Source organism: Pan paniscus, chromosome 17, assembly GCF_029289425.2.
Source record: "Pan paniscus chromosome 17, NHGRI_mPanPan1-v2.0_pri, whole genome shotgun sequence".
NCBI classification, from domain to species: domain Eukaryota; kingdom Metazoa; phylum Chordata; class Mammalia; order Primates; family Hominidae; genus Pan; species Pan paniscus.
Genome location: NC_073266.2, coordinates 48,694,437 through 48,838,588, shown reverse-complemented (window position 1 = coordinate 48,838,588; position 144,152 = coordinate 48,694,437). Strand labels below are relative to the sequence as shown.

General features: G+C 35.9%; 2 protein-coding genes and 1 non-coding gene across 4 annotated transcripts; 1 reads left to right on the top strand and 2 right to left on the bottom strand.

Annotated features, from left to right (window-relative positions):
- Positions 1-30,781: 30,781 nt before the first annotated feature.
- On the bottom strand, positions 30,782-68,921 carry DSG4 (desmoglein 4). 2 transcript variants are annotated; one of them, XM_003830257.5, is made up of 16 exons: positions 68,739-68,921; positions 60,529-60,564; positions 58,885-59,016; positions 57,182-57,337; positions 56,686-56,830; positions 54,882-55,048; positions 54,492-54,626; positions 53,385-53,570; positions 46,203-46,474; positions 44,730-44,869; positions 42,117-42,335; positions 39,364-39,660; positions 36,116-36,255; positions 35,899-35,962; positions 34,245-34,462; positions 30,782-32,862 (listed from the first exon to the last, which is right to left on the bottom strand). In XM_003830257.5, the coding sequence occupies exons 1-16, from the start codon at positions 68,784-68,786 to the stop codon at positions 32,095-32,097; spliced, it is 3,123 nt and encodes a 1,040-aa protein (XP_003830305.1). In that variant the 5' UTR covers positions 68,787-68,921; the 3' UTR covers positions 30,782-32,094. The 2 variants fall into 2 exon arrangements, with proteins under 2 accessions (XP_003830305.1, XP_003830306.1); XM_003830258.4 differs by lacking the exon at positions 35,899-35,962 and having other exon boundaries at positions 34,245-34,583.
- A 15,928-nt stretch (positions 68,922-84,849) lies between these two features.
- Positions 84,850-120,876, bottom strand: DSG1 (desmoglein 1). Its single transcript, XM_003830259.5, has 15 exons — positions 120,688-120,876; positions 112,425-112,460; positions 112,036-112,167; positions 110,699-110,854; positions 109,105-109,249; positions 107,272-107,438; positions 105,416-105,550; positions 104,939-105,124; positions 102,529-102,788; positions 100,685-100,824; positions 99,121-99,399; positions 95,412-95,545; positions 95,000-95,069; positions 92,801-93,009; positions 84,850-90,745 (listed from the first exon to the last, which is right to left on the bottom strand). Exons 1-15 carry the CDS (start codon positions 120,733-120,735, stop codon positions 89,696-89,698), a joined length of 3,147 nt encoding a protein of 1,048 aa, XP_003830307.2. The 5' UTR covers positions 120,736-120,876; the 3' UTR covers positions 84,850-89,695.
- LOC112437864 (U6 spliceosomal RNA) lies at positions 93,528-93,633 on the top strand. Its single transcript, XR_003026366.1, has one exon. It is a non-coding gene; the product is annotated as a U6 spliceosomal RNA (small nuclear RNA).
- Positions 120,877-144,152: the final 23,276 nt, after the last annotated feature.

Sequence of the window (144,152 nt, the reverse complement as noted above, 5' to 3'; positions counted from 1 at the left end):
ACTACTACTGAATCCTTTCCAACATGGGAAAACTGAGACACAGGACAAGGTCTTTTCTGAGTTAGGAAGTAATTTCTCTGTGACTAGACTAGTTAACAAATAAATGTGATGAAATCTGAGCTGAGTACTATTGAATTTGTTAGTGATTTATATAATGTGGAATTCAGTGACCAAAATGTTGGTTACCTTTCTGAATTTAGTGTTTGAATTTGTTTAACAGTGGTGAGAGTTTGGGTTCATGTGGATGTATATGGATGCTTTTTTCTTATAATATAATGTGAGGAAATACATAAGCATGGACAAACCCCATAATATACCAGAACTTATTTTTTCAATGAGGGGATTATAGATGTATTTTTATTTTTTCTTCATTACATCTTTATATATTACATTTTCTGATTTTGTTTTTTAATGAGGATACATTGTTTTTATAATTAAAAAAGAAAGTTATTTGAAAAATAATGTGAAGAAAGCTAGACTTTATGAATAATAGCATTCTAAACTTGGAGGCAGGGAAGAAGAGACAAACAATACACTTTTAGTTTTTTTCTTTCCCATCATTTAATATATTGCAACTCTTCAGGGTGTTATTGTGATGAAGGCAAAGGAGATTTTTAAAAATGATAGCCAATGAATTATATTTGTAAGCATACCTATTAAATTGCATTGTGGACTAAATTCTAGATATGATTCACTTTGTTATGATCTGCATTTTCTAAAACTCCAGTTTGTTAACAATTTTAATTAATTAGTGCTTAAAAAGGTAATGATCATTCCACTGTTAGCTTACCTGAACACAGGTTAAGGATTTCACTGGTAATTCAGTTTTGTATTTTGAAATACCATCTAGGGATTCCTGGTTAGGTAGTATATTAAGAGCAAATGCAGCCTTGATAGGAGCGTCATATGGCACATTGGTCTGATGCAGGCTGGTTCCATTTCTTGTCCCTGTACAGGATGATCGTAGAAAGCAACGACAAATCTCATCGTGCTGTCCGTAGGCATTTGGGGATCTCTCATCTTTCCAAGTGCCCTTGACAGCACTCTGTTAAGCCAACACTTCCTTTCCTTTGGAAGACTGGGGACCTCAGTACGGTAATAAAGCACCCTTGCATTGGGGCCACGTTTACACGGTGTTAGGAAGGTAATCTGCAGGTTAGTCCTGCTGGGACGTGCATTTGTGTAGAGCCTCTGGACTTAGAAGTTCTTTCTCTTTTCTTCTCATTTATGTTTGGAAAAGGAAAGAATAAAGAATTTTCCCGTGTTTTCTAGTGAGTGGTTATGTTATTATTCTCTAGAAAATGTCTTTGGAAACCGAAGCCCAACCTGAAACTGGATCTTACTCAAGAGGTTGAAATAAAGATAAGAATTATAACACTATCATAATCACTGAAAGGGATCTTCATTGTGTGTGTAGATTGTGCTTCAATTAATGTGCCATGTTGAAAATACATGAGTTGGAAAGTGGGTACAACACATCACAGGTTGAAAAAGCTAAAGAAACCATTTCTGTCTTTGGTGGAAATTGTACCATATTATATTGTCATATAAGGAGTGAAGCAGTAAGAATGAATATTTATTCCAATGGGCAGTATCTTCAGAGGTTTCCATGATGTTTCTAGCACTCATTATCTACAGAACTTTTATTGCCTATTAAGTAGAGAATGTTAATTAACTTTGCTTTCACTGGCAAGCCTTCACTGGCTTTAGTTTGTTTTGACGGGAAGCATGTAATATATCTTATATCTCAGACGTTACTACTTTTTGGTATTTAATTATTCTTGAATATCCAGAAATTCATGAATTGAGATCATAGTTCCACATATCATGCGTTAACAAAATTATATATACATCTTGGGCCGGGCATGGTGGCTCACGCCTATAATCCCAGCACTTTGGGAGTCTGAGGCAGGTGGATCACCTGAGGTCAGGAGTTTGAGACCAGCCTGGCCAACATGGTGAAACCCCGTCTCTACTAAAAATACAAAAAAATTAGCCGGGCGTGGTGGCTCGAGCCTGTAATCCCAGGAGGGTAATCTTGGAAGGCTGAGGCAGGAGAATCTCTTGAACCCTGGAAGCGGAGGTTTCGGTGAGCCAAGAAAGCGCCACTGCACTCCAGCCTGGGTGACAGAGCGAGACTCCGCTTCAAGAAACAAAACAAAACAAAAAAACCGAAAGTTATACATATATCTTGAGATGGCTTGCAAAAATAATGATCTATCACTTTTTGTTACTCAAAGTAATGGAAATCGTACACCTCTTCCCTTAGGATCATCATATGAAAATATCCAGAAATGTAACAAAATGCAATAATTGTGCATCTGTAGAGAACAGTCTGCACTTGAATAATTGGTAAAAGGAGCTGTTAACCCAATTTCCTTTTAGATGGTATGTAATGTGGTTCACCATGCTTCTGTGATCCCTGGAATGATTTCTTTAAAAAGATTTGCAAAATTTTTATCATATGCTGATTTAAACCCAGACTTCAGAAGGGTAAATGTAGATGAACATAACTTTCTAAAAGTTTTACTTATGCTGTGGACCACAGTCAACCTCTTTTTGCTCTGAATTAGTCTGGTCAGGTAATTGCTTATTTGTGGTAGTATATTTGTAAGGTCATAAAAAGTGTGACGAAGGAGTTTTCCAAATGAACCTAATGCTCACTTTAACAAAATGTTTCTTTTAGGAAAATCTCTTCCTCAGTTTTTATTTGTCAGAGGTACAACTGACAAGGTTTGATTTACTTGCAAAATGTATTTTGAATCCACTTTAGTTCTCTTCTCTGAGCTTCCTCATTAGCTAAATTTTTAACATCTCTCATGTAGCCTGGGCAGTGGGCTTATAACTGAGCTTTTGCTTTTTTCTCACCTCTTGTCCAGTTTGTCCCTCACTTAGCACACTGAGTGCTATTTCTAAAAAGATCACGGCTTCCACTGTGCTTGGAACAGAATAGAAACTGCCTGTCATGTCGTATAGGGAACTGCCTGACCTATTCTCCATTATCCTCTCCCGGCATATTGCACACTCCTTTTCTCTCACAGGCACATTTTTAATTCTTCCAAAGCCCTAAGCTCTTTCTGCCTCAAGTCTTCACTCAGAACCTCCCCACCATTAAGTGGTAGCTAATGAGACCTTCTCAGAGATGTCTTTATTCCCAACACTTGGGCACCCTCATCCTCATTTTAAAAAATCATTTATCCCAATTTGTTTCCTGTATACTGCTTAGTATACATGGCATAATTTATTTCTTAGTTGGATTGCTTGTATTGCCTTTCTCCACTACATACAGTCCAAATTTTTCATAGATTGTCATCCATAAGACTATACCAATTTATGTTCCCACCGATAATGTAAGAGAATGCCTGTCCCTCCTCCTTGTCTGTCTCCCTCCCATAAAGTTTGTTATTGGTAAATCTTTTCTGCTACTTCTATGAGAAAAATAGCACTCATAAGAACACATACTTTAGCTCTATTTAGAAATTTAAATGTTATTTAAATATTCTAATAATTTATTAGAACATAAGAAATTAAAATAAGGTAAAGTATGACAATAGTATATCAATCTAAGACACTAGACTTAGAACTTAGAAAGTTCTGGATCTTGGTTAGACCCAGGGAACCTGGCATCCCTCCTGGACCTAACATTGTCCTAACTCTTCCATCATCTCAGGTGATAGGATGATATGATATGAAAAGATGAGAACCAGCTATGCAAAGTCAAATATTAATTTACTACACTCTGTGGTTCTGCTATGTCCCCTTCATTTGTATATTTTACATCTTCCTTTTGATGATAAACAGCACAATTCTCAGAAGTCCTCAAGTATTTTTAAGTAACATGGGAGAGTTGGCTTCTGTTTTTCTAGTAATCAAATTGTATTGGTCTTATTGTTGGTAATTTCTGAGGAGGGAGATTTTCTTTTTTATGAGTGTTTTAATTTAGATCTCCACCCATGGGAAGAAATAACATGTAGACAGCTCCACCGGCTTCTGAAACCACATGCCTGGAGCCCTGCCTGCTAATGGAAATGTATGAAGCAGCATCTGTGTTTCTTGCCATGCCGCAGACGCCAGTCTGTAGAAGAATGGAGTCTGAAAACAGCATGGAACATTAAGGAAAAATGACCTCCAAGGATTTTAGGAATGACTGCAGTTGAGAACTACTAGCTCTACCATGATGAGGAATGGAAATGCTTCTAAAAGAGGAGGCTGTCATTCTTTATTCTTCAGAGTCAGTGCATTTTTCTACCAAAGACTCATGTATTACTGGCTTTTTACCTAATGAGGCATCATAGACTGATACTTTTATAATTAGTAAGTTACAAGTTCGTTTGTCAAACCTGTAAAACTTGCACAACTTATTGTACTCTGTGTTTTAGTATTGGTGTTTTAAGAAGGAACTACAAAATCTCCTGAAAGATTAATTTTAGAGCGAACAGACATTTCAAGTGTCTTATTTTCTTTTTTTCTTGCATTTTTCGGGTGACAGAATAACGCTTTCATCTCAGGTGGATCTGTAGTGCTTAGGAAAGCACCAAACTTTTAGTTTACACACACGAATATTTTCTCTGCAGTTTTGGACGTGTTTAACCAGCCTTCCTTTGAATAAACACAATATTGTATTCACTGACATTAAGAAGATGATTAGAATCATTACTTACCTGAATTGTTAATAAATCTGTCTCATACATTAAAATGAGATGGCAGTCACGCCCTACTCTCCCCTTTGAGCTACGTATTCATCTCCCGAAACTGCTTGCTATTGCCACAGGCAGCTGTAAATTAACTTAATAATGCCGCACTGGACACCATAACCTGTAACCTATAGTAAGGGTGTCTAATCTTTTGGCTTCCCTGGGTCACATTGGAAGAAGTATTGTCTTGGGCTACATGTAAAATACACTAATACTAATAATAGCAGATGAGCTAAAAAGAAAATCTCATAATGTTTTAAGACAGTTTATGAATTTGTGTTGGGGCGCATTCAAAGCTGTCTTGGCCCACATGTGGCCCACGGGCTGCAAGTTGGACAAACTTATCCTATAGCTTAACAATGTATAGCCAATCATGAAGCAATATTATTTCTTTAAACCAGTGAGAATTTCTGACAAACAACTTTGTATCAGCCCATTTCTGGTCCCCATTTTTTGCCTTTACAAATCCACTTGTTGCTAACTGGAGTATATACTCAGGGCAACTTGAATCTATGCTCCTGGGTTGCAATCCTCTAGCTTAACTCAAATAAACTATCTACTTAAATTAAAAAAAAAATCTGCCTTATAGAAAAATGCATTATTAGCCTATAGTTTTTTTCTTTATTGTTTCATATTAACATTTAACATTATTTCAACTCCTTTATTGAAACTTCTTAAGATTCCTATGGATTCATTCAGTCTGAATTCTAGCGTGTTTCTCAAAGCACAATCTTTGCAGCATAAATTGATGTTTTTGATCTGAGGCTGGCACAGCTGCAACATACCTGGCCTTTCTTCTGGAAGGTACGCCTGAAAGAGATTAAAGGTAGAGAAAACTCCACCTCTACTCTTCTTCATTAGCACAGCATGTCCATGAGTCAGTTTAGGCTTCCTTTTTGATGCATTAGACACTAGGCCAATTTTATGGATGTTTGTGCATGTTGCACAACTTGTGCAACATGGTGGCTTAATGTCAGTCTTCGATGTGAAGTCAGGATGGACAGATTCTCAAAACACCTCTTTATTTCTTTAAACTCGGAAGTGATGCAATTTCTGCTAAATTGGGTTGGTCAGCTTTCATTTGAAGGAAGTGCTTTGAGCTTATGAAATTTTATCTCCAGTTACTAAGTTTTGCTATACTGAAGCTCCTCAATATTCGTTATTTATTACTGTTTTTTGAGACAAGGTCTCACTCCTGTTGCCTAGGCTGGAGTGTAGTGGCATGATCATGGCTCACTGTGGCCTAGACTTTCTGGGCTCAGGTGATTAACCCACCTTAGCCTCCCAAGTAGCTGAAAATACAAGTGCACGCCACCACACCTGGCTAATTTTTTGTATTTTTATTTATTTATTTATTTATTTTTAGTAAAGATGCCATTTTGGCATGTTGCCCAGGCTGGTCTTGAACTCCTGGGCTCAGGCTATCCACCTATCTTGACCTCACAAAGTCCTGGGATTACAGGTATGAGCTACTGTGCTAGGCTGCTCCTCAATATTCAATTGATCTATTAAGGTTTTCCTTTTTGGGGCCTACATTTTGATAATTTACATTTTGCAGGAAATTATTTATATCTCAGTGTTTTCAAATTTATTATTACACATGTGCAGTTAGTACTTTTCTTAGAAATTTTAAAGTAAATTTTTATAGAATAAATATATAAATGAATAACTTTTCTTTATCCTAGTAATAAGGATCTAGAGAGTGAACTGAAAAAAAGAATCTATTCACAATCTCAGTTAAAGATTGTAAAATTCTTGAAAGTTACTTTCCTAAGAATCCACAAAAGAATATTAATGAAGGACATAAAATAGGATCAAAGAAAATAGAAAGACATTATTAGATTTCTGGATGAAAAGAATTACTATTACAAAATATCAATTACTAAAAAAATGCTTAATGCAATTCTCAGACTTTACCCATATTATAAGTGGGGAATAGAGGTGGGAGAGAATGAAAAAAATCTGGAAGTCTATATGAAAGAAAATATGTACCTAAAAGCTAATAAAAGAATAATTATGAAGAATATTGAAGGGTTTTGTCTTATCAGATATCAAAATTTACTATAAGGATACTATTATTCAAAAAGCAACTGTTAGATATAATTATAGTTTCTGAACTCACATTTCTATGTGGGAGGCTTCAGCTACAGGAAAGCTGACCTTGCTCCCCATCCCTCCTTCACTCCTGTTTTTGGATGCAGGAAGAAATCATCTGATTGGTGAGCTTGGGAGAAGAAACTAAACCTGTTTGGTTCAGCCCATTGTCCCCTTGCCCCCATGAACCCTCATCTAGGGTTTTCTCTCTTTTGAAGCCAGCCTGTTGACAAGACACATCTTGTGCTTATGCTAGCTATAAGCTCAAAGAGGCACCCTCCATCTTTCCGCCATGGTCGTGGGGGTTGTCTGTGACTGGGTGAGTAAATTCAATTCTGAGATGAGTATTAGGATGCTCATTGTGACTGCCTGTCTCAACCACATCACCCACATCTACTATGTTACAAATTATAACGCTTATATATATTTTTTTGTCCCTTTTCTGTACCTTATTTCTCATTTGCATCAAATATGTTGGTTCCCTAACATTTAACAGATATGTCATTATGCTAGGAATAGATACATAGAATACATGAAGTATAATATTTTGCAGGTAATAAAAATAATTAATTAGAGATATACCAGGTGACTTAGAGGTATATGTACTGGGTATTGTTGAGTGAGAAGAGCATGATGTAGAATAGTGTACGTAGTATTGTGTGTGTGTGTGTACTATATATGACTGTAAATGATTATTTGAACATAGAAAAAACTGTGAAGGATCAAGACAGGCTATTAGAGTGGGTTTTTAATGCAAGAAAACACTACTATGATGTGTTTAGCTGAGGGGAGAGGTAACTAATCTATAAAGGAAATGGAAAAAGATTTCACTGAGAACTCTAGAATACGTATCCTAACACCACATTTATTCATCTATATCAAATTAAATACAGATTTAAAACATTAAAATTAAAAATAATGTTATCTTTGATATGTTTATTTCCTTTCAAAGTATTAACTATTAAGATGAAAGAACATTTACTATTTGATGTTTAAACTATCTTGAAAAAGATGAACTTTACTATTTGATGTTTAAAACTATTTAGAAAAAGTGTTATATATATACATATGTAATTATTATTTTAGGGTTTTGTCTAGTAACAAAAATAGCATAAAAATACTGAGCTATTGGATTTCTCTGAGTCATGTGTTTTGCGCTAAATAAGAACAATGTGGTCTGAAAACACATGCATCAGCTCTGCTTGTGCTGCTGAAGGTATTGACAGAGTGATCACTTGTGTTCATTTATTTGTCATATGACTGATAGAGATGTGCGCTTGAATTAAAAGAGACAGGGGCAAAAATAGGGAAGAGCCTTATTTTTACTAGCAGTTTGAAATGAAATCCCCAAAGAGCATCATTCACTACTTTGGAAATAACATTCTTATTGCTGAAGATAGAGGGAGAGAATTGCTGTCCTGACAATGGGTGTCAATAAAAAAGTGACATTACTAGAGGCACTGTGATTCAATAGCAATTTCTAGGAGCGCAAAAAGTTTTAAAAAGTGATCCCAGCTGTACCACTGGAAACCCTGGCCCATAGCAGATGGGTAGCTCCTAGCAGGTGAGCGTGGAGGCTAGTTGTCTTCATCACCAAGCCCAAGCCAATGATCTGGGAGAGTCTTGTCAGCTGTGAGCCAGCATCTCTCTCTCCAATGGGTCTAATTCAAAAGGCTAACCAGGACAGGAAGTGGGGTCTCTAGGCAGTGACTTCAGGTGTGTGGCTGGATCATAAATCAAAGCAATCCTGAATTCACGCAAGCAATGCAGGAAAAAGCATGCAGCCCAAAATAGGAGGTCTCCTTTGGAAGGACTAGACTGCAAGCTCTCAGACAGCAGGGGTCAGGTCTCTCATTTGCCACTTCTCACCTGGTCCACTACTTGGCTCTCAACAGCTACTTGCTGAGTAAATAAGTGGAAGGATGAATCACTGGATGTGGGAGTACAGATGAAGGGAACTGAATTGTGATCCTTAGCTGGGCTCCAGATGGAGCCAGTCAGATAAAAGCTAGAAGCCAGGGGTCCCCATAATCCCCGTGAGGCTATAGTCTAAAGATCATTGAGCACCCAAACACATTTTTATTTCAAGTGAGCTAGGGAGATGATGTTTACTGAATACGCTTTATATACTTAATTGTGGTGCTAAGTATTTTTAAGAATATTATTTATTTAATTATTTAATTTCCCAAATACCCTGTAAGGAATAGATTATTAACTCATTTTACAGACAAGGCAACAAACATTCAGAAATGGTGAACCCAGTAATTTATTCAAAATCACCATACTGGTAAGTGGTGTAGGTGAATATTTGAACCAGATCTGTTTGACTTCAAAGTTTATACTTTTCCTGCAATGTCAGTGACTCTGAAAGGACATAACTATATAAGAGAACATTTCATAATTTGGCAGAGAGTGGCAGAGGATTTTAGTTTTTAGTTTTAGTTTTTAGTCTTTAGGTTTTAGTTTTAGTTTTTAGTCTTCATGTCTCCTTATTTGCAGACTGAAAACAAAGTAGTCTTATCTTCCACGACTTTGGTTTTTAAAAATTATGGTATTTATTGGAATTTCATATAACTACAGATTTGTATGTTTATCAAAAAGGGGTGTGGGTTTATAAAAGTTAAAAAATACTGTACTTGTGTATTTTGTGTTCATTCTCTTCTTAAACTATTTTAATCATTATTTTTGAAGTTGTATTTAAAAAATCAAGGAATTACAATATCTTAATATTTAACCATGAGTTACTTGTTTTTTTTTCAAAAAAAATTAAAGACAAATTTTTAAGAGAAGTTTTTAGATTCACAGTGAAAATGAGAGGAAGGCACAGAAGATTTCCCCTATACTCCCAACCCCCCACACATATATAGCCTCCCTGATGATCGACATCCCCCACCAGATTGGTGTATTTGTTACAGTAATGAATCTACACAGACACATCATAATCACCATAGTCCGTTGTTTCCATTAGGGAACACTTGGTATTACACATTTGGTGGATTTGGACAAATGTGTAATGACACATATACACCATCATAGTATCATACAGAGTATTTTCACTGCCATAAAAATGCTCTGTGCTCTGCCAATTTATTCCTCTATCTCTCTGTAACCCCTAGCAGCCACTGATCTTTACTGTCTCCATAGTTTTGTCTTTTCCATAATACCACATAGTTGGAATCATACAGAATGTAGCCTTTTCAGATTGGCTTCTTTCACTTAGTAGTATGCGTTTATAGTGCTTAGATGTCTTTTTATGGCTTGATAGTGCATTTCTTTTTAGTGATAAATAATATTCCATTGTCTGTATGTACCAGTTAACTTATCATTCACCTGCTGAAGAATATTTTGATTGCTTCTCAGTTGTTTTGCAATTATGAATTAAGCTGCCATAAACATCTATGTGCTGGTTTTCGTGTGGACATAAGTTTTCAACTTCTTTGAGTAGATACTAAGGAGTGTGATTGTTGGATCATATGGTAAGAGTATGTTTAGTTTTTTAAGAAACTGCCAATTGTCTTCCAAAGAAATTGTACCATTTTACATTCGCATCGGAAATGAATAAGAGTTTCTGTTGTTCCACATCTTTGACAGCACTTGGTGTTGTCAGCATTTTGACTATTTTAATTGATACATAGTATTATCTCATTGTTGTTTTAATTTGCATCTCCCTGATGACATATCATGTGAAGCATACCTATTTGCTATTTTTGTATCTTCTTTGGTGAGCTGATTTTTAAATCAGGTTTTTTGTTTTCTTATTGCTAAATTTTAAGAGTTCTTTCTATATTTTAGATAACAGTCTTTTATGGAGATTTGTCTTTTACAAATATTTTCTTCCAGTCTGTGGTTTGTCTTCTCATTCTCTTGACATTGTCTTCGCAGAGCAGACATTTTTAATTTTAATGAAATCTAGCTTACCAATTATTTCCTTTATGGGTCATGCCTTTTGTGATCTAAAACATCATTGCCATATTCAAGGTCATCTAGGTTTTCTCCTATGCTATCTTCTAGAAGTTTCATAGTTTGGCATTTTACATTTTAGATCTATGATCCATTTTAGTTAATTTGTGAAAGGTATAACATTTGGGTCTAGCAATAGCAAAGACTTGGAACCAATCCAAATGTCCATCAACGATAGACTGGATTAAGAAAATGTGGCACATATACACCATGGAATACTATGCAGCCATAAAAAAGGATGAGTTCATGTCCTTTGTAGGGACATGGATGATGCTAGAAACCATCATTCTGAGCAAACTATTGCAAGGACAGAAAACCAAACACCGCGTGTTCTCACTCATAGGTGGGAATTGAATAATGAGAACACTTGGAGACAGGGTGGGGAACATGACACACCGGGGCCTGTTGTGGGGTGGGGAGAGGGGGGAGGGATAGCATTAGGAGATATACCTAACGTAAATGACGAGTTAATGAGTGCAGCACACCAACATGGCACATGTATACATATGTAACAAACCTGCACGTTGTGCACATGTATCCTAGAACTTAAAGTATAAAAAAAAAAAAGGTTTGTGTCTAGATTCACCTCTCTGCATGTGGATGTCCAGTTCCAGCACTAGTTGATGAAAAGACTATCATTTCTCCATTGCATTGTTGTTGCTCTTTTCTCAAAGATCAGTTGACTATATTTATGTGGGTCTATTTCTGAGCTCTCTATTCTGTTCCACTGATTTAATTGGCTAGTCTTTAGCCAATATCACACTGTCTTGATTACTGAAGGTTCATAGCAAGTCCTGAAGTCAGGTAGTGCCAGTCCTCCAACTTTTTCCTTCTCTAATATTGTACTGGCTATTCTGGATCTTTTGCCTTTCTGCATAAACTTTATTTTGTTTGTTTGTATTTTTTTTTTGGAGATGTAGTCTCACTCTGTTGCCCAGGCTGGAGTGCAATGGCACAATCTTGGCTCACTGTAACCTCTGCCTCCTGGGTTCTAGCGATTCTCCTGCCTTAGCTTCCCAAGTAGTTGGAATTAGAGGCATGCACAACCACACCTAGCTAATTTTTTTTTTTTTTTTTTTTTTTTTTTTTGAGTAGAGATGGAGTTTTGCCATGTTGGCCAGGCTGGTCTTGAACTCCTGGCGTCAAGTGATCTGCCCACCTCAGCCTCCCAAAGTGCTGGGATTACATGTGTGAGCCACCGTGCCCGGGCCTTTCTACACAAACTTTCAAATCAGCTTGTTGATATCAACAAAATAACTTTCTGGGATTTTGATTGGGATTGCATTAAGTCTATAGGACATGTTGGGAAGAACTGACATCTTGACAATATTGAGCCTTCCTATCCATGGACTTGGAATAACTTTCCATTTTATTTAGTTCTTATTTGATTTCTTTCAAAGTTTTGTAGTATTCCTCATATATATCTTAAACATATTTTGTTAAATTTATACCTAAGTTCTGAATTTTGGAGGATGATAATATAAATGATATTGTGTTTTAAACCCCAAATTGTACTTGCTCATTGCTGGTATATGGGAAAGCAATTGAGTTTTTTATTTTAACTTGTATCCTGCAACCTTCCTGTAATTGCTTATTAGTTCCAGAAATTTTTTGGTTGATTCTTTCAGATTCTTTACATAGACAAAACAGTTTTTTTTTCTTCTCAATCTATATTCCTTTTATGTCATTGTCTTGTCTTATTGCATTAACTAGTGCAGTGTGATGTTAAAAAGGAGTGGCAAGAGGAAACATTCTTGCCTTTTTTTCTGATCTTACTGAGAAAATCTTAGAGTTTCTTATTGAGTACGATGTTAGCTGTAGGTTTTTTGTAGACATTCTTTATCAAGTTGAGACAGTTTCCCTCTATTTTTAGTTTACTGAGATTTTTAAAAAAATCATGAATGTGTGTTGGATTCTTTTTTTTAGCCTGTTGATGTGATGGATTACATTAATTGACTTCTAAAGGTTGAACCAGTTTTGCATACTGGGATAAATCCCATTTGGTTTTGGTGTATATTTTAAAAAATACGTTGATGGATTTTATTTGCTAATTTTTTTTGAGGATTTTTGTATCTATGTTCATGAGAGAGATACTGGTCTGTAGTTTTCTTTTTTTTTGGTAATATTTTTGTCCAGTTTTGGTATAGGATAATGCTCGCCTCATAGAATGAGTTAGGAAGTATTCCTTCAGCTTCTGTCTTCTGATAGAGACTTTAGAGAATTGGTATAATTTATTCCTTAAATATTGATAGAATTCACCAGTGAATGCATCTGAGCCTGTTGCTTTCTGTTTGGAAAGGTTATCAATTATTTATTCAATTTCTTTAACAGATATAGGCCTATTCAGACAGTCTATTTCTTCTTGTGTTAGTTTTGGCAGATCGTGCCTTTCAAAGAATAGGTTTATTTCATCTTGACTATCTAATTTGTGGGTATAGAGTCATTCATATTTTCTTGACTATGCATTTAATGTCCATGGGATCTGTAGTGATGCCCCTTTTTCATTTCTGATATTAGTAATTTGTGTCATCTCTCTTTTTTTCTTACTCAGACTAGCTAGAATTTTATTGATTTTTTGATCTTTTCAAAGCACCACCTTTTGGTTTCATTGATTTTTCTCTATTGTTTTCCTTGGTTTCAGTTTCATTGATTTCTGCTCTAAGTTTTGTTATTTCTTTTCTTCTGCTTACTTTGAATTTAATTTGCCTTTTTTTTGGTACTTTCCAATGGTGGAACTTAAATGGTTGATTTTAGATTTTTATTTTTTCTAGTGTATACATTTAATGCTATAAATTTTCCTCTAACCACTACTTTCTCTGCATCCCACAAATTTGATAAGTTGTGTTTTCATTTTCGTTTAGTTTAAAACATTTTAAAATTATCTTGAGATTTCTTCTTTGACCCATGTATTATTTAGAAGTGTCTTCATAATTTAAAAAAAAACCCTTTTTAGTGTTACAAAAGTAGTAAATATGCATTGCAGAAAGTTAGAACACCCAGTCCAAAAAGAAATTAAAGTCACCAAATTCTGACCACCAGAGAGTATTTTTAATAAAATCTTAAAGTACATGTCTTGTTTGTAAAATGGGATAAATTGCATCTTCTTTGCAAGAAGTATTTGGGAGAATTAAATAATTAAACAAGTGATGTTAAAAAAAATACTTAGCATAACATTTAAGTACATACAGCGTGCTCAATAAATATTAGTTCCCTTTCCTGATTGAAATTCTTCCAGTTACTTTTCTATTCACATTTATTTGTCTTTTTATACCAAGATAAGATTCTACTGTAAGTGCTATTTTGTTACTTGCTTTTTGCGTGAATGAGCTCTACCTTTTAGAGCTCATTAAATATTCATCTTCTTAATGTCTGTAAATATTCACCTTCTCTAATACTCAGTCCATATTCAAATTTCCTTAAATAAACAAAACATGATTTTTATAGTTCATTTGTCTAAATCAAGATCTGACTCAGAAACACAATTTTTTCCTCAAATTTCTTTTACTTTAGCAGTGTCCTTTTATTTAATTATTGTTTTTAATATCAACTTGTTGAAAAAAACTGAAGCAGTTATCCAACAAAATGTTCCACTTTTGTATTGGTCTTGAGATGTTGTTTAACTTGTTCCTCTATCCTCGGATTTCTAATCCCTTGTGTTTTACTCTTATATTTAAAGATTTGTCAAATTCTAATTAAATATTTTTGTCCAGAATGCATCCTAAATACTTCATATTGCATGTTATCAGAAGGCATCATAACATATGATTAACCCACTTGTTCCTTTTTTTTTTTTAAATAAGGTTGGATGGGGTCTTGCTATGTTGCCCAGGCTAATCTCAAACTCCTTGGCTCAAGCTTTCCTCCTGCCTTGGCCTCTTAAAGTGCTGGGATTTCAGGCATGAGCTACCATAACTGGCTTTTTTTTTTTTTTTTGTCTGAATGCTGCTAATTAATTCAGGTTAAAATGGGAGTGAAGACCCCCAAGGGAGATTCTAGTGATCTGAAGTGATGGTCTATTTAACCTGTGAAACAAGTTCCAAAATATTTCAACAGTTGCAAAAATACACCAAATATTAAAGATATTAAACTAGCTCATTGGTAATACCCTTCAAGGTCCAAAGACAAAGCAGCTTATCTGTGCAGCTGCCTTCAGTGGTACCCAATAGGTCCAGACTGTTACAGGTTTAGACGGGCTGAGAAATAAAGAACTGAAAGCTGGAGCAGCCCAATTTCCTCCTTTCATCTAAACTTACTCTCCACAAATAATGAGAGTAAGTTTAAGTAAGGGAAATTTAAGTAAGGGAAACATATGTTCAGGTTTGCATTTCAGATGTGTCTTTTCAGTGCCAGCACCAAACAGGCACTAAAAATACACACCTGGAATGCAAACCTGAGCATGTATTTCCCTTACCTAAGTTTTTTCAATGTCTTCCCAAATACTGTAAGATAAACTTCCAGCTATTTTGAGTGACACGTGGTTTTCCAATGCCTGGTCAATGACATTTTCAGTCTAATTTCCTGTCCTTCCCTGGCATGACTTTATGTTCTTTATGTGTGTGACATACCAGACTGCTGGTGGTTGTCCCCCCACCACCGCTGGAACAGGACTCTCCCACCCCTTTCCTAGCTGCTTCCCTAGCGCTAAGCTCAGGATCTGTCTTCTCCAGGTACCCAGCTCTGAGCTCGCATACTAGCCTGTGCTCTGTGTCTGCATGCCCACAGCACCTGGGTAGTTTTCTTGAAGGTTATACGGAAAAGTTTGCTTAAAAGTTGATCTCTCTTGTTAGCCTATGATTCCCCCAAGGGTGGGATTCTCTTTGTACCCCCAGTGCCTAGTCTGTTCATAGCAGATAATGCATAAATATTTGTTGAGTTGAAGTGAACTCAGTGGATTAAAAGCCTGAGCAAAATATGAGCTAGAAATCAATCCTCTGAGGGTTACATAGAAGAATAGAGTTGGGGGGTCCTGGGAGGAAATCTAAGATCAGGGGCAGTGACATCAATTCAGACAGTAGTATATGGGCAAGTTTCAGTGTCTGAAACTTAAGGAATCAGAAGAGGCAGCTATTTAGTGCATCCAACTCCAAACCAGGAAATGACTGTATTCTAGAAGGCGGACTCTCCCTCTGCTCTGCCTTGGGCTGGGTGGGAGGGGCTGGCTTCTAATCATCTTTCAGGGTGTGCCCTTCTTCCTGTCTTTCTGGACCCAGCCTACTCTTTCCCGGCTTTCTACTGTCTCTTGTTCCCTCATTTTTCCTTCCTGCTGTTTCATTTTTTTCCCTCTCTGCCTATCTATTCTTCTCTTTCTGTGTTTTTTCTATTACTTTCCTCCTTTGCCTGTTCACTCTTTCTCATTACCTCTGGGCAGAATGAGGATCTGAAGCTTATATCAATCTTTTTATCAGAGGAAAATTTTGTGTTTTGTATTTTCTCTTAAAAATATAAATGTCTCCAAATAACTTTTTCTCACTCTTAAAAAAATCAGCTAATTAAATTGCTTGATGTTCATTTAGATTTAATTCAAATCCTCTGTGCATGAGCTTGAAGAAGAGCAAACTACTGTGTGTTGGGGGGAAACGTGACCCCCGCCTGATCCATCTATCATCCCCCTGATCCATCTATCATCTATCATCATCCATCGATCAGGGGGATGGATGTCCTGACTAAGATGTGAGCATCCCCTTCTCTTTCAGCTCATCAAGAAGGGCAGCACAGGGAAAGAGGTGAGGTTAACACAAAATCCCAAAGAATTCTGGAGTTCCTTTTAGAAAAGTTGTCCCTCAGGGAACAATTGTTCATTGCTGTCCAAGGGGCTTTGTCCAGTTTTCTCAGTTGACTACAAAACATTCTGGGTATTGCATACCTGTGGCTTTACTCACAAAGAGGATCCTTTAGGACTGATTTCTTCTTGAACAAAATGCCTGGAATCCTCAGGTCCCTCTCATTTAGGAAAGATATTTTATCCAACAGGGATTATCTTGCTAAATAGGAATAGGTGACAACTGGGCAATTTAACACCCAGAGATTATGTTGCCCAAGAAACTCACTTTTTGAAGGTGATGACCATGAAGTCCAGAGGGGTAGGGGACTGGTCTACCCTTGCATGGCCTGCCAGTGTTGAGGACAAAGTGCTAGTAGATAAGGGGCACATGTATCAACATCTACAAGATGCGGTCTAGTTTTATATTTCAAAAGTTGAAGATCAAAGCAAAGACAGTCAAAAGTGGGGTTTTCTAGGCTTCATTTAAATGAATGAAGAAATATAATGCACCTACAACCACAGCCTTCTTTCTATGTAGATAAACTGCCTCTCCTTAGTAAGGATTACAATGGGCCTAGAGTAGGTGAGGATCATTGAGTACTCATTTTTACAAATTCTTCTCCTGCAATCTAGGGATTTTATGACTTTCTTATTTTCCCAGTGCTTTTCTGGAAGAGGTGTTCTGTAGAAAAGACCTACCCAGTGCTTATCTTCCTGTGACGTGAATAATATGGAGTGTACTGATGGTATCTCTCACATGCACAGCATTTTTTCTGCTCCAGGGGATACTGCCTTGTGTCTATTGCTCTAGTTTCCCTCTTCCTAGCACTAAAACCCTTCCTATATCTCTCTCAACTTACTCATAGAATTCAAGCATTTGAGAGCCTGAGGAAACTTAAAATAAACTAGTCTAGTGGCTTTCAAATTTCTTTTAACCACAACTCATGGTCAAAAACATAGCTATGCCACCAACCAGTATACACACACATACACAGACACATGTACAGAAATGAAACAAATTTTTTAAGGCAATACTTACTCTTACTTTGTGTGATGTATTCTGATTTTTAAATATTTTATTTAATTTCATTAAAAATGTCTAGATAGGCATACTAAATTGACTTTATGACCCATCATTGGAGGTGTGACTAACAGTTTGAAAAACACAGATTTGGTCAAATTCTTTAATTTTATAAATAAGAAAAGAAATGAGGACAGATTTTATGTGTCTTATCCAAGAATTGGACCCAAATATGAATAGAATTCTCAATCCAGTCATGCAAAGCTGCAAGCATTGTTTGCAAGAAGCTGAAGCATCTAATATTTTACCCCTGAAAGGTTAAAAACATATCTCTTTATAATTTCTTTTTTTAAAAGATAGATTTTTCCCCATAATCTACAGCTAATAGAAGAGATGATTTTGGTAAAAGTGTTAAGAAGTGACTGAAGAAGGATAACTCAACAAATATTCATTTTATAGGCATGTATTAGTGCCTAACATGTACTGAGCACAGTCTGACCTAGAGACATAAAGATAAATGAGATAATGGTATAATTTTGGATCAGGGTGTGCCAGCAGGCATAGAAAGAAAGGAACTAATTCGATTCATGCTGTGAAGGATTATACATGACTGATTGGTTATGCAAAATTGACAAATATTTAATGAATGCCCATTACGGTGATTGTATTTTCTAAAACTCAATTTAATGTAACAAGAATGTATACATAAGAGGACAACAGGTAGATGATTTTAAGTTAAGCCTGAGAGGGGTGGTGATAATAATTATGAACCTGCCCTGAAAATTCAGGAGGTATGGTTGCTATTAATCACGCACCCAACCCTTAGAGTCACCAATTGTTTCAAATTTCAGGACTCACGAGAAAGCATTTCCTTATTTTGACCAGATTTTCTTGTTGGCAAATTGATGGATGTTTTCTCTTTCAAGTAGTCACTGCTAATCCGTCTGCCTGTCATGGAGCTTAGTGGTTTCAACTTCAGATTTCATTTCTCAGCCTTTTTTCTTGTTAAGCTACATGCTTTTCTGTCTTAGCTAAGGATGCTTGACAAGTACTTTGCCAAAACATGCAGTGAAATGAACACACCCTCATCTTCAGAGAAAGAACACGCCTTTTTATTCCATGGAAACCATAATTCCCAAGCCAGTGAGATTATCTGTGGTCTTTTCTCTTTATCCCCTCCTTTTGCCCTTTAGGGGAGAGAAGAGTGTGGAGGGAGGAATCGGGGAAGCCCAGTGCCCTACTGATGCTCTGGACTTTGTTTTTGGAGGTAGCCTGTGATGCAGGGCAGAAAAGAGCTGATGCCTTGGAGAGAGACTGGGAGAGGCTGGAGTTAATAGAGGGTAGGTGTACTGTTCTGTCTTATTCTGCTAGCGAATTGCTCACTTTTTCAGATTCTCTGGCTTGCTTTCTCCTTGTAGAGAGCCTCTCGAGCCTTTTGAGCCTCCCCTCAGAAAATCTGAAAATTGAGGAAGGAAGACACTAACTTCCTAAATTAAAATAGATCAGTTACCTAGTTGATACCAAGTTACCTATGTGATAAATAATTTTTCTTTACTTTTTGTTTCTTTAGATAATTGTTTTTTTTTTACTGATACATTTTATGAAATTGGGGTGCGTGAAAAAGTGGTAAGGTTCTAGTTAACTTTTTTTTAGCGCTTGCTCTGTGGCTTGGTCCTCAAGTACTACTAGATTTCAGTAGTTGGTGGAGGCATTCTGAGTCTTTGGTAAAGGATTCTAATCATGCTGTGAAGATTATACTGCTGTATGAATAGATAACAGCCATCAGAAAAAGTTAGTGACTCTTATTAGCTTGCGACATTTGTTTGGGGGAGTTTGCATCCAGCTTGTAACTGTTATGAAAGTGATTACTATATAAACGGAATGTTCCCTCACATATCCAGGTCTTCCATCCTGTCCAAGGGATAAAACAAGACATTTTATCTGAGTTAAAATGTCAGTTGTCACAGTACCTTTCTTGCCAACATCACAGTGCAGGTGAGGCAGAGCATATACATTCCCTAAATTAAGAGAGGCAAAGAGAGGGGTGGAAATAGAAACTATGGAAATAGAAAATAACAAGGAGCAGGCTAGTACATGAAATCCACAAATTGTGAAAGATTAGTCATAGTGTAATGTATTCTGGACAGTGTAAAAATCTTCAGTTGTTTGAAATTAGGAATGAAGATAAGTAATAAGTGCCATCTCAGGATAAGATCCACCATTATCATGTCAGATCATTTCCTCTTTGCTGGGAATATATATATTTTTCTTTTTTTCTTGTTCTCATTTGCACTGAAGGACTAAGCTGGGAATATTTTTTTCCTCTAAAACGTGTATTTAAATCTAAGGATACTTATTGATAGCTGTCTTCTGAGTTCTATCAATCAGCCCACAGGTAATACCTGGGAGATTCTGTTGTGGCATTGTGGTTCAGGTCTTCTCATGCCTATTTTCTTGGAGGAGAGAGTTCTTCAGGGTTCAAATTGTTAGATGTAATATGGTTCTTTCTTAGAAAATTATGTCCTATAACTTTGGTTCTAGGACTATACTATATATAGATAGGGGCTGGACACATTGTAGATAGCAAAGCCTATATTGTCTTCAGTCCAAAAACCAAGTAAGTTTTATGGCCATCAAAAACAACTGGCACAACCTAACCCTTGATAGCAGAGGTTATCTATTTAAATATGCCTTTATAATGCTGGCATCCTTATAAACAAATGTAAGTTTCATAATGATATCTATTGGACTCACAGACTCAGAACTGGGAGGAAAACTAGAACTCCAGAGATATAAAAAAATTTATAGCTATGATTATTGTACTTTGGTGTATAAGGTGTCTTCACTAACATCAAGGACTGTCTTGTTAACAATGTGTTGTAATATACAGATTTTAAAATATGTGCATAGTCATTGACCCCAAAACTTCAATTCTAATGGAAATAATGTAAAGTGCATGTTAAGCTCTATGCACAAAGATATTAATCACACAATCACTTATAATATTAAAGGAGTAGAGGAAACCTCAGTGTCCTTTCATGGGATGAAATATCTCTTTAATTATTTTACAAAGAATATTAAGCGTAAAATGCAGGTACAGGCTTTTATATAGGATAATCTCAACTAAAAAAATAATGTATACAATGAATATGGGTATTAGAGAAAGACTAAATTTCAGTCACAGATTTGGGTTTCTAGGCCTTACCTATCAGTTGAAGGGTAGAGCTGTGTTAGCATTAGTTGAGGAGAATTATCATGGTGTTAGTTGTTGTCTCTGGGTAATGGGAAATTATTTTCATTTTCTTTTATATTTTTACATTTTCTAAATTTTCTACAATGAGCACATGTTAATTTTATACTGGGAAAATAATCATCCTGCACTAAGAGCAAAAAAAAAAAAAAAAAACCTTGACATCTTAACACTGAGTTTTTCTTTTCATTTCATTTCTATTCCTTATAAATGTAGAAGGCATATTTTTCTTGAGGTGGAGGACTATGTCTGAGTCAGCTCCTTCAGCACATAGTCCTACAGAGAGACCCTTAGAGTTTGCAGGGCATTTCCTGGGCTCCGTGCTTTTAGGTTACAGCGCCACCTTTGGGATACAGCCGGCATCACTCGTTGCCACCATTTGCTGATGATGTGAAATGCACAATTATACTACGATTTTGTGATGTGGGCAGCTAATTATTCAGTTATCCCAAGGGTTAAGATGTGTAGATGGAACGCATGTTATTTCTTCACTGCCTTGGTTCACTGAAACAACTCCTTGCTGGTCTTCTCATCAACAGCTTCATTCTCCTCCTATGCATGCCAAGGCAAACTTTACGAGCGATTTCAAATTCACTGTTCTCCTTTAGGCATATTCAATGGTTCTCTTTCAGATTTAACTTTCAGATTAAAATGGAAATTCCTTAGCATGTCATTGATTTCCAGGTTTCTGACTCCTTCCTGTCTTGTGATGATCTGCCTTTATTCTTCAGCCTTACCAGCTGCTTCCAGCTGTCAGAGGAGCCAGTCTTTCTCCATCTTCTCTGTTTCTCTCCTTGTCTCCAATTCCATCCTATTGGCCTGGAATGCTCTTCTCATTTCTTCATCTGGCTGTTTCCTGTGGTTCCTTCCAGGCTTGGCTCAAAGTTCATTTCTTATGGGAAGCCTTTCCCAGCTCATTAATGCTAGGCCCCTCTTCTCTTCTCCCTTAACACTCATTCATACCCCCTTGTATAACTGTATCTCATACTGTATTTCAACCCTTTACTTCTTCCTGAATCTGACTGAGGTCCTTGATGGTAAGGACCCTAATTCACGTTTCTATACCTAGCCCTTAGCTCATATGCAAATAATGAAAATGCTCAAAAAACATTTAATGAATAAATGAATGAGCACTGGAATTGGTTCACGGTGATTTCCTTATAGTTTTTCTTTTCAATTTTCTTCAACTATAAAAGAAAGATCATAAGATGCATTAAATAAGAAAAAATTTGAGAAACAATTAGCTTAGTGCTAGACACATACTAGTAAATACTTGGTTTTTACTCTTTTTTTTTTTTAATAATTCCTATCTAGTTTCATGTTCTCTACATATGGTGGCTCATGCCACACTGATATCAAAGTCATCACCCAGTCAGTGCCTCCTTGTTAAATACATAATGTGTATTTAACAAGACTTCCTAGTCAATCAATATTTATTCTGATCACATGCATGCATGGTGACTTTTGTGCCAACACCTCACCATCACTCACCACACAAACTTGCGTCTCCCTATCAAACACACGTTCAGCCTCTCTCTTACCTTTAACTCGGTAATCTTATCAATCTCAGAAAACCTTAGCTCTGTGAATTTCTAACGAAAGTATGGTCCTTTTTTGTTTCCCTCTCTCTTTTTTTTTCATTTTTTAAAAGTTGTATTTTAGAATCAGGGAGTACATGTGCAGGTTTGTTACAAAGGTATATTACGTGATGCTGAGGTTTAGGATATGACTGTCACCCAGGTAGTGAGCACAGTACCAGATAGGTAGTTTTTCAGTCCTTGTCCCACACCCACCTCCACTCTAGTAGGCCCTATGTCTATTTTTCCCACCTTTATGTCCATGGGAACCCAATGTTTAGCTCCCACTTATAACTGAGAACATGCGGTACTTGGATTTCTGTTTTTGCATTAGTTCCCTTAGGGTAATCACTCCAGCTGCATCCACCTTGCTGCAAAGGACATGATTTTCTTCCTTTTTATGGCTGCATAGTATTCCATGGTGTATATGTACCACATTCCCTTTATCCAGTCCATCACTGATGGGCACATGGGTTGATTCCATGTTTTTGCTATTGTGAATAGTGCTATGATGAATATATGGGTGCATGTGTCCTTTTGGTAGAGCAATTTATTTTCCTTTGGGTATATACTCAGTAATGGGATTGCTGGGTGGAATGGTAGTTCAATTCTTAGTTCTTTGACAAATCTCCTAACTACTCTCCACAGTAGCTGGAGGAATTTACATTCCCACAAACAGTGTATCAGTGTCCACTTTTCTATGCAGCCTTCCCAACATCTGTTATTTTTTGACTTTTTAACAAAAGCCATTCTGACTGGAGTGAGATGCTGTCTTATTATGGTTTTAATTTATATTTTGTGGTCCGCTTTTTAAGAAAAGTTTTCTTGATGCTTAGGGTCAATCTTTTATGCCAACAACAGTAAATACAGGTAGTCTTCAATTTTCATTTGTTCCCCTTTCATTTAACTCACTTTATCTACTTTATATATTGGCACCCTGACACTACCTTTCTTATGCACAGTTCAGCTAGTGAACAAACACTTTGTGCTAGCACATGCTACCTGCATGCCAACACTTCAGTAACCAGACAATACACATTGTTATCTGTAAAATGGATTTATATAATTTTATTTATAAAAATTTATATATAAATATATAAATGGATGTATATAATTTATATAAAATAATGTATATAATTGTTTGAATACTTTTATTGACTTTTACCTTATTATTTTCAAAAATGATAAGACATCTCACAATCTTTTTTATTTATTTGCTTTCTTAATCCATAAAAGCATTGGCAAAATTGCTGCCAGTAATTCCTTCTCATTATCAACTGGGTTTCTTCAGCCTACTGTTATTTCAAGTAAGCTAAAATAGAATTTAAAGAAATTGTCTTTGCAAATTAATTTTCATGATCTGTATTTGGTATTTAGTCTATGTTTAAAATATTGCAGCAATCATTCACATATTTCAAAATTTATGATAAAAGTCGAAAATTATTTCATATTTACTGATATTAAGTTGGCTTTCTGGAAGTGGGATTTTTCCATGTGACATGTAAGTTTAAAGTTTAGGATTCATTTATTTGGCTTTTATGTTGCTTTGGAAAATATGATTAAAATAAATAACTTTCGTCTGGTTCTTAATATTGAGAGCTTTATTTTGCTGCCTGTCATATAATTTTTTTTGTTACTGAATTTATACATAAGAAATAACTTCAAAAGAAAAGAAAAACTATTAATCAACTAAAGCCTATAATGAAAGCAATCTTATTATCAACGGCCTCTGTCAATGATCAGCAAATTTCCAGAAGATTTAACATTCTTCTAAATCATTTATCCTGTGTAAATGTCATAATGGAACAGGCAAAGTTACAAATTAATGCTGGAGTTTTGAAGATATCAAAGTTATTAATGTATAATTCAATTTAATTTTAATTAATTCTAAACATATCCTTCAAAATTTTTTTAACTTGAATGTATTAGAAGTGCCAAGATAATAATAATAATAAAAAAAGAGCCAATGGGTGGGGATTGCACCTGTCAGATAGTAAACACACTGAAAACAGTATACTACAGCTGTAACAATGGTCAGAATTATCAGCATGCCCAATAATATATCAATCTAATAGAAGAGAGACTAGAAATGTATTTAAGTATATATGGTAATTTATAATATTGATTGATTAATTTATTCTTTTATTGTCAACTAATATTTACTGAATGCCAAATTCTGTATAATGATGAGTAATATCAAATAATTATAATTTTTATTAGCTTATTAAACATTAAAAAGCTGATAACATCAATTATTATTAGGTCTATGGCTAAGCAAGCCCTGTCAAGAACAGCTGGCAGAAATGTAAATGGACATTCTTGTTGACAGAAAAATTTGGGAAAATGCAATAAAAATTATTTGTCCATATGCTTTGATACGGCATCCCTCTTTAAAGAGTCTATCCTATACAAATATTTCAACTTCCATGTGTTTGTTCTTATATGTACATCTATATCATGCCTATATTAGGTATGTAAATATTCATTGTAGCATTATTTGTAATAGCAAAAACTGAAATCAACCTAATTTTCTGGTAATAAGAGAATGGTTAAAAAGTTGTGGTGCAAATTTATGAATATTATGCAGATTTTCGAATGAATGAGGTTGATAAACATGTGCCGACACAGCATGATGTTCATGGTAATGTGAGAAAATCAAGCTACAGAAAAGTATACTAGAAAAAATTCAATGACAAACTCTTGACACTAAATTCACATTCAAATAGGTCTGTTTGGCTAACTGTAGGAAAAGCAAATCTGCTGTCACTGCTTTAAAAACTGGCTGTGTTGGGTATCTGTGCTGGGTTGACGATTACCAATTGTCAATTTTGCTCTACCATCACACACTTTTAAGGCCTTTGTGGAACTACATTTCCCAGCTTCACTTTCTCTGTAGCATTTTTAGAATTTAGTTTATCCATCTATACCACAATTTCTTTCAAAAAGCACGCGAAGTTATTTTCCGTGACTTTATTTTAGTACTCTTTCTGCAAAAGATCGATTTCTCCGGAAATGTGATTTTCCTGTTAGTTAATATGCTTGCATCTTCTCCTTAAGGGTGACATTGACACAAGCTTTTTGGAGATCATTCAGAAGGCTGCTATCTAGAGGTGACACTGTTGAACTGTAGACACTTACTTTTAGGTGCTTGAGAGAACTTGACTATATTTTTCACTTCTAAAATTAAATGAATGCGTACTATATACTAGACATTCCAACACCACAGATACAGGAAAGAGAAATGCATTGTCTGTATTCTTAAGGGGCTCACAGGCTAGCAGGCACAGGGAAGTAGTGTGGTAATTTCTGAAGGGAATAAAGGAGAGCTAGCTATAACAATAGTCAGAATTATCAGCATACCTAATCATATATCAACCTGATAGAAGAGAGACTAGTAGCAGCACCCCAGCAGGCTGGGGTGGTGGAAGAGATAAAAAGAAATGTTTCTGAGAAGTGGCAATGCTTGAGGTGAGTAAGTAAGGAAAAGCTAAACAGATGAGGGGAGTGGAGAGGGCTCCAGATTAAGAAACTAGGGTGGAGCAGCGTGAGAGAGGTATGAGAAAGCAGGCCCTGTTCTAGGAACTACAGTTAGTCCAAACACCTCACTTAAAGTGATCAAAACGGGAAGGGCATTCAATGTGCAAATACTTTGACTAACAAGTAGGATGATTAATTGGAGTCGCTTTAGAAACATCACGGACCTGCTCACCTCAGTGGTGACCTAAAGGATTTCCTAGGCTTGGAATGGTGACTTATCAGAAGATCGTGACTTCCACAGAGACAAACACTAGGCTCTCCACCTCAGTGAACGAGCCACCTGGTGTCTCAACAGAACACAGACAGACTATCATGAGGATTCCTGAGGGCCGTCCCAGTGCCACCTCATAAAATTGGGCCTGCCCATTGGCCGGCACAAAAAAATTTCACTGGCTCTCCATTTCCTACCAAGTTAAATCCAACCTCCTAATTGGATTCAAGATCCTTCTACAGGCTGCCTCTCACATATCCTTCCAGAATTAAATAAAAGAATTTGGTGAATAGCAGTAAGAGTTTTGGAGTGAGTCCTGGGTTTGAATTTTAATTTTGCTACCCACTTAAGCTCTAACAAAAATGATTTCTGGCCGTGTGTGGTGATTTACGCCTGTAATCCCAGCACTTTGAGAGGCCGAGGCTGGCGGATCACTTGAGATCTGGACTTTCAGACCAGCCTGGTTTAGTAGAAACCCTGTCTCTACCAAAAATACAAAAATTAGCCGTGTGTGGTGGCACGCACCTGTAATCCCAACTACTCGTGAGGCTGAGACAGAAGAATCGCTCGAACTCCGGAGGTGGAGGTTGCAGTGAGCCGAGATCGCGCCACTGCACTCCAGCCTGGGACACAGAGGGAGACTCCATCTTGAAAAATAAAAGAGGATTTCTCTTAGCTTAGCTTTTGTGTCTTCATCTATGACATGGGTATAAATCATACCTCATAGTGTTATTTTGATATTTCAATAGGATAGTATATTTTGAGTAATTAATGCAGTAACCATCATCTTAAAATGGCTGACTATAAGATAATTTTAAAATTCTTATTTTGTTTCAGACATTTTTAAGTATGTTTAATTTGGCTACTTAATAGTCTTTGGATATAGCCTGTATTTTAGCTTTTATATCTTTGTAATTTCCGTCAGACAAAATTCTACATCATCTTCAAGGATCCTTCCTCAATTCCCCTGATTGAAAATAATTATTCTTTCCTCATTCTACATAAATTGGTACTTCTGGCACAGAAACAATAGTAATAATTTTGTTGAATAGAGAATTGGTGAAAAAAAATTGTACAGGAAAATTTTCTTACCCTTTTCACAAGTACTGTTTTCACCTTTCTAAAATTTTAATTTGCTAGTTAAATGCTTGGTACTACTTTATTTTAAATTCATATCTTAAATCTCATGCCCCAAGATTGAATCCAGTGGGAAGAGATAATTTTCTTTTAAACTTTTATTTTTAAGTGCAGGGGTACATGTATATGTTTGTTATATGGGTAAGCTTATGTCATGGGGATTTGTTGTACAGATTATTTTGTCACCCAAGTATTAAGCCTAGTACCTGTTAGTTATTTTTCCTGATCCTCTCCCTTCTCTCACTCTGCACCCTCCAAGAGGTCCCATTGTCTGTTGTTCCCCCTATGTATCCATGTGCTGTCATCATTTAGCTTCCATTTATAAGTGAGAACAAGTGGTATTTGGTTTTCTGTTCCTGCATGAGTTTGCTAAGGATAATAGCTTTCATCTCCATCCGTGTTCCTGCAAAAGACATGATGTCATTCTTTTTTATGGCTGCATAGTATTCCATGGTGATACTTAATTTTTTAATTGCAGCGTCTACAATAATTTATGGAGTTTATTAAATTTGTTATTTTATATGAGCATTTACTAATAAAATAATAATTCTATTGATAAATTTTATCATTAAAAAACAAATGAATTATTCTAAATTTTAATTTACAAGTGAATTCATGCCCCTGTACTGTGCACATAATAATAAAGATGATTATCAATAAAATGGGAAAAGATTTTCTGAATTTGTCTGTTTACATATGAAATACTACATTCACCAAAGAGAAAATAAAACATTGTTTTATCATATATATATTTTAAATAAATACATAAAAAATTATTACATTTAGTAATTAATACACCATGATCAGAAATAACTAGTTCAAAAGAAGAATTTTTTTAGAAAATAATTTTTTTCTTGAACAAGTTTATTAACTCTATGTTCTTAATGTTTTCCTTTCCCTTCACCTGTAAGACTTTCCCAAGATAACCCATTTATTCATGTAATGATGCTACCCCCTCAAGTAATTTCACAGGGCAGGAGATATGATTGAGACTATATGTTATATTTATTTATAAAATATAATTTCTTGAGCTTTTGGGTTTATTTTCAAACCTTAACATAAACACGATATCATTTTTACTTCTTAGACAAATTAATACCCTGAGTCTTAAGCAGTAAAGAGAATATTGGTTTATGCTATTTTGTTTGAGATGACATTTAAAAAGTATGTCAATTTTGGAAGCTTGAGTTGCATCTGAATGATACTGATCACCTTGGAATGGTGGAAGAGTTCCTCCTTACTAACAATGTTGAGAGAAAATTATATTGTTCAGCTCTTATTTCCACAGATAGTATGGAGGAGGGCATCTATTAGAGGTAAATCTTTTCTTTGGAAGCAGCTTTAAGTCTTTGTGTATTGACAAAGAGAAGAAAAAGCTCACAGGAACATTATCTTATCCTTTTCACAAGTGGTGTTTTACCCTCCTTTTAAAATTGTAAGCAGGGCCAGGCATGGTGGCTCACGCCTGTAATCCCAGCACTTTGGGAGGCCGAGGTGGGTGGATTGATTGAGGCCAGAAGTTTGAGACCAGCCTGGCCAACATGGCAAAAATCCGCCTCTACTAAAAATACAAAAAATTTAGCTGGGCTTGGTGGCGCACGCCTATTGTTCCAGCTACTCGGGAGGCTGAGGCACAAGAATCACTTGAATCTGGGAGGTGGAGGTTGCAGTGAGTCAAAATCATGCCACTGCACTCCAGCCTGGGCAACAGAGCAAGACTGTCTCAAAAAAAAAAAAAAAAAAAAAAGAGTAACCTATTAGTTAAATGTTTGGTATTATTCTTCATTTCTTAAATCTCATAGTGTTTTGACTATTTTATAATTCTTAGAACGATTGGCCTAATAGAATGCAAACTCTATTTTTGCAGGTCGATTTCCACTTTTTTGGTCAGTTTAAAATATAAAAAAAGACCCAAATTTAAAATAATCACTATATTCTAGAAGAGAAAACTTACTGAGTTCATTTTTACAATTTTTTAACATGTTTTAAATGTTAAATGATAACAGTAATTTAAAATACACTCAAAAAATTTCTCTGACGACAACATGTATTTCTATATACCAAGAGTATGATCCTACATATCCATTTGTAGTTAAAAAAAATTCAAACAGTATGGAGATTTTGCAAAGAACTAAAAATAGAACTACCATTCAACCCAGAAATCTCACCACTGGGCATCTACCCAAAGGAATAGAAATCATTATATAAAAAAGATACCTGTTTTTAAAATTTTTTATTTTGTTATTTTTCTTTTTCAACTTTTATTTTAGAATTAAGGAATACATGGGCAGGTTTGTTACAAAGCTATATCACATGATGCTGAGGTTTGAGGTATGACCGAACTCGTCACTCAGGTAGTGAGCATAGTACCCAATAGACAGTTTTTCAGCCCTTGCCCTTCTCCTTCTCTCCTTCCTCTAATAGCCCCCAGTGTCTATTATTTCCATCTTTATGTCCATGTGAACCCAATGTTTTGCTCCCACTTATAAGTGAGAACTTAAGGTATTTGGTTTTCTGTTCCTGCATTAATTTGCTCAGCATAATGGCCTTCAGCTGCATCCATGTTGCTGCAAAGGACGTGATTTCATTCTTCATTCTTTTTTATGGCTGCATAGTAGTCCATGGTGTATATGTACCACATTTGCTTTGTCCAGTCCACTGTTGATGGGCACCTGGATTGATTCCATGTTTTTGCTATTGTGAATAGCACTGCAGTGAACACATGGGCACACGTGTCCTGTTGGTAGAACAGTTTATTTTTCTTTGGGTTTATACCCAGTAATGGGATTGCTAGGTCAAATGGCTATTCAACTCCCAGTTCCTTGAGAATTCTCCAAACTATTTTCCACAGTAGCTAGACTAATTTGCAATCCCACCAACACTGTATTAGTGTCCCCTTTTCTCTGCAGTCTCACCAACATGTTAGTTTTTGACTTAACAAAAGCCATCCAATGCAAACTTTAAGCGAGAAATATCCATGTCAGGATTTGCCACGGAACGGAGTGTGTGCCAGATGCTATGTGGCTGGTTGTTGCTTGAGTGTTTAATCACCATGAGACCAATGCTCCTTAGCTACCCCATGGATTTCATCAATTATAGAGTAGTAAAATTTACTAAAGTGAGAAATGGATGTAGCAACTGGCAGTACACATAATTTGGAAAATATTAGGAAATATGTAAATAACTTTCTAGCATTACAATGTTTTAGCTGGTCTGCGCTTACACTTTAAAACTTAATTTTTTGAGAGAGAGTTTTTCTTCCAATTAGGGAACAGCAAAGAGTATGCAACAGGCAGGTTTGGATCCTCTTCATATCTGGCGAAGTTATAGTATAAAAAAGCATACTGGCTAGCGTATCTGAACAATGGGTTCAAGGCTTTGTACCACAACTAGCTGGTTGTGGTCATTTAACCTCTCTATTTCTAGATTCGTTGTCTAGAAAATGAGAGAACTAGGTAAGAGGTTATCTGAGATGACTTAAATTCTACAATAGTTTTATTCATAAAGGAGCAAAAGATAGGCAAGAAACACTACAATTATTTCCTTTCAAAAGGATTAAGCCTTGAAAATAAGTTTATTTCATTTACATTATCTCAGTCACATTATTGCTGCTACTGTATACATATTTTACAGAATTAGGTAAAATTACCTGGCTAGAGTTTCTTTTTCTCAAGTCAGCTTTATGCCTACTAAAAGTAAGCAATGTGTTTCCATTTTATTTATTCAACATAAACAGTAGTGTTGCAAAGAGAAACACAACTTGGTAATGGACTTAAATAGTTGGTTAATTATTGTTGTTAGGAACTTAAAGCCATATCCCAGAGTTTTATTTTAAGTCTAGAAATGAATAGAAGCTCTATGAAGGCAGAAACCATGTCTGTCTTCTTTACCTGTATATTCACAGAGCCAAGACTAGCACTCAACACCTAGTTGCTTCTAAGTAAATATTGTTGAATATATGAATAACTGCAGAGTGCTTTTGGAGAATATCTGGTTGCCGATTGAAAGCTCTATGATTCAGGTCAATGAAATTGGTTAAGCCATATTTCATGTATTTTTCTAACATAATTGGCAACAGTAGGGAAAAAATTCCCTGTAAGTGGGGAAAACTCTAATATTTCCCCAATAACTCTTTCTACTTTAGGATTGTCATTTTTTTTGCTATTCTAGATTAATTTACAGTTAATCATATAAATCAATAAAGTTTAATAAAAATATATATTTTTCTTTGATGAACCATTTCCAGCGATGCTTTCAGTTGGCAAACTCTTTTCTTATTATATTAAGCATCTCCTATTGCTTAATAGTGCATAATATTGAAAAATATTTTGAAGAGACAAATGACTTCAGATATCTAAAGATATTGACAGATACTCTACGTTCCTTTTCAATTTCCTTTCAGAATGTACATTTCATTCAACTTTTCAATTAAAAATTTTAATATAAATATTTCCCTAATGAAAAATATGGCTGGTGGATGTAGACAGGGCTTCTTTTGTAACTTCCAAGAACAAGGCATCTTGGTTTACAAGATTGGTTCTACAGGCCTCAAGACCCATAGGATTCACAATATGAGTTATGTGCTATTCATTAGACAGTATCAAGGGATGCAATACATTTTCTGCACATTTTTTGACACATTATTTAAAATCAGAAAGAATTTTAAAAAGGCTTATCTAAAGTGCCTAGCCATATTCACCCTCAAAATGGTATAATCAAATAATGGCATTGACCTTAGAATATCTGAGTATTTGTTGACTATTAACATATATGGTACATTATATATTTTTGGTGGATGTATTGGTGATTACAAGGTGCAAGGTCTCCACATAGAATACTGACCATAAAGCACTTACTGTTGGGTGTAATGTATGTTACTGTATCGTGTTACTCTGTGTCGAGATGTCATTGGGGATGTGGAGCCAACGGTTTGGCTTATGGGAAGGTCTGGACTCATCATTTGCATCACTTGAATTTCTGGCCCTACTAAAATATTGCCGCTCATCACAGGTCCCATACAACCATCAGTCGTGCTACTATTGCTCATGTCAGGCACACCAGGACTAGCCAGTACTCTCTCAGCATAGATTACATTGTTGTAATCTGCTAACTCAGCAGGTACACAAATATTCCCTTGAATATCATAGACAGGTGCCATTACTGCTTCGGTTACTACAACATTGGGTGCAAGCTGAGGATCAAAAATAATTGTAGTGGGTTGCATACATTGATCAGCATTACCGTAAGTCTCAGTTACAATAATATCCCCATGGACCACGGGTTCAGATGCTGCCATTTCTTCTTGGAATTCAACTTCTGAGGGAGTCAATCCTGAAGACTCATTAACAAAGTAATTAGGTCCGAGCAAAGGGAGGTCAGTACTGATTGGTATACAAGCCTGGTGTGAAGGAAATGGTTCAATTTCTGTGTTTAAGCAGATCTCAGCAAGAGTCCTAAATTTTGGATCTAAAGTTTCCATGCAGCTTTCATCTAAGTCATCCACAATCCAACTGCAACAACCAATAGAGCCTACGGGAGACCCGACTCCCTCGTGGTCATAAATGAGCAAGCAGTCATTGGCTGGTCGACCTTCATCTTCATCTGCATAAGCATATGCTTTCTAAAATTAAAAGGAAATACAGACTTAGAAATTTCTTTTTCCCTAAAATAAGGAAGAATAACAGCAATCCCTCAGAGAGACTTCTGAGTTAAGTTGTTACGGAATAAACTGAATAATGGTATCAATCACTCATTAAAATAATTGATACTATCCATGCACATTCTGTGATAGCATTTGTAACTACCAATTTTAAGATATAGTTTACAATTGCAACAACATCTTCAGCAATTTTTTGGTAAAGAATAATGGTGAAATTCACGTATGAACAGATGGGGAATAAAGCAGGCCAACTGAAATATGAGATAAAATTCTAGTTCTATTTTAGTTCTTTTAAAATGTGTAATAAATTATTGTTAACTATAGTAATCCTGTTGTGCTACCAAATACTAGATCTTCTTCATTCTAACAGTATTTTTGCACCTATTAACCATCCCACTGTTTCCCCTCCCTACTACCCTTGTCAGCCTCTAGTAACCATCATTCTACTCTCTATCTCCATGAGTTTGGTTTTTCCTTTTAGCTTCCACAAATGAGTGAGAACATGTCAAGTTAGTCTTTCTGTGCCTGGCATATTTCACTTAACACAGTGTCCTCCAGTTCCATCCATGTTGCTGCAAAGTGACAAAATTTCATTTTTTATGGCTGAATAATATTCCATTGGGTATATGAATCACATTTTAGAAGTCCAATCATCTGTTGATGGACACAGGTTGATTCCATGTATTGGCTACGTGACTAGTGCTGCAGTAAACATGGGGGTGCATATATTTCTTTGATATACTGATTTCCTTTCTTTTGGATATATACCCAGCAGTGCTATTGCTGGACCCCTTTTCTTAGTGAAGGTCAGTTGGTGGATAAGTCACTGGACTGAGAATAGGAGAGCTATCTTCTAGGTCTTAATCTAGCACGAGTTGTGGTGATGCTGCGTTCCTGAGTTTTAACTCCTTTCGTTCCCAATTCTTTTTATTTTCTCATTTCTGTTGGAGGCTCCGGGAGAACATGAAGGACATCAAAAACAGAGGTCATAAATGCACCTTTTTTTCCCCTTGATGAGCATTTTCCTGCTTTGCTACTGCTACGGGAAACAAGGTGAGGAATCAAGGAAACAGAAGATAGAAAAATGGAAAAGGGAAGTGGCGAATGATGAGGGGTGTGGCCTTGTTCACAGTACTAAGATGCGCTATGGCAGTTGAATATGAAATCCTGTGGCAAATTAGCATTTTGGGTTTTAAGGAGAAATGAAATATTTTTTATTCAGGTTTGGGATAGGGTTGAGAATAACAGCATATTTCCGAAGAGGCCTACTACCATTGTGAGTATTTTACTATTATTATTATTCAATCTCAAGACGATTTTATGTGTGACTGTGAGGGCATTACCTCCGAGAAGTAGCTGTCCAAGAAAGCCATGTTGATGTCTGCGTCGGCGTAGTCCCGCAGGGTTCCCATGGTAGAGCTCCTCTTCCTTGCGGCCCCTGAGGCTCCTGCGGCCCCTGCGGCCATGAGGCCAACGGCTGTCCCCATACCTGTGTTGAGCTCCACTCCCGATACACCTCCTTCCACCGTGCCCCCGGCTGCATAGGTGTTGGTGTAGATTTCTGAAAAGGGAGGATGTTGGTTTAACAGCGCTGGAGTTGCCTGCAGCGCGCATCTGCCTAAAACGCTGCCGCCGCCATCTGCGGTGCCACCACCACCCGGCAAGGCGTAGGCGCTAAAAAGCTGACAAAGAGCGATACAAGTTACACCGATACATCTCCAGGCTTGTTGACCAAATAAAAGTAAATTAATTACACAGAGGGAGTCAGTGGTGGGACGTGGCCTTCCCACATTTGCACAGACTTCGCCCTAGACTTAAAGGTGTAGAACTTGCCAAGAGAACTACAAGCAGGCGCCCGTTCCCGCCGTGGCTGCTGCGGGCTTGATCCAGCCGGGAGCCCTCCAAAGCAAGGCCAGCGGCGTGATTGCAGAAAATGAGCTCATAGTCCTCCTGCACTCCGGAACAGGATGGAGCTGGGCTCACAGGGATGTTCAGTCACCGAGTTTCTTTGCATACAAAGGGCCAAGCTTGGGATACTAAGGAACCATCAGAGAAAGCTCACGTGCACTGCAGAATTAAGCACCCTCTCTATTTGGTGCAATCATTGCCATATAGCTACGTAGTGTGTTCAGTATTGTTAGATATGCGTGGGGCTGGTAAGATAGGAGAGTTTACGACACTCTTTTGAGGCAAAAGCTTGTCTGAAGTTAAGAAAAGTTATTCAGTGTATTATTAGAGTACATTTGCTGCCTTTTCTTTAGCTCTTTAAAAAAAAACAGCTTGTATTATAAATAATTACTACAGTAGCATGTACTCTGTGCCAGGCACTACTCTAACGTATATTTTGTGATATATGTATATATACACACTTATATATGTGTGTGTGTATATATATAGACACACATACACATGTATGTTATATATAATAAAATAATCTATACAATATATGTATGTATTATATATTACATATGTAATATGTATGATTTACTCCTCACAGCAACACTTTAAAGTAGGTACTATCATAAGCTCAATTTTAAATATAAGGAAACTGAGTCCCAGTGAGGTTAAATGTCTTGACTAAGGACATATTACTACGGGTTGAGCATCCCAAATCCAATAATCAAGAATCCAAAATGCTCCTAAGTCTGAAACTTTTTGATCATCATGGCACAAAAAGTTTGAGCCAAACTCAAACTCATGGTCCTATGCATTTCAGATAAAAGATATGCAACCCTTAAGCAAGTGGCAGAGCTGGGAATCAAACCCAAGCATTCTGCTTCCAGAGTTTGCTCTTTTAACTGCTGTGGCATACTTCACTGTCTGTAGTTTCAGATAGAAAAAAAAAGTGGCTACTTCAAACAGGTCACATTCCCTCTAATTATACTGTCACCCAAAGAGATTGACAGACTTTTCCATAAGGTACTTTTACATGAAGTTGGTCTGGTTGAATAATTTTGAAAAATTTAAAAGGAAAAACAGATTTTGGTGTCTACTGACCAGAGGAATCCATCCGATCCTGGGTATTTGAGGCTGTCATGGGTGCACATATATTTGACACATCCTGAAAAGAAAAATAAACTTTTTAAAAACAAACGCTTTATGTTAAACATTTAAAAACTGATATCTGTTCATTTTTGTGCAGCATGTAATTGTTAAGACATGCTCAATTTCCACTGAAAATCCACACTTCTCTGGAGAGTGACAGTCCACTTACCCTGTCCTCGGGATGGGCCCCTTCAATTCTCCAAGACTGCATCACTCCTTCTCCGCCCTCAGGCACAGGAGCAAATCTTGTTCCCAGGCCTTCTGGCTGTCTCTGTTTGCAGCAACACAGGAGCAGCAAGAGTGGAGCCACTGCCCAAGAAAGTGACAATGTCGAGTTAACACAAATTGCTCGGTTTAGGAAGTCACTGGATGAATCATTTTGGGGAGCATTTGGTGGCAGTATATTTAGAACAAAAATACAAATATATGTAAGAAAATCTCATTTTTTTCCTTTAGGGGATTGAGTATACATATCCAAGTTTATAAATACAACACCACCAAATCACATAGAACTTTAGCGCTAGATGGCAAGGAGTTTGCGATCAGGTAATTGAATTTCTTTGCTGACAGATTAGGAAAGTAAGGTCGTCTTTAGTCTAAGACTCTTGAGCTGGTTGGGGCAGATGCACACATACATGTAAGTTAAACGCATCATGAATATATGTTATCAAGAGGATTGAATACAGGATTCAGCTATAGGACCTGGAGATAGGACCTATCTTCAATCCTTATTACAGTTACACTTAAAATAGAAGTCAAATAATACTCACTAAATTTAATGGAGATATTTACAATTATTTTAAGACTTTGTTTATAGACTATAATGAAAAATTGAAGCTATCAAAAATGTTTAGCTATCCAAGTGTTTCTTGTTACCCTAATAATCACCTCAATTCTATATTTTAATCCACAAATATAGACACTGCTTAAGTTTTCTAAGATTCTAGAATACACTCTGTTTAGTTCTTTGGGCCCACTCTAGTTGCTTTTCATACTTTCCTAATTCTCTAGCATGGCATGCATTTTACTAAGTGGGTTAATTAAAGATAAAGAATAGAAGGATAAATGCTTGAGGGGATGGATGCCCCATTCTCCAGGATGTGATTATTTCACATTGCATGCCTGTATCAAAGCAGCTAATGTACCCGATAAATATGTACACCTATTATGTACCCACAAAAATTAAAAATTAAAAACAGATACAAAAGAAAAGACTATCAAAGTTGCAAAATCAGCTTTAGTCTTATTACAACAATTAATTTGGCAATTTTGCCATCTGCACTATGAACAGTGAAAGGTCAAGTTATACATTTCCATAGCATTTTCTGGAAAAGGACTAAAACTAGAATTGGTAGCCCCTAGGCCATTGTTCCGCCTATTCTATATTTCTGTGAATTTAAATGTGAGCTGGATCATGTACCATTGCAGGCATGAACTCTAACAAAGGCACTATCTAATAAATGAAATGAAGTGTTTTTAGCACATACCCAATACAATTACTGTATGTGTAATCTCATTTGGAGCTAACATCAAAAGCACCAATTTGAGGCCCTTTGGGAACATAGGTTTGGGCTCAGATCCCTCCCACTACCATCACACTGCCCCCTCTCTCCTAAAATAGACCATGGGCTTCTCCATTGAAAACAAGTGTCCATAGGGGTATTCCTCTCCTATTCTACAATCCATCAGTTGAACAACTCTCATGCTTTCTTTGACTGGGTCAGGAAAAAGTCTTGAAATTCTTAGTGCTAACCTTCTGGAAATGCAGCTGGCACTGGGTTTTTAGCCCTGAACTGCACATTAGTCTCACCAAAGGGCTTGAACATGCTGATGCTTGGTCTCATCTTGAGTATGACTCTAGTATGAGTAATTTTGGAAGACCTTTAACTAATTCTTATGTACCACTAGGGTTGAGAACCACTAACTCAAAGCTTACCTGAAACCACTACTCAATTGCTGTAGAGTTATATTCTGGGAAAATGTGTCTAATATCATTGTGAGAATCACTTATGATCTTTGCATAGCTTTGAAACCTCACAGATTATTTCAAAAAAGAAATCCTCACCAAAAGTCAGCTGTTATTTTTTATGCCTTGAAATGATTACATTTTAATTAGTGCTCATCCCTGAAAACATAGCAACAATACAGTTTGACAAATTTACTTCTCTTTAATTTTAGAACCCAGCTTTTGATCCCCATGAAACCTAAATATTGCAAGGGCAACCTAAAATGTATGAAGTATTCTTCCTCTGAGGATCTATATGTTTAAAAAAACTCTATGGGGAAAGGAAGGCCCTTTTTGGGAAATTTTTGTTTGGTGATCTTTGCACTTCTGTGAACAGTCTTAGTTTAGGCACTCACCCAGAGCCCAGAGGCTAATTCTCTGTTCTAGTCTCTTCTACTTGCTTCCTACCGCAGGGTCACCTGCGCTCATCAGCCCTCATCAACTCTTCTGTGCCATTGTACTGAAGCCCAGAATGCCTGGTGTGTCATGAACATGCCTCCATGCTGGCTCCCAGACCCCCTTTTAGCCTCTCTGCTTCCTAGGTGTGCTATGCTCTTCCATATCTTGCTCCCTTTTGTTTGTGTGTGTGGTTTTTTTTTTTTTTTTGTCTTTGATTACCTTTCAAATTTCCTTAGACATCATCCTCCTTTAAAAGAAATCCTCAGCAGGGTGCAGTGGCTCATGCCTGTAATCCCAGCACTTTGGGAGGCCAAGGCGGGTGGATCATGAGGTCAGGAGTTCGAGACCATCCTGGCTATCACGGTGAAACCCCGTCTCTACTAAAAGTACAAAAATTAGCCAGTCGTGGTGGTGGGCACCTGTAGTCCCAGCTACTCGGGAGGCTGAGGCAGGAGAATCATTTGAACCCGGGAGGCAGAAGTTGCAGTGAGCCGAGGTTGCGCCACTGCACTCCAGCCTGGGCGATAGAGCAAGATTCCATCTCAAAAAAAAAAAAAAAAAAAAAAAAAAAGAAAAAGAAAAAGAAAAAGAAAAAGGAAAAGAAAAAGAAAAAGAAAAAAGAATCCTCAGCTTTTCAGGCTCACCTCAAAATCCACTTTTCCAAAAAGATTGTCCTAACTTTTCCACATTGACTTAATTGCTTCTGCCTCTCTACTCTTAAAGCATTTTAAGGAAATTTCCATGATGGGATTTGTTTTGTGCTTTTAGGTAGTATATGTAGTGATTTGCATGTGTTTCCCATTTTTAGGACTGTCACTCACCCTAGGCTTTCTTAGTTATCAATGTGGATTAAGCGCATATACTTGTCAGTCCCATTGTTTATTTCTAAGGCACTCAAAAATTGCTAGAGATACCAAAAAGAAATGGCTCCATGAACCTAACCATCCCAGTGAGCCTCGTAACAGCCCTATTTTGAAGAACTATTGAAAAGAAGGATTTAACTGAGTACTTACAAAGCAGTAGCAGGATGCCCAGAACCATCATGCCAATCCCTGCTGGTCCAAGACCAACATTTGAAACTCCAGCTTGGTCTTCAGTGACAGGCCCATACGTGTCACCAGTTATGTCCTCTGTGTAGATGCCCGCGGCACCAGAGTCCAGGCACATGTGGTTGTCATCGCAATCACAGGCATATAACTGCACCATTTGTGCCAATTCACATGCTCTGTTATAGCTGTCCTTCACCAGGATTGGGATTTCATAGAATCCTGGAGATAAAACCTGCTTAGCCGTAAGGATTGCTGAGGTAGCTGAAATGGAAGAGAGGAAACAGAAAATAAATGGAAATTCCTTGGTGGGCTAGGGGGGTGGTTAACTCTCCCTAATACCAAACATTGACTTAAAACACTAGATTTTTCATGCTTTCTTAGTCATAAAGCACCTTGTACTTTTTTTCAACATTTATTTAATTTATTATTATTATTATTCTTGTTATTTTTGAGACACAGTCTCATTCCTATTGCCCAGGCTGGAGTGCAGTGGCACGAACATGACTCACTGCAGCCCTGGATTCCTAGGTTTAAGTGATTCTCCCACCTCAGTCTCCTGAGAAGCTGGGACTACAGGCGTGTGGCACCATGCCTGGCTAATATCTATACATTTAGTAGAGACGGGGTTTTGCCATATTGCCCAGGGTGGTCTTGAACTCCTGGGCTCCAGCAATCCACCTGCCTTGGCCTCTTAAAGTGCTTGGATTACAAACATGAGCCATTCTGCCTGGCCTTTTTTTCTTTTCTTTCTTTCTTTTTTTTTAACATTTATAACTAATTTTTAAATAAGTATTGCTTACTGCTGGATTGCTACTTCTACAATGCAGGCAAGGACCTTGCTGCATCTTTCCAGAGCAACAGTAATTGGCATATAATATACATTCAATACATATTTGCCCAATGAATAAATAATATTGAGCTGAAAGAAAATATTAGAAGTCTTCTATTTAGGATTACAGTTTACACAATACCCTCCTTAAGACTGATTATACATATCTTACTCAAAATTGTTGCCCTTTCATTTAAAATTGTTCAAAGTCTCCTAATTCTTTGTGCTATCATTGCCTATGAATTTTTATAAAACATATTGTCTAAAATATTCATTGGAATTTATTTATTAATACAAGGAGTGTTAAGAGATGATTAAATTTACAGCTAAACCATGAATAGTAACTGATTGATCCATAGCACACAATATTTTTTATTATGATGGTTTATTATCCTCAGTTAGCTAGATGGCAAGCCAGCTATGTCCACCAAAATCTAACCTGTGCACAAGGTAAAAATGAGATAAGACAATGCCACAGCACATTAAGTGAAGTTTATTCTGTTCTAAAACACCAGCAAGCATTGAAACAGGTCTCTAGGAATATCATCTCCAGTGTGGTTATATTTTTTATTGGCAAACCTGTAATAGCTATAATATTATACCTCCATGCAGAACATTCTTTCTTACATGTGTAATCATAATATCTAGGATCCGAATGAGGAAAAAAGTGGTTAGCAATTATTATTGTTTATGAATGGGCTATTGAGCTTTATAGGAGATGGTGAATTCAGAGTTGACTTGATATTAATGGAATTGCTTTAACATGATTAACTTTAAAAAATATTAAAGTGGTTTTGTTGAAAAGAGCTAAAGGTTTGATGGTAAAAACAAATTGCCTAATTTCTTACTTTGACCAAGTCTTTATTGGTGGTATTTTCTCCACCTTATTTTAGGGTTTCTCCATCCTGTAAATAGAGGGCCTTGGTGACCTTAAAGAGGTGGGAAGTATTTCCTCTCACCCTGGGCTCTGTAGTCTGATGGCCACCGACTAGCCCATGAGATTTTCCCTGTAGCCCCAAATGAATGTGAGATTGGGGAGCTATCTTTGCCCAAATGAGATCCTCTCATAGCATTTTCTTTTTTATTATGCACTTAACGTTTTAGGAAAAAGAACCCAAGGTAGATAAAATGTTATGTTATCTGAAATTTATTCTTAATTTTTATCGATGTCAGCCGTTCAATTGTATGTAGTTATAGTCAAGATACATACATATACAACTTCGTGATCTGTTTTTCACTTTACTTTCTTTGGTTTATGCATTCTTTTGTATCTACATACTTAGCATAATTCTAATTTTAATGGCTGTATATTAGCACATCTTAATAATATGTACTATTGTTTGTTTAATCATTCCTCTAATACTGAGCAATTTGGATTTAAATTTTTACCCTTAAAAATAAGTCTGAACTCATAGTTACTGTTAAAAACAATTTAATTGATTTTATGTGCTCCTAAGTGAGTAGTAAATGTTTAAATGTATCTATGGGATATATGAGTTTCAGAGACATTTATGTGATTTGTCTGAATTTATTCAGAATAGGGAATTGTGACATTCTTAATTGATGAGTTTGTTAAGGGTTCTGTTTATTTTAAACTAAATAAATATTGGTTTAATGTTTTACCTACTCAAAATGAAGGGTAAACTGGTATTTATCTACTACTATTTGTAAATTAAATATTAATGAAACATTTTGACTCATTTCATTTCAGTTCAAAATTTTATCAAATATCCTCTGTGTACATGAAATATTTTTTTCATTTAATGTTAATATGGCAAGAACTGTGGAAACAGAAGTAGAATGTTTTATTAAGTGACTTGCCACATTTTTTGGTAATTGTTTTGCTTTTGGACTTAAAGTCCAAAAAGCAAGCTTACGTTTCACTTACCATTTGTTGATCTGACATCCCACATGTCAGCTGTTCCTGGTGGCTCATCAACAACACAGAAAGTAAACGGAGACCCATAAGAATGTTCATTAACAGAGATAAGGACTGATGGAGAGTCAATGCAGATGGTTCTTCTTTCAGGAAAAATGTTTGGACAATAATCATTGATATCAGGAACCTCAATACATATGGTTCCTGTAGCTGTTTTTCCAGAGCCATCTGAAAGAGTAAGTGTCATCGGTGTTGAGGTAAATGGTGTTAGGGAGAAAACTCTTTCTCATATCCCCTGATGATGCCATGGAACTTGTAGGAAACATATATGTGACTTGGGAGGCTTGACAGATTCCTGCCCGCTTCAGTGACCCAAAGTCACTCTTCCCTTTGTGTGCTACCTTCCAGCCACACTGCTTCTCTTGAGTTCTTTAAACAAGTTTCTTTTTTTACTCTGGACTCTGGCACATTCTTTTCACCCTTCCTAAAATGTTTTCCACCCTCATTTCATTTTGCTAATTCTGACACATCCTAAGGTGCAAAATCAAATGTTCTTCCTCAGAGAAGGTTTACTGCTTTCTAATCTCACCCTGTTCCCATAAATTAGACCCCCAGGTCAGTTATGGACCTCCATTCAGGATGCTCACTGAGTCCTGTGTTTGTAGAAATAACCACAGCTGAAATAAATACTTGTTTGTGTTTTTCTTCTGTGCTCACTGTTTATTTTAATTGCATCTGTTACATGCTATTTCTTTCTGAAATGGCGTTTCTGAAAACAAATATAAGTCTATTAGATTTTTCCCTAATCCACTTGAAACAAGTTTTTGGATAGTATAATTAATCAGAAAGGGCCAAAGACTAAAGATTAGGAGTCCAGGAGCTTTTTAGTCCACTTTTCTACTCTATGTTCTGTTACAGCGAATAAGAATTTTTTTGCTTGCTTTTAACTTGAAAAGAATCTTAGCTTTCTCACCTTTAAACTAGAACGTTGTCATCTCTGGGGTACCTTACTAGGTCCTTTTCTGAGAAAGCAATAAATTCCTTTTACAGATGTTTTCTGTGTGCCTAAGTAGTAGTCATTGAGGTAACTGAACGAGAATAAACTGAGAGCCTACCTATAGTCTATATGATTTTCTATAATATGTTTATATACCCTATTCAGCATTGGACTTGTTTTTACTAGATGAAAGATGTCGATTTCACTTAGCTTCTCATTAGAGAGGCATCAGATTATTCCACAGATTGTTTTATTTGTCATTCTTTGATCTTTGGTAGCTCTTCTATTACCTTGTGATCGGCAACCGAAGCTCAAGCTATTGCTTATAGTGTTTGCTTCCCAATAAAGTTTGCTCTGCATAGAGGTCTGTCTCTTCACCTGATGATGGTGTGTGCTGAAGCAAACTTATTCCAACCATTCAGATAGCTCTGTGCCAGTGCAGACACTCTGCTTAGGTGAATAAACAATCAGCTTTGTTTCTGGATTTCTCTTGGTACATTTTGACAACACTTTCTCTCTCTTTATTTGCTTGGAATGACTAATTATTTATTCTAGCATTTGAAGATTTTTCACATATGACCAATATGCAAACATAGGGTGCAATCAACATGGTTAGAATCCATTTTCAAATTAGATCTTCCAGAATACTGATAATAAATAAGACAATGTTATTTATAAAACTGACCGAAGCGTTAAAATTTACCCGTCACAGGATGAAGCCCAGGTTGTACGGATGACAGTTGGTTTGGTTTTATCATGGTTTCTTTTTGAATTTTGTGCTGCTTCTTTATCTTTATTTTTGTTTTGATACTGGAAAGGTCAGCTATAAACTCAATGCAAACCTACAGTATCTGTCTTACATTAGGCATGTATCTTGGACGCCTGTCTTTCCCCTTCCTTCGTGGTTCCTGACCTTTGTCTCTTGTTTTGTTCTATAGCAGCTGGTTTCCTAGGCACTGCTTCATAGAATCATTAACTATTGATAAATAAACAAATCCTGTTGCTGCTCACCAAGAGGACTGCTTAACTGATTTACCCATGTGAGAAGTGGCTCGCTTACAAGTTAAGTCAGTGCATCTGTATTTATGACTTTTAATATGGATCTTATATTTGGAATAATCTGTGCTTTCTTGGTCCATAGCATCTTACTTTGGAAATATGTCTAATCAAGCAACACTCACACAAGCTTCTCAGTGTAGTTCAGTTTTAATGGCTCTAAAATAATTGTATTCTTGGAGACATTGCCTTCCCACAAGGTGATCCCCAAATGAACTTTGTAGAGCATGTAGCCCTTACTTTAAGTAAACATTCCCAACATACCCTACAAGTGAGATTAGCCATACTCAAGAGACAAAGTCATAATCAGAAGATGAATTATATTTTAACTTTTATGCTGTAAGCCATATACAACTCATTTTTGGAAGTGGATGAAATAAACTATGGCTTAAGTGTAAATTATGATTTTAACTGACTTCAATTCTTGATTTAAGGTGTTTAGGGCTTTCTATAAGTCTTGCATACACCATTAAAAATGTCTGAGTCACTCAAATATCAGCATTAGAATAACATAATATTTAATATAATAGTACTAGTTTTCTTAAAATACTGAAAATAAATTTTCTTACCATCTATAGCCAGGATCTCTGCTGTGTATATCCCATTGATAATATATTTTGACTTCTTATCAAATTCTCTAGAAAATTGTATCTCACCAGTTCTTGAATCAATTTTTAACCAGCTGCCTGCATCATGCCCTATGATATATCTGTTTTTAAATAAAAAAGTTCATTATCATGCTTTTATGAAAGTTAGTACTTTTAAATCATGTAAGAGCTACAATGTGGCAAACTTTAATATTGTGTTTTTATGTTTTATAGTGATGATTGCCTTGGTTTATAAAAAGTATATATATATCAATAAAAATTCAATGATATATACATTAATATACAGGTCTGTAAGTTTTAAAATTTCATCATTTTTACTCTTCTGGCTCCTAGGATAATTGTTAATAAAATGTATGAGTTTATTTCAGCTCTATTTATTAAATCATAGCAATGTAAAACATCCTTTATTCATTTTCAGAAACACATATTGCTTATTTATTTTCGTATGTGGTATACTTAGGATTTTTTTTGTGGCTTTTCAGCTATGTTGATTTCAGAGCACCTCACTGATAGCCTGTTGGGGGCTTGTGGTATCCTCTGTTCAGTGTGTCTATCTGGACCTTGTTACAGATGATAGATTTAAAGTGCTTGACCTCACTGGAAGAAGATCTGGTCTCTACCAGGCACAATTTCAAGTCTTCAGTTCCTTTATCTGAACTGCTTTTACCTCCACCCATCCTGGCAGACTTCACAGGTTTTTTTGCGTCTGTCAATTTGTTAACTGATTTAATAACTAAAACTGTGAACATCAAAGTAACTTATAAGTCAGTAGACTTCGTTTAAGAATATTGGGAAGAAGAAAAGGAGATAGAGAAGGGCAGGATATAGAGAAGACCTGTGTACTTCACTGTGGTTATTTCCAGAATATTTTACACTGTTCTAATTCACATATAATCTAGGTACCTAGTGCCCCAATACTATCTTTTTATTTCTCCTCTTCTGACTCTCCCTATGCCTATCAATTTTCTAAAACACTATTTTTAGCTTCTATGATTGTGTTTTTTCTCTTAGATTAAGCAGAGGATTTAAATTAGTCTCTAAGTCACAGTAACACAGGTTTAAGAAAACAAGCAGTGACTCAACTTTTATGGTGTCTTATTGCCCACAATATGGCTTAATCGGCCCCGGTCCAGGGTAGAACAAACTGGCCACAAAAGATCAAAAAGACTTATGGAGTAATTTAGGAGGCTCTTTGATCTTACAATTACTCACTGGACACAATTACTTTTATAACTAGTTGGAGCCCTTACATTATTGAAGCCTCTAAAACACTTAAAATTCTAAGATTTCAAATGCTCTAATAGTCTTTTAAATCAAAGGAATAATAAAAGCAAAAAAGCCCTCCAAAAGTATTACAACCAACATATATTAGCACATGCTACATGAATTAACACTGGATAGAACCATAGAACATGAAGAAAATATTTGCAGTACCTGACATCTGTTGCAGGGTTTCCTGTGTCCAAATCTATGGCTGTATATGTGCCAAGCACATAATTCAATAAGGAACTTCCTTTTATTCCTTCCCGCACACTAAAAGCCATAGCACTTGGATGAAATGCAGGTCCTTCTCTCACATTAACAACTTGAATTCTCACAGGGGTTGGGTGCATTCGGAATTGAGAAGCAACGGAGTAGTGAAAATCAGCTTGGTTTTTAACTCCGATACTAAGCTGAATATTAGGTGCTTGTTCATAATCCAGCATCTGAAATGAAAGAAAATAAAAAACTCTGAAACAGCAAAGAACTCTCTTATGATAAAGTAAGAAGCCATGGTAAAGCAAACCACACACTAGGATAAGGTCCAGGAGATACGCTGTTTAGATTTTGAATTGAAAAGAATTTTACTTATTATTGCATTAGGTATATTAGATATGTTTTTCTGTTTATCTTTTAGCATGATCAGCTATGTAGATTATTTAAGCCTGTGATTTTAAATTGGAATAAAATTTTGGAGTTTTGGACTTTTTATACAAAAACGCTGAAATGAAAAATGATTATTTTCCAAATGAGGTGTTTATGAAAAAAAGCTTTAGAATAAAATAAAAACTGTTCACACTATTGAATGAATAAATAAATAGTACCCAGATTTCCTTTATAGAACTCACATCTGAGAATCTTTTGAAAGTATAATCAGCAGAATAAAGGTGCTAATATATATGATGTCACTGAACACGTAATTTTTTTTTAATGATGTACACAACTTACAAAGAATTTATGATTATTATAGTCGCCGGGTCTGGTGGACAGGAAGACTCCTTTATGGGGCATATTCAAATAAGTAACTGCCATGCCCAGAGAAAAGTCACCTTTGAAATGGGTATTCTGGATAAAAAATAGAATCTTTTGATCCAGAATGATTGATGTGGTGACATGAAAAGTCACAATGAAAAAGTAGTTGCAAAGAAAGAATTGCTGAACAATGTCTGCTTAGAAGGGTTCTGGAAGCTAAGCATCACTTGCAATGCATTTCCAACAGCAGAAGTCGAGATATCAGCAAGGCTTGCCATCAGCAGAACTCTGAGGTAAATCTCCGCTTCTCAGGGAAACTCCCTGACATCGTGAATGTTTCCTTAGGTTTTAGAGTTACATCTTTTTAGAAGAGCTGATAAGAAAAACATTCACAGAAATTTACTTGGGTTCTTCTTCGGAGATGGCTCAGCATGCTGTGCTTGAATTTCAGCCAAAACCCTTGAGGTTTGAGATTTTGATTCCTTTTGCACATCTGTTTACAGATCCACATAATACCTAGTCCACTGGTCCACGTAATAGACCACCCCACATGATACTTAGCACAGAACTGAATATAAATTATGTACTCAAAAATCACTTTTCAATTGGAAGAGATCTTTCTTCTACAAATCATTTTTTTATTTAATAGAATTCCATGCTATCTTCAAATAAATGAAAAATCGAGAACCTCAATTTTTTTTTTTTTTTGAGACAGGGTCTCATTCTGTCGCTCAGGCTGGAGTGCAGTGGCACAATCTCAGCTCATTGCAACCTCTGCCTCCTGGGTTCAAGCAATTCTCCTGCCTCAGCCTCCCAAGTAGCTGGGACTATAAGCATGCGCCACCACACCGGGCTAATTTTTGCATTTTTAGTAGAGACGGGGGTTTTGCCTGTTGGCCAGGCTGGTCTTGAACTCCTGACCTCGGGTGATCCACCTGCCTTGGCCTCTCAAAGAGCTGGGATTACAGGCATGAGCCCCTGTGCCCGGCCTGATAACCTCTATTCTGATAGAGAAATCTCATGTGCTTTTCTTATGTATATACACAAATGCACTTTTGCTTGTAAGAATATTAATAGTTCTCTCCCCATTGAACAGAGTGTGATGAAAATATACCAACATGTGTCTAAAGTTGTATAATTAAAGATCTTCACATAATCTAGGAACAGGAAATTGTTCTGGGGTCAACCTTTCCTCTTGGAGGAAAGCCAAATAGAGGAAAGGCATAAAATTGTTTACTCATTCTTTGCAAGTGGGGCCCTTTAGTCAGGATTTTCTGATTGTGTCCAGAGGTCAAGGATTGTAAAGAGCAATGGAAACAATGGTTTACTCTGGAGTCTCTTCATAAAGTAAAGGGAGAGGCTGGGGAAACTCAGTCTCTGCAGTTTAAGGAACAAATGAGGAATAACCGCTTAACAAGGTACACAGGCGTGTGTTAGAGTGGCTGGGGGTTTGACCTGCAGTGACCTGGAGTGAGGCTCTGGAAGGGCTCAGGATGAAGATAACACATCCAGAAATGTATTTGGCTTCTGGCAGGCTTTTGGCTGCTGTAAATTGTAGTATAGAAGCTAAGCTTAGATTCTCACATCCAATTTTTTTGTTCTAATTTAATATGACACTGCTAATTCTAGTGGGGACACTGATTCATTTTAGAATTAAGTATGAAAAAGGGAGAAAGTTAGAAGTCTCCATCCAAAAGAGAATGTGATAGCAGTTTTTCAACAGCAGGGGACTGGGGAAATGGTCAAATATCTGCCTGACTGTGTATGTTCTGTTTCCAGGAAGGCTCATTTTCTGGTACAAATGTGTCTGGAAGAGAGAAGCAGGGCACACACAGCTGGGAAGGAGTTTATAGTGGTACACAGACTTGGAAGAAAAGTCTTGGCATGCTAGTTCTTTCCTAAAATCGGTTTTACTGGCCCCCAATTACGCAGTGAGACACGAAGGTGGCAGTTAAATATGACTTTGGGACCAGAAAGTTCCAGTTGGTTCTTGTCTTTGGCATTCACCACCTGGGTAAATTGAGACTAGCTATTTGTCTTCTTCAATTTTGTTTCACTTTCTCTAAAAATGGAATTACTGGCTGGGTGCGGTGGCTCACACATGTAATCCCAGCACTGTGCGAAGCTGAGGTGGGCAGATCACTTGAGGTCAGGAGTTTGAGACCGGCCTGGCCAGCAATGGTGAAACCCCGTCTCTACTGAAAATACAAACATTAGCCGGGTGTGGTGGCGCATGCCTGTAATCCCAGCTACTCCGGAGGCTGATGCATGAAATTGCTTGAACTTGGGAGGAGGAGTTGCAATGATCACACCACTGCACTCCAGCCTGAGTGACAGAGTGAGACTCTGTCTCAAAAAAAAAAAAAAAAAAAAAGCAATGACCCTATTTTCTTCCAAGAGTTGTGAGGATTAAATGAGATAATATATGTGAACCCTCTGGATACACCTTATAACAGAATAGTTGGTGTTTAGTAATTGCTTAATAAATGTTAGAATTATTATAAAAATAGAGAATCAATTTTTTTGTTAGAATTCCAATTGGGTAGCATTTTGCTTTGCTTTTTTCTCAGTGTTGAAGTCAAATATGTATATATATATACACACACACTTTTTTTATTGCTTGTGTTTTCATATACACTTATCAATAAATACCAAGGAGAGGCTGTTATTGACAGAGAGACTTTCATTTTTCTGAGATCTTTCTCTTGTTAAACTGTAAATTCCTTGAGAACAGGGACCATATCTTATTTGCCTTCATGTCCTTAACACATAGCAATTCTCAATAAATCCTTATTTTTCTTCTGAATTCCCCGGTCCGCGTTCAAGTGATTTTCATGCCTCAGCCCTCCCAAGTAACTGGAATTACAGGTGACCGCCCCACACCCATCTTTCGGTAGAGACTTGGTTTCACCCCGTTGTCCAGGCTGGTCTCGAACTCCTGGACTCAAGTGACCCTCCCGCCTTGGCCTCCCAAAGTGCTGGGATTACAGGCACGAGCCACCTTAAATCCTTTGAATTGAGTCTTTGTAATTTCCTCAGACTAAGAGAAGGGTTATATAAAGCTTAGTCAAAAGTCCAGTTTCCTCAAGGTTAAGGGGTATCCTGAATGAAAATGGAGAAGGTGTAAGAGGACATTAGTAACCTCATTCCAAATGTATCTGGAATGAGAGGCTGACCACCAGCTGTTGAAAATGTCAAACATGGGAAAATTACGCGTACGTTCTCTAAAATAGTTCTTTTGGCTAGGTAGTAACACAAACATCAAGGTTTAAAATTTCATTTTAATTAGCCTTTCTCTATTACTTTGGTATTTTTAAGCACATTTTTTCTTACTCTTTTTAAGAGATTTGGAAAGTTATCATTCAGAAAAAAATAGATAGGGCTTTGTATATACAGCATCCAAATTACCTTGACAAATTTTTCATGAAATTGATATTTCAATAGCTTTTTTTTTTTTTTAGCAATTAAGTATATCTTTAAAAAAGTTGTTATCACAGAAGGCACGTTACATAAGTCAGATAGTACATTGCCTGCATTGTTAATTTTTTTCATATTTATAATTGTATGCAGAAGTTACGAATGATGCAATCAAGTCCAGTGACTTCTGTTTGGATGATATCTATGCCATTAGTTTCAGGTAAATAGTATCATCAATACTGTTCTCAAATTTTGTGAGTCTCTACTATCTTTTGGACACTGGACCAGGTGCTGGGGGTAGAAAGATATTTAGATCAGGTTCTTTATGCACAAAATTCTTCTGTTATTTTAGTAGGTTGGGAGACAGAACAAAAGCGAAGAACAGTTACATATTATGAGATAATATACAAAGTTAGTCACTAAGATGGTAAGAACATAGGTAAGAATTGCATGTTATGTCTAGCTCTTGATTTTTAACCAGGATGCAAGGTTTAACAAATTCTGATCCCTGGAAGAAAAACTTGACTAAATATTCAGAATTTGATATGGTGGGAGGTGACCTCTTGTTCCTCTATTCCTCTTTGTATTGTATTTGGCAATGTCTCCTATACCCATTCCTTTTTTTTTTTCCATTTTTACTGCCATTGCCTTAGATCAGATGCTTAGTACCTCAGAACTTAATTAATATCATAATAATTTTTATAACTGTGGTCTTTTCAGAGTTGAACTCATGTTGTTAAGTTTCACTCTTGTTGCCGAGGCTGGAGTGCAATGGCACAATCTCAGCTCACTGCAACCTCCGCCTCCCGGGTTCAAGCGATTCTCCTGCCTCAGCCTCCCGAGTAGCTGGGATTACAGGCATGTGTCATCACACCTGGCTAATTTTGTATTTTTAGTAGAGATGGGGTTTCTCCATGTTGGTCAGGCTGGTCTCAAACTCCCGACCTCAGGTGATCTGCCCGCCTTGGCCTCCCAAAGTGCTGGGATTACAGACGTGAGCCACTTTGCCAGGCCGGTGTTATTGTTATTTTAGAAAATATCCCAAAGCTTTCCTTGGTCTATAAGTAGGAATTGAAAAACTTTTGGTTAAGGGCCAGATAGTAAATGTTCTAGGTTTTAGGGGTCATATCATACAGAGTTTCTATCTCAAGTATTCATATCAGCCACTTGAGTGTGGAAACAGCCACAGAAAATACGTAAATGAATGTATGTGGTTGTATTCCAATAAAACTATTTATGAAACAGGGGACAGGTGAGGACCTCTGGATCATAGTTTGCTGACCTCTGGCCCAAAGCAATGTTTTCCAAACAGAAAGTCCATGATGTACTCTTTGAGTCCTTGTGTTCACTTAAGAAATTATAAAATTGTGTGTATTCATTTGGATGACAATCTTATATATAAATATTTTTCATAATTTTGGTGGCCAGCTCTTAAGTTAATATACCATATGATTTCAGTGTGTATGGTTGTGCTTTGGTGGTAAAGTAGTAATACTAAAATTGCTCAGATACTTGAGAAAGAAAAGCGAAAGACCCAATGAATAAACGATATGTTTGCTTCCAGAAGGCTAAATGGCTTCCTAATACGCTATCTGAAAAAACTTCACAGTAACTTGATGATATGGTTTGGATGTCTGTCACCCACAAATCTCATCTTTAAATGTGATTCGCAAAGTTGGAGGTGGGGCCTGGTGAGGGGTGATCCGGCAGATCCCTCACGAATGGTTTAGCACCATAGCCTTGGTGATAAATGAGTTTTTGCAAGATCTGGTTGTTTACAGGAGTCTAGGACCTCCCCCTTCTCTCTTCTGCTACTGCCCTTGTCATGTGATGCACTGGCTCCCCCTTTGCCTTCCACAATGATTGTAAGATTCCTGAGGCCCTCACTGGAAGGACGTGTTGGCACTTTGCTTCCTGTATGGCCTGCAAAATGGTGATTCAACTGAACCTCTTTTCTTTATAAATTACCCAGTCTCAGCTATTACTTTATGGTAACACAAAAACAGCCTTATGTGCTTGAATAGAGAAAAATAGTAACAGAACTGAATAATCACACTGTAAATTCCACAATCACACTGTGTAGTAAGCTAAAAATATGTGTGTACATATATGTCTTAATATATATTTTCCTGGCTATAAGTGTTGTTTATGTTGTTAGCAGCAATTTCCTTTGTTAAAAAATAACAATTTCCCTCATTACAGTAATGTTAATCTGAATCTTATTGGTTTGTGGTTTTATTTGTTTCTAATTATAAATTTTTCAGTTTTATCATTGTCTGTGAATTAAAAGCAAGTAACTAAAGAAAAATTAATCTATAGAAAAAAATCAAAGCCGGTATTTCAGTATGCAAGGTTCCCAGCAGATCGATTCCAGCTTCACTTCTCTGATCTGACTTCTGATTACTTCCCTACTTGATGCCCCACTACAGCCCCACGGGGTTGCTCACCATGCCCTGAACATGCTTCATGTTTTCTCACTCGGTGTTTGTTTATTTTATTACCCACATTAGCAATCTTAGCTATAACATCTTGCTTAAGCTTATTTCCTGCATGAAATCTTTTCAGACAAATCTAGCTCAGAAGGATCTCACCATTTCTTATCTCTTTCATTATTTCATATTCCACTCCCTTGGCAATTAATTATGTTTTATATCATGACATCTGTATTATTTATTGCACTGTGAACTCCCATATATCATCTAATTTGGGGATGCTTACCTTATCTTCACAACTAGATATTGGACACTGTCAGAACAAAACAGTCTTCATATTTTTCTTGGTAATAAGTTTTGTGTTGCTAGCTAGGAGACTCAGACTGACATAGCAGTTACTTAGGACCCTTGATATAAACAATATTCAAAGTTATGAAGTACTTTTTTTGAAGGCAGATTCTGTCTCTAAGGTCATTTAAAACCTCTTTGGAATAAAATATTTTGGAAGAAAATATTGCAGATCCTTATACTGTACCTTGACAACTTTCAAAATGCCTTCATTGGTTTGTGGGTCTGTTTGAATATCGAACCAATTCCCATCATTTCCAGAGAGAATTAAATATTGAGCCAACCAATTATCAGTGCCTTCTTCATCAAGATCAATTGCTTGTAATCGTATCAGTTCCGAACTTAAACAATTCTCTTCAATACTGGCTGAGTACTAAAATGCAAGGATCAATTTTGTAGTCAATGAATTTTCAAAAGAAGAAACGTACTTAAAACACATTATTATTATTTAAAATACTAACAACAAACTATGTCGATGATTTTTGCACCATTATTAAATGCCCATAGTCCAATCAGGAGAATAATAATAAAATGATTATAAGATAATAAAACTGACATTCATGTGCTGTATGTAAAATCAAGGTCAAATTAGCACTTTGTTCCTTTCTCTTCTATTTATTTATTTATTTTTGCTTATTGTTAATTTTCTTTATTCTTTTCTTTTAGATAGAAGACCAGATTTTTTTCTGTAAAGGGCTGAATAGTAAATATATTAGATATTGTGGGCCAGAGAATTGGTGTTGCAACCCCTCACCTCTGCTGTTGCAGCACAAAGCCCCCATAGACAATATGTAAAGGCGTGAGGACAGCTATGCTCTCCAACAACACGTTTTTTGTTTTGTTTTTTTGTTTTTTTTTTAAACCGAAACAGACAGCAAGCCAGATTTGGCCCTGCTAGTTTGGATTTTATGCTTCTTTATGCTTAGAGATGAAAATGGAAGTTGAGACTGTCTGGGACTCTAGTAGAATTCATTCAGCAAATCATGAGGCATATACAAAAACATTAATGTTGCTATGTTATTCCCAGAGTTAGATCAACAGATTTCTGTGTTTCTGTGAATAGAGTATACAGAATAGATAGTTCGTTGCTTTCACAGAGAAGGCTTGTTTGGAGTAGTGAGTCAAAGACAAACATACAATTTGAAGGTATATTAGTATACATAAGAAATTCCAAAGTTTCTATAACAAAGTTGAGTATGTCCACACATAGGACAGAACCAGGCTCATGAGCCAGCATGAAAGCAAATTGATTATTGACACTTATGGAAAAAGGAAGATAAGAATACAAACTTACTGAAGTTTTCTCTAAGGTGGGGAAATTATCGTTGACGTCTAAAACCTTGATTCTACAGTCACATTCAGAAGACAGTCCATCTGCAGCTCCATCCCGATCTGAGCCTCTCACAACCAGGTTGTACATACTGTGTTGCTTAATCAAGATGAAAAAGAACGTAAGACTTAGGTTTTGTCTTGAATAGAATCCAATGCATTCAATGCCATTATTTCTCTACTCTTTTATTTACATATCCAATGAAATTTATATAATTGAGCTTTTAATTTTTATTAAAAATGGATTATTTTCCTTCCCTCCTTTATATTGGAGTAAGGGTACACATGGATCATTTTATCTTTGTCTTTTCAAAATTGCATTTTTTATTTCTTGTTCATTCACAGAAGGCTTTACCTCTCTGTCCAAGAAACTGGACATGGTGCAGACTTCTCCAGTGTACCTATTCAGAATGAACATGGGTGCACCTGATGGCTCCTGAGAGACGATCTTGTAGGCAATTTTAGAATTCAGATGATTTTCTTCATCTGCATCGGTGGCACATAACTTTACTACCAATGTATCTAGAAATAGAAATGGAGGTGGAGAATGGTTGGGACTCTTAGAATAAATTCAGCAAATCACTAGGCATAAGAAAACAGAGTGGTTGGCCTTCTCCTGAATTCTCTCTGTTTGAGTTTTCCATGGGAATATAGTACCATAACTTTCAGCTCTACCAGTGATTAAAAAAAATGTGGTTTGCTTTATAAAACCCTTTACTGTTTTAAAAGTACTTGCACTCCTTAAATGATTAAATGCTAAATTAGTGGCTAAACATAGTTCTCTTTAAAGTACGAAAAAGAAGTTCAATAGATTCTTTATCATATAGCTGAATAAACAGATTTTTATCTGTTTTATTTTTTGCCATGGTCTTGTGAAATCATTTAAAAATGCTTAATTAAGGAAGATTATAGTTTAATTAAATGCAACATTATAATTATGTATTGAACACCTATATTCTTAATTGCCACTTTTCCAGAAAGCAGATAATTACTCTTGGTTGCATTGGAAGATAGCATTTTACCAAACAGTCACAAATTTATAATTATTGAAAAGAAGACTTGTCCATAGCAATATAAGAAGTTCCTAATTACTCATAGGTAGAAAGATCAGGTATCTTAGGCAAATCCCCAAAGATGTCAATCTACAGGACAGATTTTTCAGAATTGTCAGGTCCCTGATGTTCTTTTGCTTCCTAGGCAGGGAGACTTGGTTGTGGGTTTCACCTTCTCTTCCTTCACCAGTGTTGTTTTGAGGTGTGTTGATGAGGAAGCAAAGATGGACTTCGGAGTCTCTCTTTGTGTTGGCTCTCCTAGGCAAAATCTCTTTGCCTCTCTATGGGAGGACTATCCTAGTTCAAAAAAAATTTTTGTGTTTATCTGCCTTTTTTCCTGAAATTTATTTTTCCTATTATTTCCCCCCAAATTTGTTTAGAGGTATATGGGCAGGCATAGATTTGAAAGGGAAAGGGACATCAGGGGTTTGGGGAACAAACTGATATTCATGTGCTGTATGTAAAATCAAGGTCAGAAAGCAAAGGGAGAGGAGAGATAGGAAAGTAGCCGTATAAGAAAAGCATAAGAGTAGGAAGGAAAGAAGTTCAGGAGAACTAATATAAAGGAAAGACAGAGGGTATTAGAACTGGAAATGGAATTAAGTGGAATGGAAAGAAATGAAAGAAAATGAGAGAATAGAATGTAGTTTGCTATGTAGTCTGTGAAGATCAATGATTACCCTTAGTGATTGATCTGATGGGTACAATTGCACGTGCTTCCACCATCACGCTCTACCTGGTGTGGGCCAGCCAAACATTTTGAGTAAGAGACCAGAACAGAGCCTTCTTAAACATTCCTGGTTTATTCCTCAGTTTGCTCGCTTGGATTTAGTTCTTCATGAGCCCAGTAGCAATCTTTAAGCAAGGTGCTAAGCACCTGCTAAATCCCTGTAGGGACCTTCCGCAAGTAAGAAGATATTTTATTTTATCATTTTAGACATGATTTCTTTTTCTAGCTGAGTTATAAATTAAAATATGTGGGGTTTATTCAAAATTCAAGTATGGCTTTTTCTGTCCTTTACATTTCCTGTATGTCAGTCTTCTAAAGCTTTTGACCAAGAGAAGTAGATATGCTGTGACGTAGAGAAGGAATGTCATTCTACTTACTGGCATCACTATTTTCTTCAATACTGGCTGTGTATACACTTTGCGAAAAGACTGGAGCGTTATCATTTATGTCCATAACTTTGACTCTAAGCTCAAGAGGCCTTTCTAAATCTTCACCCCGTGAATTCAGAGCCCGGCAATAGATCTGTGGAAAATTGGAAAAAAGCCATCTTTTTCCACCAAAGGAATTTTAGTAACATGCTTGAAAATATATCAGAAAATAGGCAAAGAAACAATTTTTTCCAGTGAATTCAGACTGTAGTACAGTCAAATAATTTAAATATGATCAGGACACTTGACTACATGTACATGCAACATACCAGAGAATCCTGAACTATAAACTTTTATTTTCACACTCTTTCCGTTCCTTCAAGTCTTCTATTTGGGTTCAGTCTACCATGTTTTATCAAAAGTAATCCATTATCTTAAGATAATATTTTTTGAAAAAGGGAAGAAAACTAATATGAACAAATCAAAACATATAGCTATGACTTACCAAGAAAAGTGGAGTTATTTCTCTGTCTACCACTGAAGTGATGTTAATTTCCCCAGTGCGAGGATTAATGGTGAATACTCCATATGGTGGTCGATCAATCCCTACCCCAGAAATTCGGTATGTAATCTTCTGGTTCGATTCGCAGTCTGATCGAATCTATAAGAAAAATAGCTAGGATTGTGATCCAGTTTAGAGCAGATAATGCTTAAGAGTGTAGTGGAATAAGAAGGGAGTGGGTTTCTTAACCAAATGGGCTTTGGATTGAAACCTGGCACCATGACTTAGTCCTGTGTGACCTTGGAAAATTTACTTAACTTTGCCCAGATCAGCTTACAGTGGGGATAATATCACACAGATTTGTTGTGGGAATTACATGAGGTAATGTGTATAACATACACACTTGGTGCTAGGTTTGTTGTTAATAACACATTGTTCAATTCTCTGATTTTTTAGCATACGCAGAAATAGCTTCACAAAAGAAATTACAACCTTTACTATTTTTTAAAAATAACTTGTGTCATATTAATAAGTATCCTACCTAAGCTGGAGTCTGAGATTTAGTCAAAATGGTAGATAAATTGAGAATATCAGAAAACTATAATGGTTAGAGATATTTGTAATAATTTTACAAATGTAAACATACTGCATCACTTTTCTGCCAAATAGATTTTATGGCAAATATTCTGCCACATAGATTTTGCTTTAGTAGCTTTATTACCTATTGCTGATAAATTTAAACTGAAACAATTTTGAAATCTCACCTGTATACTAACGATAAGAGCATTCAGTAAAATAGTAAGATTTTTTACCCACACATTCACAGTCAAATAAAGACTGCTGGAAATAGAACTTTGGTTAGCTTAACTGTAATCCAAAGGCCCTTTTTACATAGAAGAAAACTCAAGAACCTCCCAAAATGCAGAGAAAAAGAAAAGAATATGCAATATAAGTGGAATAACATAAAGCAATTACTGAGTTGAATGGAAATAATAATTTAAAAGCGTCCCTCCAATTTGAAAACATCTGAGAGAGAATACATCTGTTTTCTTGAGCTGAGGTTGTATCTGTAACACCACTGCTGATGCTTACTATGTTTTTAATATAAAGCTAGAAGGAGGGAATTCTGCAGATCACTTTACTGTTCAGGATCAAGATGTCCAGAAAGAGTGAATGAAGCTATTAATGTGGATCCCATCCTTCCTGGATCAATTTATTACGCATTCTTTAACTCTCCTTCCTTTTCAGTAGGCATTATTTGTGAAAGTCTTATAAGACTCTCTTATTTTCTGGATGTAGAGATCTGGTGGGAACTTTTGATACTATCCTTACTTTCTTGGAGTTAATTCATCTAGTGCAGTAAACTTGGCTTGACTTTCTGGAGGGCCAGGCTTCAGACTGTCACTATGTGAATACGTTTCCTATGACATTGACAGGCAATAATGAGCAGTACACAAATGGATAAACAAAGCCCAGTTGTGCTGGAGATCCAGCCCTTTCTTCTAGAATCACTTGCCATTGACTGCCTGCCCCACGTCAGCCTCCCTGCACATGATATTCAAATCAGTGGCTCAGCAACTGGAGCAAATGACCACATTCTGTCTTCTTAAATAACTGTAGAGCAGTGAAGCCTGCAAATCTTGGAGATATTTGAAAGCTTCCCTGCTCTGCAAAAGCATTTGTCATCAGATTGCTTCATCACTTACTTTGGCAATGGGGTTCCTCTTCGAGTTGTCCTCTCCTTCTCGACAGGCTGCGGCAAACTTGATCCACTCCCGCTTTTGTCTTCTGACTGTTTGCCATTTTGTAGTGCCATTTTCAATGTCAAATTCCTTCACCTTAAGCAAAAATGGTTCAGATGTCTTACAGTGTGAGAACAATTTTACTTAGAAAGGACATTTATTTAATATTGTAAGGTGCATTTAGAAGAAACAGTGATATTGAATTTGAAGAACAGAATGTTTTCACGAATTCACAACTCTGGATACATAGAGCTTGGTTACCCCTGGCTGCCACTTCTTTTGGAATCATCTTGGTTCCAATTATTTGATTCTAGTGAAATAAATTTAATTAGCTACTTGAGGAGCTCATGATGTGCCATACTGTATAAGTTGTGCAGTTTTCCTTTTCTCAATCTATCTTCACCATATAGGAGCCTTGCCTATCTCACCCTTCATTGAGCTTTCACCAGAATTTACAGTCTGCAGAGTTTAAAGATTATCATTGTTCCGTGTATACACATCCCATATAACATAAAAGTTGTGCTGGTGAGTCGTGCTCACCTAAAAGATAGAAGAGAATTTTTCTCTTCTGTTGATAAGGACACCACTGTGGCTAAGCACCCAAGTATATTTTTGCAGAATTAGAAACATATTATTAATATTGGAGGAATTGATGATTCCTCCAATAATCCCATGGACACCTATAAGGCTTTGCAATGCTGTCATTTGTATCTGTGCTTGCTATATGGTTTTTCTTTCGTAGCCTTAAGTTGCTGCTATTGATGTATACTTAAGAATTTCATACTATTAATGAGATTAGAAATGTCACTACATGTGCAAGCATATTTGTATACATGCATAAACTATATATATGCACGTATTTATTTTTGTAAGTCCTAATGTACCCCCTGAAACACAGGTGATTATAAGTTTACTTAGGCTAAGCTTCATTTAATTACCACTTTGGGGGAAGGAGGTGTTCCACTGAATGAAGCATATATTACAACCAGAGTATTTACATTATTTCTCCATTTTGATACAACTTACTGAAATGTACCACCTATTCCCTATTTCACCAAAAAGATGAGAAAACTTTATTTTTTCCAATGATTTGAGGGGATCATAAGGAAAATTTAACTATTATAATAAAATAAAGCTCTGCCAGAGATAGAGGACAGCAGCTCTATTTCCTGAGTTCTACTCTAAATGGCACTAGATTATATGTTTTCTATTTAGTTGGGATTATACAATTTGAATGTTTGTCCTTTTTCTCATTGATGAACCATTAATTGTCTTTCTGTCTAATGTGTCTAAACAATCTCTTCCCACTCTAAAGTGTCACTTTGCTGCTTTTGCTTTGCTGTGGATTGGAAAACATAAATAAACTACTCATATAGTTTGATAAACAGAAGTTACTAAGACACTAAGCTGTTGCAAACACATGCCCTAAATGCATAGAGATTTGGGAGCATGGATTTTACCATCGCTATTTCAGTTCACTAGTTCTTTCTCTTAACTTTTACCTGGATAATTACAATTTCAAATATTCTGATTTTTATATACAACACATTACAAAATTCAGTTTTTGTTTTAATTTTAAATTGAGAAAATAATTTTATTTTACATTACCTCAACAATAAATTCACTGTTTACTTCCATCACCACCTGTTTTGATAGAAGATACCACATTAGCATAAATTTGCATAATTTAGAGGAAGCCATGTCATAAAAACATTGACAATATTCTTTTATTAATTCATTTTTAAATATACATTTTGTCGATGATGTGAAATAAACATGGCTAACACAAATGAATAATAGACTTTTTGCCCTCCAAAGTATTTACATTTTAGGGAAGACAAACACATAAATCTACAGCAGGTTAGGATACCTCAGTGGGTTCGATGGAGGATAGAGAAGGAAACTCAAGTTATCCAAGTGAATTTCAAGAGGACTTCCTAGGAGAGCAGGGATTTGAAAGGGCTCTGCAGAATGAAGCTAGTTTGATAAGAGGAATTGATGAGGAAGAGCATTTCACCCAGGGTGAAACAAGAACACAGTTGTAAAGGCTCTAAGTCAGCGGATGTTCCAGAAATGGTCAATAATATTTTTGCTGGAAGGTAAGGGAACGTATGAGGAGCTGTGGGAGATGCAAGAATCTACATGCTGTTGCCCTGATGCTCAGTTTCATCCATTAGAAAAATAGATGAATAAGTTCTTTGTCAGTTGGAATTTATTTTACTCCTATTACTCCTTGAACTCTTATACCACATTTCTATTGATGAATTATCCCTTCCATAGGTTCATCCTACTGGAATATATTTTCAAGCTTCACACATATTTTAATGTATTTTAAGGTTTTTATTGAGCAGCCTAGCATACTTGTCTGTAATGAAAATATACATATGAATAGAAATTTTATTTTATTGGAATTTCTATCATTGTGAGGCTCTAAGTGTAAACAAACATTTTTTCTCTGAATTAGATTAGTTTTACAATTATACTTAGCATCACAATTGAGCAAACAAAATGCAAATATTGAAATTTCAATGCAATATAATTAAATATGAAAAGTAAAAATTTATTGGAAATGCATTGCAAACACAGGGATGAAATTTTAAAAAAATTAGTTCTTAAATAAATATTACTTATTATTAGAATTAAACAAGCTTCAGAACCAATTCTGTTTTGTCTGGTTTTGTCTTTCAGTTGTAAGTACTGGGAAAACTTGTTCATATTAATAGATGACATTGGAATTTTTTTTCTGGTAGCAGAGTCATTAAATTCTTAAAACTTATTCTGAATTACATGACCTAAATCTATAAGGCAATTTATCATCAAAATGATTTTTAATGATGTATAAGTTGACAACTCCTTTAGGTCCTCTTTTAATTTTGTTGAAAACAAATAATTGAAAAGCAGGACTTGCAAAAGGATTTGTTAAGTGCCTTGAAATTAACTCTCTTTCTCAATACTGACGTCAATATTTTCCATTATTCCTTAGTTTAGTGCCCCAGATAATTTCACAATCTATTAGACTGCAACAGAATGTTTGCCATGGCTGAAAGGTGTGACTTTTTAAGGGGGATTTGGGAGAGAAGAACCAGCTTGATACCTCAAGTTCAGGTGCACGCTGAGGTAGATTGACTTGAGGAAAGACTAGAAGCTGGGGATCTGGAAAATGATTCCTTTAAAACTCTAGTTTTAAAACTCTAGTATTTTAAACTTGAGTTTTAAAGGAATATGCTAGAATAAAACTAGAGTTTTAAAACTAGATAAAAAACTCTAGTTTTAATCTAGAGTTTTAAAGGAATATACTAGAATAAAGCTAGAGTTTTAAAACTAGAGTTTTAAAGGAATATGTATTCAGCAAAATACGTGTCCCAATTTGAAGACTCTTATAGGAACAATTAAGCCGATATCAAGTGTACATTTGGAAGTCATTGATTTACAGTCCATAGTGGATATGTAGCCTTAAATTATAATTTGGCTTTATAAAAACAATGTGATTTATTACAAATTTCTTGAGACAGGCAGGCACAAGAACTGAGTAGTGTGGCTTTGGACAAATCCCCTGGCTTCTCCCTGTTTCAGACTCTGATCCAAATAGAATGACCAAGGTGGAAGTGATAGGCACAGCAAATGCTCAGTACATTTGTAAAGACGAAGGAAGAAAGAAAGAAGCGTTTTCTTCTGTGCTTTCAAGGGCGCATTCATAGTGCCCCGTGACATCTAAAAGTACTAGCCAATCATTTTTAAGGACTTGAAAGTAGCCACATCAAGCAGACTTGTCTGTAGTTTAAACGGATGAGGAGTTTTGAGTTCATTTTACCTTGGTCTTATCCTTTCTACAGAGCCCAGCTCAACTGAAGTAACTCTGAGAATGTTTGAGTATAAGCCCCTTTTCATCCTTTTGCTGTCCCTGAATTTTTTATTTTTCATTATTTTCAGGCCAGGGAAGTGGAATACTAGGACCCAGGGTTTTCATCTAGCAGAACCTATGCTGTGCTGATGGAGGCTTCCATAGTACATTTGTGGTATTTCTGCTCCCTACTCAGCTGGCTCTAAGGATGAGGGTAACAGAAGCCAAACCCTCCAAATCCTGTCACTTTATGTACAGGTCTCCCGGAAGGAACTTGCCAGGTATTACTCCCAGGCCCTATGAAATCATAAGCCCCATCAGGAGCCCTCACTTTCTAGGAAACACCTGTTAATGAGTGTTTTGGAAGAAGCATGGAATGACATCAGCCTCCTAAAGTGCACAACATAACTGTATGAACCTCAGTTAGACCGTGAAAAGTAGTCATGGACTCCTAGGTAATGGTGGAAATTCCTTGCCTACAAAAGCCTTTTTAAAAATTTTTCTTTTTTAAGACTAGTCAAGTGCAGTAGTGAGACAGGGGGGAAAGAATAGAACAAGGAGCTTGACCTGCAAGTGGCTGTGAGCAATCAGTTGAGATAACTCACTACCTTTGGACCAGCCCAAAAGTCACATTTTCAGAGCAATATGTGGGCCAAGCATCATCCATTGATGTGGCTTGACCTGAGGCCCTGAGTAAAAGACACACACACCGAATAGAAATGGCTGAGCCAGTTATCACGATGGTAGAGTACTAGAAAAGGGAGTTGGAGGCATGTGCTGTTGAGGGAGCAAACATAACCTGGAGAGATGTGTGGTATCCTAAATGTATTACAGTCTCTGTGGGCCTGGTTGATGACGGTTTCCTGTCTGCCTTTATTTTTGGATGTCCTTTTGATAGGTTGCATTAATGGCAAAAACTTGAACAGGACTTTTACTGGAAATATAAAAATGCTTAAGATACTAATATTTGGCTGGGCGTGGTGGCTTATGCCTGTAATCCCAGCACTTTGGGAGGCTGATATGGGCAGATCACGAGGTTAGGAGTTTGAGACCAGCCTAGCCAACATAGTGAAACCCCATCTCTACTAAAAATACAAAAAAAAAAAAAAAAAATTAGCTGGGTGTGGTGGCGGGTGCCTGTAATCCCAAGCTACCAGGGAGGCTGAGGCAGGAGAATTGCTTGAACCTTGGAGGGGGACGTTGCAGTGAGCTGAGATCACACCATTGCACTCCAACCTGGGCAACATTGCAAGACTCCAACTCAAAAAAGAAAAAAAAGGAAACTAAAATTTATGTCTCTGCTAATTTCTGAGAAAGAAATGAAGAGTAAGACACAGGCCTAGAAAGAGTGACATGTTAAAACAGGAGGGAAGCAGGAAAATAAAAAAAGATACTGGGATGAATTAGGCAATGTAAAGGAAGAATGTATAGGGTTGGTCATTTGTCCAAAGGGAGAAGAGAGTCAATGCTGGCAGAGTTGAAGAGTTTTGGGCTCACATCCTGACTGTCCCAGTTGTGAGCTGTCTGACTAATTTATCCCATGAACATTTTTTTTTTAATTTGCAAAATTTACCTTTCGAGACTTTTGTGATCTCTTCAAATGGTTTTGTTAACTGTGAAATGTTTTGTTAGTGTCAGGTGTTGGAATGGCAATGTAGTGGCTGGCAGCTTCAGAGAACCAATACCTCGTCTCAATATGAAACACTCCAGCTCTTTTTAAAGCTCACTGACCATGTTAAAGTTGCTCATCAACATGTGGGTGGGAAATATATGATTAAGTGACTTGGTAAGAAAGATAAGTTAGAAACTAAATCCATTCATTCATTGAAACATTTTCATTGACAAAGCATGTGACAGACACTGTTCTCTATGTGCAAGACAAGTTTTGACCTGTAATAATGTATATATTCCAGAGAGGAATAACAGGATACACCACACTCTATTGTCATCTAACTTTTAGAAAACTGTAGAAATTTTTCTGGGTCTTGTTTTCTCTTTTAATCCTTACTTCTAGAGAGAACATGATGATTTTATATAAGATATGTAGACTCTAAGCATATAATATATGCTTCTTGCAATACTGGAATAGATATTATTCTCTTACATTCTGAGTGTATTTAAAGTAGTAGCTACAGAACAAGGCTACTGTTTCATCTCTATGACTTACCATTTTGAAGTAAGTAGTCAGTTTTGAAGTCATCCACATATGTAGGACCAACTTATTAATAAGCAGTTCTTTCCTGAATAATGCTTATAATAATAATTGAGTAAAGCAGTTACCATCCTACCAGGTCTATGGTAGAGTTGCCAAGTTCAAGCCTAATTATACCACTTTTGCTTATAATGGAAGGTGTATCAATAATGGCATCTTAGTTTGTAAGCCATGTAATTTTCTGCGTAGAAAAGAAGGGCAAACATTTCTCATGCAAGTTATGTCTGAAGGTTTCCCTCCAGGCACTGTTGTCACACACCCTGTAGTCAGAGCTGCTTTCCATGAGTGAGGAATTCCAACTGTGCTCCCACTTGGGGAAGGGAAGGAAACATTACTGCAGCTTAAACAACGGTTTCATTGCTCTATACGGAACTCCTTCCTGGATAATTAAGAACTAGAAAAGAGTCAGACTACGTACTCAGGATCCAGAAGCTCTGTCCCCAACAAAAAAAGTATCTTTCAAAAAGGAAAAGGGTCATAGAATCCCAAGGGCCATGAAATCTTTTTAGGGCAGGATTTTTATCCTACAAGTCAATAGGTAGATATTCTTGAGAAAACTATACTAAGTTATAGGTCATGGTAATACTAGATATCTCTTGGGATATAAAGCTTTTTTTATATGAGGTTCTCCCCATGGACTCTGCAGGAATTTGAAGGCAAAAAATATAAACTTATTCACTGATTTAAAATACATTTAGTAATTCCTTAGCCACTTATATCAACAAAACAATCGTAGAGGTGAGATTTGCTTCGATGTAACCTTTGCGGTGATGAGTACATTCTTTCTGTAATAAGCAGTACTGAAACCAATCATTTAAAGCAATCTAGGGTATTCTGTTTAGTACAAATATCAAGCCAAATAGGATAAGGTGTTTTTCTCTGTCATATTTCTGGAAATTTGCCTGACAAGTAAATAGAAACAAATTTCTGTTCCACGTTTCAGAATAACATATTTGAGTGCACGTGAGAACTAAATTGATAAGTGGCTAAGTTAATTTTAAATATGTTTTCAAATTTTGATGCCTGCTCTCAACTTGCAATGAGATAACAGCTATATTTAGCCACCTACCTTTTTAACTTCCAAGAATTAGACTATTTAATGGAAGTGCTTACATCTTATATGTAGCATGAATGGTCATCACACATAGAGAAAAATTCTTATCTGATAAATGGTTGTCTTTTATGACCTTATCCACTTGATATAATATAGGCCTCTTCCAGCTAATAACTGTCCTGCCGTAAGTGATTCCTTCCTTATAAAATTTATACAATCCATAGAATTACCGAAATCCTCAGATTCTCCAGCCAAATTTATGAAAACTATTTATGAGCCAGAAATGAACTTCTACTATGTAAGTATTCAGTGGAGATAATTTTAGAATTGCAGTTTCTACAGTGGAAGCAACTTAATAACATCATGTCTAACCATACATTCTCACATGAGGTCAAAGGAAGCCCTGAGAAGTTGGGTGCTTTTGCCAAAGTTACACAGCCACTTTGAAGAGGAGCTGTAATTCAAACCCGGGACTTCTGAATCTCGGTTCACTGTTGAATGTCCCTCACCACCCCTGTCTGTTTTATAGAAGAACATGATAAGCATCCTTAGGAAGAAAATGCCACATGACTCGTGATAAAATCAGTGTCCTATTGTAATCTAGAGTTTTGAGTACCTTTTGCTGGTTAGCCAGTCAGAACTTTGTTTAAAGTACTCTTTGCGGTTGAGATGTAGCTGACACAAAGTACCTGTGAGTCTCTGAGAGGCTGCCACACCCTCATTAGTGTAAGCTGCAATGATGCCCCAGAGAGTCTTTGATTTAGTTAATGAAGAAGGGGCAGAGTTCAAGTTCAGGAAATTAAAGAGAAGTAGGCATGTCTACTTTCCTATAATATCTATAACATCACATTGATTCTCCTTAAACAATTCTTGTATTTGTTTCAATTTTGAAATATGCTAGAAGTCTCTACCTCCCAATTCCAGACATTATTAATTGATATGGTAAGGGATCTATTAGACATGCATAAAGAAAAAAGTACTTAAAGAACTTTTTCACAATTACCATGAAATGTCAAACACAAAGACTTCAATATCAATGAGGAGTAGGAGGAATTAAGTATTAAAAACGCTAGTATTACCAAGGAAAATAAATAAATACTACCAAAAAAAGATCCTGAGAGTCTGAAATATAATACTCTTTCAAGATCAAGGAGAAGAATCAACTCTTCAATTAAATAATATTATCATAAAACATGCCTGTGCAGAAGGCAATGGGAGGCAAGATTTAGTGCTCAGAAGTGGCCTCTAAAATCTTGACACATACAATTTTCCTTACAGAAAACCAAAAGTTTATCTGAGTCAAAGCATGAATATACTCGGTGGAAGAGTAACAAGAGGTATATCCTAATAACTTACTATTTCAATTGAAGACCAAGTCCGATTCTTGCCTCTTCTTTTAGTAACATTTATTTTATTTAGTAAATAAATAATGATCATTGTAACAGAATATTGCCCTTCGTCTTATGTTTTTAAGTTTAAAAATATTTTTCAAAAATGGTATTGTTTAACAATCTGTCTCCTAAACTCAGAGGATGCAATATTCTACCACTGTTCTCACGTTCCCTTTTGAGCTTGGGGTTGTGTGCCCTTTGGCAGTGTTCGGCTCCCGCACTGCTCTTGAAGTTTAGAAATGTGAATTCCAGAAGAGTAGCTCTCACTGTGCCTCCTGGACAATGACGTGCTCCCATCTCTCCCAGCCCTAGCTACTCTCTGTCTCTTACAACTGATGTTCAGAGGAGTCTGGTATAATTGCCACTTGCCTAAGAATAGGATGGGAATCACTTTCTAAGCTTAGGTTGTAGCGCTAACGTGGATACTCCTGGGAGATTGAAGTGTGGCCAACTATAATGCATTTGTCTCAATTTACTTTGAAAAATTTGTACAATTCCTAATAATCCTGTCCTCTTATCTTCCCAGAATTGGCAATAGTTTGTTGATTGGCCAACTGGAACTGTGTTCTTCTTTGAAGTTGGAATTATCTCTTTCTAGGGTAGGATATTTGCTATGCATGCTGCCTGTCTGGAAATCATGTCACACCTTGGGCACCCAAAGGTTAGAGGAAAGAAATATAATATCCAAGATGCCATGTTTACTGTAAAGAAATAAGTCATTTAAATATTTCTTTGCTGGTCTGTAGGAATGCATTCATAATTCCAGAAAAGTTTTGTCTTGATGGCTGGGCTTCATTTTTCTTTAGCAATATCTGACTGGAAAAAATTCTCATGACTTTAATATTTCATCATTAGTTGCAATGTAATTTCAACATGGCTATCATTCCTCCACTTTGAAAGAAACTCATAGGGAAATAACTATTGAAAAGAAATGGGTTTGATTAACTTCCCTTCAAATTTAGAACCCATTTGCACGGGCAGTTTTCACAGCAATCTATCTGATTTATTTATATGATCATAGAATATGAATTTTATTTCCAATTTAAAATTTTAGAATAGTCCTAACACTCAAAGTGAAGTAGATTATGTCTCTGAGGGCATATAAATTTAATTCAGCCAGATTCTCACCCCGCTTCTCTATGGCATTTTGTTCCTCAAGGCGGAGAGAGTTGTTTGAAATTAACAGAGGCTGGACTTCTAGAACTCTCTTTGCAGGAAGGAGATTAAAAATGGAATAAATCCCATGTAGAAAGCCCGACAGTTGACAGAGACAAGACCTTGAGGCTGCATTTCCTTCCCACCTCTTTAAATTCTACTTACCATTAGAATGATCAAAAGGCAAATGTTTCTGAAGAAGAGCCAATCCATTCCTTTGGGTTTCTCTTGCACGCAAATCCTGTGAGATTCAATTTGAGCCCTCGTCTTCTCAGTTCCGAATTCTGCTCTACAGCAAGATATGCTTCGAGACACCCTTTTAGGAGGGCATGGGTGATAACTGTGGTGATCTCTGGGAAGAGAGATGAAGATATTCTATAATGACTGTTTCCCCACCCCAAACTCCCAGGCTGGTCTGGAAGACTGGCATTGTTTGGGCTCTGGGTAAGAATTTAGACACACCTTGATTCTTATTGCAATGAAACCCTTTGTTGGACACCAAAGAAAAACCTTACAGAGCGAGGACAAGATTTACAGGGAAGATAGCCAGTGAATAATAAATTACTCACAACATAAAAAATAATTAAAATGCTAGGGCCTATCATCATGCTGAATAAAATTAGAAGGCTTCTTCTTACTGCCAACATTGTAAAAGCAAAATTACATATACTGACAACACATACACACACATGTCCACTGCAGAACCCACTTCAAGGAATGATACTTTTAGCAGAGGCCATTGTTGAAAGTCATCAGGACTCAAGTATGGTATAGGAAGAAAGATAGAATAATGACGCTCATTTCAATTCAGTTGAGTCCTGCTTCTCTCTTTAAAATGTCTTGTGGTTGAACTGCACTCTCAATTTTAAAGATTTTCTGAAATAACAAAGTTAAGATGAAGGAACTCTGATTTAACTAGTACCAGTATGTTTGTTTCTATACTTTGGCATTTTCTTTCTTGATTATTCAGTCAAACCTCTACAATATGATATTTACAAAATCATTTTAAAGTAACTACAATACAACATTCTCACTTCTCATAGTATTACCACTGATAAAAAGTACATAATGTGGGTGAGGAACACATTTTACACCACCACAAATATTTATTAAGGAGAAACTGAAGTTGGAAACGTGAGAATTTAATGAAAAAAAGCCCAGAGTGGGATCTGGATATTTTTGAATATTATTTCCCTTTTTCATGTCTCCCTTTTCCTTTGTTAGTATGGGTTTGAAACAGGGTATAGAGTGTCCTGATGCAAACATTGCAGGCTGGCAGCAACATCAATAAACTTGAAAGAAAATGCAGTTAACTGTTCTCTGATTGATAGATAATACATGTTGGTTGGAGAATTTCAAAGGGAGACTGCCTCCTGTCTTCACTATCCCATCACTGTAATTCAGAAACAAGGTTGACCCTGGTAATAGAATGTATTCTAAGTATCGCTTAGTTTCTTGAGAAAAGTAGTTTTAGTATTTTTGGAAGCCAGATAAAGTAATTTACTTTTGCATTATTTCATGTCATGTTGAATTAGATAATTTAATTTGCCTAAGAGAATTAATGAAACAACTCCAGGTCTTTATGTGACATTGCTTTTTACAAGGGAAAAACAACATTCTTCTCTATTGTTGTGTTTGAAGGAGATATTTCACAAAGGTTTCTATCTTTTGTTTACACTATAGATGATTTCTTCTACATATAAGATTTTTCTTATATTTTCTTCTAATAAGATTTTCTATCTACTTGAATGCTATTTATAGGATGAGTTTTAAAGAAAAGAAACAGGAAGCAATAGAAATAGGTACTAGATCATTTATGTGGGTACCTCTAGCTTTCTCCATTTGAAACTCCTGATTTCAATGGTATCCAGAATTTGAATCCAGATTATAATTATGAACATATTTAAAAGATTCTTCAGTAACTAAGGAGGAACTACCTGAAGCCCCATCATTTCATTTCTGTTTACTCCTTGGAGATTTGTGGGAATGATCTTTTGCTTTAAATTTTTTTTTGGAGACAGAGTCTTGCTCTGTTTCTCAGGCTGGAGTGCAGTAGTGGTCTGAGTGCAGCTCACGGCAACCTCTGCCTCCTGAGTTCAAGTGATCCTCCCACCTCAGCCTCTCAAGTACTTGGGTTTACAGGTGCATGTCACCACACTTGGTTAATTTTAAAAATATTCTGTAGAGACAAGGTCCTGCTATATTGTCCAGGCTGGTCTCAAACTCGTGGGCTTAAGTGATCCTCCTGCCTTGGTCTCCTAAAGTACTGAGATTACAGGTGTGAGCTACTGTTTCCAACAGGGGATGATTTTACAGTGGAATTCCCAAAGACAAAACTTGGTTATGGTTCTGAGCTTGTGTAGATAAAGAGTAGCTACTTCTGTTTCTCTTGAAGAGTATCAGTCATTGTAGAAACAGAGCATAAAACATGAATGCTTAAAGATACCACAGAGATCATATAATCCAATCTCTCCTATCTTGCCTCTCTCCTACCCATGTGATAGTGATAGTCTAGGGAGGCTGTATGGTTTATTAGGGTCAAAGATAGGCAAGAGTTCCATCTCCTCATTCATAGTCAGTTTATATAAATACCAAGCCACTTTTCATTATTAGCTACGTATGTGAAGGCAAAATAGTGGATGGTTAAACACTATTAGATTTAAAAGACTTTCCCATACTTTAGAGTTTACTGAACTGTTGGTTCTATGAGCAGAATTTTTAGCAAGTTTTTTATAGTATTTATTTTTGATGTCAAACCAGTGACATTTCATTTGCTCAGATGAAACCATACATTGGCTTTTAGGGATGCTACTGATATTTAATTATTGTACTTATGCTTCTATAATATTGTATAAAGTAGCAAGACACCTTTATTCTCCACATCACATCTGTGTAGAACACAGTGAGAGCTTTAACACCTGTACTTTTCAAATCAATGCCACAAAAGGCAAGGAATTCAATACATGCCAATACAAGTCCTCTTTGAAAAACAGAAATGTAATTTATACAGACAAAGATATTGTGGAAATGACATTAGGGCAAACTTTTCCATCAAATTTTTCTAGTCTAGGGTTACTACTGGATATTATGCAAGTATCCAAGGACAATTCTATTTCTTGAAAGCAAGAGTTAGGGGGAAGGAAATTTAAAAAATATTTATGGTCCTAAAGTATGTTGGTCAAATGCAGCACAAGTTGTTTCTAGAGCTGACGCAAGCAAAAGGTTTTCATCTGCCTGGGCCTGGGGAGGCGGGGACAAAAGGTAAACAAGGCTTGTCAGGATTTTGACCTAGAGTCATTGCTGTGAACACATGTCTGTTCACCTACCACACTGAAGATAAACATCCTGTCCCCTCATTAAAGGCAACTTATGTATGGCAACAAGGGGCCGGCCAACCAGGTTATTTAATGGGTGTTAGAAATCATAGAGATTAAACATCAGTTTCGTAAAGAGTTATGTTATTTCCATAAAGATGATGTTAGTTTACACCCTAAAATCATGCTTACATCCTGACAGAGATGCCTTGTTGATTATCTCTGTGAATTCACAGGTATAGAATGTATTCCAAATAAGTGGAGACAGAAGAGCGTGGCTTCTAGCTGTATATTAAATAAAGCGTATTACTTACATACTTATTGCATACTTGCTACATACTTATCTAGGAAATATCATCTTAGTTTGCCTCCTGCCTCCCGATGACTACAGTGGCAACCATTCTACAGTGTGATAATTATTTAGATGTCACTCTGGTTTCTTCAGTGACACTGGCAGTGTCCCTCTTATGACAAAGTTGTATCATGTACTCTTATGACAAAGTTGTATCATGTACATGGTTAACTTTGATGCTGCTAGTTACATATCTGGCAACCTCGACTATGGAATCTGGTCAGCTCAGGATGTCTGAGGAAGAAATCCAGCAATAGGAAGGTCAAAAGGTAGGCAGTATTTTTTGAAATATATTTCTTAGGCCATTATGTAGAAAATGCAGATTTCCTGGCCCCAAATTTAGTGAATCAGAAGCTTTGGGGATGAGATCTAGAATTATTCATTCTTAACATGCTCTTTAGGTAATTCTGGGGAGGCAGGCTGAAGTTGAAGAATTATTGAATCAGGGTAATCACGTGGCCCTATGGGTGGCCCAGAGAGAAATGGCACCAGGTAAAAAAGAACATTTTTCTTTTTTCTTTTTTTGAGACAGAGTCTCCCTCTGTCACTCAGGCTAGAGTGCAGTGGCACAATCTCAGCTCACTGCAACCTCCACCTCCTGGGTTCAAGCGATTCTGCCTCAGCCTCTTGAGTAGCTGGGATTACAGGTGCCCGCCACCACATCTGGCTAATTTTTTGTATTTTTAGTAAAGACGTGGTTTCACCATGTTGGTCAGGCTGGTCTTGAACTCCTGACTTCAAGTGATCTGCCTGCCTCTGCCTCCCAAAGTGCTGGGATTACAGGCGTGAGCCATGGCACCCAGTCAAAAACATTTTTCTAGTGTGAATAAGATTAGCATCTCTTCATGGGATGGGCCAGGGGCCGGGGAGAGATACTGGCCATTTATATTTCTTTTTATTTGCAATATTTATTTCCTTTTTCCTGGTTTTCCACTGGGCTGCTGATGTCTTTAATACTAGTTCTTTCATGTACTTTTGTATATGAGAGAAACCAGCCTCTGTCATACGTGTCACAATTCACTTAATTTGCATATTTTTGAATTTGTTTTGATTTTTTTTGCAATTGATAATGATTATGTTTTTGCATAGGATAGGTTTTTATAAACAATTCTGCTTTCTGTATTAGTTTGTTGTTGTAATAAGTTGTCACAAACTTAGTGACTTAAAACAACACAAATTTATTATCTTACTGTTCTGGAGGTCTGAAGTCCACAATGAATCTTGGGCAAGGTTAGTTCCTGCTAGAGGTTCTTAGGAATAGATGTATTTCCCTGCTATTTCCTGCTTGTGGAGGCTGCTTTCATTCTTTGGCTTATGTCCTCCTTCCAGCAATCACATCATCTCTGCTTCCTTCCTCATGTCTCCTTTATGTCAGCAAATGTACATGAATTCCCTAGGTTGTATTAAGGTGTGGAATTTCTGGGTCATAAGTTAACATTTTTTAACCTGCTAGAGAATACCAACTGAGCTCCCATCAGCAGTTTAAGGAGAGTTTTCTTTACTCACCAACACCAATATCAAAAGCATTATTAGACTTTTAAATTTTAGCCAATTTGTAGGATGAGTATTATATCTCGTTTGCATTTCTCTGATTATTGCTGTGTTGGGCATCTTTGCATATGTCTATTGGCCATTTGCATTTTTCTTTGTTATTAGTATTAATTGTTAATAGTAATATTAAATTATTTAGTTAATGTTATTAATATTAAATATTAATATAAACATTTAATATTTGCATATTAAAGCGTTTCCCCCTTTTTAAACTGCATTGTTCTCTTTGCTAAAAATAATTTTTAGTGCTCTAAGTTATGCATATCTATGTATTATTTGTTGGTTACATGCATTACAAATATTTTGAACTCATTCTGTGGTTCATCTTTTAAATTTTTTAATGAGTTCTTATCGTGACTAGAAACCCTTATTTTCAGTCCTCATTTATAAATTCTTTCTTTTATAGTTAATGCTCTTATGTCTTGTTTAAGAAAGCTTTTTATGTACCTATAATATATTGCCTTACACGTTTACATCTCTAAATTACCTGGAGATGATTTTTGTAAATGGTATAGGGTCAATTTCATCTTTGTTTTTGTATGGATACCTTAATGTTCTAGCACATTAATTGAAAACAGTGTGTTTTTTTGCACTGCTTACAATACCGGCTATAATAAGTCAAAATTTGTGCATAAAATAAGTAATATACGAATAACAATAATAAAATATTAAAAATTTAAATAAAAATAAGTGTTCATAAAAGTGTGTATCTTTTTAAACTGCATACTCTTTTTTCCTTTTACTTACTTGTCTATTCTTATGTCATTGCTAATTTCATTTTAATTGCATAGTTTTGTAGTAAATCTTAATATCTGATGGAGAAAGTTCTCCCACTTTGCTCCATTCGAGTGTTTTGGCTATTCTTGGACAATTGTATTTCCTGTACATTTTAAAATCAGCTATCTATTTCACAGGTGAACTAGGATTTTGATTAGGATTGCAAAATATGTTTAAGTAAATTGGAAAGAATCAAATTTCAATTTTGGCTCAAGTATTAGAATACATAAACAGAGAACATATCTCTTTTTTAAAGTTTATTTAATACAGTTTAATTATGTTTCACTGTCAAGGTCTTACAGAGGCATTTAAAATACTTATTGTTTGGTACTTGAGATTCCTTTGATGCTAGTATAAATGTTATATTTCTTTAATTACATTTTCTTGCAGATAGAAATACAATTGATTTCAGCCTTTTGATTTTTGTGTTCAGTAATTTTGTTAAATACATATTTAAAATTGGAATGATATATCCAAAGATTCTTTTGGAGTTTTGACTACACGATCTTTTAATCTGACAATAATGATAGTTTTCTTTTTCTTCCAGTCCCTATAACCTTTCCCTCCTACTTTTTGAACCATCAATGCCATGTTAAATGAAGCCGTGATAGTGAACATCATTGTTATTTCTTTATTTCAAAGAGAAAACTTTTAATATTCCACTATCAGGTATAATATTTGTTTCATTGATTTTATAGAAATTGTGTATAAGGTTAAGAAAATCTCCTGCTCATAATTTGCTAGGAATGTTTAATCATAAGAACATGCTGGATTTTAGCAAACATGTCATATATATTGGGAAGATTATATGTTTTCTTCTCAATCTATTACTGTGTATATTACATGGATTGATTTTCTAATGTTAACCTAATCGTCCATTGTTGGTAACAAATTCAGATTTGGTCACTAGTACTTTTGGTATATTCCTGGATTCAGTCTGTGACTATTTTGTTTAGGAATTTTCCATCCATGTTCATCACAACCAAGATAATGGACATATCCATTATCCCTAAAAGTTTCCCCATGCAACTTTATAATTCTTCCTTCCCACCCTACCCAGCTACCATATTCCCAGGCAACACTAATATGTTTTCTATCACTAGAGATTAATTTACTTTTTATGGAATTATATGTTATGTTATATATTTATTAAAGTATAGTTTATTTTTTATATATGGGGCTACACAGTGTGTTCATTTTTTGTTTGACATTTGTCACTCAGCACAATTATTTTGCGATTCATACTCAGAGTTTTGTGCATCAATAGTTCATTCTTTTTTTAAATTGCTGAGTAGTATTTAACTGTATAAGTATAGTACAATTGTTTAAACTTTGTTCATCTGTTGATGAACATTTGCATTGTTATCATTTGGGGCTATCTGAAATAGAGTTGCTATAAAAATTTGTGTACACATCTTTGTACAGATTTATAGACATTCATTTCTCTTGGGTAAATATCTGGGAGTAGAATGTCTGGGTCATGGTGTAGATGCATGTTTAACATTTTAAGAAACTGCCAAACTGCTTTCCAAACTTGAGGTATCATTTTGCTTTCCCACCAGCACTTGGTATGGCAGACTTTTTAATTTTAGCCATTCTAATAAGCACATAGTGGTACCTCATTGTAATTTTTAAATTTGTATTTTATTTTTTAAAAATAATTTCAACTTTAATTTTAGACTTAGAGGGTACATGTTGTTACATGGGTACATTGTGTGATGCTAAGGTTTGGGGTGTGATTGATTCCATCACCCAGGTCTGAGCATAGTACTCAATAGTTAGTTGTTTTTTTTTGTTTTTGGAGACGGAGTCTCGCTGTATTGCCTAGGCTGGAGTGCAGTGGCTCAATTTCGGCTCACTGCAATCTCTGCCTCCCAGGTTCAAGCGATTCTCCTGCCTCAACCTCCAGAGTAGCTGGTATTACAGATGCCCGCCACCATGCCCAGCTAATTTTTGTATTTTTGGTAGAGACGGGGTTTCACTATGTTGGCCAGGCCGGTCTTGAACTCCTGACCTTGTGATCTGCCTGCCTTGGCTCCTCAAAGTGCTGGGATTACAGGTGAGCCACCGTGCCAGGCCCAATAGTTAGTTTTTCAACTCTTGCCCTTTGCCTCCCTCCCTACTCTAGTAGTCTCAGTGTCTATTGTTGCTATCTTTATGTCTATTAGTACCAATGCTTAGCTCTCACTTGTAAGTGAGAACATGTAGTATTTGGTTTTCTGTTCCTGAATTAATTCACTTAGCATAATCGCCTCCAGCTGCATCCATATTGCGGCAAAGGACACAATTTCGTTCTTTTTTAGGGCTGTGTAGTATTTCATGGTGTATATGTACCTCATTTTGTTTATCCAGTCCACCATTAATGGGCACCTAGGTTGATTCTATGTTTTGCTATTGTGAGTAGTGCTGTGATGATTAAAGTGCTGTGATAAATTAAAGACATTTAAGTCTTTAATTCATCTTCAGTTGATTTTTGTATATGATGAAAGGTAGGGGTCCAGTTTCATTCATCTGCATATGGCTAGCCAGCTATCCCAGCATCATTTATTGAATAGAAAACCCTTTCCGCATTTGATTATTTTTATCAATTTTGTTGAAGAGCAGATGGCTGTAGGTGTGTGGCTTTATTTCTGAGTTCTCTATTCTGTTCCATTGGTCTATGTATCTATTTCTGTACCAGTACCATGCTGTTTTGGTTGCTGTAGCCTTATAGTATAGTTTAAAATCAGGTAATGTGATGCAGCAAGCTTACTCTATATGGGCATTAATAACATTCATGAGGGCTCCACCTTCATGAGCTAATCACCTCTCAAAGGTCCCACCTCCTAATACCATCACCTTGGGGATTAGGAACCCAACATATTAATTTTGAGAGGACACGAACATTTAGGCAATAGCAACTCTGAAAGAGATCTGAAGGAAAATTAACTAGTTCTAAATGTTACTAATTTGAATATAAATTTTACTGTATTTAGTAGACATTCTTTGTGTTATGTGTTTGTTTGGGGCAGAAGGGTTAATTGCCATTTTTAGGTTCTTTTTGAAGATGGGTTATTTTCTCTTCTTATTTATTATTTATTGGTTTCATAGAGCTGAGTGGAGTAAGAATGTCTTAACTCTGATATCATTTACTGCACATTCTGATGTCTTCATTTTTATCATCTTTGTCAGTTTTTATTTTGTAGAAGTTGAAATGTACATATTTTTAGCTTATTTATTCTTAATTATGGTTCTAGTTTGTCAATAGTTATATAATTATATCCCTATTTATAGTTTAGGTAAATGTACTATGTCACTGAGGCATATTGAGACACGTACAGATTTAGATCTGCTTCAAATTCCAAAACTTCTGTTAACTTGGTTTGTTTCTGTAAGCGAGTTAATTTAGCGCTCTAAATTACAATTTCATTACCTATTTCCCTCCCTAGTGAATTTTGGGAGATTCAATTAGATAGTTTTACGTAAACAAAATAGCATGTAATTTATCCTCTTTGAGTGTGTTCTGCCTTTCAGAATTTCTAGCGTTTATATCTTTAACTTGTTCATTAAAACCTATAGTATGAGGTATAGCTCTGACTTGATTTTTTCTATATATTAAGATCTAATTTTTAGTGATAGTTATTAAATAAAATTTTTCTTTTTTGTTTGTTACTCTGCTTTATAACACATAATTTGTGATAATTGTCTACCTGCATTTAAAATTTTATATTATATTAATGTTTAATTTTTATTTTGGTTTTAATGACTATTAAATATATTATTCATCTTAAAAATAGAATTCATTATCCTCACTTCACAAACCATAATGTTGTAAAAGGAAGGCTTTTAGGCTTTTGATAAAGGTGTTGGTTAAAGAAAACCAGCCAGAAGGCTTCCAGGATTTTTCTAAGGAGGACTGAGCTCCATTACTAATGAAGCCTATTAATTATGTCACTTGTCTTGAGTTTCCCCACTGCAAGGCTTATATTCCAGTTTTCCAGTCTCATGTTTATTTTTGTCTTTATACTGAAATCAGATTAGTTTTCTTGGTGATGAATTCTCAGTAGCCAAGTTTATATAAGATGATGTATAAGGCAAAATATTAATTTACCAATTTGCAGTGAGTAATAGCTCTTTTCATGGGCAGTAACTTTGAAGTTCATATGCTCTCTGCAAAGAATGCCCTCTGCTTGCCATAGCAATCAAGGTAGCAGTCCAAAAATTATTCAGTGGTCATGAACAGAGAGCAAAGATGAGTAGATATTTTGACATACCCTTCACCTAAGCTGTAGGAATATTTGATAAAATATTCTTTCTCCATGAGATAGAAAAATCACATTTATTCTCCCAGAGAACAAAACTTGTTCTTGAGTTTAGCAGGTTCAGAATCTTTCCGTATGTTTGATTTCATCTATCAGGTGATCTTTTATATGTTGTTTTATTTATCAGTCTCACAGAGTTCTAGGAGTACATTTCTACTACCACTATGATTATTTTTATGTGAAGAAAGACATATTCTTGTTCCAATTTTAGAATCCCTTTTTTTTGGACTTTATTTTTCAAATATTTGAAAAATGTTTGGTAAAAAGCAAACTATTTTTTCTTTACCCTACAGCTCTAACTAAAAACTACTGAAGTCTAAACTTTTACATAACTAATCTTTTCCCAAAATGCATGTAAGACAATTGGCCAAGACACATGTTACAATCTCACAAAACATAGCCATATTGTCATTCAGTTTAAAGAGGTGCCATCACAACAATGAGCAATTTGGAAAAAGTAGTTCTGTTTGGAGTGGTGAGAATTTGATAAGCAATATGAAGTAATTGAGGGTCTCAGTTCTTTTATAGACTGTCAATGCAAGGACGGGTTTTAGAACCATGTGAGTATAAATGGACTACATTGATTCATGTGCTCAACAAGTTTCTGTTTGTTGCTGTGCTGACCTCTGTGCATCACACATTAATTCAACATTTGTTATTTAATTATTTGCATACCCAACTAATGGCAGTATAATGTTTTTGTTGTGCATTTTTTTTTTTTTTTTTTTTAGACGGAGTTTTGCCCTTATCGCCTAGGCTGGAGTGCAATGGCGTGATCTCAGATCACTGCAACCTCTGCTTCCTGGGTTCAAGTGATTCTCCTGCCTCAGCCTCCCAAGTAGCTGGGACTACAGGTGCCTGCCACCACACCCGGCTAATTTTTGTGTTTTTAGTAGCGACGGGGTTTCACCACGTTAGCCAGGCTGGTCTCGAACTCCTAACCTCAAGTGATCTGCCTGCCTCAGCCTCCCAAAGTGCTGGGATTACAGGTGTGAGCCACTGCACCTGGCCTGTTACACCTTTTAAAATAAGCTAGGTGCAAGAACATCTCTCAGAGACTGGGTAGATTGGTATGATGTTATTAGTAACAACTTATTAAAATGTTGGGGTTATGTTTACAAAAAAATGATAACTTTAATGAACTCACAGCCTTTCCTTCTGGCAGTAAATAGATATTAAAACCAATTATTTGGCAGGGCGTGGTGGCTCATGCCTGTAATCCTGGCACTTTGGGAGGCCGAGGCTGGTGGAGCACGAGGTCAGGAGATTGAGACCATACTGGCTAACACGGTGAAACCCAGTCTCTACTAAAAAATACAAAAAAAAAAAAAAATTAGCTGGGCGTAGTGGTGGGTGCCTGTAGTCCCAGCTACTCGGGAGGCTGAGGCAGGAGAATGGCATGAACCGAGGAGGCGGAGCTTGCAGTGAGCAGAGATCGCACCACTGCACTCCAGCCTGGGCCACAGAGCAAGACTTCATCTCAAAAAAAAACAAAAAAACAAAACCACCAATTATTCAGGCCATACCTAACTTTGTAATGGTAAAGCCAAGTCATGTATTATAGAAAAATGGTTATATATGTAACCATCTATGGGGGGCAAGCATCTAATTAACATAAATCATACAAAACCATGAAGGCAGAAGTTAATGACATGGGGGACCTGAAGACTTTTCTATTTCACACCACTGGGTTTTGTTACCTAATCTATCAATATGGTAGCATCTGACCCATTCTTATTTACAGGGAAATGTTCAAGAAAGGCCTGTCATGTCAGCAAATTCTGAGGTTTCTCATGGCATCTATTACCAGAGTGCTGCAATATCCCAATAGCTGTAACAGACCTTGACAAAGCTTTCTCCGTATTTTTCTCCTATCATTTCAGTGCCCACGCACCCAAAGGGCCAGCTCCTGCATTTTTTCACTTCACCGATGCCAAAGCCACTTTGCCCACCTTTGCAGCAGATGCAGGGAATTAACTGTCTCAAGAAGTGGCCCTTAGTTATTAACTGATGGCAGCTGGTATGTATAAATACACTATCTCCCTTATTTCTTCGATGGCTTAACTGCAGGGCATGTACTACACTGGCTCCCAGTGTTTTCCCCAGGAGGACTAAGCTTCTATTGCCCATGGTTCTAATTGGCTTGATAGGTACAATTTATTGGTAGATTTCCCTTGCATGTTGCATCTCCCTGTTACCTACCAGTGGTTCCTCTACCTCCTTCCAAAATTGCTCTCTAATCCTGTCTCAGAGTTTGCATTTGGATGAGCCCAATATAAGGCAGTGGTCAAAACAAGCTGAGAATCACGTCTATAATTTATTAAGCTGAAACTGGCATATACTTTGAGACAGACAGTTAATAAACTGAATGGATCAAAACATTTTTCTTTGAAAAAATGTGACAAATTATATTCTGGGTCCAACCAGATACAAACTTTGGTATGAATCAGAGCCTGATATTCTGAGTAGTTTTGAGAAAGTTCTGGAGGCAGAAATTCTTCCTCCTAGGTTTTATATAAGAGCTGAAGAAAGAAGAGATATGACTGAGAAACAGGCACAGACTGGGATATACCAAGTTGCTCAGCTTTCTTTATAAAACTAGGAAAAGCAAGTCTCTCAGGGTCAGCCGGAATTTGTCTTATATGAACTCAATAGACAAGTAGATGACTAGAAACTGGCATCATTTCTAAACTTTTTGACCAACCTAACATTCTCCATTTGTACTTACTATGTTTGAGTTTTTTCAAGGCAATTCATGGTGAGATTTAAATTTAATCTGTTGCTCAGTGAACATTTTTCCTTTTTTTTTTTTTTTCCTGTATGGTACTTTATTGATCTGTCCAGGGCTTTTGTTTTGTTTTTCTCACTTGTTTTGCTACCTGCTATGGTTGTATCACTCACTCACTTGGATTATTGCAGTAGCTCTTTAACATATCTTCTTGATTCTGTGACTTCCTTCCTAAAGTGTCACCACTGTAGGTAGAATGTTCTTTTAAAAATACAAATCTAGGCTGGGCACAGTGACTCATGCCTATAATCTCAGCAATTTGGGAGGGCAAAGCAGGAGGATTGCTTGATCCCAGGAGTTCGAAACTAGCCTGGGCAACATTACAAAACTGTGTCTCTACCAAAAATACAAAAATTAGGAGGAGATGGTGGCTCATGCCTGTAGTCCCAGTTACTCTGGAGGCTGAGGTGGAAGGATCTCTTGAGCTCAGGATGTTGCGCTGCAGTGAGTCATGATCATGCTACTGCACTCCAGCCTGGATGACAGATCAAGAGCCCATCTCAAAACAAACAAACAATCCCAAACCTCAACAAAGCACTCCTCAGCCCCAACTCTCCAGTAGCTCTCCATTACATTCAGAATAAGTCTGTTAGAATGGCCTGCAAGGCCAAACTCAATCTCAACCCTTTCCTCTGGGATCCTACCTCCTGCTGCTTTCCTTCTTTTAATCTCTCCACACACAGAGATCTTGCTCTTCCATGAATATCCCTCTGTCTGAAATGTCCTGTATCCAGATAGCCACATGGCTTGCTCCTTAATGTTCTTCAAATCTCTGTTCAAATATTACTTTCTAATAGAACCCTGCCTCAATTACCCTATATAAAAGTGCATCCCTCATGCCCTGCAATCCCTTTCCTGAATTATCCTGCTTTATTTTTCCCTTGATCATTTACTGTCATCTAACATATCATATATTTACTTGTTTGTTCTTTATTGTCAGACTTCCCCCATGTCCATTCTATCTTGATCATAAACTCCACAAGGAGAAGGACTTTATCTTTCACTGTCATGTCACCACTGCTTGGTATAACTATTTGGAATTCAATAAATATCCATAGAGTAAATGAATGAATACGTGAAAACATTGACAAAGGAAAGAATATATGAGGAAATAGTATTTAAATTGCTACTGAAGGAGGAGAGGATGCTGCCATATAAAAGTGAGGAGGGCTCATGCAGAGTGAATACCATTTGCAAAAGCCAAAACATTTCCTTAATTCATTTCTTTTCAACTTTTCCATTACAACAATCATAGTGCAAATTACTGTCATCCATTGTGGACCAGTGCTACATCAGGCAGCTCCCTGCAGGCTTTTCTGGGACATTCACTGGAAATCCATTGAAATTTTTAAAATAGGGGGTTGACTCAACCTAATTAATATTTTAAAAGGTCACCTAGGTTCATCTATAGAAAATTATTTGAAGAAGGCTGATGTGGAAGCAGAGAGACTACCTAGGAGGCAGTTGCCCGTAGGATGGTGACAGATAAGGATTAAAACTATGAAATGGTTTGGCTCTGTGTCCCCACCCAAATCTCATCTTGGATTATAATCCCCATGTGTCAAGGGAGGGAAGTGATTCGATCATGGGGGTGGTTTCCCCCATGCTGTTCTCATGATAGTGAGTGAGTTCTCATGACATCTGATGGTTTTATTAGCATCTGGCATTTCCCTTGCTTATGCTTCTCTCTCCTGCTGGCATGTGAAGAAGGTTCTTGCTTTCCCTTCGCCTTCCAGCATGATTGTAAGTTTCCTGAGGCCTCCCCAGCCATGCAGAAGTGTGAGTCAATTAAACCTCTTTCCTTTCAAAATTACCCAGTCTCAGGTAGTATCTTTATAGCAGTGTGATAATGGACTAATACAAACTATTAAATGGCTTACTATATATTTTGGTTATAAAATAAACAGAACTTCCGAATGGATAAAATTTGGGTAGTGAGAGAAAGAATGAGATGAAGGAGTACTTAGTTTCTGGTTTGAGCAATGGGTAGACAGGGTAATAATGATTGGAATGGGGAAACTCTGGAGGTAAAATTATAAGTTTAATTTTGAACATTTAAAAAGGGGTATTGATGAGGTCTCACAGAGTCAGTGTAAAATGTTAAGAGAAGAGGGCTTGGGATCAAACTTCGGATTGGATAAATGAGGAACAAGGGAAATAGAATGAGCGAGACTGGCTGATGAAATACAAGGGATATCAGGAGAGAATGGTGTTACACAAGCTAAGACACAAGGGTGTTTCAAGGAAGAGAGAAGGGTTACTTTCTAGATATTTTTCCCAGAGGTTAAGAAAGAGGGAAAAGAGAAAAGTAGGCCTTGTTCTTGCAATGCATAGATCTTAGACAAGCTTGGTAAGGACCATTATGATAATCTGATGGGAGGACTTTGAAGTCTGATGGGACATGGAAAAGAAAAGACAGCATGTGTACGTGAACCTCAAGAAGCTTGATGAAACAAGCAAACAAATGAGGCATTAGCTACAAGGAGGGGTGCAGATGAAAATTTTCTAGGGAGAGGAAGGAAAGGGAAGGAAGAGAGGAGAGAGAGATAGTAGAGGAGACAGGAAGAGAATGAGAGAGAGGAGATAAAATGAGAGTGGAGAGAGAAAAAAGACAGGAGAAAGAGAGAGGAAAGAGAGAGAGAAGATAAAAAGAGAGAAGAGAGAGAGAAGGAGAGGAAACAAAGAGAGAGAGAGAGGAAAAAGAATAGGAAAGAGACTATTAGGGAAGGAGAAAAGTCCTTGATTTGAGCAGAAATGGAGGACTGTGTTTTTGTATGAGTAGGCCACAAATGCATGGAATAAGCCCATGGGAGGGAGGAGAAGATGGGTGCAAGTACAGGTGGATATGGAGGTTTCGCAGAGGAAGTTGAATGCATTTGAAATGGATGACTTTTGATTTCTCAATGAACAACAGGATTAGATCATCAACAAAGAATGAGAAGGGAAGAGGGGGTGTGGGAGGTTTGAGGACAGAGAAGATGCAGAGTAGCAATCTAGTATGATGAGATGGGACATCTCTAAGAGAAGCAGATAGAATTTCAGGGAAGTATCTGATGTTATGCTGAGATTTGAGACTGAGTGATTAATATTTAAAAAGTCAGCTCACTTGGATAATTTGTTTGGCTGTTTGTGTGCAGACAGAGATGGAGGGCAAAAGGTCTGGGGTGAGAGAGAGAGAGCAGGGCAAGTAGGTTGAAGGCATTCACAAAGAGGTGACTCTAGTTGGACTCATGAAGCTAGATTAGACAGAGAGTTGAAGCTGACAGTGAGAAAGTGGTGGGAGTCAACACATTGAAGCTTTGATGAAATGGAGGAATGACAACAACATGAGCCCATGAGCTGGAAGGATGAGAAGGAAATGGTCAGAGGCTGTAGAGACAGAAACTGAGGCATTCCAGGTACCAATATGCCAGGTTATGACAAGAAATGACAGCTGAGTGGAGGGGGGAAATGGAGGTCTAGAAATGAGAATCTGGGCCTTGGGTGATTCATCCACGGGGATGTTTAAGTTACTATGAACACTCTCAGAAGTTAAGAAAGTCACAAAAGACTTTAGGCCAGGATATTGGAGCCTTCATTAAAAGTAGAAACATTATGAAGAAGAGAAGAGAGGGAAAGGATCATACAAGTCTGAAAGAGGTAAGATTTTGTGCAAGATGAAGTTGATAATAGTCTGGAAGTGGCATTGGAGAACAAAAGGAGATGCATCCCAGTAAAGATGAAAGGGTATGATTTAAAGGGCAAAAAAGAAGAAAAGTCATTTTAAAAGAAATAAAATGCTGGTGTAGGCAAAAATAAAAATGCAGAGTATGAAAGAAAGAAAGGTAAAAGTATAAAGATGCTACAAGTATTAAATAAGAACTAAAAATGCAGCTTTTTATCATCTGTTCATTTGTGGGGCTAACCACCTGGTCAAGGCTAGGCTCTAACATCTATAATTAGTGGTCCAGAGAGTAGGTTCCTCAGTACACATTAAAAAAAGATAGCTAGGAAATGGAGAATGAAAACATATTTTAACATTGTGAAAATAAAAGAATTGTATCTCCTCCAATACAGGATGATAATAACTAGATTTGATAACTTTGGTTTTACAGTCTAAAACCTCCCCCTTGCTTACAATTCAGAAAAGATAAGGGAGGCATATTAATAATTTTATTGCTGTATGCATAACTCTTTGGAAATTACAAATCAACTTAAAAAAACCAACAGACAACCAAGCAAGAAACTAGCACCCAAATAATCCAAAAACTTTTATATTGAAACTTGAATAAGACAACCTTGTGTTAAACACCACCAGAGATGAATATTAGAATTTTAAAATGCTTGTAAAATGACAGCAAAAGAAAAATAAGTTAGACTAGGTACAGTTTGACGATAAAGCATTTAGTAATTCAAATACAGCTAAACTGGGGAGAGAATGTAGACAAACAAGATTACACACTGTTTTAAAATTATCTGATGGATAATAGGTTGATCTAGTCAAGATTTGTCCTAACATAAATTGAATAATCTGGAAGTGGAAGACAGATTTGATTTCAAGGAGAGTAGCACTCTACTGTGGACTGCTGTATCCTAGTGCAATGTGAAATGGGTGTTAAAAATCCAGAAATTGTAAAAAAAAGTTGGAATTTATGAAATAGGCATGGGAAAATGTGGCAAATGCTTTTAAAAGTTTGCTTTGGGTCTTAAATGTCTTTCCAAAATAGTCATGGCCATTTATGCTAAAGATTATAACGCCTTTCAACTCCAGCAAAAGTCAAAGGGTGTCATATATTTTGTACCATGACAATCAAACATTGGTATAAATTCAGAAATAAATTGCCAGATAACTAAAAACATCTACTTACTAGAGTAAAAAATGTAATTTTTGAAGACATATAATTAAAATTTTGTCAGAACATTTTCTTGAATAAAAATTATGATGCTAAAAACTTTATACACAAATGTAGAACAGATGTCTAGATGAAGATATATAAATAACCCTAAATATGTACTTTTTCTTTTAATTTTTCAGTGCAAATGCAATTACATCAGGCAATGTGCTTAGAAGTAAATAATATGTAGCAGATATATCTGTAATTCAGTGTCAAAATTAGCTTGAGATGGTATTTTGGTTGATATTAAATGGTAAAGTATTTATAATACACTGATTTTTGCCCCTAAAGATTACCTCTTTAGACAGTCAGATAGATATTTTATAAACATTATGGTTTGTTTTCAAACCATACATACATAGTATTAAATTACTATTTCTTTTTCCTTTTGTTAAGAGCAAGTTGATCTGAAACTCAGCTTGAATCCTAATTATAGTATTCACTTATAAAATGATTTCCATATCTCTTCTTGGTCTATGACATGATGTGTATGATCTAGAGTAAACATCTAAGAAGAAGAATGAAGTTCTGCCCAAAACTTCTTCATTGAAAAATGACATGCCTTTAAATAACGACTAAAATCGTTGATGTCTTGAAAAGGGAATTTTAAAATTTAGGACTAAATGGAAAATCAATGTGCAATCCTGGAAGAAAAAATTAGTTGGAAAGTATCTTCCCAGAAAGATAGGTGACTAATACTTCAGTTTTTCTTGTTTTTCCCATCAATGTGCAATCCTGGAAGAAAAGTTTGGTTAGAAAGTATCTTCCTAGAAAGACAGATGACTCGATGACTCATATGGCCATGTTTTTTCTTGTTTTTCCCATCGTTTAACAGTGTTTAGGAGTTCAGATGTAACTAAATTGGGGGGATCTTAACAACCAATGGATTTTGACAGCAACAGTTATTAAAGACAGTGATTTTGTTGTTTGCAAGACAACCTAAAAAATATCTCTGGAAGATATCAGATGTCTTAAGAAAAGCTTGTGATGATATTTCATATCAAAACAGTAAGCAAGTTTCCTGTGGTCAGCTACCATTCCCTTTAATAAATTACTTAATTAATTCATTAATACTTATTTCTATTCCTTAAAACTCCTGGACCCAGGCATACTCAAGTATGTTTTAATAAATACCTTTTGACTTTATTCCTGGAAAGATTACCCATCCTTAATGTGGCCCCCTAAGTGGCAGAAAAAGAAAAGACTCCCTTCGAATAACTTTATTTATACTTCTGCATTTAGCATACTACAGACTATCAAAATTTTACATATTCTACAGAGTTAAAAGAAGATGTATACTGTGGCTTTTAAAATATTAGCCTTATCTGTTGTTACAGAGCAAAATAGCTCTAGGTTAAATAATTCACTCCTATCCCCTTTTGACCAGTGGAGGAAGTCGAATATTCTTTGGCTTTGTAATTTCCTGGGAAATTTGAGTAATTGGGGTAAATTCTTTAAAAGTTGTATATAATTCACAACTCCAGGGTAAATTTTTTTCTAATTTTATTTTGTCATATAGAGTTTCATTTTAGTGAGCTTATAGTAACATTGTATTTAAGAAAGAAAAAAAATTTCTGTACCATGCAATAGTAAATTTACCTTTTTCTTAGAATGCTTTAATTCTTTTTAGAGATTTTTAATTGGGTAATACTACATAGCAAACACACAGAAATGGTATATCATAAATAGGACATTACTAAATTTTGAAGCTAGAAAAATATGTTATACTATATAATTTGGACACTACCTATAAATCAGCATATATAAGCCAAGATCTTATTGACAAATCAAATCAGGAATTTAAAATTTATGCTAGTGAGAAAAATTAGGGGGTGAGATAAACTAGCAGAATAGGTTTCTATTATTATTTCATTCTTATCAACACCATATTGTCAATTCTGCTAAAGGTTCCTGGTTGATTCCTGCAAAATGGCAGCAGAGGTTTGCTAAAGCAACCACTACTTTACTTACTAAAAGCGAATAATTAGCATGGTATTACTTTACAGAAGAATTCTTTTCCAACTTTCACCATTAAACATTTTACATGTTCTAAAAACATTTTTTTAGATCCCCTTACAAAAAAATTCCCCAAAGCTTAAGCATACTACAAGCTGCTGCTGCTTTTTTTTTTTGTCCGCAGCTCGGCCTATGTAAATGATTTTAACTTCAGAGCTATGTAATAAAGAGCTGGATATGAATGAATATCACGTACTAAAAACAAAACCTGAAAACACAATTCAGTTCCCATCTGCTTACTTGGAAGGTCATTTGCCACTAGTGATGACAACCATGTCAGGCCTCACTTGCTTCAATTCGAGAAGTAAACTTAGTGAGTTTTGCTTTCTTAAGTCAAAACCACAGTGGTAAAGGGAAAGACGAGTGTGATATTCCTCAACCTCACCAGTAAGCAATATTCGTCAAGACTACATCTATCACTAAACACAAACTAGAATCAGAAGAATCCTTGACTCCACAGGAGATTTAACTGAGGCCCCAAATTAAGTTTCAGGCTCAGGCATTGCTAGTTTACCCTGAAGAAACCTCATCCTATTGCCACTCTCTAATGGAATTTTCCTCCTAGGAAACACTTCCTAATTTGGAATTTATTTTCTCTAGTGCAATAATTAAGGTAGGAGTGCTTGATGGCTTGTGGACTTGACTATGTAGTCAAACTTAAAAAAAATGGTTAACCCTTGTGTAAATCTGTGGTTGAATTTTTATTTATGTTATCTGTGAAACCGACAGGGCATCTGGCACACATTTTAGATTTTTCCCATAGACATGAACATATATTGCATATTTAGTTCTTTTTGAATTTTGCTCGAGCTATATGGAAAAGCAAAACAGAGCAAGGAGAATTATGCCAATTGCCGTCGTAAGGCCAGTTACATGCTGGAGATAGACTACAGGCCACTCAGGCACAAAGAAGACTCTGCCTCAAGTTTTAGTTCCTTAGTCCTAATATAAGAGAAAAGTTTATGAACGCTAAGGAGAGCTCTCCCCTAGCAGCGGTGTTTCCATTTATTTTTCTCATTGTGATTTCTCACCTTGCTCCTAGATGACCTGAGCACGAAGTTGTGCGTTATAAATCACATTGTTAGTTTTTTAGTGGTGGGAATTGGATCTAAACCACAATGACTATGAAAAAGTGAGCTGGGGTCCTGACTACTTGCTATATTGCACGGTACTATACTTTGTGATTCGACTTCGAGCTGTGCTAGGGGAGGCGGACCCAATGGTTTGGTTAAAGTGATGGTCAGAGGAACTCCTCATGTGGCCAATGCTGGCTGTCCCTCCCAAGCTGCTCAGGCCAATGCCACCACCACTTATGCCAGCTCCACTCAGGGCACTGCCCCCAGCACCCATGCTGGTGCCAACCAGGCCACTGCTGCCTATGCCACCGCTGATCCCAGTGGTGCCACTAATTCCAGTTACGCCAGCACCAGAAACAACCCTCTCTGTCACAATGACATTGTGGGCATTGGCTAACTCGGGGTGCATACTCAGACTACCTATCATGCCGGAAGTTGGTTGGATTACTCTTTCTGTCACTACCACATTTGAAGACTCTCTAGGATGATGGATAGTCAGAGAGGTGGGTAGACTAGAGCTTGGTGCTATTACCCTTTCTGTCACTATAACATTCGACCCATCTCGCAAGTCAGGCATCTCTAACATTCCATGCAAATCAGCGCCAGAGATTGGGCCGACCACTCTCTCTGTCACCACCACGTTTGATGCTGGTCGGTTATCGTGAATGTGCACAGAGGGCTTCAGAGTGTCAGAAGTGGTGTAAGACTCGGTCACAGTGACATTACCATAGCCCAGAGGATCGAGAATAGGCTTAGGATGCTGTACACCAGGTCCCGAGGGATAGGTGCTCTCAGAAATTACTGTGGTAGTGCCGAAATGTGGGGAGATTGGTGGATGTCCACTAACAATGGGCTCTGTTTCCTGAGGAAGGCAAACTGGTTCAGTGCTTTGCGGTGGCCAAGAAGGATCAAGGTCTGGATATGATTCTTTTCCTAGGCTGATGTCTGCCAACTTCTTAAATTTAGGTCCCAGGGTATCCAAGAAGCTGTCATCCAGGTCTTCTCCAATGAAGCTACAACAACCCACAGAGCCAGCAGGGGAACCTACACCTTCGATGTCATATATGAGCAAACAGTCATTAGATGGGCGTCCTTCATCTTCATCTGCATAAGCATATGCTTTCTGAATTTATAGGAGAAAGAGAAAGTGAAATTATGAATGCATATTTAACAATAATAGAACAGCCTTTATCATTAGTTTTTCTTCCAGAGCATTTCCAAAGAGGAATGAAATAAAACAAGATTCTAACATACTAGAGATGCTCTAAAAATCATTTTATAATTATTTGAAATAATTTGGTTAGAAATCATTTTAAGTATAATTCCAATAATATGATTTTAAAAATTTACTTAGATGGACTTATTTATAATTGTGTACTTTGGACATAAAACCATACACAAAAAAATCACATGAATTATTTATAACAAAGTTAGAGGGAAGTATATAAAAATACTGAACTTGAAGGGCATAAAAATGTGTTGTTTTTTTTTTGGTCTGGAAAAGGTAGTTCATAGTTGAGTTGGGTTCACTCAGGATTTTGTTTTCTTTCCTTCAGATGGAGTGAATATGATGATTCTGTGAAGGTTTATTGCAACATGACTTTTTCAGCACAGCAACAGGAAAATTTGACTCTGGGTCTGTTCTACAAAATTAAAGGTGATCAAAGACACTTTTAAAAAATATAATCTCTCTAAATTCAAAGTAAAAGCCCAAAGACATATACACTTTCGTTTCATCTTTGTTGTTCATAATAGTAGATTGTAAACTTTCAGGTTAACAGAAATACCTTATAGGAAACCAACTCATTGTGCCATTCATATAAAAAAATGATTGAGCCTTTGCAATTTGCCAGATCCTCTGTGTTTGGAACTTAGCTATGCATAATGAACAATACCAGATACAGCTGTTCTCTCACAGAGCTTACATTTTGGTTGAGTGAGACAGACAACACAGAAGCATATGGTCAGGAGGTGGCAGATGCAGGGTAAAGAAAAAGAAAGTGATGGGTGTTGTTCTTTTAGATAGGGTAATCAAGGAAGGGGTCTCTGATAAAGTGATATTTGATCAGAGATTGGAAGGAAGATATTTCTATGTTATTAAAATATAACAAAATATTTTGTTGTATATATGAATAAGTATTCCTATGGTTTTCAACAAGCCTCATTACTATCTATTGCTATTTGAATGCTTTTACCAATATTTTGTTTAAAAATATCAGCCACTATTTAAACCTTCCACTAGGTTAGTTAATGAAACCACTTTAGGCCAGAATGTAGAAGGACAGAAATGTTTTTCTAGTCGATATCAGGGGCAGGAACTTCCTGAAGATTGGGTATCACATGGTGTGTAACCATGGACAATTGCATCTCTTCCTGGGAATGGCAAAGTTAAATTCTCCTGCAGCTGCTTCTCCAGGCTTCATGCTCTTCCCACCAGCTACAGCTCGTTCTTACAATGTTTTGGAAGTAGACTATGGCTCTTGACCCCACTCTCATTAACTATTTCCTCTATGTCTAGAACTGAGCTACGTACTGGCAATATAATGTAGAGAATATATGGATGAGACACTAAAAGTGGTGGTAGACATATAAACTGACAGATTTTAGCAATGATAGGTTCTATAAATGTGTAAACAAAGTACTGCAGAAATACAGATGAGAAAACATTAATCCTATTTTGGATGAGAGGGTAAACTGTAAAAACTTCGGAGGGAGAGTGATATTTGGACTGGGTCTTGAAGGATGGGTAGGAGTTTGTGAGAGACATAGTGGGATGCAAGCATTCCAGGAGGGGCACAGGATAAGCAAACACATGGAGGTGAAAGGTGTGTGGCAAAGGTGCTCAGCAAGTGGAGTTGATGGCAAGGAGTAATTGGAGACGAGAGGGAGGGTTCATTTTGTGAACAATCTTAGTTAACATGTTAAGGACTTTGGATTGCATGCCATGAACAAAAGAGAGCTGGGAGCCATTGGCTGTTCTTACGTTGGGGAGTAAGGTGCTCAGGTCAGAGCTTTAGATATATAATTCATTAACAGCATGGATTGTTGGGCACAAAAACTAAAGGCTGAGAATCTAGTTAGGAGACTCCTGCCAAAGCCCCTTTAGGAATTAGTGGAAGTTTGGTGAAGAGCAGCAGGCGCATGGATGGCGAGAAAGGCATGTGGCTAGGAAACTTACCTGACAGAAGTAGCTTTCCATGAAATTCATATTCAGACCTCCTTCTCTACATTCCCTCATAGAATTTCTTCTTAATGTTCCAGAGTATTCTTGACATATCTCAGGCATTCCTGAAGTTTTAACTCCCTCTGTTAGTTCAAATCCTGTCATTCTCTCTCCTCCTCCCAGATCTTGCATTTCTCTGCCACCATACTCATTTGTATAAACTCCTAAAAGTGTTGATCAAATTAAATTTATTTTCTTTAGTCTATCATAAACTAAAAAGTAACAACTTGCCTTATAATATATGATTTTTTCATTTAAGTATGCATTTGTGAACAAAGAAATAAAAAGATAATACATAAAGAAAGGAGATATAAATACAATATTGAACTCAAAATAATATTATTAATTTGTTAATTTGATAATTATCTGTTGAGAGATTACTATATTCTCTGCTGGAAGTGAAGGCTGCAGAGGACTTAAAAAAAATCTATGTCCTAAAGCATTTGATTTCAACCTGTAGGAAATTGGAGAAAAAATACTCAAATTCTGAAAGTTAAAAAAACAGTGTAAGAATGCCCCAATGTATAACTAGAAGCACAGGACATCCAGAAAAAGACATGAGAACCACTGGCTTTCAGAGAGGAGGCCATGGCTATGTGAGGAGAAAGGTTTTCATGAAGAATCTTGGGTTTGCACTTGGATGTGAGGAGTAAGTGGAAGCCTGTTACTGTATTTGAGGTAGGTACTCGCTTCAGTAGCACATATACTAACATTAGAACTATATAGAGAACATTAGGATTGCCCCTGCACAGGATGATACGCAAATTGGTCAAGTGTTTCATCTTTTTTAAATTAAAAAAAAAAGAAATATTTGAGGTAGGTGAGATAAAATGATGGCCGGGACCGTGGAACTGCTGTGGAATGAAGAAAGTTGTCAGTGGGATATGTATCCACTGGCTTTAGTATGTGAAGGATCTTGAGTTTGGGAACAGTCTGTTTTTCATGCTTCAGTTTTCCTTGGTGCCTCTTATGGTGCTTTGTTCAAAATTTGTGCAAAAGTTTGTAGATTTAATGGGAACAAATGTGTAAATAAATACTGATGGATTTGAGGATTTGATAAAAGTCTTGAGAACTGATTTGGTGTCAGTGAATACGACGAGTCAACAATGAGATTCTGCTTTTGAGGTGAGAAGACATTGGGGTTATTAATGAAAATGGACAAATCAGGTGGAGAAATAGATTTAAAGACTACTGTGTCCAGTTCTTTGAATAAGGTCCAGTTCTACAAGTTATACACATTTCTATGCCTGTTAGTTTAAAGTAGAAAACAATGGTTACTGTTTAAAAAGACTATGAGAAAAATAAGCTAACCAATAGTATTTATTTACCTTGAGAAAAGTAATGTGATACAACTATTTTCACAGATATGAGATGTTATTTTAATTGTTCTTTTATTATAATGGTAGTTATCCACTTACTGTGAAATTCTAATTGTTCCCTGGGTTCTGCCTGTGAACTGGTCTAGATTCCTGTTTTAAGGCAAGTTGTATTTATACAGTCTTACCCACGTGCTGGAAGAAACTCCACCATGTGCACACAATCTCAGTTGAGAGCTTAGAAAGATTTTGATAGTGTTTCATCCACTTGCTTTCAATTAAAGAAATTGGACAAATATTTTTTAGGTAATATTTGTGATGATACTGAAAATGGATGCAGTTTTTTTCTTTGTTATAATAAGCAGCTAAAGTCAAAGCAATTTTGAATCCTTAAATTAATTGTGTATAAAGATTTTAGCCTCAATAAATGAGCACGGGTCTATTTTAGTTGGGTTGTACTTTAATTTTAATTAGTGTATATATGTGTATGAAATATGTGTGTGTATGTATGTTAATGAAATTTGCTCTATTAAATTAAAAATCTTGACTAAAACTTACTCATGGTTACAATTCAGTACTTCTGCATATGCAGAGATCCTAATTTGGACATCTTCTAAGTACTCTTTGATGGTTGAGGAAAATTTTTAAAATGCAGCATAAAACAATAATAATTACCATAGGTTTTTCCTTGCCATTTAATTTATAAATTAGTCATTTAAAAAAGAATGATATAAACACTTTTGAAGAAAAATAAGATAATTAAAAAACAATAATCAAAGAGAGAAAATAGACTTCCTACTTAAGCATTTGAGTTGTTAAACAAATTCTTTTTTCTTACCTGAGTTGTCAATGCATTCAATTATATTTGCGTTATCAGGTGGTATTTGTGGTATGACAGTGGTTATATCCTAAAAGACAAGAAACAACATTTCCATTTGTAGTGACCAATGACTATAATCTTTCTGCAGTCATACATTTGGTTTATTCTTAAATTACCTCAGATTTCCTTAAAAAAAAATACTATTTAGGAAATTCTGAAATCCATTTAAAATTTGAACTTCACTTAGAAAATCTTCCCTAGTTACTTCCATCTAATTTTGTTGTGTTTCTGATTCCTCTTCATTTTCTCCATTAGCTTTCTCAGCACAAAAAACAGCATAGACTGTGAGTGATGGCGGCCATCTTGGTTCATGTGTGAAGACTGAATTTCAGTGACTACCAACGGCTATTTCTTAGAATGTGGCACTTACCCTGGGTTCAGGCTGTGGTCCTTCTACTGCCCATGAATGAATTGCTCCATCTGAACATTCGGGAACAGGCTCAAAGCCAGCTGCACTACGAGGAGCACCTCCACAATCACAACAGATCATCAAAAATGGGACCACTGGTGGTGGAGGGATAGTAATACTAGAGTTAGCACTGGGTGCAAATAAAAAACAAAACAACCTGATTTTTTATGGTTAAATTTGAATTCGTAATATAATTCTGGTAGGTTCTAAAATTATGAAAGTTTCAGAATACAAGCTGAATGATGGTCAGACCCCAAAGTAAATGGGAGCTTCTGTATATTAGACTGCAGTCAATTTTAGTTTATTTTATAGTATTAAAAATTACAAATAGTGGGCCTGGCATGGTGGCTCACACCTGTAATTCCAGCACTTTGGGAGGCGGAAGTGGGTGGATCACTAGAGCCCAGGAGCTTGAGACAAGCCTGAGCAACATGGTGAAACCCCATCTCTACCAAAAAATAAAAAAATTAGGCGTGTATGGGGGCTTTTGTCTGCAGTCTTAGCTACTCTGGAGGCTGAGGTGGGAGGATGGCTTGAGCCAGGGAGGTTGAGGCTGCTCAACCAGGGAGGTGGGCGGTGGTTGTGCCACTGCACTCCAGCCTGAGTGACAGAGTGAGACCCTCTCTCAAAAAAAAAAAAATTACAGATAGTATTACATTATTAAAACTGATTAATCTTTCCATGTCATTATTTAGGAAAATATTAAAGGAGAGAACAAGGAAAGATGAAAAGGTCAGGCAATATATTTGATCCTTTGTGTTCTCTCCTCCATGTCTTTATTGTCTTCCTTTAACATATGCTTGCCTTTATTTCAACAGTAAAATCTTATTCATGCTTCCAACAATTCTCTGTGAGGCTATTTCCCCCATGCAAGTGTCTTTTCTTTCAATAACTCTTATACAAATAGAAAACATCACACTGCTTAGCACTGTCTTTTGCTGTTAAGTGGAGTTTTCTTATTTATCTGTTTATTATCAGACTCTTATATAATCTAATCTTGGTAAATGGTTTTGAATAAATGGATGAAAGAAAGAATGTGTAAATTAAAATTGTGAAGAAGGAGGAAAGGAAAAAAGAAGGAAGTAAATTAGGGAAGAAGGAAGGTAGTAAGGATAGACATAAGGGAGAGAGGGAGAGAAGAAAAAAGAAAAAAAGAGGAAAAGAAGCCCATGTATTGGTTTTCTGAAAATCTACTAGAGGAAACTTTGGGTCTACAGGTAGTGATGACTAAGGCCCATATATAATTTATAAATCTTTTATTTACTACAGTACCCAGAGGTAGTCCGCAATATAAAAAAACAACTCAGGACGGGCGCGGTGGCTCACGCCTGTAATTCCAGCACTTTGAGAGGCCAAAGCGGGTGGATCACGAGGTCAGGAGATCGAGATCATCCTGGCCAATATGGTGAAACCCCATCTTTACTAAAAATACAAAAATTAGCCGGGTGTGGTGGTGCACATGGGTAGTCCCAGCTACTCAGGAGGCTGAGGCAGGAGAATCGCTTGAACCTGGGAGGCAAAGGTTACAGTGAGACGAGATTGCACCACTGTACTCCAGCCTGGGTGACAGAGTGAGACTCCATCTCAAAAAAACCAAAAAAACAAAACAAAAAAAAAGAACAAAAAAAACCCAGAAAACAAACAAACAAACAAAACTCAACATGAAAGTTAGGTATTATTTACAGTAGTGATAATGAGCACTTGGGTAATTAAGTTACTCTTATGAAGTATTAAATTTAAACATTTTAAATTTAAATTAAACATTTAATGTTTAATACTTTATTAAACATTAATACTTAATGTTTAATACTTTATTAAACATTAATACTTAATGTTTAATACTTTATTAAACATTAATACTTAATGTTTAAATTAAATTTAAACATTAAAAATGTTAGTTGGTAATAAATATGAATAACAGAGAGAATGAACTCTTTTCATATGTATTTTATGTTATATTCTGCAACTTCACTAGCATTTTTGCCTTTTTCTTGTCTTGGTTCATTTTGATGAGAATGCTTTTTTCTTTCTCTCTTTCCCTTTTCTCTGTTTCATAGAACTTTTCCTGGTTATTACTTCAATTAATTATGAGCCAGTAAGAATAAACTCTTATTTGTTAATGTAAACATTTCATTTTTTGGAAGTATGTTTTAAATTTTGGAAAAAGAACTCCAGCTCTAAGCTGTGTTATCACCATGGCCAGACTCGTTGTTCAGATGAGCCCAATGTTGATGAAAACTTCAAAAACATGAGTTATTTAAAATCAGAGAAAACCCAGTTCACAAATAAATATAGCAAAACATATCTGTCACTGTTCACGTGCCAAGAAAAATGAAAGTAGAAAAAATATTTTATACGCAAGTGCTCTGACTTCACATTTTGTGTGAGCATTTGATTTAAATATCTGAGGTACCTTCTGACATTAAGATTTTATGATTCCACATTTGAAAATGACAATGTTTGCATTAACTTAATTGTAATGTGCAGACTACAACCTACTTACTTTAGAGCTCCTGTTCTCATTTCTCAAAGACTGTGCCATGAGGTTTATCTTGCTCTAATTTCTATCATCATTCGAGGTAATGTTAACAGCCACCTGGAGAATCCACTGGATTCTACCTTTATAGCTAGACCCCTGACTAGTGCTACCCTAGTGGCCATAGAACATGCTAAATGCTTCATGTGTGGTACTTCTTTTTCATCATCAAAGCATTGTTTTAAGGTAAGTATTATTTCATACATGAAAAAAGCAAGGCTCAGAAAGGGTAGGTGACCTTAGGAAGACTCAGACAATTAGGCTTAGAAACCAGAGTTTAACCCTTGGTCTATTTGACTCTCCTTTAATTAATACGATGAAGTGTTAGCATAAATAAAATCTCTTTGAGACCTGGCCCCTGCCTATCTTTTAGTCTAAACTTTCACCATGCTGTCACGCACGTCTTTTATTTTTTGCACATTGGAGTTCTTCATTGCAGTACCTTGCACTCTCATTCTTTTGGGTTTTTGCACATAGATTTTTTTCCCCTTGTATTGTGTTCCCTTTCTCTTGTCCATCAGACTAATTCTCATTCATCTTTTAAAATGCAACTCAGAGTTTACTCTTTCTCTGTAGCCTTTTTTTTCTTTCTTTTTTTTTTTTTTTGAGACTGAACCCCCGCCTCCTGGGTTCAAGCAATTCTCCTGCCTCAGCCTCTTTAGTAGCTGGGATTAGAGGCACCTACCACCATGCCCGGATCATTTTTGTATTTTTAGTAGAGATGTGGGTTTCACCATATTGGCCAGGCTGGTCTTGAACTTCTGACCTCAAGTGATCTGCCAGACTTGGCCTCTCAAAGTTCTGGCATTACAGGCATGAGCCACCACACCCGGCCCTCTGTAGCCTTTTCTGATTGTCTTCTTCACTGAAATAGCAATTTGAGCTTGCTTGTTATGGCACTTTCCCATTACATTGAGACTTATTGCAAATAAATTTTTATCCTCCACAGTCTTATAAGGGGTCAAAAAGTTTAATTTTTTCATCTTATAAACCCAGTGCCAAACATAGAAGTTTCTTTATAATTGCACAAAATGAGAATTTGTAAAATACGTTTTATCAAAGAATCAGAAAACTTAACTCCTCCCCCAGCATTTTTTGGGGGACACATATACATAGGATTGCTTAAGTACTTACATCCTAAGACCAAGAATCCCATGATAAGGAGTCCAATGCCAGCAGGACCAAAATGTACATTGTCTGATAATTCACGGACTCCGTTTCCGGGTGCAGGAGTAAATACTTGGCTAGAGACAGTAGAAATTGTGCTGGTATCATAGTTAGTGGAAGAAGTACTTTCTTGTCTGCCAGTATTGGTAGTAATTTCAGTGTTCGACTCTGTGTTAGTCCTGTCATCTTTATCAGAACTTTGAATGTTAATATTAATTGTACCAGTGCAAGTTCTTTGAAGATTATCTGTAATAATGTTCAAAACGGAAGAAATATTTTAGACATTTAGTGTAGTAATGGTTGGACAATACAGAATTATTTTTTACATTAACATTTATTTCAGTGTCTTTATTCCCATAATTTCTCCTAACTTGCAAATCATCCCTTGTTTTTGACTCGGTTTTAAAAATCAATTAAATTTTTATATTATTATTATAACTAATTATTAGCCATAGTAATACTATTTATTGGATTATTTCTTTACATCACCAATAGTTGGATATTATATATAATTTGAAAAGTATAGAATTACAGAAAGAAGCAAAACAAAACCAGAAACCAAATTCATGGTAGCAGCACCCAAGGATGACGCCTGCTGATATTTTTAAAAATGTTCTTTTGTCCTTAATTATAATGCCGAATGGTTGCTTATTATTTATGTTACATTGATGTGATCATATGGTTCATGCCATTTTTTTACTTTAAACTATAAGTATTCTTTTGTATTTTAATAAACTTTGTATTAACATAGTTCCTGATGGTTATATAATTTTATATCAAATGGACCATGGTTTACTTACCCATTTGCCTATTATTGATGTGGTTTTCAATATTTAATTATTAGTGCTGTAATTAACATCTTGTGCATTCATCTTGTTATATTTAAACTTTTCCTAAGATTATTGAAAGTGGAATTATTCAGCAAAAATATGGGAATAATTTGTTTGAGGTTATTTTTGTAATCTTTATTACATAGATGTGAGCTCAGTTGTCTGACTTTATTAATTGATGTAACCCTAGAATCTAGCACAATGGCTGACATTTACTTAGGACTCAATTATACACTTTCTAAATAAATGAATAAAAACATTCTGGAAGTATATAACAGAAATATGTTTAAATCCAGTCTATATGATATCAAAGCCCATGTCCTTTCAGCTCAACTATGCTAATCCTGTTGTTTTGTTTTTGTTGCTATTTTTATCATTATCATCACATCCTTCTAAACATATATTGTTATTGTTCCATTTTAAAAAAGAGACAACAGCTATAGATGGATTAAATAACTTCTCTAAGATTCTATAGCTAGTAAGTGATGGTAGAAGACACAAATCTAGTCTCATTTCAGGACTCATGGTCTTAGCTACTAAATTATACTGCCTCAAGTTGTTAAAGATATGAGTCTATAATGCCCAGTGTGACAACTTTTGTTGGAAAGGGGTTACTTCAAAATGTGATAATTAAAATGTTAATATCTTAAGGTATATACAGCTTTCTCTAGAAAAGATAAAAATGTAAATTGTTTTCTTACCATCTATAGAGAGAATCGTTCCTTGGTATTTTCCTCCCAGCATATTGTACTGTTCCCTGGTAACTTTATTTTTCAAAGTGAGTTTGCCTGTTCTTGAATCAACAGCTAGAAGGTCAGCTGGATTATTTCCCATTACATACCTGTATTTGAAAGAAAATGATACAAATTAATGTCAGCTATCTAAAAAAAGAAATTTTAATTTAAAATGTATTTTTTTCAGTGAGTAATTATAATCCCTAGATACAGTTTTCAATTACTAGAGACTTTATTTTTTTTCAAGGCAGTCTTAGCAATATGGAGCCACTCAGGGATATATCAAGATTTACATTTAAGGAAAAAAAATTACTGAGCACCCATTTCTGATGGAATGTCTTTTTATGCCCACTTGGATGTCAGAATAATCCTTTGATGCTTGCACTCTCATTTTCATTTGATTTAGGTAGCAGCAGAACTATTACAGAAGACCCAGATCCTAGGATTTCCCGGGCTGCTCCTAATTCTAAACCATTCTTTTACAAAGAAGTTACTTCATCAGCTTGGCCTGAACTTCCCCCGTTTCTGCTCCTCCTCCCCGCATGCACTAGAACTTGACAAGACCTCTTTTGAATTCCAAGCTATGGCCTTGCCTTGAGCCTCTATTCTATTCTTTTCTCATCTTTGACTTCGGTGTTTTTCTTCTCATCTACTATTTGTGAAACAAACACTGGTTAGGTAATTCTCTCTCTCTCTGTCTCTATCTGGCATTCTGCTAAGCTCTGGGTTGCGTCTACCTTCAGTGAACTCACTCCTGTGGGGTACAAGAGCGCTCATCAGCAACATGGTACAGTGTGACAGGACTTCTAACAGAACTACTCACACTATGTGAGGAGAACACCAAGAAAGAACTTTTAAAACACATGGGTGGGCTGAGTGCAGTGGCTTAAGCCTGTAATCCCAGCACTTTGGGAGGCTGAGGAGGGTGGATCACCTGAGCTCTGGAGTTCGAGACTGACCTGGCCAACATGGTGAAACCCCTTCTCTACTAAAACAAAAATAGCTGGGCGTGGTAGCAGGTGCCTGTAATCCCAGCTACTTGGGAGGCTGAGGGAGGAGAATCGCGTGAACCCGGGAGGCAGAGGTGGCAGGGAACCGGGATCGTGCCACTGCACTCCAGCCTGGGTGACAGAGTGAAACTCTGTCTCAAAAAACAAACAAACAACAAACAAACAAACAAACAAAAAACCCCCAAACAACAAAAAATGCATGGGTAAAGTGCTTCTCCCATTCTTCTTCTCACAGTCACATGTGCAAATACAGGTACATGTGCACGCACAGATTTTTTTGTGACTTGGTAGAAATATCTGCATATATAGAGTTTTAAAAAATTACATGGCGTAGTTTTCCTTAATATAACCAAATTTTCACACCAGCGTTATTGACCAATATTAAATGCTGAATAAAGTGAAGAATATAATTGAAATGAGCTAATAAAATCTAATTGATTTCAAGCTGAGCAGATTTGCAATCGGAAAATCATTCCTTAAACTCTTCTGAGAGACTAATCACGGCCGGTGGTAATCAGCTAATTGATCAATAAGACATAGAAATACAGGAGTGTCGATACTTTTGAGACATATTATTTTCACATATCACATCTTTACAGTTTAACATCTTACATCTTGCATGAATTTTTATGTTTTCTTAAGTTAAACATTTTAAATGCAGTTTATAGTACTTTTTACAATTAAATGATAGTTTCAAAAATAATGAAAAGTATTTTAACTCAGATACTTATAATCTATAAAAAGAACATATGTACTTAAGTTCAATATGTAAGGAAAATTAGCTGAAAATCTCATTCTTACCTAACAGTCGTTGAAGGTCTACCTGTGTCCAGGTCAGTAGCTACAAAGTCTCCCACTTTATCATTTGATCCCATATTACCAGTTACAACATATGTCTTTGAACCTGGACGAAACACTGGGCCTTCAATTACATTTAACACGGTCACAGAAATTGCAGATGCTTTCAGTTTATATTGAGACATAATTGAATGATGAAATTCAGCTTTATTTCTGACACCAATACTGAGTTGCAGATTCTGCATAGCTTCATAATCTAAGGGCTAGAAAATAAAGAGTAAAATAGTTTTATTATAAGAAAATAAAACGTTCCAGGTGAAAGAGAAATCCTTTGATAATAGCAAAAAAAATCTCATTATCTTTCTTTTATGAAACACAAATGCACACAAATACACAATCTATTCTTAAATTTTTAATCTTTAATTGATGTAAATTCGTGCAAATAAAGGAAGAAACAATTCAATTCCCCTAGATTCATTGTTAAAAAGTTGAAAACATATGACATGAGCTCTAATTGTTCACCAAACAAATTAAAAACTTAAAATAATACAGATAGTCAAATTTATGTATTTTTTAGTGCAAAGACAATTTATCCTACCTTCAATCATTTTATGTTTTTCAGAAAGTAGCTATTTATTACACAGTATGGGTCAAATATATTAGAGTTTCAATCATTTGAGTGGTTTTATCCATAAGAACTATTTAGAAGAAATTTCACATCTGTAAGTGTGACTCTGAATAAATCAGATAATATAATGTAATATATATATAATATAAATAAATCTATTTTCTTCAACATGTTCTAGGAAATATTTATTTCATAAAATAATAAAGTAGTGATTTTCTTTATGAAAAATGATATTAATATCCACAACACATAAAATCCACAAACAATTATGCCATTAGGCCCATACATACCAAATATATTTTTCTAAAATTTCACAAGAGTAATTTAGATAAAAATAGAATTTCACACATTGAACTCCCCTATTTAGCTAAAATTTTGAATCTTTGTTCTAATATTGGTTTTATTTGCAATTCAAAGAATGGATGTAAAATCAAAAGTATATATACATTACACACACATAAAATATATATATGTATAGAGCTATAACAAAGGATTTAATATATGATATGTCTGGGCAAACAATCATCATTCCCATTTTACAGATAGAGATATTGAGGACAGATAGGTTGAATAATTTTCTAAAGTAATATAATAGTTTGGGGCAAAATAGATTAGACTCCAATTTCCCCAGTATTGAATCCTAAATAGTGTCATGGAAAGAATGTGAACTTCATATCTGGAGAAAACTAGGTTTAAATGTTGGCTGCACTACTTACTAGCTATGAGAACTTATGCAGGTTCTGTGCTCTCTTGGAGCCTCAATGTCTTTATCTGCAATATGGAAATAATATAACCTAATTTGCAGGGATGCTGTGAGGGATAAACTAAAGCACCTGCATACTGTCTCAAGTTAAATACAAGCTGTAGGCATGGTGACACTTTAAGAAGACACAGGAGGCAAAAAGCCACACATTCTTATGGGGACAGAGTTGTTTGAGAGTCTGTTTTCCAGACCTATTCTGAAAAAAGAAATAGTTAAATAGGGATTATATTTTACCATGAAACTATATATTGCATGCAACATATACAATCCATAAACAGCTGTTGTAGATTTAAAAAATTGACTGTGTAAGTTGTGTAGCACAGGGCGAAACTTTGACTGTCAGCTCCCTAGGAGGCAAATTTTTTTTCTCACTTCTCAGATGAAATTTTACTGCAGGTAAATGTGGACCATTAATATGGGGAGGACATAAGAGAACGGCATCCAGTTGTTCTGGACCAGTTGACTTGGACCAAATTTCCAGTATAACTGTGTTCCTAATAAGCCTTGATCAGCAGCCACAGTGAGATGGGAGTGTGATAATTCTACATTTATAGTAATTTAACTTAAATTTTATGAAAACACGCGGGAGGAATAAATACATTTTTATTTACATGATGAATATTCTACATGTGTAATAATTGACTTACAATGTTGACATGGACACAGTTTTAAAGCCCTATTAAATATGCTTTAAAAAGTTCTTAAGACATTAACCTTAAGGATTAATTACACTTTGTTGTAAGCATAAAATATATTTTTAAGTGTTTTCAATTTATATGATCTATTTGGGAGTACTGTATTGACAAACTGTTTCCAGTTAAAATTCAATACCTGTTTTTCTAAAATGATTATAAGCAGAAAGACTATCTTAAAAAGCTCTATGTTATATATAAATTTAAAACACAGTAATTTTTATTCTTTCACTAAGCCAAGTTTGTGAAATGTTAGCATCATTTTATTTTAAGCTTAAGATTTTGAAAAAAGATTAAGAAAACAAAATATTTAGGATAATTATACCATACCTTAACAACCTTTAAAATTCCCACATTTGTTCTTTCATTCATTTCTATCTCAAACCAATTTCCTTCATTTCCAGAGATAAAGAAAATTACTGCCATCCAGTTAGCTGAGAACTCTTCATCCAAATCAATTACTCTAATCTCGAGCAAATTTGAATTTAGAGTATTTTCTTGAATTTCTATGGTATACTGAAACAAGAAGTGAAAACTCTTAGCACAAACTGTGTGAAACAGAGAACTACAGTAGGCTTATACTGGAATGTTGATAACTTCATTATTTAGAAAAGATATCTGTGGTTTTCATCTCATTTTTCATTGCTTAACTCCATTTATTCTTGCATAAACACAAGAAAAAGGTATGTGTCTACATTTGGGTTGTATGTCAATAAACATAACATGTGCCTCTGTAAGCAGAATTGTTCATATATGTTTTAGAATATAGCGAATTTAGATTTATTAATTCCAAGAACAAATACTTACTGAAGACTGTTCCATGTAAGGGATATTATCATTGACATCGAGGATTTTAATGTTGCACTCACATTCCGCTGACATGCCATCTGCCCCGCCATCTCGGTCAGAGCCTCTTACAGCAAGAGCATACTGGCCGTATTGCTAAAAATACATATTACAGGCAATATCACACTTGACGTAGACAGCCTTTACTTTGTCTTATGTAAAGTTCTTTGAAAAGTTGGCTCAACGTTTACATAAATCTATGATAGAGGTAGGGTTAACACAGAATATGGGAAATCCACAAGTTTCACATGATTATTCCCAATAATACTTATCATGCATTATTTAAAAGATGCAACACGTTTTAAAAGGCTTCATTTCTTATTAATAATAATATGTCCAGAGGTTGAAAAAGTTTATAAAGGGTAAAACAAACCAGAATGATCTCAAGGAGAGAGATTAAGTTTACCAAAAATTTATGGCATGAATATTCCATGACCTAAATAATCAGCCCCCGAGTGTGCAAGAAGCATATAAACAGATAACAAAGCTTTGTGTTTTGAGAGGTAGTGGGTTATGGCAGTGGAATTATTGGTGATGTATCTATTCTTGACTCTATTCAATGGTGCTTATATTTCTAGAAGCTGGTAAAATCTATGGAGGCTTTCCTTGACTCATGCAAAAATGCACACTCATTCAAAATGGTGGATATAATTTAGTGGGTTTTATAGAGACATCTTGAGGTCTCTCCATTGACCCCAGGTTGAGAATATCTGCCCTGGTGGCTTCCCAATGGCTGCAGAGTCCCTTTCCTTCTGACAGCCCTTTCTTACAGTGCTTTACCACGAAAGCTCTTTTGACATGAAAGAAACCTCATTGGGCTGTTTAAGACAGTTTGAGAGAGAAAAGTGTAAACATTCAATTTCTTCTAATGTTGATTTTCAAACATGTATAAAAGGAGACTTAGGTAACATAGAAACTTGTAACATTTAGATAATTAAAGAGTATTAAAATAATATGATTTATCCTAAACCTAAAAGTCATCAGCAAGAAGATTGTCATTTTTAATAATTAAAACAAAATTAATTGAATACCATCAGAAAATAAAGCTTCCTCACTTATGCTCCTAATGTACATTTAGGTCACAACATTCTATTAAAAGACAATTTTTTTTAAATAATGAAAAAGCACTTATTTTAAAACTAAATCATAAAATCACAAGGCATGCTAGAAACCTCATAATGCTGATTTTACTCTGTTAACATCACTAGTTATTTTCTTACTTGTAAATAAAAAGATTGGTCAGTCTGTCATTTAATTCCTATCTATCATTCTTGTCCTGTGGTTCATTTCCCAAAGTAAATGAATGGGTGAGCTATCAATAGATGTTACATAGGAAAAACAAGAATTCTGTTGTCAATGGAGCTTAGATACGCTAGGTTAAAGAAAGAGAACTTAGTGTATCAATATTCCTGGAGCCTCCAGCATACTCACATGCATTGTAACTCACCAAAACATGGACATATAGCAAGTCATTCCTAAATTCATTTTATTATAGAACACACTTTTTAGAGAAATGGAGCTTTTGATTCTACCTTAGATTCTACCTTAGGCATATTTTCATGTACTTTCACAATATAGTTTTCTTAAATTGAAGCAAATTTTAATTAATTAATTATATGAAAAATAGTACAAAATGTAATTGAAAAATCCTCCCTTTTTCATTTAAAAAATATTTCTTACATGAAAGAATTATGTGAAAAAGTTATACAAGTAAAAATTTAAACCATCATTTTCTTCATCTCTTTGTCTCTTCAGTATCCTTGCTTTTAGAATCAGTTCCTTTGAGACCAAAAACCCACTTAAAGAAAAAGAATTACCTCTCTGTCTAGAAAATTATTCATCGTTCGAATTTCTCCAGTATTTCTGTTGATAATAAACATTGGTGAATCTGAAGGTTCTTGTCTTATAATCTTGAAGGCTATTTTTGAGTTCAAATTGTTTGGTTCATCTGCGTCAGTAGCATTGAGTATCATCACCAGTGTATCTAGAAATTAAGGAAAATTGATTGCAAATGGGTGATTTACATTTTTGTTACAGTAGAGTATATCACCTTTCCAAAAAAGTGTTAGAGTTAGTTGATCCTTATGATGTGGACTTCACTGTCTTCCCTTTCTACTCCTTCAACATATGGATATCTTAGCTCTTTTCTATATCTTTGCCTAACAAGAAGATCACATTTTACTAGGAATCTAGACATTGATGATAACTGGGAAACAAAGGAAATGTGTTATTCTGGCTTTCTATTTCTTCTTCTAGCATATTTTCTTCTTTTTTAAAGGATGCTGTGGTGAAACAAAATGATAATAAGACCAGACCAACATTTTCCCAACTTTCTCAACACTTTCTAGCTATATGATCTTGGCCTCAATTTTTATATCTATAAATGGGGATGATATTACTGCCATCCTTACTGAATTCATGTGAGAATTAAATCATTAATAAGAGAAAACTATATAAAGTTCCTAATGAATAATGCACATTTGATAAATATACATTACTACTGTTTTGTTTTGGGTGATCCTTCGTCAAGTGCAAGGTAATTAGTAGATCTAAAGAAATGCTTGCTTAACTACACATATTGTCCTGTCTCTTATCTTTTTCATTAATTTTATAAGTAGTTTTGATGAAGATTATTAGATTATTGGAGAATGTGGAAAACTGCCAGTGCTCATTCATAACTTTGGAATTGTTCTCTACTCTCCAACTCCATTTTAAATACAATTTTCCTACAAATGCTTCACGGCATCTGTCATCCCCCACCTGTATTTATTGTAGCATAACCTTTAAATGCTTTCACTAGATAATTAACATTTATATACACTTATGTAATTTATATAATTAAATTCCATGCAACTATTGAAAGCAGTGAAACAATCTATGTGTCCTGATATGGAAATATGTTCAAAATATATTTATATAAAAATTCATGTTGTGGATTAGCATGTAACAGATGATACCATTTATGTTAAAAAAACATGTGATTTATGTTTACATAATTATGGAGCGCATGTACACAGTGCATACCTCTGAAGAATGGTACTAGGAAATGCAGACAGCAGATTTTTGTTCCCTTTTACTTTCCATATTACATAAATTTAATGAGCATTTTATAATAACACTTTTAAAAGTTGAAAGTATAGGTACAGTATTTTAATGAATAAAAGTAAAGTGTAGGGATTTTTGGAATTCACAAGAAATTTTATCACTTAAAGGTTAAATCACAAAAAGAAGTTTTGTGTGGAAGTGATTTCTATAAGTGATTTTAAAGTAGCTAACTTTAAAAAAGGGGGAAAAACGCAGTAAGAGCAGAAAAGGGTGGGATTGTCCTTCTACACAGTTAGACTGGGAGGCTAAATTCACATCCCGATGCCTCTGCCACCATTGTGCAAAATGCCTTTAAAATTTCTTGTTAGGACTCTTCTACAGGGCTGGCCTGAGAGTTATGTGAGAAAAATCCTCCTCATTGCTTTGGAATCACGCCTTGTGTCCCTCAGTTTGGAGCTGCTTCCGTAGTTGAAAGGAAAGACTTGCTATTCTGCATCTTTTCTATAGTTTATCTCTTACATTCATGATGTGTACTTTGACATAGTTTAGTCTCCAGTTAGGTGCCTGGCTGTTAGGAGTGATTTGGAAGCCACTACATTACTTACTTGCATTAGAATTTTCTTCTATTTGTCCTGCAAATGTAGCCATTGAAAACACTGGAGGGTTGTCATTTATATCCAAAACCCTGACTCTGAGCTCTAGAGGCCTCTCTAAATCTTGGCCCATTGAGTTCAGAGCTCGGCAGTAGATCTGGGAGAGAAAAGATAAATAATTATACAGTGAAACACAGATTTATTAAGTTCTTACTTTGAGCATTATGCTAGCACTGTGGCGAATTAAAAGAATTATTATGTCTACTTAGAACATAGGCACAAGCCCTACTTACAGTCACTAAGGGAAAGCAAATGTGGCATTCTTAAGCTAGGTAGTAGCTACATGGGGGTTTATATTATTATCATGATTATTATTATTACTACTATTATTTGTATTTGAAGCGTCCCAAAGTGTAATGTGTACTATTTTACAAAATGGCATATTTCATATATAAAGGCATTGTGATACTAGCCTGGGCAATATAATGAGACCCTGTCTCTAAAAAAATAATAAAGACGTAAAAAAATGCATTATGCCCCAAGAAAAGCTAACAGGGTAGCATGCCTTTTTAAAGTTTGTGGGGGATCATTGTGGGACAGAAGGGAGAAATAGAGATTTGGAATCGAAGGCTAAAGAATTAAAGTTGTGTGAGGAATACAGGCAGGCGGTGTGAGTGAAAACTGCAAATATCGATTATTATTTGAAGGTATTTTGGGATACGGATTGGTGGGATTTTAATAGAAGAGGTAACAGGAGCAAAATAGGGTTTCTTTATTTCTATTTTTAATATTAAGAAGTGTTGGCCATGATGATAGAGAGAAATGGGAGTAGCCAAGGAGCCAGCAGAAGGGAGACAGAAAACAGAGGTGATGGAATGATTCTCCAAGTAAGTGGCAATTATAGGACCATGGAAATGTCTTGGAATATGCTGTGAGAAAAAGCAAACAATTGATCCTGCTTTTGATTTAATGAAGAACATTTCTGAGCTGGGCGAGTGAGAAATAATTATGGGAGTTTGTGATGGATGGCCTCAGCCTTTTTCATAAAGTTGGTCACAAGGTCAACTGCTTAAAGTGGAAATGAGGTTGAGGGTTTGAAGAGATAGGATACTTAAGCTATGTGACAGCTCCTGTAAAGAATGGAGTGAGATTCACTTAAGAATGGATGCATTTTCAAGGTGCATTTGGAGCTCAGGTGAGCTTGAGGAATATGAATTTATAGTAAAGTATATTTGCTCAGAAAACAGTCCTGCAGTAGCTCTAGAATCATTACTTGACATTAGACTTAAAATAAGGTCACATTCTTTACTGAATTTTTTAAAAAAGGAAAAATTAAAAAGTTAGGTAATTGTCCTTCCAAACAAATACTCTAGTTTGCCAATGAGGACAGTATAGAGGTTAGCATTTTTGCTGACACTTAAGTGAAACATTTCCTTCTCTCTTAATCTTTGTATTTCTTTTCAGTCATGGGATGCTCGTGAATTAAGAACCAACCAAAAATGCCAAATATTGAGACTCTTCAAATCAAATTAAGTATGATCTGAGATTAAGAACTTCTGAGAAGAATTTAAGCATGAACATATATATTGACATGAGGTCCACTTACAATGAAGAAAGGAGTGACCTCTCGATCAACTATGGATGTTATATTAATTTCACCAGTTTTCTGATTAATGACAAAGATCCCATATGGTGGCTGATCGATTCCTACTCCAGAGATGCGGTATGTAACTTGCTGGTTTGCAGCACAATCTGAGTGAATCTGCAGAAGGAACACAAGTAAAAATATTAGAGGGAGCAAATAGAGTTCTATATTTGATATATGACAGCTTTCTTGAGAGTTGTTGCATGTGATGACCTTGTTATTTAGGAAATGTTGTCAATGGAGATTATTTTCCTAGATAAGAGTAACAATTACAGCTCTAATATTTTCAATGGTAACTGACAATGTAATCAAAGAAATTCGGTTTCTGCTTCTATCAAACATGAAAAAATGCAAAATATCACCCTACCATATCTAAGTCTATGCAATCATCATGCATGACTTCATTCATTCAACAGTTAAAATTTGATCTTGTATTATTTGCAGGTCCTGTGCTTGCACTGGAGCTACAGAAGGAAACTCCTTGCCCTCTTAAGGAGTTTATCAATGTTGTCATCATGCAACTTTAATCTTCAATATGTTTTAAATGTGAAGTTTTCGAAGAAAGTAGATTTATTTAGGTGAGAAGAGTTATCTGGGTTTGAGTGGAAGCTCTGAATTCTGAAAATGGGAAGGGTGTATTAGCAGAAAAGGAAGAAGACCATGCGAATAAATGGTTATAGAAACCAGAACTCTTTCTTTGAAATAAAATATTGTTTGGCTGTAAACAAATCTTAGTGGGGAGTATTTGTGAGTGTCTGTGTGGATGTATGTGTATATTCGTGTGTGTATCTGTGGACATGTACATCTGTGTGTTCATGAATTTGTGGGGGGTGTTTCTGAGTGTGTGTGTGTATGTAGAAAGGAAGATATGGAAAAATGAATAGAAAAGGGGTATGAGAGAGGGCACTATATGAATGTTAATAAACAAAAAAGTAGGAATTCAATTCTAATAAATTGTGAGGCAAAAAGAGCACACATTGAAGTAATTCCTTTGAATGTGTTGAAAGCCAAATTCTTTATTAAAATAATGATCTTTTTTCATCTGGAGTTTGGGATAACACATGATCATGTGTATGCATTTCACCAATGAGGTGAGTCAACGTTTACCTGTTTCTCTGAGCACCTGCATTTCTTAATTTCTCCTTATGAGTTTCAGTTTTCATCATCTAGATGACTATAGTTCTGTTCTGTATCGTAGCTTCTCGGTGAGACATGTTCATGAAATATTTAGCAGACAGTTTCTTTTGAAACTTTATCCATTCTGATTTTCAATGTTATGCTTTGGAGTTGATACCTACTTTGGCGATTGGGTTCCTCTTTGAGTTGTCTTCACCTTCACGACAGGCTGCTGCGAACTTGATCCATTCACGTTTCTGCCTTCGAATTGAATGCCATTTGATGGTGCCATTTTTAGTGTTATAATCTCTTACCTTAAATGACAGCAATAAATAAATGGTATATATTAATTTGAATTCGTAATTCAAATTCCACTGAGATTTTTGGAAGAGGTTATAATCTCAGAAATAGAGGATGTTTAATTGGGAAAATTGGTAATTTTGGTAATCTATTAATTTTAGCATTATATGAACTTGACTTATGAGAATACATTTTCTTCAGAAAATATATTGTTATTCTCAAATTATTTTCTTGTTTAAAAATTTGGAAAAATGGATTTGTTATATATTACCTGGATTCGGAATTCACTGTTAACTTCTACCACCACCTGTAAAAAATAAGATAATCACACTAGTTATTTTTTAATTAAATGCTTTAAAATTTATATTATCCAGTTACTTTAAAAACAACATGAAACCATAGGCTTGTGAGTCATTAAAATTATTTTATCAGCCAAATAGCAGGTGGATTTGGTTTAGGTCTTGGGTCTGATGATGATGCTAAGAATTTTTGTTTTTACCTTTCAATTTACTCTTCTTTTTATTACTATTATTTTGTACTTGTATTTCTCCCTAAATAAGAAATTTTTAACTTTTAATTGAATTTATTCAGAATTGCAAAGTATGAAAACTTTATTTGTATAACTGATATAAGAAAATTATAGTTTACATTTAAAAATACTAACAGTAGTAATTAAAAAATATAAAAAGGTTCTTTTTATAGTTAATTTTAATTGTAGCATTAAAGAAAATATGAACTTAATGTCTCTATCTACTTTAAAAAAATTGCCACAATAGATAATTCAGAAAATAAGTATTTATGATCAATATGAGAAGTATAAAAAGATAATGTTTTTGTTATGAGAATTACATATCCATTGTGTATCTAATATTAATAATTATGATTGTTATTACTCTTATAATTTGTTAAATAATAGCTAGGTATTAGGTTATGTATTTATGTAAATCTATGCACTTAATCTTTACAACAAATACATGTGGTCACCACTAATACTATCTCCATTTTACAGATGAGGAAATTGAGTCTTGGATATTAACCTATGGCTAAATATAATTCAATACAATTTAGCATAAATTTTCACTTGAGCTGTGGGTTTTACAATAAAATATGAGATAGCCTATTCCCTCAAGTAAATTACTACTAAGAAAAGCATGCTACAAAGAATTTATATTGCAACTTCAAGAACTCAAAAAATTCTGATTTTAAACTAACCTATTATCCTTGTGATTGGTGATATTTACATACGACAATAGGAATACAGCATGAAGAAAAAAAAAAGAAAAGTAAATGGCCCAAATTTTAAAACATGTAACTGAAATGTTATCTGTAGAGCCCATCTTGGGTGCAGAACTGAAATGATGAAATGGTGTTCATGTAAATGCATGCTCCTTGCTACCTGTGAATTTATGAACACTTTTCCCTCTCTCTTGTTTGTGAGTGTGGGATGGGAGATGGGCATACCTTATTTGTGTGTTTGAAAGCCATTTCTTCATAGCTACAGAATTGTGCATGCGTCTGTTATCTGTTATTGCACTTCCCTTACTGCATTGGAGCACCAGTGCTTGCTGTTTGTTTTGGAAAGCTATGCAGATGACTAAGAAATCTTTCCAGCTTTATGAAGCTGGGTCATTCTTTTTCCCATGAGAGACAACTTGGGCAGAAGACCAAGTAGCTTTCACCATACAGTCAGACTCTCAATTGGATTTGTAATCTAAAAACCGCCAAGTCTGCTTAAAAATGTGGTGGGTTGGTGTAAGCTTATTTTCTGTTGCTCAGAGTCTAGAATAAACTCTGATACAAAGTCACTCTTGGACTTTGAAAGGCAAAATAGTGAAATCTGACTCTTGATAGAGTTGGAAAATCTTCAACGCATTTCCCCAATTCTCTGAACTTTAGTTTTCTCACTTGTAAAATGACAAGAGTAGACTAAATTTTATACAGGTAACTTTCCAGCTGTAATATTAAATGCCTGTGTGCAGTAGGAAAATATTGAAGTATTTAGATGTGGGAAGGGCATGATAAATTGTGGTTTTAAAGCTTACTCTGACAACAGTTGGTAGGACTAGTGGGAAGAGGCAGTGATTACAGACGGTGAGCAGTTGAGGGTCTCTGTATCAAAGCAGACTGGAGGTGAGAAGGAGGTACGCTGGAGCAGAGGCAGAGGGAATGGATGGGGAAAGATCAAGGGATACTGCAGCATAGCATTGGCAGGGCTTGAGAACAAATGGGATGGGGGTGTTCGAGAGAGGAAGGAAGCTCAGGGGATGGCAGTTTTAAACTGTGGGATCGGGAACAAGACAGTAATAGAATTTAGCAGATTAGAATACATTGAGTTTGAGATGCCAGATAATGCCTGGGTGAAGATGATCAGCATTTGGAAACATGGATCAAAACTTGAGCAAAAGTTCAAGCTGGATATGTAGATTTGAGGTAGATCTGCTCAGGCAGGATAGTTGAAATCGTGAGAATTTGAAATTTCTAAAGTAGAGGATACAATCAAGAATCAGCCTGCAATTGAGGATAAAACTAGAAGAATTCCTACATTTATAGAACTAGGAACAACGACAACAAACAAACAAAAAAAAAGGAAGGAGAGGGCCGGGCGCTGTGGCTCACGCCTGTAATCCCAGCACTTTGGGAGGCCGAGGTGGGTGGATCACGAGGTCAGGAGACTGAGACCATCCTGGCCAACATGGTGAAACCCCGGCTCCACTAAAAATACAAAAATTAGCTGGGCGTCGTGGTGCGTGCCTGTAGTCCCAGCTACTTGGGAGGCTGAGGCAGTAGAATCAATTGAACCCGGGAGGCGGAGGTTGCAGTGAGCCGAGATTGCACCACTGCACTCCTGGGGACAGAGCAAGACTTTGTCTCAAAAAAAAAAAAAAAAAAAAAAAAAAAAAAAAGGAAGGAGAGAAGGAGTGGCGAAAGAGAGAAGGAATGGCGAAAGAAACAATAGGAAAATATAATGCATTATAATGGAGGTCAGAGGAAAAGGAAACCGGAAAGACAGATGGGATTGAAAGAGATGAGGTAAAAAAAGTTGAGCAGAGTGAATTCTGAGGAAATCCCGAGGTTCTGAGGGACCTTCAAGAGAATATTTTTAGCTGGATGGAACATGCACTTGCTTGACAGCAAGGGATTAGGAAATGAGAGGAGGAGAGGAGGACATAAAGATGGTCACTTTTTCAAGACATTGGTGATAAAAGGGAACAGAGGGACAAGATAGTAGCATTTTTTTTTGAGAGAGGGTAACCTAAGGATTTTTGAAAGTTAAGATAGAAGCTAGGAGGAGATTTTGATTTAAAAGAAGAGATGTTCAGCAGGAAGATTCTCATAGAAGTGTTGTGATAGGGAGAGCAGGAGAGAATGGGCAGAAAAAGAAAGGACCTCAAAGACAAAGGCAAGGAAAGATAGAGATTAAAATCGATCAATTAGGAAAGGGAAATTGGAAGACATTGTACTAAATGACCTAGACTTTGTCCCTGGAGTAAGGGTGAGGTGGATGGAGATTAAAATCAATAAACTGGGGAAGGGAAATTGGAGGACACTCTCCTAAATGACCTAGACCTTGTCCCTGGAGTAAGGGTGAGGTTATTTTCTGACAATTAGGGGAGAAGTTTGGATTCCCAAATGAGTTTGGAGTCTGTGCTATGGAGGCTGTGATGGAGATTTACCTAGAGATGAACACAGAGGTTATCAGGCTGACTGAGTATATCTCAGCTGTTTTGCCCAGTGGATAGGGACGTTGGGGTAAGTCATTAAATCAATCTGTGCTCAGTTTCCTCAGCTGTATATGAGACTAAAAGTCCCCTCTAGTCCTAAAATTCTATGAAAACAGTAAATAATTCACCTGAAATACATCCTCAATGAGTTTTCCCTTCATTTCTGTTTTAGGAACCAATCCATTTATGTACTTTATAAAAGCTACAGGAGACAAAATCACAGGCTAATTTTAATAAATCCCAATTACAGTAATTTTTAATGTTTTCCTTTTTAATATTGAAGTTCATGCTTCCTTGCACATAATAAAAATGGGTTTGAGAGTAACAAGCTATTTTTATTTAAAAAATCTCTTGCATTTAATAATTGTGAGATGGTCTTCCAAGTCACTTTTTGCTAAGCGTTGAATTCTAACATAATTGTTACGTTTTTGTTAAGCATTCAATTCTAATGTAATTGTTAACTTTTATATACATCGCAAGGATGCACTTGAAACAAAGCTAAAATATCACAATTTGCTTTATTTAAAAACCTCCTCTTATCTTTCCTTTGTACTGCTCTGACAAAGGATATCAGTCTGAGGTTGACAGCACCTTAATGGGTTGAATTCTCTAATTTATTCTTTTCGTTTGTGTATTTTACAAGTACATACTGAATGTGTATTATGTGGATCCAACACTAGATTAAGACTTTTAAAGGCCTGAAAATATTATAGTAAGTCTCAGGTGAAATGTAAAATGAATTTAATACTACACCATTAACATGTTGGGGAAATCCAGTATTATTATTTCTATGTTTAATAGCGTGATAATTTTTTGGAGTGTGTGGGGGAAGAGCTGTATAAACTATCCAAAAACTTCCTTGTGGTACCTCTGCTGTGTGTGATTAGACATCTTTTGAGCAATCTTGCACTGGTGCAAGGCACTATAAGGGATACAAAGGCAAATCAGACACAGAACCTGCCTTCAAATAACTTACAGTCTTGCAGTTTTGAGAGCAACAGGCAACCATTAATTTGTAGAGATATGATTTCTCATTAGACAAGTATGAAAAACTGTGGCCTATTCTCATAGACCAATTAAGAGCATGGATCAGCAGCCAATGGCATTTAAAAAAATTTGATCTGTCTAAGTCTATTGAAGGAATTTGCATATCAAGCATAATCAGCAAGGGTGGCATGACCCAGCACTGGGCAAGGGTGTTCCCTGAGTTGAGGGAGCATTATAAATCTAATTGCGGTGCCTGGCACAGCAGGCTTCCTGCTGATATGTTAGGCAATGTCTATTAGGACACAGGGATACTCAGCAACCAGGTCTTTGATGAATGTGTTGTGGAGAAAGAGTTACCAGAAATTAAGTGCTCTGGGTATAGATAAGATAATTTTCTAGATTGATGAGATTTGTTAAATAAGTGAATCTTATTCTAGGGTCAGCCTTTCAGATTTAAGACAGCATTCTTCAGTGCTTTAGTTTCTACTCTTTTCCTAAAACAGGGATGACAAAATGTTTTTACTTTGTGGCAACTCAAACCAATTGAGTGATGATAAATTTGTACTCCTTGTTTCTGTAAAGGTGATAGAAGATGCTAATCCTAAATCTGCAGCGAAATAATAAAGCTTTTATGAACACCATATAACTGTTAATGATGACACTTGAATGCAATTTGTAAGTTTCACTGAATACGTGAACAGAAATATTCCTTCCATTTTCTACAAAATATTTTACTGAAACACTGATCTCTATACTACATATCACTATAATACACGCTCAAGAAAGCACAAAGAGCTCTCTCTTTTGCTTGTCTTCTGTTTGGTCTGTACTAGTTTGTTAGTTCTTCTCTTGCTTTAGGCATCTGTGAACACAATTTTGGGGACTTAAGATGTCTTCAAGTAAGTTTAGGAATTATGTAATGAAATGTGTATTATTTTCTGTGTATTTTAGCCTGAGTGATGAAAGTACTCTTAAAAACTCCTGCTCATATTTTACAGAATTTCAGTTCAGTTCAAACTGTGGAGTTAGTTTATCAGGTGGTCAGAGGGTTGGGTTTTTTTGTTTGTTTGTTTGTTTCGAAATGAAATATTAACCCATAGAAAGAGGGGGAAAATGGTTACTATAATGAACCAAAATAATCAGATCATTCATGGTCATAGATAAAAGTCATTTTCTCTGTTCTTTGAGCTTGAGCTGCAGAAATTTACCTTTTTAGAAAAAGACATCTTCAGATTTGTATTGACTTAAATGGACTAATTGGACCTGGCAAAGTTGCAAGTAATTTTCAGAAATCATTAAAACCATAGAGATCCCTCTGGCTCTGTTTTGCTTTCCCACAGTGACCATGCTGTACTTTTTACCATTGTCATATACATGCACACAGATTTCTTTTATTTGGTGCATAAGAAGCATTGTTCTCAGGCCTAGAGAAAATACATTCTAACTCCTTTCTCTACTCCATACACTGATTATATGGAAACAAAAAGAAGAATGAAAAATAGATGCAGAATTAACAAAATGTGTTTGACTTGCAGTGTTATAGCAGGTGTAATCTCTTGTCTGTCCAGGAGACTTGTCAGAACAATAGAATAGCCACAGAACGATCTTGATTGCTGTAAGAGCAGCTCCTCCAGCTTTGTTCTCCCTGATTTAACCCACTCATTTGAACAAGGTTCACAACCTTCAGATGCATTGAGATGAATACACAGTATGCTTGCAAACCAATAGTTACCCAGTTCTCAGGTAGATTTGCTTAAAAGACACTACCAATTTAAATATCTTAAAGGCCTTAACAATTGTACAAATACACTTCCTAATGCAGGTTCCCGCTTATTGACTTTGAGTAGAGACGAATATAAAGACTTTACATAAATTTTTTTCATTTTTTGGTAAAAGCATGCATTTATAATGAGACTAGGAGAAAGATAACTGAAAGAATTTGCTATAGTGGTGGTTGTTTTATGAAGAAAAGAAGTATTTTAAAGAAAAATACAGATTAGGAAACTCCAAAGCACAATTACCAAAATTATCCCATGTGGTAAAATCTGTACTTAAAATAAATTTTGATCTTCCAAACCTTAGAAAGTGAAATGTTTTCCAAAAAAACCTATGATGTCAACATGAAAATGAAACATTGTAATTCATTATAGTGTAAGTTCTTTGAGAAAAAATTTTCATAAGGCATGTGGGAGACTTGTGATTAATTTCAATATAAAATAAGGTAACCTCCTCTTCCCCCATTCCCAAAAAAACCCCCATAAACCAACAAAAAAACAATCTAGGCACAGCTAGAGAAAGTTCGATAAAGATATATGATTTTGATGATGATACATTTTATTGAAGAATGACTAAATAGGAAGTGGCTGTTTAAAGAAATTTGATATGCTATAATTAATTTGAAATAAATAAATCAACAAATAAGGCACATCTTAGAGATTCTGTGAAAGTTAGTGTACACCTATCTGAACAAGCTGATCAACTAAAACTATAATAGCTCTTAATGGATCAAATTTATTTGAAATTTTAAGTAAAAGTGCTTGATTACTGACAATATGAAACTCTCATATTTCAAATGACATACTGTATAATGATCAGTGATCCCTACCAAATCCTAAGTAATGAAATCAACTGATCCTAAATATCCACTGAAAAGAGCATGGGATAGGACTAATGTTTGAAGGAAAGCTTGGAACCAAAGCCACCAGCTTACTGATGCTCATTTATAACTAAATCCACTGATTATGTCCCGCCTTAGTTAATAAAACTGAATTCAAACTAACCATCATACTTTGAATCAAAGATCTAACTTATTATACCAACCAACCCAACATTCCAGTTCAAAAATTAAGCAAGTAGAAACAAATGTGAACCACAGCACTATACATCCTGCCAAGCTGGAGTGCAATTTACTTGGCACCTGCCTTTTTGAATTACATTAACCTTACTGTGAGAGAGATTACAATTTTCAAATTTTCACTGAAAGTGAAATTGACATAATACATTAGTGGTGCACTTAGTATTATCTCTACAGCAAGAAAACTAATTACATGTAAGGGGGCAATGATAAAGTATTTAATTACATTCGTCAGACTATCAAGTGCACAACTTTTATATCGCAGTCATCACTGACATTCCAGTAGTAAGATCGAGTGTAATAATAATTATACTTACTCTTTAATTATAGCCACTTCTTCACTTAATATATCATTTATAAACCTCCTGTACTGCCGTTTTTTGAAATTAAAAATGTTTTAAATAAAATCATAGTTAAATAGTGCGAGGCTTTTTATAGTAGTGATACAGATTCTAACCAAATATGCAACTGATGACTTTATTTGGATAGCAAGACCAGCCACAAACTGCTACGATTTTAAATTATGTGGTGCTATTTTTATGTTTTAAAAATTAGAGTAATTCCACCATCAAACATACAAAAAAATAAAAAAAAAAAACAGGTTAAAAATCCAGACACACTTGTGATATTTAGTTTAAAAGCCCTCTTGCAGAAGAGATTTTGAACCACAAAGTGCTACTAACTAGCGATAGGAATTTCCTAAATTCAGTCTTTTCCCAGCATGACTTAGCAATGACTTCAGTGTCAGAGATGTAATACAATGAGTTGACACTGAGGCATTAACATGATCTTGAGTCTTCAATTAAAGAGAGAAATGCTATTGAAAAATCTAGTTCATAAAATCATCTTGTCATTAATATACATTTTCAATGGGTTTAGGTTAGAAATAATGCCCACTAACATTTTCTAAAAAGTTTTCACTTGTTTACAATGGGCACGATTATGAAGGACTTTTACCAGAATCCACTCACCAGAAAAATGAACAGCACTGCAACTACTCTGAAGAAACTCCAGTCCATCTCTGCTGGATTCTCTTACATCCAAGACCAAGGGAGTTTTGTTTGTTCTTCTCTGTTCTTTTTCTTTCTCCCACTCAGCTGGTGTCTGATTAAAATAATTTCTCAGTAGATGTTCTTACATGCAGGCTTTGAGGTGTTTCTGCCTTCCTCTGGGAGAAGGACTGAAGGTACGTATAACCAGTCTGGATCCCCACCCTAAAAACTTGGGCTGGTCTCACTGAAATGCTTGACAAGATCATCATTGCTCCCAGGTAAAAACTTGGGGACACACCCTTCCTCCAGCTGAAAAGCGACTCTTGATGGGGCAAGGAAGATTCACTCCTTTACTGAATGTTTTCAGTGGCAGGCTCTTAAAGTGAACAGAAATACCGAGGGTTATACAGGTGATGGGGGCTTCTCACCCCATGCTTTCTTTACAGGTGGTTTAGTTTCTCCCCATATTAAACAGGCAGGTATAACTTGAATGCTCATCTTATTCATTCCATTATCTGTTTGTAGCCAAACCCTCAGGTCATAGTAGAAAATGACAAACTTTCCATTATAGTAGATGTTGGGAAAGTTTCAGTTATTTTCGGTTGTTAAGAGACAGAAAACATGCTAATGCAAGACTGAGATTTTTTAAAGTTATTAATTCAAACAAGTAAAACCATGATACTTACAATTATTAGATCCTCTGCATAAGTCACAATTCCCATTAACTGACCAGCCTTCAGTCTAAGGAATCCTCCATTATCCCTCTAAAGAAATTATTTTCTCTCCCTAATTATTTTTCTTTCTTTATGATTCTTTTTTTAATGCAACAAAATAAAAATTTAAATATTACTAAACTTAAGGGTGAATAGTGAGAACCACCAATTAAAATCCTGATAATAACTTTAAAAATGAGATTCGGTGCCTGAAATACTAATGGAAACACAGAAAGCTGCTCAGCAGGTGAGGTGGGTTAAAAGTCAATGACAATTCCTAAGCACAGAGCCAAGAATCTGTACAGTGAGCCAACTAGAACATAGGGAATACACTGAAGAAATGGCTGCCTACACAGGTAGATGGGAAACTGAATGCAGCCCTGAGGTTTGTGAAAATAAATAGCAACCTTCACAGGGCAGCATTTGGACATATTTTTGGACTCTCTTCTCTTCCCCTGGCAACGTCTAGTATAAATATTGTGAGTGGCAGGAAGCTCATAGACACTGGATGCCCTCAGAGTTTGAAACGGCTACTTGGAACAAGAGACCTACCTGATAAGATGTTGATTATGGTCAAAAAGATACTCAAAATGTCTCCAAAAGGAAGAAAATCTCTGAGGGTCAGAGGGTCTATAGAAGGCTGTCATTTCACTACAGATTTGTGGCAAAGAAGATGTGTGGTTTGAATTTCCATATTATCCATCATACAGTGTGGAGGGGAGGAGATAGGCTGCCCATGTTTATTTGCAGTGAATAAGAATGTTTATGATTGTAAATAGCAGATGTAAATAAATAAAATTTAGAAAGATGAGCTGGCCAATTTTCTCTAATGAGAAATGTCAAATAAAATAGACTGTATTAACCTATGACTTAGTCTGAGCAATATCTTAGTATCATGTTTTCTGACCATGAATAACAGAAGACTCACTGGGCACCAGAGACAACTGCACCTACTCTTGCAGCTTTCCAGTGGCGAGTCAATGTTTTATGCATCTTGGATTCTGGGCATGATGCTAGGGCATGCATGGGGGCCTCCTTCATCCATTAAATTACCTTTCCTTAAACCTAACCCTGGCTCCACCCCTAACTCAATGCCTTGCTCCAACAATCCTATATGACTAGGGGATTCATAAGGCAGCAATCTCTCAAACATCTTTCTGGAGAGGAGGTGTGATAGAACTCCAATACTGCAGAGCAGCGTCTGTCTTGGCAGTTACATGAGAGCCAACACGATGTTAAGCACAGTGGGAGAGGGAATTTGTTAATCACTTTCTCTCCTTTGCCTCCTTCCCTGCCTTTTTCTCTTTCTTACTCATTTTAATGTCCTCAGAACAGTGCTATCCAGTAGAACTTTCTGCAATACGAACATGTTCTCTATCTATGCTGTCAGATATGGTAGCCACTTATAATATGTGACTATTGAGGATTTAAAATATGGTTATTATGACTAAGGAAGAGAATATTTAACTTTGCTTAATTTAAATTTAAATAACCACATGTGGCTAGTGGCTACCATATTGGACAGTGCAGACATCATTGCTTTTGTTGTCTATCTTCTCTCTTACTCCAAGCCTTAACTTTTGGTTTTTACAAACTCAGCTCTCTCAATCTACCCTATGCCTTTTCTTAATTGAGAACTCCACCATTGTTCCAGCTTTCGATGAGCACATTTAATTAGTTTTCCTTCATGTACTCTTATCTCAGTTGGTCCTGTCCCTTTTCCTGACTTACTGGTCCTCCTTCCTAATGCCAATGAGTTAAGATACTTTAAAACATAGGCAACACAAACCATTTCATTTCCGTATTCACATTGTTTTCAATTCTTTCTTCCAGCAACCTCATCTGTAACCTCACATCACACTGTTGCTTCTTCTCTCCCATCTCAGTGAACTCCTTTTCTTTACTCTGAACATTGTTTAGTATGTGTACCTGCACGTACATAGCAACAGTTCTCATTTCATAAAAATTTTGTGAAATTTGGGGTGATTTTTCTGTCTGGAATTTCCCTGGTGAGCTGACAAAGGTTTCCATAGGGACTAAAATTCTCTAGAGAAGAGGATTTTCCTCTTTTTCACAAGGCATTGAAAACTCCAGAATGTAACTTAAGTGTTTGCATTTCTACATTTGTTGTTAGCTTGAAATATTGCAATACCCTTTAAGAAAACAAAATAATCAGCCTCTAAAAAAATAATTTTGAAAAACAAAATAATCCGCATATTTAACTAAAAGTAACACATTTTATTGATCTAGAAGTTCTCAAGCCTAATAATAGTAACCGTTTTATCCACCTTCATTTACATAGCATCCATAGCATGGACTCATATTTCAGAGAAATTCTTTGGAATGTGCTTTTTTTCCTTTTAGCAATAAAATATTTTTAAATTGATATATAATAGCTGTACATATTTTTGGGGTGCATGTGATGTTTGCATACCTGTGCAATGTTATAATGATTAAATCAGGGCAACTGTGACATCCGTTACCTTAAACGTTTATTTTTTGTGTTGGGAAATTCTTCTCTTGTAGCTATATTGAAATATACAACAAATTATTGTTAACTATGTTTTAATGTTATATGTGAACCTCTAGTTTTATATGTGTCTAAATTATCCTAATGAACTCTACAAATTGTTTAAAAAATAGGTGAAAAATGAAAAACTTAAAACTGGAGGAGAAATTGAAGTAAATATGTTAGGCATTATATAAATAAAAATTTTCTGTTTGCCTCTATACTGTATTAATATTACCATGAGATATATTGATTGTAGACCTTGTTCACGTTGTTTAAAATTAAACTATTCCTCAAAGAGTCAATGTCACACCCACATACATCTGGGAGATGGGGCCTGCATTTTAGATTAAAAGATACTTTTCTTTTTAATATATAGCAGTCACAGCAACGTCTGATTGGTAAGTGGATTTTTGGTTTGGACAAAAGAGCTATGGAAGTAATTTTGGGATATCCAATATCTGGGAAAATTTAAATAGGAACTGTAGAAAATTATGATATATTTTATCAGGTTATATTATATTATGTCTTTTTTTTTTTTTTTTTTGAGATGCATCTAGCTCTCTTGCCCAGGCTGGAGCGCAGTAGCGTGATCTCAGCTCACTGCAAACTCTGTCTCCCAGAACAAGCAATTCTCATGCCTCAGCCTCCTGAGTAGCTGGGTCTACAGGTGTGAGCCACCACACCCAGCTAATTTTTTGTAGTTTTAGTAGAGATGGGGTTTCATCATGTTGCCAGGCTGATCTTGAACTTCTGACCTCAAGCGTTCTACCTGCCTTGGCCTCCCAAAATGCTTGGATTACAGGTGTGAGCCACCATGCCCAGCCATATTATGTCTATTTTTAAAGATATGTGAATTACATTAGGAGTGAAATGTCATGATGATGGAAATTTTCTTCATAATAATTCAGCAATGAAACAGATAAAATAAATATGTCAAAATATTAACAACTGTTAAATCTAAATGATAGTATATGGTTTTCTTTGTTTTGTGTATATTTGAAAATTTTCCTAATAAAAGTAAAAATAATGAACTTAAGTAGACGTCAGCAAATTATTGCCATGGGTCAAATAGGGTCCACTGTGTGGTTTTTGTTCTTTTTTTAGTTGAACGCAGCCATAGTCATTTGCATATAAATTGTGGCTCCTTTCATTCTACAAGAGCAGGGCTAAGAAGTTATGACAGAGACCATGTTGGCGTAGAAAGCCTAAAATAATTACTTCCCTTGCCCTTTACAGAAAATGTTTGACAATCCCTTGACTAGATGAATAGATTATAGCTTGCAGTATGAAATATGACTCATGAGTAGATTAGTTGATTTTAGGAGAAGTCACAAAATTGATCTCAAGGATGTGAACAGAAATCATGATGACTGAAAGTAGCCATTAAAATTTTAAAAACTAGGCTGGGCGTGGTGGCTCATGGCTGTAATCCCAGCACTTTGGGAGGCTGAGGGGGGCGGATAACTTGAGGTCAGAAGTTCGAGAGCAGCCTGGCCAATGTGGTGAAACCCCATCTCTACTAAAAAATACAAAAATTAGTTGGGTGTGGTGGCAGACGCCTGTAATCCCAGCTACTCGGGAGGCTGAAGCAGGAGAATTGCTTGAACTTGGGAGGGGGAGGTTGCAGTGAGCTGGGATGGTGCCACTGCACTACAGCTTGGGCAACAGAGCGAGACTTCATCTCAAATTTAAAAATAATAATAATAAATAAATAAAAAAACTAATCACTGAGAAAAAGATATTTATAATAAAATTGTATTTTTAGTTTTATATGCTTAGAGAGATTTTGTTTATAATTGACCAAAATAATCTACAGCCTAACTCTTCTTCCTTTTTTTTCACAGATCTAAGGGAAATCTTAATTATTTTTCTCTAGTAAATTCTAGAATGGGAATTCAACAGCAACACATCTTTATATGCTTTTCTCTATATAGAAACAATGTTTATGAACAAAGAGAAAATCTCAAATGATTTTGAGAACTGTGAACTCTGTCTAATATGTACGTAGTTTATGATGAAATAAGAATAGTGAAAGAGACTAAGCTATTATTGCTTGTGCTTTAAAGAAGTTAAAAATATATGATAATTCTGAGTTTTGCTACATGTTCATCACTGTAGTAGGCACTGTGTTCAAAACAATTTTGAACTCTGCTCTTAAGGAGCTTACCTTATAGCTGCAAACACACTGACACAGAAGTAATACTACTTCCTTCTGGAAGACTGTTCTACTCATACACCTACGTGGGTTAGCCACAGTCCCACTGTAGTGTTTGGATTTCATGTGCAACTTCAGGCTATTTTTTTTTTTTTTACTTGTAATACATTATCCCCAGGCCAGTTCTATGGCATTTATTTCTTTGACCTACTATGTTCCTTGCACTATACTAAGGGACTGAGATTACAAAGATGGATAGAATATGGTTCTTGCCCTCATGTGGCTCCAGGCTGTGGAATGGGGAAAACAACATATTTTTTTTCCACTTGCTGAACAGAAGCATGCTTAAGATGCTTTGGGAATCCATAGCCCAGTTTTACTGGAGGTGACATGAGAGAAATCTTATAATGTTAATGGCTACACATTTGTGGCATAATAGAACTGATTACTAAAATACTTAATTTCTTTCTTTCTTTGTAGCTTACCTAAATCTCTCATCTTATACTTTAAATTTTATAGTGTTTAATTGAATACAGCCACAGTTAATTGCTTCTATTGTCTGCACTTTGCCTTTCGGTCTTCATTTCTGCTCTCATGGTTTCTCTCCAGGCGCCCTTCACCTGGCATTGCTGTGCATACTTCTAATTATACATTTTGTATCAAAACTCTTCATTTTAATCCATGTTATATTTCTTTTCCAGAATAGTGTTTCTAAAACATTGCTTTCTTTATGTCATGCCTCTTCTCAAGAAAGTGCTGTAGGCTGGGCGCAGTAGCTACTGCCTGTAATCCCAGCACTTTGGGAAGCTGAGGCAGGAGGATGGCTTGAGCCTGGGAGATCAAGACAAGCCTGGGCAACATGGAGAAACCCTGTCTCTACAAACGAATGCAAAAATTAGCTGGGTGTGGTGGTGCACGCCTGTAGTCCCAGCTACTCAGGAGGCTCAGGCGGGAGGATTGCTTGAGGTCGGGAGGCAGAGGATGTACTGAGCCAAGATCATGCCACCACACTGCAGCTTGGGTCACATTGAGACCCTGTCAAAAAAAAAAAGTAAAGAAAAGAAAATGCAGTAACTCCATATTTCCTCTCAGATGAAAATGACTTCATATTGTAAAAACATTATGGCAAATTTATGTCTCCAGGTTATTTATTGTTTATGATGGAAACAAAGTGCCATCACTCTCATGGTCTTAAGATTTTCCCACCATTGCCTTTCATTTTTGAAGATCCGGCTTTTGATAGTGATGATACCAATATGAAAGGTAACAGTCGTGATTGATGTTTGTCCAGGATATTTTCCATTTAGGTGTATGTGTATAGCCCATGGGCATTTAAGCAGCTTACTCTATCATTTTCAGAAACTGTTTATTGACTACAGTTTTAAAAATTCAATTGCACCAATGTTTCTTGACCCTGGTAGGGACTGTGCTAGTTGCCAGGATAATTAATTTATTTTTAAATTTTACTTTAAGTTCTGGGATACCTGTGCAGAACGTGCAGGTTCTGCATTACATAGTTAGAATGGCGATCATTAAAAAGTCAGGAAACAACAGATGCTGGAGAGGATGTGGAGAAATAGGAACGCTTTTACCCTGTTGGTGGGAGTGTAAATTAGTTCAACCATTGTGGAAGACAGTGTGGCAATTCCTCAAAGATCTAGAATGAGAAATACCATTTGACCCAGCAATCCCATTACTGGGTATATACCCAAAGGATTATAAATCATTCTACTATAAAGACACAGGCACAGGTATGTTTATTGCAGCACTGTTCACAATAGCAAAGACTTTGAACCAACCCAAATGCCCATCAATGATAGACTGGATAAAGAAAATGTGGCACATATACACCATAGAATACTATGCAGCCATAAAAAGGGATGAGTTCATGTCCTTTGCAGGCACATGGATAAAGCTGGAAACCATCATTCTCAGCAAGCCAGGAGAAATTTTTAAAAAATAGATACTAGAAATTCCAAAGTTTAAGAAGGCTATCATCTTGACTGGATCTCAAAGGTGTGATGAGGCAGGCTTGTTCCTTTTACCAAGCACACTGACATATGTGGTATAGGAAAGATCTATAGTGTTTTATGAGCCCCTGCAAAAGGGAAATAATTTTCCCGTTAAAGGAATTTGAGAGCACTTCATGGAAGAGGTAGATTTCGAAATTTTCAGGATGACTACATTCACAACAAATAAAGATGCGGATGGGAAAGAAGGCAAAAAGAAATACATATTTTTATGGCCCAAAAGGAGTCATGTTGGACTAAGTGTCTCACTTGTGAGAGTTAGCAGGGCTGATAATAGAATAGAATGAAAGCAGAATGTGACTGACTTTGAATGTTCTGCTGAGAAATTTGGACTACATTCAGTGGTAGAGAGAGAACCAGCATGGGCTTTTGAGCAAGGTATTGACCTTAAAGTTGTGTTTTTGGAGTTTGTCCTGGAAGCTCTGTAATGCGTAGGTAGGCAAGAGACACTACAGGGAGAAAGATGAATTTGGAGGCTACCATAATAGTTTAGGTAAAGAACCTGAAATAGTGTGGTTTCAATGGGAAGGGGAAGAGATGGGAGAATGATGAAGTTACAATAGATAGTACTAGATGGCAGTTTCAAAGGGGGTGGAGGAATAGGGTGATGGAGGCTCAGGGGAAACACTTTCCTTCATTTGAAATTAGGTGCAAAGAGAAGATACTTATCCTATTAATAACAAAAAAAGAATCTATTAGAGGTTTTTGCAGAAGAACCAATCAGTTTTTAACATTTAGTTTGTTTGTGTTTTGTTTTTCCCTATTTTTGCTTAAAAATTCAAACCTTCATCCAGATTTACAATTATGTTAACATTTTGCCCTATTAGCTCTTTCTATGTATAAACACATCTTTTGCTGAATAATTTAAAAGTGAGTTGTAGATATTGTGCCACTTAATTACCACAGCATATACCTTATAATAATAAAGACTTTTGCTACATAATCATAGTTTTAGTGTCTTTGTTGCAAAAAGTACTAAAAATTGATGCTAATGAGCTATTTGGCATGCTGAATGAAAAAGAATACATGAGTCCATAGTGTTCCTCAAAAGGGTGGTGGTGGTGATGAAGAGTAAACTTTTCTTTAGGGAAGATTGCTAGTAAATAGAGAAGAAAATGATAGAACTAGAAAATTGAGATATTGCACCCAGCAACATAAATAATGGATTCAGACGAAGACCATCAATGGGTATTTATACTATTGAGTAAAAGTGTTAGAAAACTAGGAGTTTACATGATCTCCAAGTATCTCACCATCTTACTGATGGATAAAACCTAGTATTGTTAATAATGAGACAAACTGACAATAGGTACCTCCTTCCATGATGTAAGGAAACTATACAATGTCACACACAGTATTCTTGCCCAAAATATTTAACCTGAATTTGCGAAAGAGGAAACAATCCAAAAAACATCAATTTTAGAATTTCTAATAAAAATAAGCTGGATCTTTCAAAAATGTCATTGTTTATGACATACAAAATATAGTAGGGGATTGTACTAGACTAAAAGAGACAAAAGAGACAACTAAAGCATGTGGGGCTTAAAACCTAGATAATGGGTTGATAGGTACAGCAAACCACCATGGCACATGTAACACTACAAATCTGCATGTTCTGCACATGTATCCCAGAACTTAAAAAAATAAAACAAAACAAAACAAAACTAAACTAAATACGATGTTCAATCCCTAATTGGATCATAGAACATCCACCAACAATAAAGAATAGCAATAAATGACATTTTATGGGACAAGGGACAATTTAAAATTTTGATTTTAGGCATTTTAGACTCTAGAAAAAAATCACGTTTTTTAATGTTCATTTCTCTTAATATTTTTAATGTCATTGGTCTATGTGTCTGTTTTTATACTGGTACCATGCCATTTTTGTTTTTGAACCAGTACCATGCCATTTTGGTTACTGTAGCCTTATGGTATAGTTTGAAGTTGGGCAATGTGATGTCTCCAACCTTGTTCTTTTTGCTTAGGATTGCTTTGGCTATTTGGGCTCTTTTTTGGTTTCATATGAATTTTAGAATAGTCTTTTTTCTAGTTCTGTGAAAAATGACATTGGTAGCTCCGTAGGAATAGTATTGAATCTGTGGATTGCTTTGGGCAGTATGGCCATTTTAGCAATATTGATTCTTTGAATCCATGAACATGAAATGGTTTTTCATTTATGTCATCTGTAACTTCTTACAGTAATGTTTTGTAGTTCTCCTTGTAGATATCTTTCACCTCCTTGGTTAGATGTATTCCTAGGTATTTTATTTTCTTGTGTGGCTATTATGAATCAGATTGCATTCTTGACTTGGCTCTCAGCTTGAATGTTATTGGTGTATAAAAATGCTGCTGACTTTTGTACATTGGTTTTGTATCCTGAAACTTTACTAAAATCATTTATCAGTTCTAGGAGACTTCTGGGATGGAGTCTTTAGGGTTTTCTAAATATACAGTTATATTCTCAGCGAAGAGAGAGAGTTTGACTTCTTCTTTTCCTGTTTGGATGAGGGAAATTAAAAAAAAATGAGACAACTAAATATGTAGATTGCAATACATGGTGAAGAGGTAATTGTTATAAATATTTTTGCATCAGGTGAAATAGCATAACATGCTAAAAAAAAAAAACCCACAGGCAAACTAGATAGGACAAAGAGGTTTTAATTTATATCTTTAGTCATTGACAGATTATAAAAAATGATTCTGCAAACAAATTAGACAAAGACAAGAAACACAAAATGCAACACAACAACAAGCCAAATAGAACAATCATATTCACTAATATAATTGCTAATGTTTGAAATAATACACTGATGTATAAATTTGGGGAGCACAGTAAAAGAATGTCATGAACAATTGAATTTTTTTCTAAAAATGCAAGGCGGTTTAATGTTTAAAAAGATCTATTACAGTAATTAATCATTATAATAACTCAAATTAAAAAATAACTTCTATGCATGTTTTGAAAAGCTTGATATAATTCATCATTTGTTTTTAAATGAAAAAACAAATATAAAGAAATAGGATGGTTTCTCACTTAATAAAAATGATGTATTATACAAAAATCTGTTATTCCTAGTGTCCAAATGGTAAACACAGTCTTACTAAAATCAGGGGAAAAATAATCTCATTATTACATTCTTAATGTTTTCTAGATGTAATAGCCAAAGGAAAATATTGGAGAGGAGTAAATATTATTATTATTAATAGACCATAAATTTGTCTACATAGGAATTCCAAGAGAATCAATTATAACTTGTAAGACACATGAAAATTTAATTAAGAATGTTGAGTATATAATTAATAAAATTCAATAATCTAATTATCTGTTACACAATATAATGAAATAAATATGTCCCATTTCAAGTGGCAACTGTAAGTATAAACTATCTTATAACGAAGCTGAGAAGAAATGTGTAGCACCTGCCTGACAAAAACCTCAAACTTTTGCAAGAGACATGAAGAAGTCATGAATCAATATGTGCTCTTGTTTTTGTACAGAAAGAGGCAATATCATAAAAAGACCTCCAAGTCTTTTGTGTGTGTGAAATTTGTCAAAATGATTTCATATTTCATATGGAACAACAAATAATCAAGAATAGAAATGAACATTCTGGAAAAGAATAGTAATTAGTAAAGTCAAGTCTGACAAGTTACTAAACATTGTAATATTATAGTTATTCATGTAATTTGGAACTGGGAAATGAATAAAATATTAAGGAAATTAGAGATCCAGAAATAAACTTAATAGAGGAGTTAACAAATGATCTCTAGTCTGAAATAAAGATGGCTTTTCAAATCACTGAGCAAAATGTACATAACTCAAAAGATGGTGTTGAGCATGTGGCTAGCCACTTAGAACAAAATCAACCTACTTCTTATGCCAGAAAAAATTCCAAATGAAAAAAAGATTGAAATGTAAAAGAAACTAATAGTAGGGAAAAAGTAACTGAGTAAAAATGGAAGTACTGGCCGGGCGCGGTGGCTCACGCCTGTAATCCCAGCACTTTGGGAGGCCGAGGCGGGTGGATCACGAGGTCAAGAGATCGACACCATCCTGGCTAACACAGTGAAACCTCATCTCTACTAAAAATACAAAAAAATTAGCAGGGCGTGGCGGCACCTGTAGTCCCAGCTACTCGGGAGGCTGAGACAGGAGAATGGCGTGAACCCGGGAGGCGGAGCTTGCAGTGAGCCGAGATCGCGCCACTGCACTCCAGCCTGGGCGACAGAGAGAGACTCCGTCTCAAAAAAAAAAAAAAAAAAAAATGGAAGTACCTTGAAGTGGGGAATGCCTATCTAAATCCAGGATCAATAAAGGATTGACACATTTAGCAACATAAAAATTAAAATGTCTATATGATAAGTAAGCATAAGCAAAACAAAAAAAGTGGCAAGGTAGAAAAAAAGCTTTTTTACATATATAACAAACAAAGGTCTAGTTTCCAAAATATATACTTAACTCTTGTAAAACTATAAGAAAAAATCGATGACTCAAAAGAAAAATAGGCAAAAGAAATAAAGAGGTCTTTCACTTACATGAACACAAATAGTTGTTGCATTTAGAAAAATATAAAAATGGTTAATATGCAGAAGTAAAGATGTTCACCTTCAGTCAAAATCAGATATATAAATAGCAAAAACAACAACAACAACAACCAAAGAAGTGAAAAAAATTTCACCCATCAGATTGGCACTTTATAATAAAAGTACTAGATTTTTGTTGTAAATGCTAGGTATCTATTGCTGAGGCAGAAGTAGAAAATCATTTACTTGACTGAAGTGAAAGTGTAAGTTGATATAATGTTTTGGGACAGCAATTTGACAACAGCTAACAAAGTTAAAAAATACATACACTTTCATGCAACAATTTCTATTCCCTGAATTTAGCTCAAGATGCACTGGCACAACTGATTAAAAATTACCTACAAGGATGTTCATTTCATTATTGTTGTAATAATGAAAAATTCTTGCAACCACAATGTCTATTAGAATAGAATTTAGTCAGAAAATTTGGGTACACTTGTACGGCATAATAAAAAAAATGACAGATCTTTATATATTGATAATGAATGATGTCCAACTTACAGTAAGTGTAAAATCAAGTATGTAGAATAATGGGCCCAATGTGAACACTTGTGTATAAAAATAAAAATATGTTGTGTGGATGTATTTTATATATGCATAGAAGTTTTTTGGAATTATTCACTAAAATCTGTTAACTGAAGAAATAATTGTATGCTTAATTTTCTATTCTTCTGATACATTTCTACAGTTTACTGTTAATAGGCCTTTGTTTTATAACAAAAAGTAAAAATATTTTAAGCTTCATAATTGACTTTCTGGAGTAGTGTACATATATAGTATTGGTGCAGCAACTCGATGAGATGATGTTTTGTCCATCTGAAGATAGAGATGAGGATTAAAAATGCATATATAAAAGTTGTCAGTTTAAAGGTATTAAAGAAATCGCATAAGTGGAGGAAATCATTTAGGGAGAGCTGAAGAGAAAGACATGAAAATATCTGAAGAGCAAACTGGCTTGTCCACATTTGCTTAGAAAGAAGAGTCAGCAAAGGAGACAGAAAGGTGCTTCAAAGAAGTCATAGAACTAGCTCAGTCCAATGTAATTTAAATCAAAGGCAATGCTTCAAGGTAAAAAGTTTCCATATGACTCCTGAAGATAGGAGAATAGGAAGAGCACTGAAATTCCCCTGACATTCTTTCCAACTTTCTGACTGTTACTTTTCTGTTTCTTTGCCAGTACATTCTTCTCTAACCACCCATTCAATGTATCGTCACATGAAGCTTGGGTCTGTGTCCCTCTTTCCTGTTTGTTGTCCCTCCCAAAAGTGATCTCATGCAAATAACAACTTATAGATAGATCTATCCGGTCCAGGTCTTTTCTCCTGAACTCCAAACCTATACATCCAATTGCCTACTTGACATTTATCTTGGAAGTTTCAAATACAATTCAAACTCAATGTGTTGGAAATTCATTCTCACCTTCACCAGTGATCACTTCCCAGAAAATAATACCCCCATCTATCTAGTTGTGCAAGAGAGAAGCCCAAGAGATATTATCACATTCTTTTTTTCCTACCCTTCTATTTTAACCCATCACCAAGATCTATTGATTTTTTACATCCAAAATATCTGTCAAGTTCATTCACTTTTTTCTATGTTGACTATCACTATGTTAGCCAGGTGATTATTGTCCTTCACCAGGATTGTTGTAACTTTCTGACAGGTCTGCATCTATGCTGGCCAGCCGCCAATCTGTTTACTACACTAAAGGTGGAAAAATAATTTCAAAGAGCAAACCTAAGCATATCAATCCGTTTAAAAAAAAAAGACACCTCTTGGTAACTTTTAGAATAAAGGGGAAAAAGAGTCCTTCGTCTGGGCTGCAAGGTCCTACATTGTCTAACACTTGCCCACTCTCCAGTCTCACCTTTTACCACAGTCAGTCCAGAAGGAGTTCTTGGGACCCTTGTCCATCTCCTCTTTCACATCTGTCATAGTTGCCAAGTTTACAGGTATTTGTGTGATTATTACTCTCTGTCCTCACTACTAGATTGTTATATCCACGAGAACAAGAAAAACGTTTTAATCAAAACTGTGTTCTTGGAACCTAGCATATAATATTGCTCAATAAATATTTTTGAATTAATGGATAAATGAATGAAAGCAAAGTGGAGTTTCAAGAAGAAAGGGTATGTTTCAATCTTCGTTCAGAGATCTAAGAAGATGGAAGTAAATCCTAAAGAAGCCAAGAAATTTGGAAATAGATGATTGTTGGAGAATTCCAGAAACACTTAGAATTATGTGGAGGTGAGCATTGGCAAGAATATCAAAACAGACTATGGGGTATGTTCTGGAAAGGGGAGGAAGCAAAGAATAGATCCCTTATGTGATTAATTCTGAAGAAATGCAGAGTATGAGTTTGGAGTCTGTGAGGTCAAAAGACATACGTATTTTTAATACAAGCAAAGGAATGAGATTTTGAGAAGGATAGTAGATTGTGGTCCTAAAACTTTCATATTTGAGTTTAGATGTATAGAAGTAAAATGACTTCCTAAGGCTTAGGGTGTGGCCATGAGAACTGGTGTTGATGATGGTAGGAACTGTACTTTAGAGCCTGTGTATATGCTCCCTGAGAAGTAAAAAGGGCCTTAAAGTGGGGGAGCATGTGTCCCTCCGTCTGCTTCCTAACCATTGCCTGGGATCCAGTGTAAACATAATAAATATTTTGAATTAAATTGAATCAAAGCACTGTTTTTTCAGAAACTCTGCCACTTTAGTTCTTAGAGCATCTCTCTAGACTGTATCTCACAGTTACTGCCATATAAAATGTACTTCATTACAACTTCTTGAATGAATAATTAGTATTTTTAAAGCCATCTATTTCCTCATCCCTTCATCCCAAGCAGTTATATATATATATATATATCTCATTTTTTCTACTGCTAGGGACTTCAAGAATTACATTGCAGTTGCAGCCAGTAAGCAGCAAATCATTTTTGGCAATTATGGCAAGAGTTACAACAAGAAACAGGTTTTAAAAACATGCTCTGGTTCTTGGGAGGGTTTTTCAACTAGAGCAACTGCAAACATCATCAAAATTCCATGATATAATCAGCTAGGTGGTAGGAAATGCTGATGACTAACCTCTGGAAATGCACATGCAAGCAGTCAAACTTGTATATTGTGAGTCACAGAACTTTGGACTCAGAGTTAGTGAGAAGAACACCCAGGTAAATCTGCATACATTCAGATATATTGATTGAGAGGTAACACCTAATTCTATCAGGAATCTTGTGTCAATGTTATATCAACTCTAACCCATATTAATCATATTAAGCAGAAACTACGGAATCTTAACAAAATATTTTACCATTGAAAATATTTGCTTCCATCCAGAAGTATTAAATTTGATGGCAATAAATGTCTTACCTAATAGAGTATAGAAAATTATTTCCAAAATACACTTAAGATGTTTTGCATAATAGAGTATACAGAAAACTGTTTCCCAAAGTGTACTTAAACTGTGAATTCTTAGGCCTTATTTTATGTTTGATTAAATCCACATTTCTAGAGAGTGAGGCCCAGAAAACTATAGTTTTAGTAAGCACCCAAAGTGGACTGGATATACTTTAAAATCTGAGAACGTTTTATATAGATACTTGGTTAATAAAATTTTATTTCTAAGGATGTTCTCATGCATTTATCACAACCGTTATAAATAAGTACAGACTACAGTGATTCAGAGAGTATTCCATTATTTAAACTCTTATTGCCAGTTAATGACATCTCAGCAATGGGAAACAATTTGAATGTTGCTGTTAATGAGAGGAATTGCTTGGCATAGCAGGACAGAAAGCAAGCCTTGGAGTCAGACAAAGCTGAGATCAAATCCTGGCCACTTGATTTGATCTCGAGTGACCTTGGCCAAATCAATTAATGTTCATAAGTCTTATGTATTCCCATTTGAAAAATGGAGATACTATGTTGAAAAGGCAAGCAAGAGTTTATAGAAACTAAATAAGGGGAAGGAGAAATCTTGGTGAGTTTGTATAACTTCAGATAGTGCAGTTGAGATGAAATGACGTGTATGAAGGGAAGTGGTGAGAGATAAAACCAGATATATGGTTATGAATGGTCTTATAGCCACTGGAAGCCACTTGAGCCTGATGATATTAATTTTCCAAATCCCAGATTGTTGCCTGATGGTCTTTATTTTATTAGAGGTATCTATGGATATCTCTAATATCCTTAGATACCTTTTCTGCTCTCTCCTTAAATAATCTCAGCCTCTCACTGTCTAAAGATCCTGAAGCAGATGACAGGGACATTGCTTTGGGAACATGGAAGTCGAAAAACGCAGTGCTAATCCCTCTGCTGCAAAAAGGGTTGCCAGAGACAATTTGGGCACTTTCAGTGGAAGTTGCCAAGTAGTCAGAAACACACACAAAAACATGGAAGCAGAATGCATTGTTCATTGAGCGCTCACCATGCTAGGATCTGAGAATATGAATACAAGTGAGGCATGTGGGTTGACAAACAAAGTCTACTGGAAGAATACATGTAAATTAAGGTGTTAGGTGACAATTTCTGTAATAGAGATTTGTACAAAATTCTGTAGGAGAAAACACTTATTTGTTCTAAAGAGTGAGAGGAGTCTTTGGAGAGGAACTAACATTTGAAATGGGTCTTAATGAAATGTGGAGGATGTTGCAGATGAGGAATGTGGAGAATGCATAATCCTAGAGGAAACAGAGTTTTCCAAATCCTCAGCAAGCCAAAGCCTGGAGAGCTGAAAGAGACAGGACTTGGCAGCTGACTGTTCTTGGGGTTAGCTTTGTTGTAATTAGCCCAGCCTTATTTTATTCCAGTGGGAGATGCAGGAGAACTTCCTTCTCCAGCTGTGGAGTAGGCTGCAAAGGCCCTCACAGGAATGGTATGTCATGTGGGTTATCATTCTCTTCCCTCCAGCATTTCCTCACCAGGACACACCCTAGCAGGTGGCTTTGCAATCATCACTGGCCTGCTCACATCAGCCCACAAAAGAATTGTTTTCTGAAGGCCGAGTGCTGCTTTCCCAGTGCTCCTTCAACAGTTGGTTTACGTTACTCACCTGCAAGGCATCTTTGGATGCTCTGTGATAAGCTTTTCCTCCTCAGCACAAGTTGAGAATGAGGGCCCTGATGGGAAAGTTTCCTAGCCATCTATGTATACAACCAGAATCTAAAATAATGTTCTTAAATGCTAGGTATTCCTCTCTAAATATTTGCTTAACAACCTATTATTGTTGCTTATCTATTATGTATCTTCTTCTCAGAGGATGTTCTTGGCCTGTGTGTGTGTGTTGCCTTGTATGTGTGTGTTGGTGCATATGTGCTTGTTGTTTTGTGTGTGTTGCTGCAAACTCTTCACAGCATACCAAAGATTCTCCTTTTCTGATTGCCCTTTTTATTGACAAGATTTTTGGATCTGGAAATGTTCCATGGGACTAGATATCCCATTGTGAAATCTCCATGTCTTTCTGCCTAATTCTAAACACAGGGGCTTTTTGACATTGAATGGGGCCTTATCCAATAAGGTTCTGCTTAAGTCAGGGTTCCCTCATGCCAGGATCCTTGGTAAGATGCAGTTTAGACTTCAAGAGTTACTTCCTCTTTAAAGAGGGCATTTCCCAGAGACCTTCTTTGTTGTGAGGGAGGTGGTACAAATAAGGTCACACCCCTGCACTACAGTATGGTCTGAGCGCCAGCAGGAATTCCACCTGCTCCTCGGAACACCCTTGCCTCCACCCACACTCACAGCCAACATACACTCACTTGGTGAAAGAATACCCATCAATTCCTATAACAGAGAAAAGATCCTGGTAGTAAAATAACTTGAGAAAGTGATGGATAATAAATTTACAGAGGCCTGCCAACTAGTAAAATTCAATAATTTATTTATTCATGCAGTAAACATGGATTGAGTTCTTATTATGTTTCAGATGCTATGCTGGGTGTTGAGGAGTGAAGATACTCATAAGGAGGTCACAGTCCAGAGAGCATGATGCCCTCATGGAGAAAATGCAAGCACTGTTTTGTGTTTATAGGTATATTATTTATTTTCCTCAGGTCAGAGGAGCCCAGCCTGTAAGCTAGGAGCTTAGAGAGCTGAAATAATTGCAAGGAACCTCTGAAATCTTACATTTACTCATTGAATTTTATAGACTTATTAATCGATAGATACAAATTTATATATTTTCTATTCATTATTTAAAGTAAATGAATAGTAAATATGTCCAAGTAGCTATTCAAATTTTCAAATATTTATAAAAATCATCTCATTTATAAAATCCAATAAAATTAATAAAATGTAAATTAAATTAGTTGTAGCTTTAGTCATTTTTTGATAGATATTAACAGTAATATTACAATATAGTAAAAAGGTTTTTATCTAAACACAAGCTAAATCAATATTTAAAAGGAGACTCTCATATGCTAAAAATACAAACCCTTGGAGAACCACTGACCATTTAAACTGATAACATAAGTGAGCCAAGACATAGTTTTTAAAACAAATAATGAGTAATTTATTACTATTGTTTTTTCACCCACAAAGAATTTTTAGTTGTAATATTTAATGTTATAGTCTTTGATTTATTCCACTGGTGTTTACTGAGTGCCTACAACAAGTATATGTTGCATCTGGCACAGAATATTGTATAAAAACTTGACATGTATTTTTGAGATCAGCTATTTAAAAACAAGATATATGAATAAGTTAATTTTTCTGTAATGACTCTATTTTTCTCATTAATTTGTACATAAGATGTTAATGTTTCAGATAAAATGTAATTGACCTTGCTAAATAATACTGTCTTCACGTAAAAATGCAGGCAAAAAATGAATGCAGCACAAAGTCTTTTTTATTACAAAAACTGGAAAAAACTTAGATATACTCTAATCTGCTCCATGACCTGATATTTATTTATTTATTTGTTTTTTCACAAATACAACCTTTATTGTTAGCAGGGTCCCTACTAAGGGAATAGCAGAGATTACAAATATGAAAAAATAACCCTGCCCATAAAGAAAAATGGGTGTAAAATGACCAGATACACAGAGTCTGGAACTTTCCCTTTGTGTCTGTTTCTGCCTAGACTCCTTATTATGAGTTTATTTGTTTATTTTTTATATTTTTATTTATTTATTTATTTTTGGAGACAGAGTCTTGCTCTGTCACCAGGCGCAATCTCTGCTCACTGCAACCTCCACCTCCTGGGTTTAAGCGATTCTCCTGACTCAGCCTCCCGAGTAGCTAGGACTACAAGTGCATGCCGCCTGTATTTTTAGTAGAGACCCGGTTTACCATGTTGGCCTGGAAGATCTCTATCTCTTGACCTCGTGATCTGCCCACCTCGGCCTCCCAAAGTGCTGGGATTACAGGCGTGGGCCACTGTGCCCTGTCCTATTTTTTTATTTTTTATTCTATTTTAAGTTCTGGGACACAAGTGCAGAATACGTAGGTTTGTTACATAGGTATACATGTGCAATGGTGGTTTGCTGCACCTATCAACCCGTAATTTAGGTTATAAGCCCGGCATAAATAAGCCATTTGTCCTAATGCTCTCCCTCCCCTTGCCCCCAACCCCACGACTGGCCCCAGTGTGTGTTGTTCCCCTCCCTGTGTCCATGGGTTCTCATTGCTCAACTCCCACTTCTGAGTGAGAACATCCAGTGTTTGGTTTTCTGTTCCTGTGTTAGTTTGTTGAGGATGATGGCTTCCAGCTTCATCCATGTCCCTGCAAGGGGATATGATCTCATTCTTTTTTATGGCTGCATAGTATTCCATGGTATATATGTGCTATATTTTCTTTATCTAGTCTATCATTGATGAACATTTGGGTTGGTTCCATGTCTTTGATATTGTAAATAGTGCTGCAGTTAACATACATGTACATGTGTCTTTACAGTAGAATGATTTATATTCCTTTGGGTATATACCCAGTAATGGGGTTGCTGGGTCAAATGGTATTTCTAGTTCTAGATCCTTGAGGAATTGCCACACTGTCTTCCACAATGATCGAACTTACTTACATTCCCACCAACAGTGTAAAATCATTTCTCTTTCTGTACAGCCTCACCAGCATCTATTGTTTCTTGACTTTTTAATAGTCACCATTCTGACTACCATGAGATGGTATCTCACTGTGGCTTTGATTTGCATTTCTCTAATGACCAGTGATGTTGAGCTTTTTTTCATGTGTTTGTTGGCCACATAAATGCCATGATCTCATATTTAAATTACCCCCTTATATCACATGTTTGATGGGAAATTGTGAAGAATTTGTTAAACTTTTCAAAGCTCATAAATGAATAAATGTATTGCAGTAAACCTAAATAGTGTTGTTTATATTTAAATAAGTAAAGGGATATAAGCACTGAAAGTGAAAATGTAATAAAAAATCAGAAATTCTGTTAGTGTGATTATCTACCATATGCATTTTACTGCAGTAGAGATAGCAGACAAAAAGATTTTCAAATTTAATGAAGTAGTTGAACACCTCCTTAACTCCTAACTTTAAAGTATATTTTACATGAAATGTTCACTTCTTTTGCATTCTTAGGAAACGAGTCAATCACCATCTTTTGAAACATCCTTATTTTTAAGGACGGAGTATACAGTTTATTTAATTGTCTTTGAATTTCAGAAAGTTGTGGCATTTAAAACTGAAGATTATCTAAATTTGCTAAAACGTAAGTGGATGCTCTAGTATTTTGGGTCATGTGTAGGACTAGCCAATACTTGATAGCATTGAGCAAATGAGTAGATTGTGACAGTCTTATCCATCTTCTCAATCTAACTGCTTATATACCTAAGGGCCTGTTGCTTACTAGGGGCTATTACACATCAGGATGGTATTTGCAGAATCTAGCCAGGTGATGGCTTTCTTGAACATTGGACAGCTGATGAATTTGTGAGAGTGATGCATACAAAAGTTTACTAGACCCCTACCTGAAAGCAGTATCAGGTCAAAGTGATGACTTATTTGTATTTATATGTATAGTATTCACCAAATTCTCTAACTTGGGGGTAAATATTTGATTTAAACAGTAAGCCCTTAATTTCAAAATGATTTTGGAAACTCTTGCATGCATCACTTTCACAAATTCATCGACGGTCCAATGTTCAGGAAAATCATTACCTGGCTAGATTCTGCAAAATGATTTTGAAATTTGAGACATTACTAAAAGCTAAATGGTCTTTCTTTTACTGCCTAACTAAATATTTGTTCCTTTAGAGATACCTCCCAGATAATGCCATAACCATAAATGCTACCTCACACTCAGCTTATGAGGCATGTCTAAGTTGAATTAGAATAAAACTTGTGAAACTCAGGAAGCATTTGACCATTGTCCTATGTCCACTGCTATCTTATTATCCTGTGAGCTGGTATAGTTGCTTTATGTCAATATTACTATTATTTTGGTAAATTAATAGGTCTGCTAAATGTATATTCTCAGTGAGAACTTGTTAAACTTGTTTGTTTCTGAGTAGGTGTGTCCAATTAGCATAAATTCATACTCAGACTTGTTATTTCTTTGGACCAACTTAAGTTATTCACATAGAACTTAGCTTTGAAGACAATGCATTCTTAATATTTCAAACACAGAAGCTTTAAGAAAAGAACTAATTTTTAAAAGTTTCACATCATTTGTGACATTATAAATGAGGTTTTCTTGGTAGTATTCCAGAAAGTTATGGTTAATTTTTATAACATCTTTTGTTCATTTTTAATTAAATTGTTTCTTGAGAAGAATTGCCATGTCTTTTGGTCTCAGGGTTCTTTTTCACAAAGGAAAAATGGTAGGTTGGTTGAAGTGTGGCTGCTTTTAGTTCTAACAGGTTGTGATTCTAGGAAGTAAATATTTTTGTAATAAGTACATTTTCTTATGAGAAAGGAAATTTTAAAATTGCATTAAGAAAAGCTGCTGCATAGTTTGTTGTGTGTGTGTGTGTGTGTTTTTTTTTTGAGACAGAGTCTCACTCTGTCGCACAGGCTGGAGTGCAGTGGCACAATCTCAGCTCACTGCAACCTCCACCTCCCAGGCTCAAGAGATCCTCCTGCCTCAGCCTCCTGAGTAGCTGGGATTACAGCTGCTGTAATCCTACTGTAATAGTAGCTGGGACAGGCACCCACCATCATGCCTGGCTAATTTTTTGTATTTTTACGTGAGACGGGGTTTCACTATATTGGCCAGGTTTGTCTCGTCCTCTTGACCTCAAGTGATCCACTTGCCTCAGCCTCCCAAAGTTCTGAGATTACAGGTGTGAGCCCCCGCACCCTGCCACAGTTGGTTCTTACTGTAATGTATAATTCCAGTGTTTTATATTTAATTAGAAAGAATATGCTAATTATTAACATCAATTTATTGCACTAAGAGAGCCCATGCCATCTTCAAAATTTAAAAAAGTCTGTCGAATATGAATGTTTCCTGTGAATTTCATCTTGCAGAGAGTAAGATTATAAGGTAATGGATGAAACCAGAATATCACTCTGATCATAAAAACCTAGAAAAACCTCTAAATTACCGACAAACAGCAATATACTTTGTGAACATAAACTTACGTAGTGGTATAAAGTTCACATGTCTGATGGAGGAGGTAGGGTAGTAGTCGTGGAGTGTGTCAGCCTGGGTTTAAACCCTGGTCCAATCACTTCCTATCTATGTGACCCCGGGAAAGTTATTTAACCTTTCTGTGCCTCAGCTTCCTTATTGATAAAATAGGACTAATACCAGCACCTACCACATAGTGTTAGGAGAATTACGTGATTTAATATATGTGCCAGGCACAGAGCAAGTGCTGAATAAGTGTTGGCTATTATAATTACAACACTGAAATATACATAATATATTAAAGTACATGCATCCTATCTAAATTTCCATTGTTTTTCAAATGTGTGGTTGAATTCACAGGAATTAATTTTGCACATGATACAGTTGGTGTATTTGGTTCCTTCCTCTGGTGTGTTATATTAATTTATATTTTCTTCAGTGTATAGGTATATACACTTGGTAAGAGTGTAAAAGGTGTTTCTTGTGATGGGTTATGGTAAAAAAAAAAAGGGATTAAACATGACTGTCCCATAGCATCCAAATTCCTTCCTAGTTAAGTGCCTTCTGAAAATTAAAGCCTTTTTTTTTTTTTTTTTTGCTTTCTCTAGTGAACAATGAGCAGTAAAACTGGCTCCAGGGATGGAGAGTGAAGATAATGGTATAACTAGCTTGGGAGAGCAGGCGATCGCCTCAGGGTGTCCACTGGGCGAGGAGCAGAGGCGGCAGGTGGGGAGGTAGAAATGGGTGGAGAAGTCCCAGAGCAAGCAGTAACCTGTGCTCAGACTCTGGGCTGGGCTGGACTGATGGGTGGGGAGGCTTCTCTGCGATTAGGCATGTTTGGTCTTTGAACAGATTGAGTGCAGGTTGAGAGAAAGGAGAGAAAGTGTGAAAGTGTTTTAGGGCATGTAATGC

Excerpts from the sequence above, each read along its gene's own strand:
- DSG4 (XM_003830258.4), bottom strand. The coding sequence starts at position 68,786 with ATGGATTGGCTCTTCTTCAGAAACATTTGCCTTTTGATCATTCTAATG. Across the intron at positions 55,049-56,685 it reads TGAAGAAAATAGTGATGCCA|ATACATTGGTAGTAAAGTTA; the intron begins GTAAGTAGAATG and ends TTCTATTTCTAG. Across the intron at positions 54,627-54,881 it reads CCAGTTTCTTGGACAGAGAG|CAACACAGTATGTACAACCT; the intron begins GTAAAGCCTTCT and ends ATCTTGATTAAG.
- DSG1 (XM_003830259.5), bottom strand. The coding sequence starts at position 120,735 with ATGGACTGGAGTTTCTTCAGAGTAGTTGCAGTGCTGTTCATTTTTCTG. Across the intron at positions 112,461-120,687 it reads CAGTGCTGTTCATTTTTCTG|GTGGTGGTAGAAGTTAACAG; the intron begins GTGAGTGGATTC and ends TATTTTTTACAG. Across the intron at positions 105,551-107,271 it reads ATAATTTTCTAGACAGAGAG|CAATACGGCCAGTATGCTCT; the intron begins GTAATTCTTTTT and ends ATGTATTTTTAG.